This window comes from Tachyglossus aculeatus, chromosome 18, assembly GCF_015852505.1.
Source record: "Tachyglossus aculeatus isolate mTacAcu1 chromosome 18, mTacAcu1.pri, whole genome shotgun sequence".
Taxonomy (NCBI): domain Eukaryota; kingdom Metazoa; phylum Chordata; class Mammalia; order Monotremata; family Tachyglossidae; genus Tachyglossus; species Tachyglossus aculeatus.
Window position 1 is genome coordinate 31,325,165 of NC_052083.1, and position 129,809 is coordinate 31,454,973.

General features: G+C 47.5%; 3 protein-coding genes across 4 annotated transcripts; all 3 read right to left on the bottom strand.

Moving 5' to 3' along the window:
- Positions 1-4,763: 4,763 nt before the first annotated feature.
- RRP1 (ribosomal RNA processing 1) lies at positions 4,764-22,673 on the bottom strand. The gene is made up of 13 exons (XM_038760127.1): positions 22,547-22,673; positions 16,765-16,847; positions 15,428-15,485; positions 13,255-13,340; positions 11,905-11,966; positions 10,456-10,585; positions 10,221-10,285; positions 9,816-9,967; positions 9,128-9,264; positions 7,978-8,075; positions 6,647-6,666; positions 5,857-5,973; positions 4,764-5,124 (listed from the first exon to the last, which is right to left on the bottom strand). The coding sequence occupies exons 1-13, from the start codon at positions 22,671-22,673 to the stop codon at positions 5,027-5,029; spliced, it is 1,233 nt and encodes a 410-aa protein (XP_038616055.1). The 3' UTR covers positions 4,764-5,026.
- Positions 22,674-35,152: 12,479 nt separating this feature from the next.
- Positions 35,153-74,334, bottom strand: PDXK (pyridoxal kinase). The gene is made up of 11 exons (XM_038759988.1): positions 74,035-74,334; positions 56,805-56,859; positions 52,618-52,722; positions 50,773-50,856; positions 49,347-49,393; positions 46,125-46,210; positions 44,178-44,223; positions 42,443-42,554; positions 41,249-41,385; positions 40,623-40,689; positions 35,153-39,569 (listed from the first exon to the last, which is right to left on the bottom strand). Exons 1-11 carry the CDS (start codon positions 74,122-74,124, stop codon positions 39,457-39,459), a joined length of 942 nt encoding a protein of 313 aa, XP_038615916.1. The 5' UTR covers positions 74,125-74,334; the 3' UTR covers positions 35,153-39,456.
- Positions 74,335-95,699: 21,365 nt separating this feature from the next.
- RRP1B (ribosomal RNA processing 1B) lies at positions 95,700-123,779 on the bottom strand. 2 transcript variants are annotated; one of them, XM_038760424.1, is made up of 16 exons: positions 123,623-123,779; positions 116,653-116,732; positions 116,085-116,142; positions 115,139-115,224; positions 114,529-114,590; positions 114,049-114,178; positions 113,255-113,319; positions 112,355-112,521; positions 109,882-109,973; positions 107,884-107,981; positions 105,892-105,911; positions 104,512-104,640; positions 102,978-103,639; positions 101,385-101,531; positions 99,844-99,910; positions 95,700-98,114 (listed from the first exon to the last, which is right to left on the bottom strand). In XM_038760424.1, exons 1-16 carry the CDS (start codon positions 123,750-123,752, stop codon positions 97,921-97,923), a joined length of 2,187 nt encoding a protein of 728 aa, XP_038616352.1. In that variant the 5' UTR covers positions 123,753-123,779; the 3' UTR covers positions 95,700-97,920. The 2 variants fall into 2 exon arrangements, with proteins under 2 accessions (XP_038616352.1, XP_038616351.1); XM_038760423.1 differs by having other exon boundaries at positions 109,882-109,976.
- Positions 123,780-129,809: the final 6,030 nt, after the last annotated feature.

Genomic DNA, 129,809 nt, shown 5'->3' on the forward strand with positions numbered 1-129,809 from the left:
GATTGTATGCTTCTTGGTGGCAGGGTTCATGTCTACTAACAACTCCACTTGACTAAGTACATAGTAGAGCGCCCTGTACAAAATGCTTGAGAAACAGAATTGATTAAACAACTAAATTTTCTAGTTATATTTCTCGTCAAAGCTTTCTTTACTGCTATCCTCACCCCATGGGGGCTCACACAAGCAGCTGGGCAACCAGTTGGCACCCTGGCAGATTCCTTCTGGCTTCCATTCAAACACTTGAATAGCTTTTTAACAGCCATCCTGGAGGTTTGTAAAACCCAAGATTAACTGGTATACTACGTGCCCTGTGACTCAAGGTCAACGATTCCCACCTCAGGCAGATGCTAGATTTTCACCCTCCCGGGAGTTAACCCATTCCTGGGTTTGTCATACTAAACCCTCATTCATTATCTTGCTTGCAGTGGACTAAGAATTCATTCAGAAAAATAAATTCTCTTTCAAATTGTGTTGGGGCACAATAAACTAAGTTGGCTTGGCCAATAATTCGCCTGTCAGTGGATTCTAAATCCCAAAATATGATCAGGATAAGAAACTGAAGAAAAAGCAGATATTATGTACATGGGCCGAAACCCAGGCTATTAGTCAACCAAATTTAAAGAAAAATCCAGTGTAAGAAAGGCCTGAAAACAAACTGCTCATAATTTGAGGCCTGCTGGAAACACCTAAAACTCCAGATTGATTACACAGCAACCGCAGGTCCAAGGAGGCAGTTGACCTGCCGGTAGCACTTTGATTTCTAACTCCCAGCCTGTTTCAGACACTATTATCCACACCAGTAGTTGGCTATGTAATCTAAGGGAGAATGGAGCTGGGCCCAAGGTACGTCCCGTTTCGGAAGTTAAATCAATACATGTCATGGTTTTTACTGGGTGCACAGCACTATACTAAGTTCTTGGGAAAATACAACAGATTTGGTAGACTTGATCCCTGTCCTCAAGAACCTCAGTCTACAGAGAGGCTGTGGTTCCAAGATGCCAGTGGGAAAATAGCCAAGTGATGGTGTCACCCTGAGAAAACAGCTGTTCCAAGTTTTCGGACAGAAAAGGATCCAGACCCCTCGGCCGATGGAACCTGCCAAAACAAGTTTGTCTGCGTGCCTTCGGTCCCTCTAAATAACTTCAAGGTAGGTGGGAAAGTGGGTTGTGAGGCAGGGAGGGAAGCATGTGACATCAGAACACTCAGTCTTCAGCCCCTCAATAAAAATAATAATAACAGCAGCATTTATTAAGTGCTTACTATGTGCACTGTTTTAAGCGCTGGGGAGGCTTCAAGGTGATCAGGTTATCCCACAGGGGGTTCACAGTCTTAATCCACATTTTACAGATGAGGTAACTGAGGCACAGAGAAGTTAAGTGACTTGCCCAGTCACACAGCTGACAATTGGCGGAGGCAGGATTTGAACCCATGACCTGTGACTCCAAAGCCTGTGCTCTTTCCACTGAGCCACGCTGCTTCTCTGGGTGGAGCCAGGAGCTGCAATCAGGGAGCCTGACTTAGCTTCGGGCCACTACAAGGTCATGGTCGGTGGGCTCTACCTAAAGGCTCTGTCTGGGTGTAGGCCACCAAGGACCCTGTTTTTCTTTAATCAACAGGCCACTAAGTGGTCCCTGCTGCTCCACAACAGCACGCGTGCCTGTCGAGTGCAGGTAAGATGCCGTTCGTTAGATCAATTCCTGTCCACTGACTGAATTCTCTCAGGATGCAGGATTGCAACTCATCATCTACATGGATACCGGACACTCAGTGGCTTTTTAAAAGCAGATTCATTAAAAAGCCCAGTTCCACTGAATGGGTCATCCCAGAAATTATTTGAATAGGTGGCAGCATTGCAAACATGTTACGGAATCTGGGTTATGGGAGGAAATACCAGCTCAGAGGTAAGCTCTACTTTTGAAATTGGTCTTTCTCTACGTGGTAAAGTGCTCTGCCCACAGTAAGCCCTCCACAAATGCCACTGATTGACTGAGGGTAGGAATCATGTCTCCTCTTTGGCACTCTCCTAAGTGATTTCTACAGTGCTCTGCACAGAGAAAGTGCTCCATAAATACCACTGACCAATTGCTTGAGATTGATCTTAGCATTATCGATGCAATGATGCATCTGCTATCTGGAGCATTAGCAGCCTAAATGGGACACTGGGTACCACATTCTTTGCAATGAAAATTCTTCCCCACATCCCATTCTTTAGCCCTGTCCCATATTCTTTCAGGTCACAACTACTGTTGACTTACCCAGCTGATTAAAAATCACGAAGCATATCATGTCTGGCCTCTTCTCCTAGTTTACTATTTATTAAGTTCCCAGTTCTCTGGGCACTGAAAAGACAACCCACTGAGGGATCTGAAAAACCCATCCCAAACTAAATCCAACCTTTCTAATGGCTCCAATGACCCTACTACCTTGAATTGATTTCACACATAAAAAAAAATGGCTTCTCCTACCAACAAGCTCATTTTATCCTCACAGCATCCCAGTGAGGTTGGGAGAGGCAGGGAATAGGACCCCTATGTCTCAGATAAGGAAACCGAGAGACAGAGAGATTAAGTGGAGAAGAGAAGCGGCATAATGAAAAGAAAATAGGACTAGAAACCAGGAAAGCCAGGTACTAATCCTGGCTCTCCGCCACTCGCCCAGAGGTGTGACTATGGACAAGTCACAACTTCTCTGCACCTCAGCTCTCACGTCTGGAAAATGGGGTTTAAATTCCTGTTCCCCCACCCCCTTACACTATTAGGCCCTGTATGACCACAGAGACCACATTCAATCTAGTGATCTTGTACCTACTCTAGCACTTAGCATTGTCCTTAACACCTCGTAAGAACTTAATGAATACCATCCCCACCATTAAGTAGTTTGCCCAAGGCCACCCAGCTGGCTAGTAGAAGAGCAGGACTAACCCCACACAGGCCTCCTGGACTTCCCACTCACACAGGCCTCCTGGACTTCCCACTCACACAGGCCTCCTGGACTTCCAACTCCGTCACGGTGCCTGGAGAGTGACAACGACGGAATCGGCCAGAAAAGAGATGATTTTGTTCTCGGGGCCTGTCCTTGGCCCCGACAGTCTGGTCCCCTAAAAATCAGGGCTGGACCAGAATGATCTCCCTCATCTCTCCGGCTGTTCATTCTCAGTCTCTTTAGCAGGCTCCTCCTCCCCCTCCCATCCCCTTACTATAGGGGTTCCTCAAGGGTCAGTTCTTGGTCCCCTTCTGTTCTCTATCTACACTCACTCCCTTGGTGAATTCATTTGCTCCCACGGCTTCAACTATAATCTCTACACTGATAACACCCAAATCTACATCTCTGCCCCTGCTCTCTCTCCCTCCCTTCAGGCTCATGTCTCCTCCTGCCTTCAAGATGTCTCCATCTGGATGTCTGCCCGCCATCTAAAACTCAATATGTCCAAGACTGAACTGCTTATCTTCCCTCCCAAACCCTGCCCTCTCCCTGACTTTCCCATCACTGTTGACGGCACTACCATCCTTCCCGTCTCACAAGCCCGTAACCTTGGTGTCATCCTCGACTCTGCTCTCTTGTTCACCCCTCACATCCAATCCGTCACCAAAAACTGCCGCTCTCAGCTCCGCAACATAGCCAAGATCCGCCCTTTCCTCCCCATCCAAACCACTACCCTGCTGGTTCAATCTCTCATCCTATCCCGACTGGATTACTGCATCAGCCTCCTCTCTGATCTCCCATCCTCCTGTCTCTCCCCACTTCAATCCATACTTCACGCTGCTGCCCGGATCAACTTTGTGAAACGCTCTGGGCATGTTACTGCCCTCCTCAAAAATCTCCAGTGGCTACCAATCAACCTACACATCAGGCAAAAACTCCTCACTCTCGGCTTCAAGGCTGTCCACCACCTCACCCCCTCCTACTTCACCTCTTCTTTCCTTCTCCAGCCCAGCCCACACCCACCGCTCCTCTGCCGCTAACCTCCTCACCGGGCCTCGTTCTCGCCTGTCCCGCCGTCGACCCCCGGCCCACATCATCCCCCTGGCCTGTAATGCCCTCCCTCCGCACATCCGCCAAGCTGGCTCTCTTCCTCCCTTCAAAGCCCTACTGAGAGCTCACCTCCTCCAGGGGGCCTTCCCAGACTGAGCCCCCTCCTTCCCCTCCCCACAGCACCTGTATATGTTTGTACAGATTTATTACTCTATTTATCGTACTTGTACATATTTACTATTCTATTTATTTTATTTTGTTAATGTTTTGTTTTGTTGTCTGTCTCCCCCTCTAGACTGTGAGCCCGCTGTTGGGTAGGGACCGTCTCTATATGTTGCCAACTTGTACTTCCCAAGTGCTTGGTACAGTGCTCTGCACACAGTAAGCGCTCAATAAATATGACTGACTGACTAAATGAATGAATCTCCCGAAATATCATGAGTGTGGGCTCTTTGGAAACCACTGAGTCCTCAGATTCCGGAGGCCCAAAATAACATGCTGCAGCCAGCTGGAGACCCCGGTCACTATGCCAAAGGACGACACACCAGCCAGACCACACATGCCTGGGACTTGGAACGCTGTTTATTGGCGGCAAGCTCCACCCTCCGGGCCAGGGCCTTGCATCTGGCACCCAGCCTGCCCCACAGCAGAGCAGAGCAGACACGACGACACACAGGGTCTGCGTTGATCTTTTCTGCATTTTCTTTCCAACCTACTCTCCTCCATCCCCACCCCCTTACTCATCCCTGGTGGAGCTTTCCCCGCCCCTGCCTCTTTCCCCCCACCCTCCCCACTGCGTGCTCCTATGGGACACCGAGGTCACAGCCAACCATTCGTTCAGACGGCCGCCCCCTCCACGGCCCTGCTCCCCCGCGGTCCTCATCAGCGCCCCGCGGTCGAGGCCGCATCCGTCGACGGTTCGGCGGATACGTGACCCGCAGCGGTAGCCCGTCCTGCTCTCGGGTACATCTGCCGTCCCATCCATGCCCCCTGGTCCCATCTGGCCAGTCACCCACGTGACGACGGGGCGCCCCGTGTCAGTGGTACTCCTTGCCTAGTTATTCTTCTTCCGGTTCTTCACTTTCTTCTTCCTCTCCACTTTCATTCCCGACTCTTCTCCTCGATTCCTAGCCCTTGACTTCTCTTTTCCATCTTTTCCGAGAAGAACAGAAAGACAGACGTTACGGCGCGAGCACTCCATCTGGCTGGGGATTCCCTTCATCACTCCCACACGGATTTACTCGGACTCCAGAGGTCCGGGCGGTCTTTCCGGAAGCCTTGCTCACTGCTCCGCTGGGAGACCACAGTAGGGCTGGGAGGTGGCCGGGCACCGCTTACGCAGCCTCGATGGGCCTCTTACCCTGAAAATGGCCACCCCGGCCCGGCCTCACAGTGACACTGAGCACGTGGGAGGCAGGACTGACGTCAATGGGGGAGGGGGTTAATCATCAACAGGCATTTCTTTCCAGTGGGAAGTGCCATTCCAGCATCACCAGATAGAATACAGTTGTAGAGAGTCTAATGTGTAAATATGCAGCAGAGACATGGGCATGTAAACGTACGCGGCTCATGCCAAACCGCAGGATCTTACTCTTCAGAAGGAATGAAAATAGCACCAGACATTGCCTGTCTGTGTGCCTACGGAACACAAACGGCACAGTGACCCCCAGACTTTTAACAGCTGCGAGTTGCCCCCAGCATGCCACCCTCCTTCTGAAATCTGGATGGGATTCAGAGCAACGGAGTTGGGTGTCCCCACTTTGGGGCGCATCAGCTGCTGGGTCAGAAAACCCCAGAATACAGGTCCAGATTACAGACTTCCCAGCATCTACGTAATGTGAAACTCAACTGGTCTAACTTTGTCTCTGGGACAAAACCTCTTACCTCCCTCCTTCCCCACTTTAGCTCTCATCCGACGTTTCCTTTTCCTCTTCCGGCTGAACATATCATCATCTTCGTCTGTAGACACGTCGTTGAGGAAATCGATCCGGGGGAAGATGCCTGGCAGAGGCAAAATTAAGTTCCGTGAGATGCTCGCGGAGGGGGTGGCAGCCACGTTTCTTCCTCACCTTCCAGGGCTTGGGGTTTGGTCCCAAACTTTGTGTCTGCCCCTGCTTCCACCAACCTGGCTAAACTGTGGATACAAACTCCACAGTGCAATTTCTTTTTTTAAAAAAACAGGTTTCGATATCCCCAACACATCTTAAGCCCCAGGAAATGAATCTTTCAACTAGTAACAGTATATCACTGGAAGGCCGTGGCCTCTCAAGTTACCTTAAAGCAACTCAAAGAGAGCTTAATGGACTAAGGAGGCCGCCCAGAGACCAGAAGTCCCAAATTCTAATCCAGACACTCACTCACTGAGTGCACATTACTGTACTCTCCAGAGTTTCCCAATCCATGGATTAAGATCGCACGTTTCCCATCCCTCCCTATTAGAACTGAATCATCTACTTGGCGGACCTAAAATATTTTCGACAAGAGTGAAATGCTTCCATGGATTAAGATCACACATTTCCCATCCCTCCCTATTAGAACTGAATCATCTACTTTGCGGACCTAAAATATTTTCTACAAGAGTGAAATGCTTCCAATGCTTGGAAGAGAAAATTATTCAGGAGCACACAAATCCTTTTGGAGGAATACTGTTGCCTTTTCCCTACTGAATCCTTACCTTTAGCCAGGTTCTGGAACCTGCAGAGACACAAAATGGAACACTTGTCACTACAAGGGCTGGGTTTTATTCAGGAAAAAAAGAGCTGCATCTTTGGCTGAGACAACAACCAAGGCTATAACTCTCTTGTGCTCTCCCAAGGATTTAGTATTTTTTAACGATATTTGTTAAGTACTTACTATGTGCTAGGCACTTCCCAAAGCACTGGGGTAGACACAAGTTTAATCAGGGTGGACACAATCAATGTCCCACACGGGGCTCACGGTCTTAAGCCTCATTTTCCAGGCGCAGTAACTGAGGAGCAGAGAAGTGAACTGACTCACCCAAGGTCACAGGGCAGGCAAGGGACGGAGAGGATAAGAATCCAGGTCATTTTGACTCCCAAGCCCGTGGTTCCACCCACTAGGCTTTTTTAATACACTGAACATTTAGTACAGTGCTCTGCATACAGTAAACACTCAGTACATATGACTGATTGGTTACTGAGGCTTTTAGGCTGCCACTGAACATTTAGTACAGTGCTCTGCATACAGTAAACACTCAGTAAATATACTGAGGCTTTTAGGCTGTCAATCACTCAGCTGTACCACCGTTGGAAAGTAAAATCATACATTTCCCTAGGGAAATGGCACTCTTCGTCAAATGCTGGTGAGTCAGCAGTGCTACGGGAGAAGGAAAACCCAGGCATTTGTACCAAGCCAATTCAGTTTGGGTTGGATCTCTGACGCTGGTAACAGGACGCTTGGATCTGGTCAGCCAATCCTCATCTAGAAGTTTCTCCATTTCTGAGCCCAACTGGGTTTGGCCTTTCTCTCTACCATCTGTACCAATAAAAATACCCTCTGTGGGATGCCAATCTATCTCAGCATTTTAGACTGCTTAGGGTTGCCCGAGAACGGAAGTCCTTGAGCTCAGAGAAAGGACAGACGAACAGGAAAGAACAGCAGCATGGCCTAATGGATAAGGCACAGGCCCGGGAATCAGAAGGACCTGGGTTTTAATCCTGGCTCTGCTGCTCGTCTACCGGGTGACCTTGGAGAAGTCACTTCACTTCTCCGGGCTGCAGGTATCTCATCTGTAAAATGGGATTAAAACCATGAGTCCCATGTGGGACATGGACTGTGTCCAACCTGATGATCTTGTATCTATCCCAGTGCACCAAGTGCTTAGTACAGTACCTGGCACATAGTAAGCACTTAATACCGTTTTTTTTCTTAATAAAAAAAGGAAAGCAAGAGTCCTGGGTGGCAGTGCGATGTGGGAATATGGAGACAGAGTTGGCAGCGGAAGGCGGTGCTCACTCAACAGGAGTCGATGTAAAGCAAACTTACTTTCGGACCACTTTGTAGAGGCAGTTCCGGTTGAAGGAAGGAATGTTTTGCCTGCTGGACAGTTCAAACAGCCTGTCAGCAACTGCTTCGAAGTTAAACTGTGCAAAGACAGAGGTAGTCGACTTATATGACGGTCCGTTGCCCTGGCGGCAGCCCCGCTCCCATGTGAAACCACCAACTTGTGGGCAGAGGAGGGAGGCAGCTAGTCCAGGCAAACACTCAGATGCCGGTCACGCAGATGGCCAGTTCTGGTTCCAACCCCGTCCCCGTAGCAGCTCTCTGGAGCCCCGGACTCTCACTTGCTTGGGTGGCGTAAAAGGATTTTTGTTTCCTTGAGGAAGACTTGGATCGTCTTTTCTCTGCTCACCATGGAGTCTGCGAGAGCCCACGAGGGACAGGGAGTTTGTCTGATCTGACTGAAATCTATCTACCCCAAACCTTGGCATATAATAAGCGCTTAATCCCACAGTTCGCATGGCTTAGTAGTAAGAGCACGGGCTTGGGAGTCAGAGGAGTCAGAGGATGACGGCTCTAATCCCGGCTCCACCATTTGCCTCCTATGTGACTCTGGGCAAGTCATTTCACTTCTCTGGGCCTCAGTTACCTCATCTGTAAAATGGGGATTAAGACAGTGAGCCCCACATGGGATATCCTGATTACCCTGTATCTATCCCAGTGCTTAGAACAGTGCTTGGCACATAATAAGCGCTTAAAAGATTCCACAATTATTATTATTGTTGTTATTATTATGATTGTGTCAAACTTAAATCTTCTTGCACCTACTCCCAACCGGGCAAATAGTAACTGCTTAATAACCAGCATCATTATTATTTCAAGATGTCTTACCAGTCAATGGTATTCACTGAGCACTTACTGTATGCAAAGCACTGATCTAGGCTGGTGTGAATATATTCGCCAGGAGAGTACACTCGCTCCTCGATCGGCCCAGGTGGGTTTTGCCAGTCTCCAGGTTGGATGCAATCATCATCATCATCATCAATCGTATTTATTGAGCACTTACTATGTGCAGAGCACTGTACTAAGCACTTGGGAAGTACAAATTGGCAACACAATCGCTCTGTGCCACTCCACTCTGGCTCTTTCAGGGCCACAGCAGCCAATCCTGGCACTGTGCTGGCACCACACCCACCTGAAGGACAGGGCCAATGTCGCCAGTGGATTTTCTACGAGGGGCTCGCTGTTCCTTCTTGCCATCATCATCGTCCTCCTCCTCCTCCTCCTCCAGTTCTGGGTCATCCTCTTGGGAGGAAGTCATGCCTTTAGTTCCTGGAAAAAAAAAAAAGAAGACATGCTGAAGGATCAAACCAAAGTCCACATCTTCAGGAAGGAAGGGAAAAGGGAACTGTCCATCCAGCCACCTGAAAGATAAAGCTCGAACGAATACTACGTATTTGTTTCCCTGCTACTAATCCCTCCCCGGTATTTACTGAATGCCAATTGTGAGCAGGGGCCTGGACATAGCACTTGGGATGGTATAACGGAGCTAGAAGGAGCAATTCCTGCCTTCCGGGGGCTTCCAATCTAGCAGGCTATTCCTTAGTTTACAACCATTCAGGCAAGCCAGGCAGAAATGACGGTCACCAAGGATAAGCCAAATATGCCAACCACCATCAGTCGTGGCCGACTTCCTTTCCAATGCCCGAGTCGGGCCTCACGACACCACCGCTACAGCTTGGCTTCTCCTGCCCCGGCAGCATTCAGATGATGCTCACAGGGGGGCCCGGACAGGCCCTACAGGGCCACAATCACCACCAAGAGGGAGGGGGGACTGGTAGAATGGGAAAACACCAAACTCCAATTCCCCAGGGAGGTCTCACCTCGGTCCTGCTTCCGAGACCGTTTCCTGGATGTCTGCTTGTTGGCTTTTTCGTTGGCCTTCAACTCTCTCATCAAATCTTCGATGGCAAAAGGGGCCTGGTCAATGATGGTTTCGAAGATGCCCTGGACTATGACCTCCACCAACGTGGAACTGTACGTGATGGAGGAAAAGGAATGAGAAAGAAATCAGGAGGAGAGGAAAGAACTTTTCTGCGCTCTCAGAAGTCCACCGACGCCCTCCCCCTCGATGAAAACCTTCCATCTGTACCTTCTGAACGCTCAGCCCTTCCTTTCCCAAAATAAACCAACCCATAAACAGCGAGTTCAGGGAACCGGCCATACTGAGGGGACCGATGGCTTTCGGAGGAACCGTCAAACCCACTCCACGACAATCTGCAACTTACTCCTTTGACTTGGCTGCAATTCTGCAGAGTGGATCGATAAACTTTAAGTTCTGATCTGCCGTGAGCTGTCCAGGAAAAGAAAGCGATGTGGTAATTGAGCAGCGTGCCCCATCCACCATGTGCCTCTCTCTCACACACACACATACACACACATACTCACCCCCTCCCCACACAACCAGGAAGCAGGCTGCAGCTGTGCCTGGCCTGGTTCGCCCCCGCCGCCAAGTCCTCTTACCTCCTCAGCTCCCACTTTGGCCAGTTCCTCCAGGAACAAGTCGATAAAGTGGAATTTCACTCCATTGGGGGCATGGCTGTCTGGGTGCAGGATTTCTTTCATTAGCATCTCCAGAAGGAGGTCAATCTGACTGGCAGGGGAAAAAGGCCGACCGAGGGCCAACGTTTGAAAAGGAAGCCGAGACTCATCCTCTCCCTCGACACCCAAGTCCCCAAACGCTGCAGGCGCAGCTAGCCGCCTGGCCCAGAACCAAAAGACTCACAGAGGAGGTGGGCGGGGTTAGGACTGGGGAAGCCACATAAGCTAATACACAACACGACACCACAGGGCAGCTTGATGGGGCCAGTTTAATCGGTCCAGCCTACGAGTCATGGGGAAAGCGGAGATGTTGGGCAAAGCACCACCGTGGCTCTGAGAAAACTGAAGCACAAGAGTAAAAACAAGGAAGATGGGCAGAAAGGCCTAACACAGAGGGCAAGACTGACTGACTGCAGGCAATGTTTCCAACAGTTAGATAAGTTTAAAACTAACGGGGCCCCGTGGCACGCTCCCAACCTGATTTAAGATGCACTTCTGACATAGCACCATAGACCACAGCACCACGTCTTGCCCAGACTACACTCCTGCTGGCTCCCTCTACAATAAAATCAACTCAGAAGGACTCAGGGCAGCTGACCCAGTATTCGGATTATGCAAGCCCTGGGTTTCCTCTCCATCTCCCTCTGGTGTCTTGTCTTTTGGCTATTTTGCTATTACCTAGAATCTCATTGAAGCCAAAGTGTCGAAAGATAAAAATTCCGGCCAATTTATTTTGCTACTCGTTAGTAGCATCGGTAACAAGTTTGGTGGGGCCCAGGCTGAAACTCCTCACTTTACCGACATGGGAGTTTTGCATTAACTACAGGATGTGTTTTTTATTATTATTATTACGGTATTTGTTAAGTGCTGACTGTTTTAAGCACAAGATAATCGGGTTAGACATGGTCCTTGTCCCAGCTGGGGCTCACAGTCTATGTAGGAAAGAAGACAAGTATTGAATATCTATTTTACAAGTGAGGAAGCAGAGGCCCAGAAGTGAAGTGACTTGTCCAAGGTCACCCAGCAGCAGGCAAGTTGCAGAGGCGGGGGGTTAGAACCCAGGTCCTCTGTCCCCCAGACCCGGCCTCTTCGCAATAGGCCACACAGCTAGTGTTTTGAGAGCAACCTGACTCCTATGACAACCCACAATCCTCAATGAGAGAGGCAAAGCTTATTTGAAGTGGACTGATGATGGAGCCTAGATCATGAGACTTCAGGACCAAGAACAGAAGGACGACAGCAGCAGAGGGAGAAAACTGCAAACCATCACACAAACCTCCCAGACAGGCAAGCTGCTTCAAAGAGGGTATCGCTACTCAAAATCTTTCATGCTCTAATGGAACTGGCAGCTAAGCTTTGCGATGTACTAACCTTTCTTCCCATCCGTTTCTTTTCACTAGTTCGAAGGACTGGTTCAGGACCATACGGATTAGCTGTGATGCAAAGAGAGATTTGTGTTAGGAAAAAACAGAACACGGGCTTTACCAGCACTCAGTCCCTCCAAGAGGAAAATGAGCCGGGCGCTGCATAACGCCGGACATTGAAGGCTTTGAGCTGTTGCTCAACAGATGGACTGGGATCGGAATTTTCCCAAGGTTTTCCGGGGACTTTGGTCTTGGGATGTCACGTCCTCGCTAAGAGTCGAAGCCGCCCTGAGCTGGAGCCAGAGGTAACGTTGGGTCTTGTAATCGCCAGCACAATGTATGTGCCCAGTAGCTTGCTGGGAACCACTGCCATCATTCCCCCTCTCATCCTGAGGCGGGGCCCCAACAGTGGGTGACAGTAGCTCAGTCTGTGCCCGGGTAGCACCCAAACCCACAACTGCAAGCTAGGCAGAGCTCACTAGGTGCAGAAAAAGTGGACCACCACTGCCTTCCCAAAGGGTTATTTTAGGGTTGTTTTGGGCCAAGGCCCTGACGCCTAAGCCAGTTCACCAATTCCACCCTGGGCTTCCTATGCCCGTTGTGGTGCTCACCACTTGAAAGTTATTTCGTTAAAAGTATGAGTTGTGGGACGAAGACATGGCAAGTTCACATTATACTCAAGGAAAGAAGTCACTAGTTCAACTAATTCCAATGTTTACCCTTTTTACCATAGTTGACGTATTCAACTTCTCAGGAAGGTGACAGGATTCACTATACGAGTCACTGATTTGAAAGGCCGATCAATCAATTGAATTTTGAGCGCTTACTGTGTGCAGAGCACTGTACTAAGCGCTTGGGAAGTACAAGTTGGCAACATATAGAGACGGTCCCTACCCAACAGTGGGCTCACAGTCTAGAAGGCCGATATATCTCTTTCAGCCGCCTAAAAGGTTTTATTTTGACTTCAGCATTTCTTTTCCCCTTCCTCTGAAGTAAATCCCTGACTTGTAGAGGGATCAAAGCCTAGTTCAATTTAGCATAAGACAATGACACCTATATCCCTTTCACGATGGTAGATCTGTAAGCACAAAGTGTCTTTCTGCTGAATAGGAATTGAAAGATAAAGCTTGCATTTACACACACACACACACACACACACACACACACACACACACGGAGAGCCAACAACTTCAGAGTCTTTATTAGTTCATAAAGACCGGGTAGGAGGCAGGATTGTGGCGGGCCAGAAACAGAGAGCTTGGCTTGAGGAGGGATGGAGAGCGTGAGCTGGACTGAAGTAGGAGGAGAGAGCTGACAGGTTAAGAGCCAGAGAGGAAAGGTTCACAGATGCTCTTACCATATAGAACTTATCCAGGCGCAAACGGTCTATGCCATTCCACTCCCGGTTCATGGTTTGCCAAAAGGTCTGAAGGAATAGATGCTCTACAGGAGAACAAAAGTGAAGCCACGCAATACCAACTGGTCATCGTGCAATATTGTTGACTGACTTATTGATCTCCACCTCCGAGTTAAAACCCAAAACCAATCTCCAGGTACCCAGATTGCTGGGAGCACAGTGTGCCCCTTTTAGGGGGTCCCTTTCTCCCCACCCCTCCTGAACTCATAAATTCCATTTCCCTTCAAAGTGAAAGAGTCGTGGACTTGCCGCAAACCAGCCCTCTCCCTGATAGTTAATTCTCTGGTATTTTCACCCATCCGCTGTAGCGGATCCAGAGATGGGACAAAGCTACAGGGCAAGATCCCAGATGATTATCTCTAGATGGAAAATTTCTCGTGGGCAGGGAATATGCCTATCGACTTTGTTGCACTATACTCTCCCAAGCTCTTAGAATTGTGTTCTGCACACAGTAAGGGCTCAATAAATACCAGTGATGGATTTTTCATACTCCTGTTACAAAACTGACAGGGCTTCTGCATCTGGAGAGAAAAAATCCTTGCCGAGCAATGCGGATGATTATGGAGTCTGTCTTCTATACTAAATGTGGCTCAGATGTTTCTGAGTAAACCAAGAGAATAGAGACACAAACGCTAGTTCCTCTGTCGGTGTAAAAGCAACCGCTAATCCCACCCAGCTGGTGGTAGAAGTATTTACCGAGTGCCTACTGAATGCAACGCATCTAAGAGCACGGGAAAAGACAACAAGAGCTCATGAGCAGGAATGGCCCCACCTTCTCCCCCTACCCTGGCCCTGCCCACAGATGTAATGCAGAATTGCTACTGTCCCCATACCTCTATCGCTCCCGGCAGGAAGGGGAAGGAAAGGGAGCTCAGTGACTTTATGTGCCAGCCAACACTGACCCTACTCTCTCAACCTCTAAGGCTGTGAACCCATTTCCCTCAGCTCCTGATGGCCCTCTAAACTCAGGGTTACAGATAATAATAATAATAATAATAATGATGGCATTTGTTAAGCGCTTACTATGTGCAAAGCACTGTTCTAAGCGCTGGGGGGATTCAATGTGATCAAGTTGTCCCATGTAGGGCTCACAGTCTTAATCCCCATTTTTACAGATGAGGGAACTGAGGCTCAGAGAAGTGAAGTGACTTGCCCAAGGTCACACAGCAGACTTGTGGTGGAGCCGGGATTCGAACCCACGACCTCTGACTCCAAAGCCCGGGCTCTTTCCACTGAGCCACGCTGCTTCTCCTAAAAAAATGTCGATCTTCTCCTACAGATCGACTAGTCATGAACCCTGATTAATCTCTCCCCACTTTATATCCACACCCTCCACTAAATGGTTACTTCAGCACCTCACCTAAGCACTTGGATAAGCACACCGGCCATTGCACTTAGGGACTTAACTCTGCACTCTATTGTTTCCCCTACCTGCAATTTGTCTGTCTCCTACACTAGACTGTAATCTCCTTGAGGACATGGATCATGTCTATAATAACAATAATAATAATAATGATAATAATGCCATTTTTTAAGCGCTTACTATGTGCAAAGCACTGTTCTAAGCGCTGAGGAGGTTACAAGGTGACCAGGTTGTCCCACGTGGGGCTCACAGTCGTAATCCCCATTTTACAGATGAAGGAACTGGGGCCCAGAGAAGTTAAGTGACTTGCCCAAAGTCACACAGCTGACAATTGGCGGAGCCGGGATTTGAACCCATGACCTCTGACTCCAAAGCCCGGGCTCTTTCCACAGAGCCACGCTGCTTCTCTAATAAAAGGTGATCAGGTCTATTGACTTGACTATACTCTCCCAAGTTCTCAGGATTAGGCTCTGCAACAGGGGAAGCGCTCGTTAACAACTATTCATCGACCAAAACAGAAACAAGGAATCTCTGAAACAACAGACTCAGACAACGTGGATCCAGGCAGAGACCTTTCCATGACACACTAAGAACACCTTTGAGATTTCCTCCAGGTCCCTTTTAGAGCTAGAATTCATTAAGGATGTTCCTCAAGGACCATATTTTCCTTCTGGGGGTAATCTGGGTCCTTAGATCTTAAGTTGGGCACAGTCAGGAGACAGTTCTCAAACCCAGGATGGGTATACTCACGTGCTTCTGCATTCTGAAAGTCATGAATGAGCTGGGAAATTGTGTTTCCTAGGTCCTCCTAAACAACAAAAACAAAAAAAGGAACACAACAGTGCTGTCAAACACTAGACACTCTGAAGGTAGTAAGAAGAGGAAAAAAGGGATAATGGGGAAAAAAGCCACACTTTTCTATAAGGGAAGGATATTCCAGCATTTTGACAATTCGGTGAAAACGGAGTTTCTCACAATACCGCAATTTTATAACAAGAATCTTTCAGTGAAGGGCTCCCCCTGACACATACTGAGGCTCTGGAGCTCAGAGACTCAAGGGGTACACAGGACTTGTCACATCCTCGAACCACACTGGCCTGGGGGGGCTCGCATCCAAGGTGACAATCAAGAAGAAAGCATAAAGGCGAAGGGTGGGGGGGGAGTAAGTGCTACCTTTCCCCTGCCTCCCTCCCCACAAGGAAGCAGAAGTGGGAAAATAGTAGTAGTAATCAAATTTATTAAGCACTTACTATGCGCAGACTAGGAGGCCTTCCCAGACAGAGCCCCTTCCTTCCTTTCCCCCTCGCCCCCCTCTCCATCCCCCACATCTTACCTCCTTCCCTTCCCCACAGCACCTGTATATATGTATATATGTTTGTACATACTTATTACTCTATTTATTTTACTTGTACATATCTATTCTATTCATTTTATTTTGTCAGTATGCTTGGTTTTGTTCTCTGTCTTCCCCTTTTAGACTGTGAGCCCACTGTTGGGTAGGGACTGTCTCTCTATGTTGCCAGCTTGTACTTCCCAAGCGCTTAGTACAGTGCTCTGCACACGGTAAGCGCTCAATAAATATGATTGATGATGATGATGATGCGCAAAGCACTGTATAAGCACTGGGAAAGAATAGAGAGGTGGGAATTGAACAGTATCAGCGGGTCGGCCCTTCTGGGTGGGTCCAGGTCCCCGGGTAATAGAGAAAGTTGGACACCTCTAACAGCACAACAGACCTTTGATGTGGTATGACGTTTGGAGCCCCGTTATCGCCAATTGTCCTTAGTCAAGTTCCCCAAAGTCATGTTGCCTTCCTGATCCAAGGGAAGGCCTGACACTGCTGATTGACTGGCTGGGATTCCAGAGGTGCCCACGTCACCCCAGGGCTAGGGAACAACTCAGCCGACAACCCGGAAACCGACAGGCCCAAGGACAATGTCCCCAGGACTCTGTCCGTTTACCAGTGCCCATGGAGGATGGTGGAGGGTGCTGGGACCAACCTGCTGGGACCCAGCCGGGCACTACCCCCAAAACGCCAGGCACCCCCCCAACCCAACCCAAAACCACATCAACCACATTTCTCTCACCTGCCGGAGAGGCTTGTCCTGCATCCACATGCAGTAAAAGAGTCCCTTCCAGATTTTTAACAGTTCGTCGTGACTAAAACCACCTAGGTCAAAAATGAAAACAAAATAAAAATGACGTTTAGAATATCAACTTCATCCTTCGGTTCTGGAAATTGAGCCGGGGAAGCGCGGGTCATCATCATCAATCGTCATCATCAATCGTATTTATTGAGCGCTTACTATGTGCAGAGCACTGTACTAAGCACTTGGGAAGTACAAATTGGCAACATATAGAGACAGTCCCTACCCAACAGTGGGCTCACAGTCTAAAAGGGGGAGACAGAGAACAAAACCAAACATACTAACAAAATAAAATAAATAGGATAGATATGTACAAGCAAAATAAATAAATAAATAAATAAATAGAGTAATAAATGTGTACAAACATATATACAGGTGCTGTGGGGAAGGGAAGGAGGTAAGATGGGGGGGATGGAGAGGGGGACGAGGGGGAGAGGAAGGAAGGGGCTCAGTCTGGGAAGGCCTCCTGGAGAAGGTGAGCTCTCAGCAGGGCCTTGAAGGGAGGAAGAGAGCTAGCTTGGCGGATGGGCAGAGGGAATGGGGGCATTCCAGGCCCGGGGGATGACGTGGGCCGGGGGTCGACGGCGGGACAGGCGAGAACGAGGTACGGTGAGGAGATTAGCGGCGGAGGAGCAGGGTGCGGGCTGGGCTGGAGAAGGAGAGAAGGGAGGTGAGGTAGGAGGGGGCGAGGGGATGGACAGCCTTGAAGCCCAGGGTGAGGAGTTTCTGCCTGATGCGCAGATTGATTGGTAGTCACTGGGGTATTAGAAAGGGGACGGGAAGCTAAGTCGTCAGCATCCTACAAGTTGTTGGCTTATAATGAATTCAATCAAAGAGGTAACCAGGTAACGTAACGGGCACTCCCGCTGGAAGGGGGCAGGTGGCCCAAAATTAAGTTCAGGTTTTGCAGTTCTGAGCCTCCTTGTGCCTCTGGGGCTCTCAGGCTGGCTAAGAGGTCCCTTGCCCCCGACCTGGCCCAATCAGTCACTCTAGAGAGACACTCCCATATGAGCAAAGGTGGAAGTCCCTTCTGAGCCCTGGCATGGTTATGGCTATTTCCCCCCAAAGAAGCACGGCGCTAACGGAGGATTGCTATAAGTGGTTCTCCATTCATGGAGTTTTCCGAGCACGCACTTCATGTGTGCAGACCAGTTATGTTTTTTGTTGATACGACTTGATTGCTGATTTTTAGCTAAGGATCTTTAAACTCTAATTCACCGCTGGCTGTATATGTGTGTGTGTCTCTTCCGACTTCCACACCGTGGGCAGTGAAACCCTGTCTGAATCGAGAGATCTCGGTTCAAGGCCCAGCTCTGACACCGGCCTGCCTTGTAAGCTCGACTCCGGACCATAGGCTCCTTGTGGGTATGGAATGTGTCACGGTAAGTGCTAAATAAATACATAAATAATAATAAATACAACTGAACGAATGAAAGCCACTTCATCTCCTTGGACTTGAGTTTCTCATCTAGAAAACAGCGATAAGATAGACTGTGAGCCCCATGTGGGACAAGGTGCCTGACTTAAGTTGTATCTACCCCAACGCTTATAACAGTGCTGGACACAAAGCACTTTCCAAATACCTTAACGGTGATCATTTAATCCCCCTCGTCCCCCTCTCCATCCCCCCATCTTACCTCCTTCCCTTCCCCACAGCACCTGTATATATGTATATATGGTTGTACATATTTATTACTCTATTTATTTATTTATTTATTTATTTTACTTGTACATTTCTATCCTACTTATTTTATTTTGTTGGTATGTTTGGTTCTGTTCTCTGTCTCCCCCTTTTAGACTGTGAGCCCACTGTTGGGTAGGGACTGTCTCTATGTGATGCCAATTTGTACTTCCCAAGCGCTTAGTACAGTGCTCTGCACATAGTAAGCGCTCAATAAATACGATTGATTGATTGATTGATTTAATAAATGCCATTTTTAAAATGCTTCTCAGCCCTTAGAATACTACTTCACCCACCGTAAGCATATAGTAAATAATAAATGTTTCTGAATCTTCGGCCAAACTAGTGCAGGAACCCAAAAAGGCCATGCCATTAGTCCGTCCAACAAATAAGGAAGCTGACAGGTGTGGAAATTAACAAAAAAGCTGGACTCCCATATGCGTCTACTTCTGCCCTAATGCTAGAAGCCTAAAAAACAAAAGGGTTGAATTGGCACGCTCAGAGAAGCAGCGTGGCTCAGTGGAAAGAATGCGGGCTTTAGAGTCAGAGGTCAAGGGTTCGAATCCCGGCTCCACCACTTGTCAGCTGTGTGACTTTGGGCACGTCACGTAACTTCTCTGGGCCTCAGTTACCTCATCTGTAAAATGGGATTAAGACCGTGAGCCCCCCTTGGGACAACCTGATTACCTTGTATCCCCTCCAGTGCTTAGAACAGTGCTTGGCACATAGTAAGCCCTTAATGAATGCCATTTTTAATTAAGTGTGGCCATCGACAGAAACAGCATCGCTGAGGCTTGAAGGGAAAATATCAATGGATACAGTGCTGCCGGGCTACACGCTGTAATTCATTCATTCAATCGTATTCATCAAGGCGCCTACTGTGTGCAGAGCACTGTACTAAGCTCTTGGGAAGTACAAGTCGATTACATATAGAGACGGTCCCAAGGACTAAGGGCAGCCTCAGGCCCAGGACGAAGATCAGGAGCAGGTCAAGGTCTAAGGGCAGGCCCAGGCCCATGAGGAGGGCCAAGAGCAGGGGCAGGAGCAGGACAAAGACTAAGGGCAGGACCAAGTCTATAAGGAGGGCCAAGAGCAGGAGTAGGACCAGGACAAGGACTAAGGGCAGGCCCAGGCCCAGGACAAGGACCCGGCCAAGGACTAAGGGCAGGCCCAGGCCGATGAGGAGGACCAAGAGCAGGACTAGGACCAAGACAAGGGCTAAGGGCAGGACCAAGCCTATGAGGAAGGCCAAGAGCAGGAGCAGGACCAGGACAAGGACTAAGGGCAGAGCCAGGCCCATGAGGAGGATCAAGGGCAGAGCCAGGCCCATGAGGAGGATCAAAGGCAGGACAAGGACCCGGCCAAGGACTAAGGGCAGGTCCAGGCCCATGAGGAGAACCAAGAGCAGAACTAGGACCAGGACAAGGACTAAGGGCAGGACCAAGCCTGTGAGGAGGGCCAAGAGCAGGAGCAGGACCAAGACTAAGGGCAGGACCAGGACCAAGGCCAGGCCCAGGCCCATGAGGAGGGCCAAGAGCAGGAGCAGGCCCAGGCCTATGAGGAGGACCAAGAGCAGGACTAGGACCAGGACAAGGACTAAGGGCAGGCCCAGGCCCAGGACGAGGACCAGGAGCAGGACAAGGTCTAAGGGCAGGCCCAGGCCCAGGACGGGGACCAAGAGCAGGACTAGGACCAGGACAAGGCCTAAAGGCAGGACCAAGCCTATGTGGAGGGCCAAGAGCAGGAGCAGGACTAAGGGCAGGCCCAGGCCCATGAGAAGGACCAAGAGCAGGACTAGGACCAAAACAAGAACTAAGGGCAGGACCAAGCCTATCAGGAGGGCAAACAACAGGAGCAGGACCAGGACTAAGGGCAGGCCCAGGCCGATGGCCAGGAGCAGGAGATGGACTAAGGGCAGGCCCAGGCCCATGAGGAGGACCAAGAGCAGGACGAGGACCAGGCCAAGGCCTAAGGGTGGGACCAGGCCCATGAGGAGGACCAGGAGCAGGACCAGGCCAAAGGGCAGGCCCAGGCCCATGAGGAGGACCAAGAGCAGGACTACGACCAGACCAAGGCCTAAGGGCAGGCCCAGGCCCATGAGGAGGACCAAGAGCAGGACGAGGAGCAGGCCAAGGCCTAAAGGCAGGACCAAGCCTATGTGGAGGGCCAAGAGCAGGAGCAGGACTAAGGGCAGGCCCAGGCCCATGAGGAGGACCAAGAGCAGGACTAGGACCAAAACAAGAACTAAGGGCAGGACCAAGCCTATCAGGAGGGCAAACAACAGGAGCAGGACCAGGACTAAGGGCAGGCCCAGGCCGATGGCCAGGAGCAGGAGATGGACTAAGGGCAGGCCCAGGCCCATGAGGAGGACCAAGAGCAGGACGAGGACCAGGCCAAGGCCTAAGGGTGGGACCAGGCCCATGAGGAGGACCAGGAGCAGGACCAGGCCAAAGGGCAGGCCCAGGCCCATGAGGAGGACCAAGAGCAGGACTACGACCAGACCAAGGCCTAAGGGCAGGCCCAGGCCCATGAGGAGGACCAAGAGCAGGACGAGGAGCAGGCCAAGGCCTAAGGGCAGGCCCAGGCCCATGAGGAGGACCAAGAGCAGGACTACGACCAGGCCAAGGCCTGAGGGCAGGCCCAGGCCCATGAGGAGGACCAAGAGCAGGACGAGGACCAGGCCACGGCCTAAGGGCAGGCCCAGGCCCGTGAGGAGGACCATGTTGCCAATTTGTACTTCCCAAGCGCTTAGTACAGTGCTCTGCACATAGTAAGCGCTCAATAAACACGATTGATTGATGATGACAAGGATCAGGCCAAAGCCTAAGGGCAGGGCCAGGCCCATGAGGAGGCCCAAGAGCAGGATGAGGAGCAGGCCAAGGCCTAAGGGCAGGCCCAGGCCCATGAGGAGGACCAAGAGCAGGACGAGGACCAGGCCAAGGCCTAAGGGCAGGACCAGGCCCATGAGGAGGACCAGGAGCAGGACAAGGACCAGGCCAAGGCCTAAGGGCAGGCCCAGGCCCGTGAGGAGGACCATGTTGCCAATTTGTACTTCCCAAGCGCTTAGTACAGTGCTCTGCACATAGTAAGCGCTCAATAAACACGATTGATTGATGATGACAAGGATCAGGCCAAAGCCTAAGGGCAGGGCCAGGCCCATGAGGAGGCCCAAGAGCAGGATGAGGAGCAGGCCAAGGCCTAAGGGCAGGCCCAGGCCCATGAGGAGGACCAAGAGCAGGACGAGGAGCAGGCCAAGGCCTGAGGGCGGGCCCAGGCCCATGAGGAGGACCAGGAGCAGGACGAGGACCAGGCCAAGGCCTAAGGGCAGGCCCAGGCCCGTGAGGAGGACCATGTCGCCAATTTGCACTTCCCAAGCGCTTAGTCCAGTGCTCTGCACAGAGTAATCGCTCAATAAATACGATTGATTGATCGATTGACCAAGAGCAGGACTAGGCCAAGGCCTAAGAGCAGGCCCAGGCCCATGAGGAGGACCAAGAGCAGGACTACGACCAGGCCAAGGCCTGAGGGCAGGCCCAGGCCCGTGAGGAGGACCATGTCGCCAATTTGTACTTCCCAAGCGCTTAGTCCAGTGCTCTGCACACAGTAAGCGCTCAATAAATACGATTGATTGATTGATTGACCAAGAGCAGGACTAGGCCAAGGCCTAAGGGCAGGCCCAGGCCCATGAGGAGGACCAGGAGCAGGACGAGGACCAGGCCAAGGCCTGAGGGCAGGCCCAGGCCCATGAGGAGGACCAAGAGCAGGACGAGGACCAGGCCAAGGCCTAAGGGCAGGCCCAGGCCCGTGAGGAGGACCATGTCGCCAATTTGCACTTCCCAAGCGCTTAGTCCAGTGCTCTGCACACAGTAAGCGCTCAATAAATACGATTGATTGATTGATTGACCAAGAGCAGGACTAGGCCAAGGCCTAAGGGCAGGCCCAGGCCCATGAGGAGGACCAGGAGCAGGACGAGGACCAGGCCTAAGGGCAGGCCCAGCCCCGCGTGCAGCCCCCCCCCCCCCGACCGCCTTCCGCCGTCACCTGCGGTCCGCTGCGTCTTGGCGCTGATGAACTTTCTGAGTTTCCTCAGGGCCCGGGCCCGGTCGACCTGCTCGTTGGCCGCCAGCCGCTGGGCCAGCTGGATCTCGGGCGCCAGGCCCGCCGCCATGACACCAACGGCCCGACGGCCGGAAGGCGCGCGGACTGCGCACGCGCGCCGAACGGAGCGGGGCTCGGGGCCCGTCTGCGCCTGCGCGTTGCGCCCTTCCCTGTCAGCTTCTCCTCAGCCCCGCTTCAATGGCGCCCGCGGGGCGGCAGTTGCGTCCCCCATTTTTTACCTCAGCCGTCCCCCCCTTCCCTATCGGCCCTTACTGCGGCCACGGCCTCGAAGGATTTGCGGGACAAACCCCTCCGTTGGAGGGAATCAACTTGTACTTCCCAAGCGCTCAGTCCAGTGCCCCGCACACAGTAAGCGCTCAATAAGTACGACTGAATGAATGAATCAGACTGGAAAAATGACAAATGCCCCCGCCATGGAAGCCCTCCTCTCCCCCTCATCCCCCTCTCCATCCCCCTCATCTTACCTCCTTCCCTTCCCCACAGCATATATATATATATATATACACATATGTTTATACATATTATTTATTTATTTATTTTACTTGTACATATCTATTCTAGTTATTTTATTTTGTTAGTATGTTTGGTTTTGTTCTCCGTCTCCCCCCTTTAGACTGTGAGCCCACTGTTGGGTAGGGACTGTCTCTCTATATGTTGCCAACTTGTACTTCCCAAGCGCTTAGTCCAGTGCTCCGCACACAGTAAGCGCTCAATAAGTACGATTGATTGATTGATTGACTGTCTCTATATGTTGCCAACTTGTACTTCCCAAGCGCTTAGTCCAGTGCCCCGCACACAGTAAGCGCTCAATAAGTACGATTGAATGAATGAATCTGACTGGAAAAATGACAAATGCCCCCGCCATAGAAGGCTTCCTCTCCCCCTCGTCCCCCTCTCCATCCCCCTCGTCTTACCTCCTTCCCTTCCCCACAGCACCTGTATATATGTTTGTACATATTTATTACTCTATTTATTTATTTTACTTGTACATATCTATTCTATTAATTTTATTTTGTTAGTATGTTTGGTTTCGTTCTCTGTCTCCCCCCTCTAGACTGTGAGCCCACTGTTGGGTAGGGACTGTCTCTATATGTTGCCAACTTGTACTTCCCAAGCGCTTAGTCCAGTGCCCCGCACACAGTAAGCGCTCAATAAATACGATTGAATGAATGAATCAGACTGGAAAAATGACAAATGCCCCCGCCATAGAAGGCTTCCTCTCCCCCTCGTCCCCCTCTCCATCCCCCTCATCTTATCTCCTTCCCTTCCCCACAGCACCTGTATAGCTGTATATATGTTTGTACATATAATTTATTTATTTTACTTGTACATATCTATTCTATTTATTTTATTTTGTTAATATGTTTGGTTTTGTTCTCCGTCTCCCCCCTTCTAGACTGTGAGCCCACTGTTGGGAAGGGGCTGCCTCTATACGTTGCCAACTTGTACTCCCCAAGCGCTTAGGACAGTGCTCCGCACACAGTAAGCGCTCAATAAATACGATTGATTGATAGATTGCCACCTTGTACTTCCCAAGCGCTTAGTCCAGTGCCCCGCACACAGTAAGCGCTCAATAAGTACGATTGAATGAATGAATCAGACTGGAAAAATGACAAATGGCCCCGCCATAGAAGGCTTCCTCTCCCCCTCGTCCCCCTCTCCAGCCCCCTCGTCTTACCTCCTTCCCTTCCCCACAGCACCTGTATAGATATGTATATATGTTTGTACATATTATTTATTTTACTTGTACATATCTATTCTATTTATTTTATTTTGTTAGTAGGTTTGGTTTTGTTCTCCGTCTCCCCCTTTTAGACTGTGAGCCCACTGTTGGGTAGGGACTGTCTCTATACGTTGCCAACTTATACTTCCCAAGCGCTTAGTACAGTGCTCCGCACACAGTAAGCGCTCAATAAATACGATTGATTGATTGCTACCTTGTACTTCCCAAGCGCTTAGTCCAGTGCCCCGCACACAGTAAGCGCTCAATAAGTACGATTGAATGAATGAATCAGACTGGAAAAATGACAAATGCCCCCGCCATAGAAGGCTTCCCCTCCCCCTCGTCCCGCTCTCCATCCCCCTCGTCTTACCTCCTTCCCTTCCCCACAGCACCTGTATATATATATATATATATGTTTGTACATATTATTTATTTATTTTACTCGTACATATCTATTCTATTTTATTTTGTTAGTATGTTTGGTTTTGTTCTCCGTCTCCCCCTTTTAGACTGTGAGCCCACTGTTGAGTAGGGACTGTCTCTATATGTTGCCACCTTGTACTTCCCAAGCGCTTAGTCCAGTGCCCCGCACACAGTAAGCGCTCAATAAATACGATTGAATGAATGAATCAGACTGGAAAAATGACAAATGCCCCCGCCATAGAAGGCTTCCTCTCCCCCTCGTCCCCCTCTCCATCCCCCTCGTCTTACCTCCTTCCCTTCCCCACAGCACCTGTATATATGTATATATGTTTGTACATATTTATTACTCTATTTATTTTACTTGTACATATCTATTCTATTTATTTTATTTTATTAGTATGTTTGGTTTTGTTCTCTGTCTCCCCCCTTTTAGACTGTGAGGCCACTGTTGAGTAGGGACTGTCTCTCTATATGTTGCCACCTTGTACTTCCCAAGCGCTTAGTCCAGTGCCCCGCACACAGTAAGCGCTCAATAAATACGATTGAATGAATGAATCAGACTGGAAAAATGACAAATGCCCCCGCCATAGAAGGCTTCCTCTCCCCCTCGTCCCCCTCTCCAGCCCCCTCGTCTTACCTCCTTCCCTTCCCCACAGCACCTGTATATATGTATATATGTTTGTGCATATTTATTACTCTATTTATTTTACTTGTACATATTTGTTAAGCACTTACTAGGTACAAAGCACCGTTCTAAGCGCTGGGAGGAATACAAGGTGATCAGGTTGTCCCACGTGGGGCTCACAGTCTTCATCCCCATTTTACAGATGAGGGAACTGAGACCCAGAGAATAATAATAATGATGGTATTTGTTAAGCGCTTACTATGTGCTAAGCACTGTTCTAAGCGCTGGGGGGAATACAAGGTGATCAGGTTGTCCCATGTGGGGCTCACAGTCTTCATCCCCATTTTACAGGTGAGGGAACTGAGGCCCAGAGAAGTCAAGTGACTTGCCCAGAGTCACACAACTGACAATTGGCGAAGCCGGGATTTGAAGCCCTGACCCCTGACTTCAAAGCCCGGGCTCTTTCCACTGAGCCACGCTGCTTCTCATAATAATAGTACGATTGAATAATAGTAATAATAATGGCATTTGTTAAGCACTTACTATGTGCAAAGCATTGTTCAAAGAGCTGGGGGCGATACAAGGTGATCAGGTTGTCCTACATGGGGCTCACAGTCTTAATCCCCATTTTACAGATGAGGGAACTGAGGCTCAGGGAAGTTAAGTGACTTGCCCAGGGTCACACAGCTGACAAGTGGTGGAGCCGGGATTCGACCACCTGTTGAATAATAGATAATAAATACATTATTTATCAATAAATACGCTCAATAAATGATTGAATGAATTACCTTGTATCCTCCCCAGCGCTTAGAGCAGTGCTTTCCACATAGTAAGCACTTAACAAATGCCATTATTATTATTATTAATTTGTACTTCCCAAGCGCTAATTTGTACTTCCCAAGCACTTAGTACAGTGCTCTGCACATAGTAAGCGCTCAATAAATACGATTGATGATGATGATGATGATGATGAAGTAATGAATCAGTGGTACTGTGCGCAGAACACTGGACTGTTGGTGACTGTGAGCCAGTTGTTGGGTAGGGATCGTCTCTGTTGCCGAATTGTACTTTCCAAGCGCCTAGCACAGTGCTCTGCACACAGTAAGTGCTCAATAAATCCGTTTGAATGAATGAAGTAGGCAAACACGATTCCTGCCCTCAGGGAGCTTACAATCTCTGCCTCCTTCCAAGCCATCTATCTCTGACCCATTTCTGCTTCTGTTTCCCCCTAAAATCCGATCCCTTTCCCTTCTGTCAAAGTCACAAAGGTCATGATTGCTTATAATAGCGCTTATAGTTTTCCTTGGGCATATGGTATGCAGCAGGATTGTATGCCCGTGGATAATTTTTTGTCTGCCTGTCCAGATTTCATATACAGTGCTTAGTACAGTGCTCTGCACACAGTAAGCGCTCAATAAATACAATTGATTGATATACATTAAGTTGGAAGATATTAAGGGGCTTTAGTTTGCCTTAATCTGCTTGTCCAACAAGTGATTGAGTCCATTGGCATGTATGTTTTGTTTGTGTCTACAAGGGGTGTATCCTTGTGTATGTTGCGGCTACAGTCCATGCTAAAGAACTATCCCTAATGTATTTTTTAAATAATTTTTCATGTTTTTAAAAAATGTTTTTTAGCCGCTTACTATGTGCCAGGTCTTACTAAGACCTGGGGTAGATACCAGCTAATCAGGATGGACACAGTCCCTGCCCCACATAGGGCTCATGGTCGTAATCCCCAATTTACAGATTAGGTAACTGAGACAAAGCGACTTGCCCAAGGTCAATCAATCAATCAATCAATCGTATTTATTGAGCGCTTACTATGTGCAGAGCACTGTACTAAGCGCTTGGGAAGTACAAATTGGCATCACATAGAGACAGTCCCTACCCAACAGTGGGCTCACAGTCTAAAAGGGGGAGACAGAGAACAGAACCAAACATACCAACAAAATAAAATAAGTAGGATAGAAATGTACAAGTAAAATAAATAAATAAATAGATAGAGTAATAAATATGTACAACCATATATACATATATACAGGTGCTGTGGGGAAGGGAAGGAGGTAAGACGGGAGGATGGAGAGGGGGACGAGGGGGAGAGGAAAGAAGGGGCTCAGTCTGGGAAGGCCTCCTGGAGGAGGTGAGCTCTCAGCAGGGCCTTGAAGGGAGGAAGAGAGCTAGCTTGGCGGATGGGCAGAGGGAGGGCATTCCAGGCCCGGGGGATGACGTGGGCCGGGGGTCGATGGCGGGACAGGCGAGAGCGAGGTACAGTGAGGAGATTAGTGGTGGAGGAGCGGAGGGTGCGGGCTGGGCAGTAGAAGGAGAGAAGGGAGGTGAGGTAGGAGGGGGCGAGGTGATGGAGAGCCTTGAAGCCCAGGGTGAGGAGTTTCTGCTTGATGCGCAGATTGATCGGTAGCCATTGGAGGTTTTTGAGGAGGGGAGTAATATGTCCAGAGCGTTTCTGGACAAAGATAATCCGGGCAGCAGCATGAAGTATGGATTGAAGTGGAGAGAGACACGAGGATGGGAGATCAGAGAGAAGGCTAGTGCAGTAGTCCAGACGGGATAGGATGAGAGCTTGAATTAGCAGGGTAGCGGTTTGGTTGGAGAGGAAAGGGCGGATCTTGGCAATGTTGCGGAGGTCACACAGCAAACAAGTGGCAGAGCCGGCATTAGAACCCAGGTCCTTCTGACTCCCAGCCCTAACCACTAGGCCATGAAGCTTCTCGAAAAATTATAAGAGAATTTTATATTCTTTAGTCAGATTTATTAAGGATGGAGTTAAGCAACCCAGTTAGCAATAAAGACTGCCTTGATTATGTTGATCAGCTATATACTAAACTTGATTAAGAATGGAGTTAAGCAACCCAGTTAGCAATAAAGACTGCCTTGATTATGTTGGTCAGCTATATACTAAACTTCTGGACTGAATCTAAAAATTCAACAAATTGATTCAACAGACTAGCCAGAATATTTAAGAAGAGAAATCATTTATTGGAAAAAAAAATTGCATTTCACTGAAACACCATGAAAATATTTATTTGCATACTGTATTTTCTTCATAAGAAGTAGTTATGACTTTCACAAAACAGAACACCTATATAATATATAATTGTTTTCACACACATACAAACATTACAGTACAAATTGATGTAATCTTCAGTTGGTTAAGGAAACAATACCTGCCTTTTACAAAAAAACATTTATTTTTTCTAGGCAGCAGTAACAGTGAAATTAAATGTGCTTTGTTTCCAAAAATGTCATCCTCTTACAGAAACTTTGGCAATCAGTTAGAAAAAGGAACTCAATGGATTGAGGTTCCCGGTTCTGAACTAATTTGGTTTCCAGGCAGTGCTTTAGTCCTACTTTTGGCTTCCTGTTGTGAAATTATCCTTCAGAAATACTACTAAATGTTCAATATTTCAAGTTTAAGATTAGGCGATTATTTAGTAAATTAAAAACGTACCCAAAGGGTCAGGGACACAATGCACTTTCCTTTGTACTTCCAGTGACAAAATAAGAGTTGAACATTTGTTCAGTCAACAACTTTTTTTTAAAGCTAGTCATCACTATCAAAATCATTATTTAATCACCTGTTTAACGCTTATATTCCAGAACATAAAAACCACGTTTAAAATCAACAAAATCAATGGTGTCATTGTTGCTTGCAAACTCCTAGGTCATGATGATCTATTCCACTAACCCAATTCAGGATTAAAATAATATTCCAATCTTATTTTCATACAGTTAGACATGCATACGTCAGATTCACATGAATATAGGAAAATATTGTGTTGCAAGAACTGCTTTTACATACTGAATGCACTAGATAAGCAGTGTGGTATAATGAACAGAACATAACCCTGGGAGTCAGAAGGACCTGGGTTCTAATTCTGCCTCTGCTACTTGCCTGCTGCGTGACCTTGGGCAAGCCACTTAACGTCTCTGTGCCTCAGTTTCCTCATCTGTAAAATGGGGATTAAGACTGGGAGCCCCATGTACGACATGGGGCTATTATTACTCTATTACTCTTATTTATTACTCTATTTATTACTCTGTTTATTTTACTTACTACTCTATTTATTTTACTTGTACCTATCTATTCTATTTATTTTATTTTGTTAGTATGTTTGGTTTTGTTGTCTGTCTCCCCCTTCTAGACTGTGAGCCCGCTGTTGGGTAGGGACTGTCTCTATATGTTGCCAGCTTGTACTTCCCAAGCGCTTAGTACAGTGCTCTGCACACAGTAAGCGCTCAAATACGATTGATTGATTGATTGATTGACATGGGCTGTGTTCAACCTGATTGAGCTTGTATCTACCCCAGTGCTTAGTACAGGGACTGGCACACTGTAAGCACTTAGCAAATACCATAAAAAATGCAGTGACTTCATTTAGCACATAAAAACACTATTTATTTGTGGACATCATAGCCCAGTGATATTTCCCAGGCATTCACCAAGGGACCATCCTGGTCTTTATTTTTTGTGACTCTGTGGCATCCTAAATTTCAATGAGATAATCTCACCACAGATATAACCTACAAGTGTGAAATATTCTCTTACATGAGCTCCGGCTGCTCTGAATCCTACACTGTTTTCCCTGATCTCTCAGGTTCCCTTAAGTCTCTCCACTTTATATTCTCGAACCTCCTAACTGGATCCTGGCTACATCTTATATGCTTTTGAATGAAGCTTTCTTCCACTGATAGGTTAAATGCCTTGGCATTCCTTGCAATGCTGGCTTTCTGCTTTAGTTATCAAGTGTAGATATGCAATACGGCCCTTGTTCTAACCTGGTTTTGGGGGCCTCGACCCAACAGCCTCTGCCTCCAGTGGAAGTCCTGTGGGGGTGTTGATCAAATCAGTTACTCTGGAATACCCAGCCCCAGTTAATTCCACAAATGGAATGCCTGAGTAACATATTCCTGGGTTATTCCGCAGTTATAAGTCCAGACAAAAGCCGTCTGAAAGCATTCAGATTATTTTGCTGAGGGAATTTTTGAAATTTAGGTCCTCATTCAGAAATCTCTTTCCACTCATCCCTCTCGGGTAAGGATGAATGTTAGTGCTGGGGTAATAGGCTGGGGTGTACAGAACTAGCAAGATTAAATATGGAACTGTGTAGTGCCATCGTCTCCCAGTGGAGAAAGTGTCTCAACTTTCCTCTGCAATATCTTTGTTCACCCATCCCAGGTATTGCCCCGCTCTACTGTAGTCAACAGCACTGTCTACAGGCCATGTCAATTTCGTCATCTCCAAGGGGACATCAGGATATTCAGGTAGGTGTAAACTGGAAAATGGGTGGAGGGGAGGGGGGGAGGGGGCGGGGACAGGTGTCACTGGCTGCCATCTGGTACAGCCCCGGACCGGATACCAGCTGGAGACTTTGGGCCCGGCTTGGGCCTGCCTGAACCGAGCCAGGTCCGAGGCCAGCTGAGCCCGATTCCAAATATATTAACTTTATAGAATACTGAGACTTTCCATCTTCTGGAGCAACCTGCTCGTGAGTGACTGCCCAGGGCACCTGGAAGCATGCAAGGGCACCAGAGCCAATAACTGTAGTATTTGCCGAGCACTGGGGTAAGCCTGGGGGACACAGTCCCTGTTCCACATGGAGTTCACAATCTTTGGGAACGAGAGAAAAGGTATTTCAACCCCTTTTTACAGATGAGGAAACTGTAAGCTCCCTGTAGACTGTAAGCTCGTTGTGGGCGGGAACCGTGTCTTCCAACTCTCTTATACTGTTATATCGTATTTCCCAAGCACTTAGTATAATGCTCTGCACACAGTAAGCTCTCAATAAATATGATTTGACTGATTGATTGAAACCCAAACCCAACTAGGCAATTTTTGCAGCCAAACCGGGACCACAGTCTGGGCCGGTCCAACTGTTGTCCTTCCCTGGACCCAACCCTTGGACCTCACCCAGCCTCAAGACAGGTTTCAAGCGGCAGTCTCATCAGGCTGCGGGGTGCCCACTCGGCAGCTCGTTTATCCACATAATTGGACCTCTGACCCCTTTCTGGGGTCATTGAAGATAACCTAGAGCCAGCTTCAGCAATGTGCTTCTGCTGCTGTGCTGGGCGGAGGGTGGCCCCCTGCCTTACCTCCTTTCCCCCCACATTACCTCCTTCCCTACCCCACAGCACCTGTATATATGTATATATGTTTGTACGTATTTATTACTCTATTTTACTTGTACATATCTATTCTATTTATTTTATTTTGTTAATATGTTTTGTTTTGTTCTCTGTCTCCCCCTTCTAGACTGTGAGCCCACTGTTGGGTAGGGACCGTCCCTGTATGTTGCAAACTTGTACTTCCCAAGCGCTTAGTACAGTGCTCTGCACGCAGTAAGCGCGCAATAAATACGATTGATGATGATGATGATGATACGGTGTCTCATAGCCTATTTCTTCAGCATCATCAGCTTCACACTGTCTCTTCAGTGCGCCCTGACACTCCAACAACATTGGAGGCCAAAGTATCTTCCACAAGTGTGATCCAAGCAATATTTTGGGGTCTTATACATTCTGGGGCACTACTCAGCTAGAAGGAAGAGGGGTCACAGAGGTGAGGCCTGGGTGAGGTGTCCAGGGGAGAGAGGTATGGGAGGCCAAAGCTAGATCTTGCTAAAAGGGAACCAAACTTTTGAAACTGACCCAACCTAACCACCTTCCAACTCCAAACAGTAACACCCTCTCCCCCAGCTCTGTGGACCAGTCTGGAACCTCTGCAGAGAACAATGCCAATTTACTTCTTATTTACAGAACTCTTTCCTTCAGTAGTTTCCTTAGAGCATAAGTCCTTCGTGGGCAGGAATGTGTCACTTCTTGGTTTGGTACTCCCAAGTGCTCAAGTACGGTGCATTGCTCCCGATTGGGTACTCAATAAATACTAATGCTCCTTACAAGTAGCTTGTGAACTCTTCAGATAAGTACAACTCACTCCTTTTACTATCCATACCTGAAGTGGAAAAGGAGAGAATGGGTGGCTAAGTTTTGGGGGGAACTGAGACATTTGTGTGCCTATTTGCCAGTCTGGCTTCCACCCACCCACAGGCACCAGTGGTCTGATTCCTATTTAACACCCGGGGATTCTGAGGTGCATACGGGTGTAAGTCAGTGATCTAACAACATCTGGAGGGAAGATGAGCTGGAAATAAAACCCTAGGCTACTAATTACGATTGCTTTTCTGACTCTGCAGAAAGAGTTTCAATTTAAAGACAAAACACACTTTTCATTCACATTAAAAAAAAACTCATTCCTTCTAATATAGATCATGTATCTACAGAAGACTCATTCTTCAAAACTCCTTGTTCGTCTCAAAAAAATGAACGTATGTTATTCGTGTGCACAAAATGTGTAGTGAGGCAAAAGTACATTGCATAATATCTATTGATCTTCTCTAGTAGATCTACTATAACATCTTTGTATACTTCAGCATAGGAACCATTCTGCAATAAGAACGTACAAATACGGGCCAACCAGAAAATACACAAGCACTATAAAAGCCCACAATTTTCAATAGAAATAAACACAACCACTATACAGGACCAAGTGTGATGGCATAAAAACTATCACTCTATTGCGTGTTCCTTGTAGAGCACTGCTGAAAGAGGAAAACATGGAATTTATCCATCTATTCACTGCGAAGTACAGTACCGCACAGATATCAAGTACATAGAAAGTGCGATTTAAACAGACAAATATTTACAAACTAAAAAAATATTACTTAAAAAGGCATTTTCTTTTTCACCTATCCAGGGCTGGTGGGGTAATACTATCCCTGCCATATCATAGCCACTGTTTTACCTCTTCCCGCACTATTTTACTCCTTTGGAAGAGGCAGAACACAGTGTGGCTGGGGTCTGAAACCACAGTGCTGTCTATAAAAAATAGAGGAATTCATCAAAACACTCTTCTTGCTTTCAGAAGGCCTGCACAACCAGCCCCCAAAGTTTGCATCTAGCCCCCAAAAGGAAAGTTCAACATTTAGAACGCACATACGTGACACACAGACATACACACACACACATACACAGTACTTAGGTAACATTCTCATCTACGTACACTTTTCTAAGTAGTACCAAGGCAATGTGTAAGCAAACGTCTAATTTCAAGGGGAACATCATGGCACAGTTATCAGCATATCAGCATTCCTGTTTGACTGCTCCCCCTCCATCATGGGCTAATATTATTTTTCATCCTTATCAGCTGGAGGACTTGGCACCATTGGGCCCTGGTGGACCACAGCATGAGCCTTTGCGAGGGATTGATTTCCGGGTTGGCGGTGATGGGAATTACACAGCTAAGACGGAGACTGAATTATAGATACGCACTTCTCCCCAGATTTCCCTTGATTCATATTTAGCAATGGAGAATTAGAGTGCCTTTGTCCACAAAAACCATCTAAATACTGTGTAGGAACCATAGTGAAAAGCCAATTTCTTCCAAGATCAAAGTTGATCGGTGGAGGGTGGCCCTTCTTTGGTCAGGATCTTTGCTCTTCTACTAATCTGATGTCTTCAGCCACTGTATGCATTGGGCTCTATGCAAATGTTTGGATGCATAGAGGCCAAGTCTTCGCTGCCATGTATGGGAAAATGCCGTACCTGGGGGGATTGGGGAAGGGGCGTCCCATCCCATGATCCCATCCTAACAACAGGTGATGCAGTCATCAGTATGTGGTGCAGTTGCAGGGCGGTAGAAATCTGCTTTGACCTGTCTGGGGCAAATGGCTTCCGTGGCCACTTCTTGCCAAACGAAGAGCTAGCAGGCAACTGGGATCTGGGCACAAGCTTCCTCTCCTGAAGTACTGCTGTTTCTTGGGATAGTATAGTAAAATAGAGGTGATAGATCCCTCTCCACAAGGAGCTGACATCAGGACTTTGGACCAGTGACCCAACGCCACCGAAACACTTTCTTCTGACCGATTGGAGATTCGGCATCTGGTTCCAGAAACCGTCACTAAGTTGAAGCTGGTTTCTGACTGTCCAGCGTTCAGTTTTGTTGGTAAGAGATCGCTCCCCTGCTCGGCTGAACCCCCATTTCATTTGGTGGCCCAGAACCGCCCACTGCCCCAGATAACTTCCGAAAGAGCAGAGGGGTTGTCTTTCAGGGGACTCATGAACACACCAATTCCACACCTGCGTCTACTCAATTATTTATTTTGGTACACCTGCAACTCTTTTCATGTCTGTCTCCCCCGATAGTGTAGTGAGCTCCTCATGGGTAGGGAACGGGGTCACATCTTGATTCTGTTCCTCCCAAACATCTTGTCCAGAGAACAACATCTAGTAGTAGTAGTAGTAAGTACTATTCCTACTACTGCGCTGGACCAGTAAAAAAATGTCTGCAGCCCCTGACCTCCGGTCTCGGTGCAATCCCAAATGGATGTAACCCAGCTTGCATTTGAGGTGGATTTAACTCAAAAGTGTTGTGGAATTGAAAAGAAAAGCACAAGATGGAAATGCAGAATGACATCCTATCACTTCCACCTGCAACAAGCAAATCCAGAAGCCTCCCACTCCTCCCCTTGACTCACAGAGCCGGTCTCCTCTCGGTCCTCAACTGCTCTCTCCACAACTGGCTTCCATCAATGGCATCTACTGAGCGCTCGCTGTGTGTGTGCAGCACTGTACTAAGCACTCGGGAGAATATAATACAAGAGTTGGTAGGCATGGTCCCTGCCCTCAAGGAGCCTTTGCTGGATGCAGGTCTTCAAAGAACGAGTCTCATAAAACAAGCCTAAAATGCTAATAAATATATGTATTTATTTTCCAATCATAAATTCATTCTTTTTACATCAGGGCACTTCAGGCATCACAGTGTAGGCTGCCCTCTGCCTCCTCCACCCCACACTAAGAAAACCCTAAACCCACTTTTCTGTGTCAGTGCAATCAACCCAAGTTTGGTCTATTCTGAAATCATCAACATCCTTAAAAATAGGCTCAATTTTTTAAGCACAGTATGTTAAACATAGATCATTTTTACAACGTTTCTCGACACATAGAGCAAATTAAAATAGACTAGTACAATCAGAGTAGAGCCAGATAATAGATGAAAATAAGCTAATCTCAAAAGGGCCACACTTCGTTAGCTTTCCTTAAGCTAAAATTGGGAACTAGCTGGCCCGAGGAAGGACTGAGAAAATGAGGCCCCAAACAGTGCCGACAGATTCTGAATATAAAACCAAGGCCTAGAAGTGATCTGGCCTGCTTCATTTATCCCTTCTTGTAATAAAAGTCAGGTCTCTGTTGGCATCTTCCTGGACCCCATAACCAAAAACTGAGGTAAACTGACTATTGTGGCTGTTGGGCACACTCTCCCACGAGCTGTTCAACAGTGCTACTGATGACATTCAATTTCACGAGCTGCGTATTTAGAGAGAGATTGCACCGTTCCATCATTGCTAGGTGACTGTAGGTATACTTCCCAAATAAATGATCCAAGCTAAAAAGAACAGCCTTTTGGTAGCTCCGTATTAGAAAATAAAAGTGTTCAGAATTTCCCCAAAGCCTCCTACAACTATATAATAAGCTACATAAAAGTCAGGATATTTCAACACATCCTTTTGTGTTTTTCCCGTAGGGGCTATAATTATTGCTGGGCAATCATCTTGAATGTCAAGCTCTGTGCGAAGAAATGAAGATCTTTGCAATTGGGAATCATATTCATTTGCTTAGTTTAATTGCTTTTTTTTTTTCCTCTAAGAGGCAATGCAAGCATTTTAAAATGAGACCTGACATGCAATCCTCATTTCCTACATCTGAATGACAGGGTGGTTTCCTAAATATAAAGCAGTGGCAAGAGATGGGAGGATTTACAAGAGGTTTTGACAGCCACAATTTGGTTGGGATTACCACCAGAAGGGATTAAAAGGGTAAACTGGTCTTGTTAACTATATATGTATATATTAGATTTGGTGCAGGACTGACAAATGTGCACCCATTTTCTTTGGAGCCTAAGCTAACTAAAAAGGGCGCTCCTACCAGGAGAATATTCACCCAAAAGGATAATGTTGCATGAAATAATCGTATTAACGTATCTCTCAAATGTCCCTTCAATGTTACAGTGCCGTATGAGCTACTGTATCTGAATTGGGAAGCTAACCCTTTCATTTTCTAAAGACGTCTGGTTTCACCATTACAACCCAAATGTTCTATTTTGCCCGATTCTATTTGATGGGCCCAATGTTTCCACCTAACAGCTCCATAAAAGACCCAGACTTCACCAATGAAGATCAGTGTTCCTCTGGGCTCTTGAGTCTGTAGTGGAAACACAGCATCTCTGGGGCGGGTTTGCAAGTGACAGGAACATTTTAACAAGTAATCCAGGATGGCAAGAAGCATGTCATCTCCCCTCTCTTGCGTCGCAAGGAACGTATATCGCTTCTAGCTATACAGGGCAGAAAAACCTCCTGAATCTGTCACCTCAATTCTAGGACACTGGATTACTTGCCTTGAAATGGAATCGACAGCTTTGTGGCCTTAGGCCTTACTGGAGCAAAAACCTCTAGAAAGCCACTGGAGGCACCCATCAACGAAACGCCAAGTGATTTTACCAAAAAAAAAAAAAAAGTGAAATGAAAATTTAAACATGAGAATGGTATGTTTTGAGTAGTAGAAATTCCCTCTGCTTCAGGGTTCAAATAACGTAATTAATCATGAAATGAGTCATTCCGGAAAGACCACGTGGAAGGACAGCATGTTACGGTCAGCTCTCAGGCTCTATTCTAGCAGCACAGCTCATGAGTGACATCTGATGTGGCAGCGTATAAAGGTGAGAGGGGTCAAAAGGATTTGACCCCTCTTTCCCAGACTCCAAGGATGGTTGGAACTGGCAGGACTCTGCTGCTTATTTCTCACCTGATATTGGCGATGCACATAAAGCCCCAAACTCCCCAGTTTGACCCAGCTGGACAGTGGGTCACTCTAAGCAAGCGGAGGGGCAGCCAGTACCTACTGTAGCAGGAATTGAGCAGGGGAGAGCTTTTCAAATAATATCCTTCCTGGCTCAGGCCTCACCAAGTGGGAAGGAGATTTCAAGCAGACTGCTTTTGGGGGCAGAGCCATGGATGCCAACGGGAGTCCCACACCTCCAGGGGAGCACAGTCTCAGAGGAAACTTGCTCGATTTGGAACACAGACCCTATATCCTATTGTACCACCTTGTCCCATTCCACTGGGGGCAAGGGAAGAGCAATTACTAAAAACAAGTCAAGAAACCAGGTAGGTGACGTCCCATGGGACAGAATGGGCAGGAGGAAGCAAGGAGAAGAGGCGGCAATCGAGAGCTTGGACAGCACCTCAATACGAGGAGCAGGTGATGTGCAATGGCCCTATTTGAGCCTCCACTTCTTGGAAGGGTCACAAAAGGCCGGGCTGCCCCATAGCACCCTGCACTCATCCCCCTCCCAGGCTCCTTTCCAGGGCCTCCCCTGTGAAGCAGAAAAATGTCAGTCTGGAAGCCAGAGGGCCTGGGTTCAAGTCCCAGCTCTGCCATCAGCCATCTGGGTGACCTTGGGCAAGTCACTTGACCTCCCTGAGCCTCAGTTTCTAAACTGCAAAATGGGGATAATACCTGCCTTTCTTCTTACCTCACCAAGCTGTCGTTGGGACCACCGTGAGATACGTTCTGTGAGAGTGCTTTGGGAATAAAAGTGCTCCAAACACCAAGGGCTTATTGCTATTGTTATATTTTTTTAAGCATGTTGCTGCCAGTAATGCCCAGAGCTGGGGGGATAGGGGGAGGTGGAGACAGTGTGGACAGAGCCCCATCATCCTCTCTGGGCTCAGTGGGGCCTAGATTTTATATGTATCTGGTCACTGGGCCTGTCTCTACTTCCCCACAGACACTGTGATTTCCCTGTGCTCTACCAGTGCCTCCAGTATTAAGGAAACACTATAAATACCCCCAAATTGGAAATCCAAGCAAGATTGGGGTTTCACCACCACTGCCTTCCATAGTTAAAATCAGAATCTCTAGTTAAAAGCATTTGCACAGAACACTTCCTTGAAGTGTTAGTGTTTTACATCCATTTGGGCTAACCAGGAATGTCACTTTGCTCTTAGCACTGCCCAAAGCCCCATCAATGATAAAGGGTCCAGCTGACTTCACATCATCAGATTCCTGATAAAGATGCTCAAGGCCTCAATGTTGACCCCTACAACCTCTTCTCGGATGAGGCTTTTCGGTAAAATGTCTGTGAAGAATCAGGGACTTAGATGGTTTGCTTCCAACAGCCCTAGGCTAAAAATATTTAGCTTCTTTTCCTCTAGGACTGGAGGAAGAGGGAATATTTATGGTGTCCAGGCACCAAATAAGTAGCCCATCCAGGAAAAGGATGCTTTGATGTCTTCTGCAGAAACAGGGGGGCAAATAACAAAATCCAAAAGGTTTATCCCAAACAGAATGCTTAAAGTCTCCAGGAGACCCCCTCAGTGGCAGAGCAATTTTAACCCACTGAGTTTCTCACTTATCAAGAAACTAAGTCTCTCAGTTAACCATCATAATGGGTAAGGGAGTCAACCCCATTGGCTCTGCATGAGATCAAATATCATACTGGTCCATTTCCTCCCAACAGCTGAAATTGTCCAATCTAACTTGGTGCTCTGTGGGGTTTTTTTTATTCATTTCAGTAGAGCCAATGAAGGGTGTTGGGATGAGATCTGAGAACTGTCTGAAATCCTAAGGTAGTAAAGAGGTCAAGTGAACTGGGCTGGGGGGGGCATCTTGATAACTAGTAGTCTCAGTGACAGTACTGAGTCAGCTTTTCTTTTTTCAAATGTGAGGATTTTTGTTTGTTTTCAATCAATGCTAAGCAGCACCTACCCCAGCACCTATCCTCATTCCAGCAGAACTGTGCTGATGCGGGAAACCATTTCATGAGAGAGATAATATTTGAGTTTTAGTCACAGACCTAGGGCAGACATGACATTTTAACAAGAAAGAAAAGGAAGATATTAATACATTGTGTGTTACTGGGTGACACACACACACACACACACACACACACACACACTCACATACACATACACACTCCTCTCACAGCCTTTATAGAACAGTGGCTTTCACTATGATCTCCGGGTTTTCTATGTCTTTTTTGCTTTGGACCATTCTCAGTTCCAGTTCAGCTGGGCTGGGCTTCTTTCCTTTTCCAGCTTGTGCTAAAAGAACAAATTGAAATGCAAATTGGAAGAGGCAGAACAGGGGAGAGATGATTTCATGTTTTGTCCTCTCTCACCCCTCAAGTCTTCTGAACTCTCCAAACCATCCCAACCAAATCCAGTGAGGGTCAAAAGTAGTCAAGTGCCCTGAAATGCAAAGCCCCCTTGGCTTTGTACCGCTGCTGAGTCCAAGGAAGGCAGGGGCCAGGAGAAGACTTTCAGTGCTAACAATCCAAACCAGGAGAGCAGCTTCCCTGCTCCTTAATTGTGGCATTTGTTAAGTACTTACTATGTGCCAGGCACCATACTAAGCACTGGGGTGGATACAAGCAAATCGGGCTGGACCCAGTCCCTGACTCACTTGGGGCTTACAGTCTTAATCCCCATTTTACAGATGAGGTAACTGAGACACAGAGAAGTGAAGTGACTTGTCCGAGCTCACACAGCAGACAAATGCAGGATTTGACCCCAGGTCCTTGCTCTGTCTACTAGACCACACTGCTTCTCCTTTTCCCAAGTGGCTTGTTGGACCAGTCTGGGATGAGAACGAGCCCTGGCCAGGAATGAGCCATTCCTTACTTGTTCCCATCTGCCTCTGCTACAGGAAAGGGCTGGACACCAAACCACAGAGGCTCCACTGATTTGGACCTAATATTGTAAGCTCCTGGAGGTCAGCGATCACGTCTACTTATTCTACCGGACTCTTCCAAGGGCTTGGTGCAGTGCCCCACACACAGTGAGCACTCGGTAACTCCCACTGACTGACTGTCATCACAACACTTTGTGTTTGCAGACAGACAGGACCCAAGACCAAGTAACTGACCAGGGCAAGTCATATGATATCCACCACTTACAGAAAATCTGTCAGTCACGTCTGGCCTGGGGGCAATCTAAAACTGGGTGACGTATTAAACCCAGAGTGGACCCCAACCCAGACTGACCATCTTTCCACTGTGGGAGCTGTATCCTCCCACCTCATTTTACAGCTCTTGTTCCTGAGGGGCGGTGGGGTCAGGAAGAGGAAAAAGCACATGTCCCCATGGAGCGGTTTACCTTTGGCGCTTTCGATGGTCCTCTGCAGAACGTGATGCATGGCTGACACGGTCTTCTCACACGCCACCTGCAATCGGGGAAGGAAGACGTTTTCAGTCCACATGTGTCTCTATTGCCTGCACAAGAGGCTTCCCTCCTGAACGTCTGGGACCTGGGACCCCACCTGTTCAGCTCCTACCCTCATTTTCCTTCCCGTCCTTTCAAAAGGAAGGTCAGCAAATAATTGCATAAGCTTCAGCCCAGAGAAATTCTTTCACAAGTGTTTGGTACATCAGGTAAAACTCTGAATTATTGAAATCCCACCCTTATGGCTCACAATCTAAGAGGTGGGGAGAGCAGTTATATTAGGCCCAGTTTACAGAAGAGGAAGTTGAGGCTCAGAGAGCCTCAGAGGGACTTGCTCAAAGTAACACAGCAGGTCAGTTGAGACTTGAACCTAAGTCCCCAGAGTCCTAGTTCCATGTCTTTTCAATTGCTCTCTTTCATTTTTTTTTTTTTTAAAGAATTTCTCACCCCATGAACCATGGTTTTATCTTTGTGTTTAGATTTTGATCTGTACGGCTTGAGAGGACAACAGAGTAATTCAGGCCACAGAGAACTACTGGATCCATCTACCTCATCCTCACCTTGAGATTATTGGGGTGCTTGTGTGTCCAAGCCAGCAGCATGGCAGCAAACAAGTCTCCAGTCCCCACAAACACTGCATCCACTTTACGCATCTCCATTCGGATTCTCTCCGTCACTTTGGAGCCGTCAGATTTTGCTAGAAAAAGGGGAAAAAAAACCTTGAGTGGCTGAAGGTTGGTTTTGGGAGATGGGGGGAGAAGGGGAGGAGAGAAAGGATGAGAAGCACCAATCCCCTTATCTGGCAGGAATACCAGAGATATGTTGGATTATGAAGGACATCAAGACAGCTTTGTCTACTGAGTAGAGCTCTAGGGCTGGCAGACAGGCAGGGGAACAAGGAGTTGGAGGGCTTTCAGACATGCTGGTGGCAATACTAGTGGCATTAGAGAAGCAGCGTGGCTCAGTGGATAGAGCCCAGGCTTTGGAGTCAGAGGTCACGGGTTCAAATCCCGGCTCCACCAATTGTCAGCTGTGTGACTTTGGGCACGTCACTTAACTTCTCTGTCCCTCAGTTCCCTCATCTGTAAAAGGAGGATTAAGACTGTGAGCCCCACGTCTGATCACCTTGTATCCCCCCCAGCGCTTAGAACAGTGCTTTGCACATAGTAAGCGCTTAACAAATACCATCATTATTATTATTATTATTTACTGAGCACCTACTGAATGCAAAGTACTCTACAAAGCATTTTGCAAAAGTGCGGACACACCCCACCAATGTTAGTCAGTGGCCTGTTTTGTGACAGGCCTATGATTCCATGTCTGACCTCGGGCACCCCCCGCTATTAACAAAAATCCCAAGACCCAGGGTCAGGTGGAAAGTTCCTTCGTGTCCTATGACGACTGTGGCGAGGATTCCGGCCCCGGAATGAAAAGGCCTTAGAAATGTAACTGGTCATCAAACCAAACTCCAGTGTGAATATCGATATTCTGGGGCAAGGCAATCAGTCGTGTTTAACTGAGCGCTTACTGTGTGCACAGTACTGTACTAAGTGCTTAGGAGAGTACAATATACCAGAGTTGAAAGCCATGTTCCCTGCCCGCAACAGGCCTGATGTCCTGCCCTCACAGCCCAAAAAGTTGTGAGCCGTTAGCACCGATCGCCAGGCACTCACCTGCTTCCTCCAGGGGATCTTTCTCTATAGAGAAAGAGTGGAAATAAATGAAGAAAAAAGCAGGGAAGGAGTAGGACTTACTTTTCTTCTGACTCCCCAGAGCAATCAGGTAGTCACTCCCTAAAGAAGATGGCAGGTCTGAGCTGGTGATGACAACTGTCTCTGGCCCCATGGAATGCAGCAGGTCCATCACCTACGTAACCACCAAGAAACGGAGTCATTACCTGACATGGGTTTTAGCCAACCCACTGGCTTGTAGGGCCCTACCAGTACCAGAATGATCCTTCTATTGCTGCAGTGATAAATAAAGACCAGGAAGAAATCCAAAAATCTTCCAGTCCAGGTAGGAACAAGCCATCTCCCTCCAAAGGCCAAAAGATGACTGTAAGCTTCACCAAGATTCAAGGCTCAGCCTTTTTTAAATGGAATTTATTAATAATAATAATAATAATAATGGCATTTACTAAGCGCTTACTATGTGCAAAGCACTGTTCTAAGCACTGGTGAGGTTACAAGGTGATCAGGTTGTCCCATGGTGGGCTCACAGTTTTAATCCCCATTTGACAGATGAGGTCACTGAGGCACAGAGAAGTAAAGTGACTTGCCCCAAGTCACACAACTAACAATTGGCAGAGCCAGGATTTGAACCCATGACCTCCGACTCCGAAGCCCGTGCTCTTGCCACTGAGCTACGCTGCTTCTCTAAGAGCAACAGCAAGGCTGGATTTTCTCAGTTACAGGACATTGGCGGGAAACCCGAAGAAGGGTGCTTTCCACAGTCTCTTCAACCAATCAGTAATATCTTTTGAGCACCTACTATGCGCAGATCACTGCACTAAACCCTTGGGAGATTACCAAAGCAGAAGTAGATACAATCCCTGCCCTCAAGGATTTTACAAGCTGGTGGAGAGTTCATCTATTACTACTTCTGGTTTACTGATAGGTGGACTTAGCACATAGTAAGCACTCTACAAATGTCATACTGGCCGTTTTTAGTATAGTGAATGAAAGAAACAGGCTTTATAGGCGTTCATTAAATGCTAGTGATTGATGGATTGATCTTGTTATTCACAATTCAGGATGCTGAGTTTATCATCATCATCATCATCATCAATCGTATTTATTGAGCGCTTACTGTGTGCAGAACACTGTACTAAGCGCTTGGGAAGTACAAATTGGCAACATATAGAGACAGTCCCTACCCAACAGTGGGCTCACAGTCTAAAAGGGGGAGACGAAATCAAACATACTAACAAAATAAAATAAATAGAATAGATATGCACAAGCAAAATAAATAAATAAATAAATAGAGTAATAAATATGTAATGGAGTTTATCCATTATCACAGGGCATTAATGAAAGCAAACAAACCTGGTTATCTAGGAAAAGCATTTAAAACACCCTCCTTCACGTTAACAAATGATGAAACCAGTTTTGTTTCCCCAGCTTGAGAAAATGAACCTCAAGTTTCACGGCAAGGCATTTCATGCACAGAGAAGCAGCATTGGCCTAGTGGATAGAGCATGGGCCTCGGAGTCAGGAGGACCTAGGTTCTAAACTCGGCTCCACCACTTGTCTGCTGGGTGACCTTGAAGTAAATTCACTTCTCTGTGCCTCAGTTACCTCAGCACCTAAATGGGGATTAAGACTATAAGCCACATGTGGGGCAGGGACAGCATACAACCCAATTTGTTTTTATCCACCCCAGTACTTAATACTGTGCCTGGCACATAGTAAATGCTTAACAAATGCCACGATTGTCACTAGTAAGGCATCAATATAGGATTCAGAAAGCCAGAGAATTCACCCTGATTACCTCTAAAGCTTCTTCTTGAGTGTGAATCTTCCTGCCAGTAAGTAACCTAGAAGACAGGAAGGCAGAGTCAACATTGATAAATGGAGTCACATTTTTAATGGTGTCGCTCTTAAAGTCCCTAGGGACAAAAGGTTATTCACCAGACAGCTTCTGGAACAAGCTGTCATTAAAAGGACAAACACAATAAACTGTAAACAGATGGAACCCAAGTTATCTTAGAGTGCATCCAAGGATACAGATTTGGGCTTCACAAATGTACCTGTTACTAGCTTCTATCATTCCTCCTCCTCCTCCTCCTCATCATCATCATCAATCGTATTTATTGAGCGCTTACTATGTGCAGAGCACTGTACTAAGCGCTTGGGAAGTACAAATTGGCAACACATAGAGACAGTCCCTACCCATTCCTTGAAAAGCCTGAAGCTCAAGTGATTGACACAATAATATCTCTTATTAGCCAAACTAACAGGGGAGATCATTTTCTTTTGGCCAACAGCCTCCTCCCAACAACTCTGTCAGTTTTGCTGACAAATTCATTTGCACTTCTCCTCCTCTCTTTTTTCTTCCCTGGTCCTCTCCAATGGTGAAGCCAAGGAGATGGCCGGAAAGCAGGGTGGGACGGGAGGGAAGCGGCAAGCACCTGGGTTATTCCCGCTGGAACAATTATGGGCTGGTGGGATATAAAAATCCCACTTCAGCATGGAAATGGATAAACTCAGCATCCTGAATTGTGAATAACAAGATCAACCCATCAATCACTAGCATTTAATGAACGTCTATAAAGCCTGTTTCATTCATGCATTACCTGGAATCAACATTCAAAAATAGAAGGTTCCCAGGGCTTCCTAACTGCCCGCGAAATCTTTTCTGAAGCAAAAGTTTTATCCAATCATACTTTCTTGCCCTCTCTGGATTTCTCTTTGGTTCAGAGTCATTGGCTAAGATAGGAAATGCCCAATGCCCGGGGAAGGACCTCAGGTGCTGCCTGCCCTGGCCACATTGTTGCCCTAGGCCAGGGGAGAAGCATTTAGAGCATAGCAGTGGGGGGAGGTCTTTACTGAAAGGCAATAGCTGGGGGCAGTATCACTATGGAATTTATTTCCTCACATGGATCGATGGTATTTACAAGCATTTACTGGGTGCACAGCACTGTACTGAGTGCTTGGGAGAGTTCAAATACTCAAGATCAGAGTTGGATCTTGAGGAAACCTGGCCCTTATGCAATCCAGCTGAGTGGTCAGGATGCAGCACTATTCTTGGGCTCCTGAAAGACTACTATAAATCCAGTGGCTGAAAGTTTGTCCTTTAACCTGGTTACCCTGCCCCATGAATGTTGACTGACACTGGGCAAAAACCAGCTCCAAATGTTTTGGCAGACGTGTCCGGGTCAGCCAAAACTGATCCAATCTGGGTAGGTGGGTGTCACTCTTTGCATAATCCAGGGCGTCTCTTCCAACCCCACTCCTTGGGTTTATAACTAACCCTGGTGTCCCTGCCCCACTTCAAATGGGTTGAGTTTTCTTCTCCCCGACAAGAACCTCATCTGAGTCGCCGGTAAATGCTTACTGACGAGAGCACCCTTCAAGCCCACCAGGTAAGAAGGAGGGGTCTGGAATAAGGGGAGTTGTTCCACTAAAAAGTTACAAATTCCCATTCTGCCTATGGGTGCAGTCCTCCTTGGGAGGAAGGGAGCAGACGATTTACTTACCTTCTGGTAGTGAACTAACTCTATAAAGCCACCAAAATACCAGAGCAGACCTTTTTTAAGCAGCATCCTAGTGGCCTAAAAGACTTTTAGGGCACCGTCAGAGGATGAGCAATTTCATTCTTAATTTTTTACTAGCATGAAGCCCACTACGAAAAGACTCGAACATCAGACATTCTCAATGCTGCTTTATCTGGATAGGAGGGGCTTCTTGGGGGTAGAATCACCTCTGGGTTACTTACTCAGCCTCAAACTGATTTGGAGTGATTATATCTGACACGGGAACCACTTTCTCTTTGTAGACTGGAAGGAGGTCTTCTGGAACATACTAGGGAAAAAAGAAAGGGGAAAAAAATATATATGAAATAATAAGGTTTGCTAAGGACTTACTAGGTGCCAAGCACTAAATGCTGTGGTAGATAGAGAAAAATCAGAACAGACCCAATCCCAGTCCCAGATGGGACTCACTAAGAGGAAGGGAGAACAGGTATGAAATTTCCATTTTATAGATGAGGAAACTGAGGCTCAGAAAAGGCTCACCCACTTTCAGGACCTAGCCACTCACGCACATCTCTCCTTCTAACAGGGCATGCAGTTCTCTAGAGCCCATTACCAATCAATGATATTTACGGAGTGCTTTCTGTGTGCTGAGCACTGTACTAAGCGCTTAGGAGAGTAAAATACAACAGAGTTGGTAGATATGTTCCCTACTCACAGCCAGCTTGAGAAGTAGTATGGCCTAGGCAGACCACAGGCCTGGGAGTAAGAAGGGCTTGGGTTCTAATCCCAGCTCTGCCACTTGTCTACTGTGAGACCTTAGGCAAGTCACTTAACTTCTCTGTGCCTCAGTGACCTAATTTACAAAATGGGGATTAAGACTGTGAGCCTCATGTGAGACAGGAATTGTGCCCAATCTGTTTAGCTTAATTAAAGTGCCTGGAACATAATAAGCACTTAACAAATACCATTAAAAAAAGTTTACACTCTAGAGGGGGAGACAGACATTAATATAAAGAAATGAGTTAGTAAATAGGCCACGGATATGTACATAAGTGCTGGTGGGCTGAGCGCAGGGTGAATACAAGGGCCCAAAGGGTACAGATCCAAGTGCGTAGCCCGTGACTAACAGAAATGACCTTTAAATGCACTAATGAGGTCAGGTTTGATTCAAGACAGTGACCCAAGCAGAATCTAACTGCTGGACAAAGCCTACTAACTCGTTTGAGCTCAGATCCCTTTACTTCTGACAAAGGAAAGTTGATGGGGCTTGTAAAAAAGAAAATCCTAATCAGAGCAGCAGATTCCAAAAGTACAACTAGTCTGAATGGATGCCATCTCCCCAATTTAGGAACCGAACAAACCATCTTTATGAAAATATCATCTGTTGTAAATTGGGGGCATTTAACTCAGTTTCAGTGGGGCAGATTGTTGGGATCCTTTTTTGCTGAGAAATGGAAAGCAACAGGACCAGAGAGGGATCCCACAGTTCAAAATGCAAGCGACTACGCATAACAGAAACCAAACCACGGAAGAAGTTAACGTGGTTTCTAACCAATTCAACAAAAGAGCATAAGATATGGGGGAGGCAAGTTCTGAACACATCAGTGAGTCAGGCACTTAGATGTGCCCGATACAATATGTGAATTTCAAAGAACATGGAGACGGCTGGGGCCAGAGGCTGAGCAGCAAGGAGTCAGCATAGTGCAAGCAGAATACGCATGACAACATCCTCCCAGAAGAACTGATTTTAGGACTTTGGGATATCCAGCGGGGAGACGCATCCAGGGTAAACAAGACTCAAGGGAAGACGGAAAGCCTCGGGGGTGGGGAGGAAGAGAAGCAACACGGCCTAGTGGACAGAACCCGGGCGTCCAAAGAAGCTGGGTTCTAATCCCGGCTCTGCCGCTTGTCTGTTATGTGACCTGGGGCAGGTCACTTCTCTTCTCTGGGCCTCAGTTCCCTCATCTGTAAAATGGGGATTAAGACTGTGAGCCCAATGTTGGGTAGGGACCGTCTCTATATGTTGCCAACTTGTACTTCCCAAGCGCTTAGTACAGTGCTCTGCACACAGTAAGCGCTCAATAAATACGATTGAATGAATGAATGAATGAATATGGGAAGACTGGTGGCCAGTAGTATTCCCCAAGCTTCCCCACGCTGGTTGTGTGCTGCATATTTACACATGAATCTAGTTTTGTCTTTTCACAAAAAAGCAATGGAGGAATTGAATGAATAAGGCAAGTTCGAAGACACACCATTTTTAATTACTATAGCCAACCCCCCCCCCACCACAAAACAAACACCAAAACCAGCTTCAATTCAACAAAGGTTGAAACACCTGCCCTCAATATGCATGGTGAGGATTTCGCAAGGGTGGATTTTGCCCGAGGACAACAGGGCCTTCTTCTGGGCAAGACAGTTTGTAGCCCCCGGACTGTCTGATCTCTCTGTTGCTCATTCTCCCCTTATACTGTAATGTCTTTTAGTATCTGCTTCCCCTTCTAGGTTGTGAGCACCTTGAAGACACAGATCGTGTGTACTAATGCTACAGTACTCTCCCAAAGCTCTGAGGGCCATGCTCTGCAGCGAGTAAGTGCTCCACAAATACTCGATCCCATCTCCCACCAGCTTCTACCCAAACTCCCCCTCCCCACTCATGTTTGCAGGGATAGGACCATATGTCACTGATCTGAGGCCAGTTCCACAAAGAGACAGATCAGGGAGTCTACTCTTTCAGCAGCCAACCAGGCCCTCCCAACCTCGACTTATCAACTTGGAGGACGGCACATACCTACAACAGTCTTTGGGACAGGTTCACTTGTGAGAGTAGAGGCACCAGTGAACCAGACTTGTGTTTGGATCAGTGATCACTGGGCTCTCCCCACTATGGATCACACGACCTGACTGTCTCCTGGCCCAACTGATCTCTGCATCAGAATCTGGAAGGCATCTTCAGCTCCATCACTCTCTCCGACCCTCTCGGCATGGACCGGAGCAGTAGAGGGTGGCCCATCCATACCAGGGGTCCGGTAGAGGATAGGGTGACAGAAGGTCAGGCCACCCACCTCCAGCTCGGGTCTTCCCCAGGAAAGGAAGTGGAGAGGTGAGCCGCTACCTCATTTCCACTTAATTCCACTCATTTCCACTTCCCTTTGCCCAGGTAAACTTAACTCTAGTCTGGACCAATCAGGGCTATGCAATACTAACAAGCCCAAAAAGTCATTTTCATTCAGCTTCTGGGCCCTACCCCTCAGTTAAACTACTCAGATCTGAAAAGTTAAGGGAGAATCTTTCTGCCCAAATATTGAATGGCCTCACATGCCAGGGGTGAACACAATTACGGGAACACCCTGCCATTCGTGCTGCAGTCTAGGCTGAGGTGCTCATTCTTGTGTTTTCTCTCCCTCTCCTTTAAGGGGAAGGATCCACCCAACCATCCTCCAAACTGCCAAGAAATTACCAACCATGGAGCCTTCTCCATTCCACTTGTCACCCATCACTGGATCACAAACTGCAAAAAGAATGAAAACCATTTTAGGAATGATTACAAATCGCAGATTAAAAAAACAAACTGACAATGAAATCAGGGGAAAAGAACCGTCATCATTCCCTGAAGCTCTAAGGGAGATCACTTCCTCACAAACCACTTCGGTTGTGAAAGTCTCTCTACGAACTGAGAGAACTGACTTCCTCTTGTCTTTGGGGTTTGGGGGGTGGTGGGTGGATGGATGGGTAAGGGAATGAAGGAGAAGGGAGAAAGGAGGGAATTAAGAGGGAAAGTCATATTCCCTCTCCTTAGTAACTGATTTCCCAGATGGCTTCAGTGGTTTTTGGTCAGCTGATCCTGCCTGTTCCCCAGTGACCGATGAACATTTTGCAGCTGAAATCTCACAATACCCTTCCCACAGATTGTCTGAAAACCACTGGTCATGCCCTGTTATCATTAAGGGGCCCATAGCTATGTTCCAGGCCAAAGAGAAACATTCTACAAGTTTCCCTAAGCATACTTTGTGTCGGCCTTCAAACCTCAATGACTCCCATGCAGAAATGAAATGTTATTCACATCTTGCCCCTTTATCTCGGGATGAGCCTGGGCATTCCTTGAAGGGTCAGAATGTTATGGGGATCCCCCTCAAAACTAAAGTCTCCAAGAAACCCAGGCCTAGTTATAGGTGGACAAGCTCTTGCCTAGTCTCAAAGGAAATGCCCTGAGGGAAATGACCCAACCAATTCTATTTTATCCAGTGCAATCTCTTGGATGGACCACCTCCCGCCTTCCCTATCCCCCTTCCAGGAGTCACAGATGCCCTCCCTCTGCCCATCCGCCAAGCTAGCTCTCTTCCTCCCTTCAAGGCCCTACTGAGAGCTCACCTCGTCCAGGAAGCCTTCCCAGACTGAGCCCCTCCCTTCCTCTCCCCCTCGCCCCCCTCTCCATCCCCTCCATCTTACCTCCTTCCCTTCCCCACAGCACCTGTATATATGTATATATGTTTGTACATATTTATTACTCTATTTATTTATTTATTATTTTACTTGTACATATCTATTCTATTTATTTTATTTTGTTAGTATGTTTGGTTTTGTTCTCTGTCTCCCCCTTTAAGACTGTGAGCCCACTGTTGGGTAGGGACTGTCTCTATATGTTGCCAATTTGTACTTCCCAAGCGCTTAGTACAGTGCCCTGCACATAGTAAGCGCTCAATAAATACGATTGAGGATGATGATGATGACTGGTTGACACTGGACTGGGCTCTGTAGGCATGGAAACAGACTGTTTCAGAATCGCCTGGACCGCCATTGCTCGGAGCACTGAAGTAGACTTCGGTTCTCCCGCTCAACCTGAGGAGATCCGGGCCTTATCCCGGAACAAAGCGAGTGACCATTCCCTACCGTACACCAGCTTCGAGTTCTGCTGCTTCAGCTCCTTGATTATGTCCACCACCATTTCCAGGAATGACTTATCCCTTGTGTAGCCTTTGGGAAGAAAAACCGCCTGGGTTACTCATAAAACTGAAACCTCACGCCATCCAATGGAACTCAAAAAAGGACAGGAACTTAGACAAGTTCCCCACCAAGCCTTGATCAAGAAGGAAGGGAAAGGCCTCACTGTACCTCTCAGGAATTATCAATATAAGAAAAATTATATGGACTACGCATCTATGTGATAAGCAGTACGGGCTAATGGAAAGACCACAGGACTGGGAGTCAGGACACCTGGGTTCTATTCCCAACTCTGCCATTTGTCTTCTGCGTGACCTTGGGCAAGCCAGTTAACTTCTCTCGGCCTCCCTTTCCTCCTTGATAAAATAAGGAATTCGATACCTGTTCTCTTTCCTACTTAGACTGTGAACACTGATGACGAGGCATTACTTTCATACCACCTTCAGGCTAAACAAAGGGGTGTTTTAACCCAGGACTCAAAGAACTGTATGAAGTAAAGGCTATTTTTTATAAAAATCACCTAGAAACACCTCAAAACAGCTTTTCCAATCAAAGTGGCTGACCCTGGTTCACACTTCATGCTCCCTAAAACACTGGGTTCTCTGAGGTTACAGAACCTCTTGACTGTAACTCCTTCAGGGAAGGGAACAATGCTATCAACTCCCAAGCGCTCAGTACAGCACTCAATAAATACCACTGATAGAGAGAGTGAGATGCAAGGAGTTTGCTGCTCTCTCCGCCACTCCTAAACAGTAAGTACACCTCCGCCCAATCAGATGTTTAACTGAGAGTAAAGCAACTAGGACCTCTTCATACAATTAGCTGCTCATAATGACACAATGTCATTTTCTAAATCCTCTCCCTAATCACCTCATGAGGTGAGAAAACGCTACTGGAATAGATTGCCATTTTATAGCACACACAGGATCCAAAACAAGGCATGATTTCTGGCCTCCTTACGCCTCAGTTTCCCCCAGGGGGCCAAAGTTTTGCCTGAATGAACTCATGGGATTCACTGAAGTGGATTGATTCCTAGAGGGCAGGGGACTCATAGGGAAGGGCTTAGGGTGGCCCAAAAAACTAAATCTTTCCCCAATTCTGCTAAAACTGATCATTACAACAGCAATTTGAACGCCCACAGAGCTGCCTCTGCCCTCTGCCTCCTTACTCCTGTCATCTTAGTGCAGCAACCTTCCTGCTAATAGACAAGCCCAAGGTATAAAGGGATCAAAGGGAGGAGTAATAATAATAATAATAATAATAATAGTAAAAAATTATAAGATAGTAAATCTTATAAAGTGCTTAAAAAGTGCTTCCTGTGTGTCAAAGGACTGTGCTAAATACAGATAATCCTATCCTATCTGGGACTCACAGACAGGAGGAACGGGGAATGGGTATTTAGTTGCCACTTTACAGATGAGAAAACTGAGGTGTAGAGAAATCAAGTGCGCGGTCCAAGGTCACACACAGCAGGCAAGTGGAAAAGCTAGGATGAAAACCTAGGTCTCCCAACTCCCAGTCCTGTGCTCTTCCCAGGAAAAATGTCCTTACACCCTGCTGCTGGAGAGGTGGAAGTGAGCAAACTGCAAACCCTGAAATTCCTAAGATACCTCAGAGGCAATCTGAGAAAAGGAGCTGCAAAGCAGTCTTTCAAAGAAAGTGTAAAATTCTCAACACAATCTGCTTGGTCAATTGAGATTTCGTTAGTCCAAGATGAGAAGTGTGGATTTATTCAGCCTTAAACATGAGCATACCCTTTCCTTGGTGGGTGAGAGGGGAAATTTAATTCCTTACCAGTGAGCACGTAATCATATTTATTCACTTTGTTCAGCTTAAGACCCTCATAGAGCTCATGAAGTTCGTCGGAATTCAAGACCTGGCCCTTCCAGTGCGCATAACCTAAAACAGAAAACAAAACAAAAAACTTGAAAACTTTATTTACAATTCAGCCCCATAGAATTTTTTATTTTATTCATTTACTAGCTGAAGAGCTATTGGGAGAAGACGGTGGGCTGGTAAAATGCAGCCCTTATTTGCTGGCCTATGATAAACACAAATATTTTGACCATTAACATCGTGTCTTCCTAACTCTGGCAAACCACAAGAGATTAAAGGGGAACTTCGGGGTTCCTGAGTTTTAAATTCTGGGCAAAGGGATAAGTAGTTGTAGTGGTGGTGGTGGTAGTGGTAATAATAGTAGTAGTTGTAGTTGTTAAGCGCCCATTGTTGAAATGCACTGTACTACTATGTGATTAGGAAAGTACAATAAAAGTACAAGACTCATTCCCTGCTCCCAAGGACCTTACCCACCCATGTGCTGTTGGAGACGATGTGCTGCTGGGAAGAGTTCACTAAGGGATGACCATTGTGGCCTAGATCTATGAAATGCACTGGAACTCACTTCTAGGCCCTGCATCTGTTTGGCCAAAGGGAGTCATTCCTTCCGGAACACACCCTAATCACTGCCGCTCTGATCTTTCACCTCTGATCTTTCCCCACATTCCCTGGAGGCTTAAAGAACAAAAAAGTGAACTGATAACGCTGCCCCTGGGGAATTGTGGATTTACTAGTGGTGAAGGGAAGGGCAGATTCAACCAAGAAAGAGAAGAAGGTGGCAGATGTAATCTCTAAAACAACCAGGAGCATTTGCTTTGGGAGGAGATAAGGGAGATGAATGAAGGACATCTCTGCTGGGATAGGACTCGGGGAGACGGGATTAGGCAAAAAAAACTACCAAAGTGGTCCAATGTGACCTTGGAAAAATGCAAACCAAACTGGGAAGGCAGCATAATTTAGTGGAAAGAGCACAGGGAGTCAGGAGATCTGTGTTCTACTCCCAGCTCTGCCACTGGCTTGCCTTGGGACATAGAGACGTCTGTTTCCTCATCTGTAAAATGGGGATAATACCTCTGCTGTCCCTATCAATATTTATTGAGTGCTTACTAAGCACAAGGGAGAGTACAATACAACAGAGTTGACAGTCACACTGCTTGCCCACAACGAGCTCACAGTCTAGAAGGCTGTCCCTAATAGTGATGGTACTTGTTAAGCGCTTACTATGTGCCAAACACTGTTCTAAGCGCTGAGGTAATAATAATAATAACAATGGCATTTATTAAGTGCTTACTATGTGCAAAGCACTGTTCTAAGCGCAAGGGAGGTTACAAGGCAATCAGGTTATCCCTCGGGGGGCTCACAGTCTTAATCCTCATTTTACAGATGAGGTAACTGAGGCCCAGAGAAGTGAAGTGACTTGCCCAAAGTCACCCAGCTGACACTTGGCAGAGCCAGGATTTGAACCCACGACCTCTGACTCCCAAGCCCAGGCTCTTTCCATTAGGCCACGCTGCTTCTCAAAGGTGCTCCCTACCTTTCAGACTGAGAGTTCCATGTGGCTCTGTGTGATCTGATTAACTCCTATCTACCCAAGTGCTAAACCCTCTGCTCTGGCATACAGTGAGTGCTTAATAATAATAATAATAATAATAATGTTTTGTTTTGTTGTCCGTCTCCCCCTTCTAGACTGTGAGCCCAATGTTGGTTAGGGACCGTCTCTGTATGTTGCCAACTTGTACTTCCCAAGCGCTTAGTACAGTGCTCTGCACACAGAAAGTGCTCAATAAATACGACTGACTGACTGACTGAATAATAATAATGGCATTTATTAAGCGCTTACTATGTGCAAAGCACTGTTCTATGCGCTGGGGAGGTTACAAGGTGATCAGGTTGTCCCATGGGGGAATCACAGTCTTAATCCCCATTTTACAGATGAGGTAACTGAGGCACAGAGAAGTTAAGTGACTTGCCCAAAGTCACACAGCTGACAACTGGCAGATCTGGGATTTGAACCCATGACCTCTGACTCCCAAGCCCTTTCCACTGAGCCACGCTGCTTCTAGGTAGGTACCCAGGTCCCGGAGCAGGCAAGTGGTGGAGCCAAACTTAGAACCTGGACCTCCCGACTCCCAGTCCTGAGTTCACTCAACTGGGCCATATTTTCTTTGTGCGCTCCCAAAGTCTTAGTACAGTGCCCTGCAAACAATAATTTTTCGTTCATCCATAATCTGGATATCAAATAGGTAGGAGATCCCAAATTTGTCATTTCAGCTCAGGGCCGGCTGACAGAAAAGACTTTTTTAATGAGGTACCACTCCCATCCTCAGTTCTTTCCCATAATCAAAGCCGAGAGTTAGTGCCTCAGAGATAATTATCTAAATCCAGCTAAGGTTTACTGAAAACCACTGACTGACTGATAGGACTGATTGCTACTTGCAGGAAAGACAAGAATGAGGAGAGCAGAAAGGAAGAGATGTGCTTTCTGGACAGCCAAGATGGGATGCTGCCAGTCAGTGGGCTTGCATCAGTGGCCCCTTCTGTCCAAAGGTTAGTGGTCCTCGATTCATTCATCATCATCATCATCAATCGTATTTATTGAATGTTTTGTGCACAGCACTTTTCTAAGTGCTTGGGAGAGTACCATATAAAAACAAACAGATACATTCTCTGCCCCCCAAAAGCTTACAGTTTAGAGGGAGAGACAGACATTAATATAAAATAGATAAATTACACATATGTATATAAGTGCTGTGGGGCTGGGGGGAGAATAAAGGGAGCAAGTCAGGGCAACATAGAAGGGAAAGGGAGACAGGAAAGGAGGGCTTAGCCAGGGAAGGCCATTTGCAGGAGATATGCCTTTAAAAAGGTTTTGAAGGTGAAGGTTGTTGAATGAGGAGGGAGAGCATTCCAGGCCAGAGACAGGATGATATACTGAGTGTTGGTTTTGTCAGCAGAGTCATGGATCTCTAGTCCCTTAGGCACTTAGCTCAAGGCACGGCAATCTCCCATTCAGATCTGGAGCACAGCTGAAATTTTCTTCTGTGAAATGATCTCAAATACCCGTAGCCCCACCTGTCTGTTGTTCCCTGGGGCAGCTCCCGTCTCTGTCTCCGGGGGGAAGGCAAGTGAACAATGCATGGGGATGGAGCTGCTGGGGAGAGGAGCCCTCTAGCCACTCTAGACTCCCTCTGTCTGAAAGACAAACACCGCGGTCTCCTTGTCCTTCTGCTTCCAAGAACACTGTCTCATTCTTGATTCTTGTCTCAAATGAAAAAAAAAAATCATGCCACTAGACGCAGTTCATTCTCTGGCCTTTTCAAGGACCCGAGGAGAGAACTGCTAAGAACGTATTTGACAAAATTGCCGGGTTTTTCGTTCATCCATAATCTGGATATCAAATAGGTAGGAGATCCCAAATTTGTCATTTCAGCTCAGGGCCGGCTGCCAGGAAAGACCTGTTTAATCAATCAATCAATCGTATTTACTGAGCGCTTACTATGTGCAGAGCACTGTACTAAGCGCTTGAGGTACCACTCCCATCCTCAGTTCTTTCCCATAATCAAAGCCAAGAGTTAGTGCCTCAGAGATAATTATCTAAATCCAGCTAAGGTTTACTGAAAACCAGGCATTGCTCATTAACACTAGTAGCACTTACCAAGCACCCATTTGACTGAGTGCACCCTACTAATAACTGTGGAATTTAAGTGCTCACTATACGTCAAGTACTGTACTAAACAGAGGGGTAGATACAAGATAATCAGGTCCCACATGGGACTCACAGTCTAAGTAGGAGGGAGAACAGGTATTGCATCCCCATTTTACAGGAGGGAACTGAGGCACAGAGAAGGTAAGTGTCTTGCCAAGGTCACACAGCAGGTAAGTGGCAGAGTTGGAATTAGAACCCAGGTCTGCCGACTCCCAGGCCGCCCACGCTCTTTCTACTCGGCCACACTGCTTCTTTCTAGGCACTTGGGAAGTACAGATAAGTACTTACCCAGAAAATCACGAGCGTGACAGGGGCAAGAATTGCATCCAGTGGGTACTCAATAAATACAACTACATGTGCAATTACCCGCCACCCAAAAAAGGGTCTTTAAATTTACCCTTTACCGAACAACGAACGGCTTTACTGATAATTGCATTACCTGTATGGTTTGAAAACTGGACAGAGTTCACCGTGTCGATTTCAAATCCCAAAACCTGCGAGATAAATGGGAGAAGAACAGAGTTTTTAAGAAAGCCTTGCCCTCATCGGCATCACCAGTACCAACCTGCCAGATGCAGGCCGGCTGCTTAAGCAGTTTAGTTCCCTGACTGTCCTGAAGCTTTCTGTCTAAAAAACAAAACAACCATTATTATTGTGATGGAAACCTGAAAGAGGACCAATTAGTGAGACAGATTTTTGCCTTGGAAAAGGGCTCAGCTAACGGGATATGTGGCCAGGCTCCCCCGCTCCCTGGGTCCTGGGAAAAAGATGCTTGTCGGGGTTTCCCTTGGGGCCACGCACTTGCCACAGGAGGCAGGTGGCAGAACCAGAGTTAAAACTCAGACCTCCAGCTCCCAGACCAAGCGTTCTTTCCAGCAGACCTCATTGCTTCCACAATAATAATAATGATGGCACTTATTAAGCGCTTACTATGTGCAAAGCACTGTTCTAAGCGCTGGGGGGATACAAGGTCATGAGGCTGTCCCACGTGGGGCTCACAGTCTTCATCCCCATTTTACAGATGAGGGAACTGAGGCCCAGAGAAGTGAAGTGACTTGCCCAAAGTCACACAGCTGACAAGTGGCGGAGCCGGGATTTGAACCCATGACCTCTGACTCCAAAGCCCGGGCTCTTTTCCACTGAGCCACGCTGCTTCTCCTGCTTCACAAGGCAGGGCTGGGGAGAATGCACAGGGGAGAGGACCAAACTCACTGGACATAAGCAAGACAGGAGCAATAATCCTAACAAGAATCATCACTGCGCTATTTTTTAAGCACTTACTCTGTGCCTAAGTACTGTACTATGCACTAGGGTAGATATCGCAATTACAGATCACAAACACTGCACCTCTGTTCTTCAACCTATCAATCAATTGTATTTACTGAGTGTTATTGGGCGCAGAGCACTGCCCTAAATGCTTGTGAGAGTACAATCTAACAGTTGGTAGATATGTCCCCTACCCACAAGGAGCTTACAGTCTAGAGGGGGAGACAGGCATAATCAATAAATTACAGATATGTACATAAAGTGATGTGGGGCTGAGAGAGGGGTGAATAAATAATGAGAAGCAGCGTGGCTCAGTGGAAAGAGCATGGGCTTTGGAGTCAGAGGTCATGGGTTCGAATCCCGGCTCCACCACAAGTCTGCTTTGTGACCTTCGGCAAGTCACTTAACTTCTCTGAGCCTCAGTTACCTCATCTGTAAAAATGGGGATTAAGACTGTGAGCCCCACGTGGGACAACTTGATCACATTGTATCCCCCCAGCGCTTAGAACAGTGCTCTGCACATAGTAAGCGCTTAACAAATGCCATCATTATTAATAAAGGGTAAGAATCCAAGTGCAAGGGTGGCATAGAAGGAAGTGGGAAACCGTTGTTGGGTAGGGATTGTCTCTACCTGTTGCCGAATTCTACTTTGTAAGCGCTTAGTACAGTGCTCTGCACACAGTAAGCGCTCAATAAATACAATTGAATGAATGAATGAAAACAGGAATTGAAACTTTAGTCAGGGAAGGCTTCTTGGACAGTTCACCAGAGCAGAAGTCACTGGAGCGCATTAGGAGAATATCATCATCATCAACCTTATTTATTGAGCGCTTACTATGTGCAGAGCACTGTACTAAGCGCTTGGGAAGTACAAGTTGGCAACACATAGAGACAGTCCCTACCCAACAGTGGGCTCACAGTCTAAAAGGGGGAGACAGAGAACAAAACCAAACATACTAACAAAATAAAATAAATAGATATGTACAAATAAAATAAATAAATAGAGTAATAAATATGTACAAACATATATACATATATACAGGTTATGTTAGGCTTCTCTGAACTGGCCCTAAGGGGAGCATTTTATTGTTCCCAATTCAGGGTTCTTTCTTCTGATGCTCTGAAGAAAGCTTAGTTTTTATGCAAGTTCCCTTATAACCCCACAAACCAGTTTTGCAGAGAGTCTCAAATTCTCATCGAGCCCATTTCAATTGGGCCCACTAGGAATGAGCCGCATTGTACGTCCTCTGGCCAGGAGGCTCTTTAGCCATCTTCCTTCCCTACCCACTTCCCGACACCGCACCCACACACGATCTGCTGCAGGCTTTCAATGTCACCGTTGGTTCTCACTTGTTCATTTTTATTTCTGAACCCCAACAGTCAAGCTGACTACTCCTCGGAGTAATTCCAGCTGCAGGAAGCTTTCTTTAAAGAAATACATTTTGCGGTGGGTCTGCGATCAGGGAGAAATACCACAAAAAAGCCATCCCAGTTGGAGCTGACTTTTCTATTGTTCCCGTGCTGAACGCAACTCTCAAAAAACCCACATCAGTGCACAGAAACTTCATCCACCTACTCCCATGAATCATGCAGCGATAACTCTGGAAAAAGACCCCGAAATACTTCCAGCATGACCAATTTTCTACATGGTTAATTGAGGCCTTGCTAGTTTTTCTGTTTCTAAGCAGGCAGGTTCCTTCCTAGGAATCAGAGGATTCTCCTCTGAGGGAAATCTGCCCTGTCAGAAATAAAAATGAAAGCACTTTTTGGTCCCCACACCCCCCCCTCCCTCTTTGACAGACTTGTCAGGGTCTGAATTGTTAAGTACTCTCAGGGGATTTAGCAGATTTCCAAACTACAGAGGACTAACTATTCCTTCAAAGAACCAATCAATGGCATTTATGGCACAAATGATCAACTGTGACTATTATTGTTATACTATTATTATGGTATTTAGTAAGTGTATCAAGCACTATTCTAAGCACAATTCCCCAAATTTGAAACTATTGTTACTTTTGAATGAATGACCCCTTGAGGCTGGCAAAAAAAAACAAACCCAACCAAAAAAAGAAACCAAAAAACCTCCAGTTTGGCTCTTGTAACGGATACGCATAGCCAGGGAAACAAGAGGCAACCCTTATGCGTCACAAACCCCATGAGCAAAAACTAATGGATGAATCATCGCTGGGCTCTAATTTAAAAGGTTACTAGTTACCCAAATGAAACCATCTTTGACTGACACTGTCAAAAGTCCATCTCCTGTAAAAGTCATGTCACTCTGGAGTTGGTGGAAGAGGGAGGGTGAATAGAGGAGCTTAGAACAGAGCTTGACACATAGTAAGCCTTTAACAAATACCACAATCATAATGAAGTGTCTACCTGTCTCCCCTATTAGTAAACTCCTCTAGCATGGGGACTGTGGCTTTTTTACCTTTATGTTCTCTTGCACCTCTCATTCCCTAACCTTGGATGTTCCACAGGGAGTCTTCTGGATTCCTTACTCTTCTTGCTCCACAGTCCCGTCTTTGGGGAGCTCATTGATTCTCCCAGATTGGGCTACTACTTCAGGAGAATTGGCTCCCAAATCTGTCCATCGGCCCCAGCCTTCTTTCTCCTGCTGCACAATTTCACATTTCCTCATGCTGCCAGAATATTTCCCCACAGATGTCCCTTTGGCACCTTCAACGGAACATGACTAAAACTAAGCACCTTCCCCCCCAGCAAAATCTGACAGGCCACAGCCTTTCCCATGTTCGGAGTCTTTCATAAATTCCATCTTCTGATTAACCTGAGTAATTTCCCTCTTCTAGACGGTGAGCCCGTGGTTGGGTAGGGACCATCTCTATGTGTTGCCGACTTGTACTTCCCAAGCGCTTAGTACAGTGCCCTGCACACAGTAAGCGCTCAATAAATACGACTGAATGAATGAATGAGGATGACCCAGGAGTCCCCTCGGAAGAGGCCACCAGGAGAGCAGAAAACTGCCTTCCTCCCAGTAAAGAGGCTGACTGAGCAAATGCTCTCAACCTACAGAATGATCCTACCCTGTAAATATTTACCTTGTGATACCTATGGGGGATTGACATTTGCCTCCGGAGTCAGACTTTCAACTTTGAGATAAGGACTCTGTTACGGAGAAGAGACCATTTTCTGCCTTTCTGTGGGCCTCTTCTCCGGAGTCAAAGAGTTCCTTTGAGAGGGCATGCAAGAAAGGTTAAAGAGTCTAAAGTCTCTAACCTGTATTTTCTCTCCCCACAGCACTTAGGAACAGATTTTTATCCTGGTCTGCTCCTCCTACCTGTTAGTGTCGGCCCCTGTTCCTGCTAGATTATAAGCTCCTTGAGGGCAGGGATCTTGCCTAGTAACTCAGTCAGTTGTGCTTACTGCTTAAGATTTGGAACAGTACCACACAAAAGTTGTTCTCTCGTTTCTGCCCGGAGTAATGTAGTAAGCCCGCAGAGCGATTATTTTGCTTGGAAGGTTTGTTCTGGTCTGTTTCTCTGATACAGGGCTTACCGTGAAACAGTACAGTTTCAGTTGCATCCAGGAAGAGAAACCTCCAATTTCTTATCTCTCCCTGAGTGACATATCTTTCAAGAAAACCTCCCAAATCAACTATTCCTACAGGGACTTGAACAAAATCTGCCTTTTTTGCCCCAGAGGAATTAAAATCCTGAATAATGGAGGATTTATTTACATATTTATGTACATATTTATCTTACTTGTACATATCTATTCATTTTATTTTGTTAGTATGTTTGGTTTTGTTCTCTGTCTCCCCCTTCTAGACTGTGAGCCCACTGTTGGGTAGGGACTGTCTCTATGTGTTGCCGACTTGTACTTCCCAAGCGCTTAGTACAGTGCTCTGCACACAGTAAGCGCTCAATAAATACGATTGATTGATTGAACAGAGGGTGTCGACCGGGATCTGGCTGGATCTAGACATGTAGAACTGCGGTTTTTTTCCTCAACCTGGAGTTTGGGACCATTGCAGATCACGAGGACAGAGGTGGTAGCTGCTCCATTTCCTGTTGCTTCTTTCCTCCCTCCGAAAATAATTTCACCCTGTTATTTATTGAGCACTTTTACTTTTCCAGCGCACTTTGCCAGTAGCCTGAGAGCCCCTCCTTAGATTCTGAGCCCCATGGGGGACAAGGGTTGTGACTCACTCGATGAGCTTTCATCTAACCTCAGTGCGCAGTACACTGCTTGACAGCTAATGAATGCTGAACAAACAGGATGGTACTAATAATGATGATGATACCGGACCTCATTTCATTGTCACAGTCTCCCTGGAGAAAGGGCAGTTCCTATTCCCATTTTACATAGTAGGAAACCAAGGCCCAGAGAGGTTATGTACCCTGCCCATACTTAAACAGCAGGCTACTGGAAGATGAGATTAGAACCCAGCCCCTGGGCTCTTTCTTCTACTCTGCCACCATACCACCTCCCAAGCCCCTGGTAATAATAATAATAATAATAATGGCGTTTATTAAGCGCTTACTATGTGCAGAGCACTGTTCTAAGCACTGGGGAAGTTACAAGGTGATTAGGTTGTCCCACAGGGGGCTCACAGTCTTACTCCCCATTTTACAGATGAGGTAACTGAGGCACAGAGAAGTTAAGTGACTTGCCCAGAGTCACACAGCTGACAATTGGTGGAGCTGGGATTTGAACCCATGACCTCTGACTCCAAAGCCCAGGCTCTTTACCACTGAGCCACGTTGCTTCTTCTACTGCTTGGTACTGCTTGGGTCCACCAGTGCCAGTCAGTCAATGGCATTTATTGAGCACTTACCATGAGCACTATTCTAAGCACCGGGGTAGATACAAGCTAATCAGGTTGGACACAGTCCCTGTCCCACGTGGGGCTCACAGTCTTAATCCCCATTTTACATATGGGGTAACTGAGGCACAGAGAAGTCAAGTGGCTTGCCCAAGGTCACGGAACAGAAAAGTGGTGAAGCTGGGATTAGAACCCAGGCCCTTCTGACTGGCAGGCCCATGCTGCTTAGTACAGTGCTCCACACACAGTAAGTGCTCAATAAACATCACTGATTGACTGGAATAGCTCCAAGTACAATTAACTGGGTGTGCCGAGAGTGGGATGAGGCGAGAGTTAAAGGTTAGCCCAGCTACAGGCAATCCTGGCCAGTGTCCATCCGATACTTAAATTTAGGACAGCCCTGGACAGAATCAGATCAGAAATGGAAATTTTCCCCAGAGAAATCCTTCGCAAAATGCCCCGGTCCCAAGCAGGGTGGCCAGAGACAGTGCTATTATTCTCGGGCATTCCCATCTTTCTACTTGGAGCGGAAAAGAACGGTCTTAAGTCACATTGGGTGGCTTAAAAATAGCCCGAGACAATTATACGTGTGAAACTCAGTTGGCGCCAATTCGGAAATCGTCATCTCTTGGAGTTATTCTAGCTAGATTTTAATACTGAAATAAGAATGTGCTACTACAACCTGGCAAATGGGAGCGATAGAATAAATCCTACTCATCTCCCGCCCTTCAGAGTCATACACCACAACTCTCCCGTTACTGCATTTATAACATAATTCAGCAGGAATGAAACGGCAGCTTTAGGACATCTATTGAGGATTCAAAACAATCTTAAAAATCAGTGAAACTCAGCCTGGCTAACTAGAAAGAGCACCGGTCTGGGAGTCGGGGAGGTGGGTTCTAATTCCGGCTCCACCACTTGCTGGCTGTGTGACCTTGGACAACTCACTTCACTTCCACTCCGATTCCTCATTTGTAAAATGGGGATTAAGTACCTGTTCCTCCCCCTGCTTAAAATGTGAGCCCCATGGAGGCAGGAACTGTGTCGATCTGATTATAGTCTCTACCCCAGTGCTCAGGACAATGCTTTGCACATAGTAAGCAATTAATACTGTATTATTATTATTGTTAGACACAGTACCCCAACCCACCCAGAACACAAAGAGGCAAGGAGAGCGGGGATTTTATCCCCATTTTCCAGATAAGGAAACTGAGACCCAGAGAGCTTATGTGACTTGGCCACGGTGATCCAGCAGGCCAGTGGCAGACATGGAGCTCAAATCCAGGTCTTCTGACAGGAGTCTTTCCACTAAGCCTCCCTTGAGGGAAGTTCCATTCACTTGAGAGTTCAAAATACCGAGAAACCAAATGGGCGCTTACATCAGAGCCAATGAGATTGATTTCCAGTCCCTGTCAGGAAGCATCCCACTTCAAGGATAAAGAATCTTCCGTTTCTGGGAGCGAGTCCCCGCACAAAAGGCGCAACAATTCTGGGACCCCCAAAAGCAACTCCTTTCTTTCCCCCACAGCTGGCACTCAGCTAAGGCTGCTCACCTTGGATCGTTCAAAACAATCGGAACATAATGAAGCTTCTGGAAGGAGAGAGAGCAGGGTAGATTTTTTTTTTCCTCTTGCAGGGCAGTGCAACTGCTTCCAAATGGCATCTAGTTCCCCTTTTCCCCTGTGATATGATTGGGGAAAAAACATCTGTAGTAATTAGGTCTCCAGCAAATGGAGGAAAATGCATTTTTCACAGTGTTCGCCCACCCTCCAGAAAGAGGAATATCACAGCAGGAACCCAGGCAAGACACTCAGCACCCTAAAATGGCTGGTCCAGTCTATTATTCCTACCCTGGATCGGTGGGCCCCCCAACACGCCTCTGCCTGATTTCCCTGCCAGCTGTTTCCTTCTTCCCTAGACTCGCTTCTCACAGCCAGACCATCCCCGCTGGTCAGACATTTCGTGGAGAAATCATCCCCATCCCTGGACCCTCTCTCTGGATGACGCACAAAGCCACCGTCCCTTTCCACCGTGTCACATCGACATCAGCAGAGCTAACAATTAGATGCAGCACTGGCTGATCTTGCTTTGACTATGGCATTCCTGCTGCTCATCTCATGAATCCCAGTGGCCCAGCAAGCTTCCTCCGCAGGGGAGGGGGAGCCAGGAGACTCCAGGATGTAGCCAACCCTATAGCTAAGGAATTTCCCCTTCCCCTCAATTGCTTTTCCTTCTAATCTCTGCAGGTTCTCTCCTAACTTGTTCCAGGGTATTTTTGAGGGTAGACTGGGAGGAAAAGGAAAGGCAAAGGGGGAACTGGAGTGGCTATAAATTTCCTTCATAATGTGTGAATGTCAGGTATGTCTCTCGTGGGGAGGGACCCTAGCTATTACCTCCATTGTCCTCTTCCAAGCGCTTAGCACAGTACTCTGCACCCAGCAGATGCTCCAGAAATACTGCTGACTGATTGACAGACTTGCTGCACGGAACCCTTGGTGGGGCTTTCAGATCTGATCAGGGATTTCCATGCAGCCATTTGGGGGTGGGGTAAGCGAGGGAGGGAATTGTTTTTGATCACTTTAATAACAATGACATCGATTAAGCACCGCTTGTGCTATGTGATGCCATAGGCAGAAACTTACAGTCCCTCTCCCACACAGGGCTCACGACCCACCTCATTCCCCCTCTAGACTGTAAGCTCATTGTGAGCGGGGACCGTACCTGTTGACTCTGCTGTACTGTACTCTCCCGAATGCGCAGAAGAGTGCTCTGCACATTATAAGCACTCGGCTAATACCAGTGATTGATTTCCATTCTCGTCAGGAAATTCAGACCCAGTGAGGCTAAGGAACTTGTCCACGCCACACAGCAGATGAGTGGCAGAGCTGGGACTCCTGGCTTTTTATTCTAGGCTATGCTTTACCCGCTCCGACCTCCCATTATGTGAGGCCCTTTGACCCCCTACAGCGGGGCTACTGCACAGCCGCTACCACAAAAACCACAATCGGAGGAAGGGGAGGGAGAGCCCTGCCTCAGCTGGAACTCAGACCACCTTTCATTCATTCATTCAATCATATTTACCGAGCACTTACTGTCTGCAAAGCTCTCTACTTTCTACCATCCGGGAAGTGGGCCAGATCTAGGTGAACACAGATCTAGACAAACCTAGACCGGTAAGAAATGGCCCTGTTTGTCACCAGTGGAACTGTCTGACTAGGCCTGGGGTCACGGAGAAGGAAACCATTATGGCAGAAGTGAATCTATTTGCCAAATGACCATTTAACCCTTATCACCTGGGAGGCTACTGGACCACTAAAATCATCCTCAGAAGGAAAAGGACATTAGGTCGTGCTGACTATAAAGATGATCTAAACCCATTATCAAGAAAGGTTGTGTGAGGCAGCATGGCCTTAGTGGAAAGAGTAGGGGGTAGGAATCAGGAGACCCAAGGTTCTAATTCCAGCTCTGCCCCGGTCTGCTGCGTAACCCTGGGCAGGTCATTCGACATCTCTGTTCCCCAATTTCCTCATCTGTCACACGAGGACAAAACGAGGGGCTGGTTCTCCCTCCCTCTCAGGCTCTAAGCCCTACGTCCAGTCTGAATATCTTGTATCTACCCCAGTAATTAGCACAGGGCTTGGCACCTAGTAAAAGTGCTTGCTACACAGCATTATTACTATTATTAATCAATGGTATTTATTGAGTGCTTATTGCGTGCAGAGCACTGTACTAAGTGTTTGGCGGAGTACAATGCAATGGAGTCGGTAGACACGTTCCCTGCCCACAACGAGTTTACAGTCTAGGGAAAAGGAGAGGAAGCCTTTCCAGATCATTTGGAAGAGCACTGAGGTGGGGTGTCAGGATTCTTTCCAGCCCCTCGGGGCTCTTAAACCATCTAGAGTAAGTGCTTAATAAAGGAAAGAGTCACTAGAAACAACTGACCAGGTCTTACAATGGCTTGAAAGTGAGAACTGCTCCCTCCGGACCATCTAAAAGCGTTCCAAGAAGAGTCATCTCGGCTCCGGAAACGATAAAAGCTGGTGACAAACCTCATCTTGGCAGGCCCTGAAGTAAACAGCCTTGAAATCTCCAACGAGACAACCGACATCCTTCAGCTCTCATCATTTCTTATCCAACTGGCTCCATCACCTGCCCTCCGATAAACTTTCAGGGAATCCTGGCTTCTTAGCTTTGTTTTGCATCCTCTTAGGCTTACAGGGACTAGTTTTCTAAACAACTGTGGTCAGTTGCCAAGAGCTGGCTGGTGTTAGATTGACCCCGACCTAGCAGCTTCCTCTAAATGCACACATCACCTACCAACATAACTAAAGGTGAAATCAGAGAGCATGCGTGCAGTCAATCATTTCAGGAATTCAAATCATCTGGCACTGATGGACTTCCTATAAGCATCCTGGCCTAATGACAAGCCTAGGGGCCTGGGAGAGAGAAGACCTAATCGTAACAACAATAATATTTGCTGGGGGTTACTCTAAGTACTGGGTTAGACACAGTCCCTGTCCCTCAAAGTTCACAGTTTAAGAGGGACGAGGAGCAGGTATTCTCCATTTTACAGATGAGAAAATTGAGGCACAAAAACGTTAAATGACTTGCCCAACGTTACAGAGTAGGCAAGTGACAGAACTGGGATTAGAACTCAGGTTCCAGGGAAGCAGTGTGACCTATTAGAAAGAGAACAGGACTGGGAGTAAGGAGACCTGTGTTCTGATCCCAGCTTCAGGGCTTGTCTGTTGTGTGACCTTGGATGAGTCACAATCTCTCTGTGCCTCACTTTTCCTCTAATGTAAAATGGGGGTTCAAAACCTGTTCTCCCTCCCAGTTAGACTGTTAGCCCTGTTTGGGACAGGGACTTTGTCCCCAGTCTCCCTGCTTTATTCTTCGTCTATTTCTGTACCTTAAAGTTTTTCCTACAGTTCCAACACGATGGACCGCACACTGCTGCCACCGCTGCTGCTGCTTGCACACCCCCAGCCGTTTGGGCACCCGGTGGTCTGGTCTCCAGCCTCAGGGGCTACAAAGTCAGGGGGCAGGAGCCAGACTGGGCTGGGAAAACAGGTGGCCGTGGCAGAGGAGAAAGAGGAAGGCGAGAAAGGGGGAAATGGAGAGAGACTTCTCCTGCCAGCCTCCTCCCTTTCTCCCGCAATCTCTCCCGGCCCTTAACTGTGCCATCCTGGAGGGCAGAGACCACCTTTGCAGTGGCAGCGGCATCCAACATGTTGGAGCTGCAGGAAAAACCCTAGATTCAAAACAGAGGTGGAGGCAGGATTGTAAACCAGCATCCTCAATGCCAGGGATCAGATCTGCCAACTGTACTGCACTCTAAGAGCTTAGTATGGTGTTCTGCACACAGTGAGTGCTCAACAAATCCCACTGACTGACTAATTGCGGGGAGACAGGGGAACAAGTTTGGGATACAACCCAGAAAGCTTTTGGGAACTGTATTTCACTACTACTAGTCATAATGGAATTTACCAGGTGCCTTGGGAAGTAGAAAAGAGCACAGGGCACACGTCCTGCCTATCTGGAAGTGTTCACCAGAAGAGGGATCAGAGGAAAATTGAATATGCAGATGAATATGCACCTGAGGAGGGACAGAAACCAAACATGTGCCTATGTGCAAGAGGAATCGGAAGGATCGGTAAGATTGGGGAACCCATAATTAGCCAGAACAGGGGAAGCAGCATGGTACAGTGGATAAAGCATGGCCCTGGGAGTCATAAAGTCACGGGTTCCAATCCCAGCTCCACCACTTGTCTGCTGTGTGATCTTGGGCAAGTCGCTTCACATCTCTGGGCCTCAGTTACCTCATCTGGAAAACGGGGATTGAGACTGTGAGCCCCACGTGGGACAGGGACTGTGTCCAACCTGATTTCCTTGTATCCAGCCCAGCACTTAGTACGGTGCCTGGCACACAGTAAGTGCTTAACAAATGCCATAATGAGTATTCATTATTATTTTAGGATGTTTACTCCACGCACCGCACAACGGGGCAGGGAGAGATTAAAAGTCACATTTTCCCACTCGGTTTAACCATTCTGATAAAGTGGTGAAGTTGAACGTAATGCTTAAGACGAGGATTGAGAATTATCTGTAGCTTCCATTACTGGGGAAAATTGATAAGATTGTAATTCGGAAGAAACAAAAGTCACCCTTGGAACTGTGGCCACCTATTCTGTCTGGATATTTACTAGAGCTCCCAAGAAATTCAAATTCTCCTGGAATTTCGGCTCTACGGAGTGAGAGGTCAACTTCAGTACTCCTATGGGGCATGCGCAATTGGTTATTTTGGAGGGCTGGGTTGGGTGGGAAGGAGGGAAAGGCAGAAGAGAGGACTCTGGAGTTTTATCATCTAGTTTTGGTTGGTCTACAGCTCTTTGTCAAAAGTCTTGAGTATTAAGTCAGGGTGCCAAAATCTTACACTTCATCGGGGCTCCTCTTTGGCTGTATAAAAGGATAGAATTTTTTGTGTTGTTTTCTGTTTTTCTTGGCTTCCTCACTATCCCGGCAGGAAAAAGGAATGTACAGTTAGTTCTGAGAGCATGGCTGCATGGGGCCCTTCAGAGGGAAAACTCATATCACTCCACCCTGCTCCTCCCAACCTCACAAATATTTTCAGTTCAGTCTCGGAAAGTTTGGTCCAGGCCCTCTGGAGCAAGCCCACAGTTGTACAGTCATCATCATCATCATCATCAATCGTATTTATTGAGCGCTTACTATGTGCAGAGCACCGTACTAAGCGCTTGGGAAGTACAAATTGGCAACATATAGAGACAGTCCCTACCCAACAGTGGGCTCACAGTCTAAAAGTCCAATCAGAATTGGAGCTCTCGGGCTTAATAATTTCTTCACAATGTTTCTTCCCCATGTTTTATCTGATGCAATCTGCTTACAGCCGAGCAATAGCTCTTCCCTTTCCCCATTTCCCCACCCCACACAAAAAAAGCTAAAGCACAGTGACTCTGGTGTAAATACGTTAGAGTTTCTGGACTTCACTCTTGTTCTTTGGCGTCATTAGACAAATGCCCAATTTGGTACAGCACATGGTTTTGTGACAAACTGGACCCTATACTGAGTCCCCAGCTGTGTCTATTTTACCACCTCCAAGTCTTTTTTAAAACTGTGGTATTTGTAATACTCTCCCAACACTTGGCACAGTGCTCTGCATACAGTGAATGCTCAATAAAGAGGACTGAATGTTTGATAAGTATAACCTATTACACACTTTTACTTCACAAACCGCTGGGGAAGATAGAAGATAATAGATTAGATTCAGCCCCAGTCCCCCACGGGGCTCACTGTAGGTGGGAGAGGCTCTAAATAGGAGGGAGAACATGGATTTTAATCTCATTTTGTAGAGGAGAAAACTGAGGCACAGAGAAGCCAAGTGACCCAAAGTCACACAAAGGGCAAGCGGCGAAGCCAGGATTGGAATCTGGGTCTCTGATTCCCAGGCCAGTGCTCTTTCAACTCCGCTCAAAAGATAAGCAAACTAAGGGCGGTAGTATTGTTCTTAGGTCTTCCTTGTTTTCATCCCCATGTTCCTCCTGCAATGTTTACCATTGGCAAGAAATATTTAATCTCCAAAGGGGGATTAAGAAACAAAAACTTCCTGCTCAGAACCACCTGGCTAGCATTCCAAAGTAGAACAGAGACAAAAGTTAGGAATGCGCCCACCCTATTACTGACGATAACGATGGTGTTTGTTCAGCGCCTACTACGTGCCAGAGGTAACCCAGCTACAACAATATACAAAGTAATGCTCTCCCAGGTGCTCAGTTCGGTGCTCGGCACACAATAATCACTCAGTAAATACTATTGATTGGTTCTCTCTCTGGGGAGCACACACGGCTAGGAGTCAGGCGACCCAAGTTCTTTTCTCGGGTCTGTCAACCGCCCGCTGTGTGACCTTGTGCAAGGGACTCAACCTCTCTGTTCTTCGGTTTCCTCAGCTGTTCTTCCTTCCCGTTTCGACTGTGAGTCCCACGTGGGATGGGGGCAACGTCTGATCTGATTGCATTTACCCCAGCTCTTGGCAAATACCAGGAGGATGACTCCAAATCAGGTCAATCTATCAATCAATCAATCGTATTTATTGAGCGCTTACTGTGTGCACAGCACTGTACTAAGCGCTTGGGAAGTACAAGTTGGCAACATATAGAGACAGTCCCTACCCAACAGTGGGCTCACAGGCTAGAAGGGGGAGACAGAGAACAAAACCAAACATATTAAAACTAAATAAATAGAATAGATATGTACAAGTAAAATAAATAGAGTAATAAATATGTACAAACATATATACATATATACAGGTGCTGTGGGGAAGGGAAGGAGGTAAGACGGGGGGATGGAGAGGGGGATGAGGGGGAGAGGAAGGAGGGGGCTCAGTCTGGGAAGGCCTCCTGGAGGAGGAGGTCCAGGCCGGCTTTGTCGCCGCCTAAGACAGTCTCATTCATTCATTCAGTCGTATTTATTGAACGCTTACTGTGCAGAGCACCGTACTAACCGTTTGGGAAATACAAATTGGCAACATATAGAGACAGTCCCTACCCACCAACGGGCTCACAGTCTAGAAGGGGGAGGCAGACAACAAAACAGAACAAGTAGGACAGGCGTCAAATCCCGGCTCCGCCAATTGTGAGCTGGGTGACTTTGGGCAAGTCACTTAGCTCCTCTGGGCCTCAGCTACCTCATCTGTAAAATGGGGATGAAGAATGTGGGCCCCCCGTGGGACAACCTGATCACCTTGTATCCTCCCCTGTGCTTAGAACAGTGCTTGGCACATAGTAAGCGCTTAAGCAATGCCATCGTCAATACCATCAGAATAAAAGAAATGATTTATTCTGGGTGACTGCGGGTCACCCAGAAAAGCCCAGCTCTCGCTTTTATGATCGTTTTGCCATCTACTCCCCCTCAGTCAGTCCTTCCTTGCTCTCTCCTTGCCTGCCCCGCGGGCAAACATTGGAGGTCGAGGGCTCCGAGCCCAGGGGAGCTGGTTATTCGCCAGCCCCCGGGCTCTTTCCGAGAAGGCCGCTGCACAGCTCAATCAATCAATCAATCAATCATATTTATTGAGCGCTTACTGTGTGCACAGCACTGTACTAAGCGCTTGGGAAGTACAAGTTGGCAACACATAGAGACGGTCCCTACCCAACAACGGGATCACAGTCTAGAAGGGGGAGACAGAGAACAAAACCAAACATATTAACAAAATAAAATAAATAGAATAGATATGTACAAGTAAAATAATCAATCAATCAATCGTATTTATTGAGTGCTTACTGTGTGCAGAGCACTGTACTACGCGCTTGGGAAGTCCAAGGTGGCAACATATAGAGACAGTCCCTACCCAACAGTGGGCTCACAGTCTAGAAGAACCCGTGACCTCTGCCTCCAAAGCCCGGGCTCTTTCCACTGAGGCACGCTGCTTCTCCATACACATCATTAACAAAATCGATAGAATAGTGAATATGTGCAAGTAAAAAGTCACACAGCTGCCAGTTGGCAGAGCCGGGATTTGAGTCAATCAATCAATCGTATTAATTGAGCGCTTACTGTGTGCAGAGCACTGTACTAAGCGCTTGGGAAGTCCAAGTTGGCAACATATAGAGACAGTCCCTACCCAACAGTGGGCTCACAGTCTAGAATAATAATAATAATAATATTGGCATTTGTTAAGTGCTTACTATGTGCAAAGCACTGTTCTAAGCGCTGGGGGGCTGCAAGGTGATCAGGTTGTCCCACGGGGGGCTCACAGTCAACCCCCATTTTCCAGATGAGGTAACTGAGGCCCAGAGAAGTGACTTGCCCAAGGTCACCCAGCTGACAACTGGCGGAGCCGGAATTTGATCCCACGACCACTGCCTCCAAAGCCCGGGCTCTTTCCACTGAACCACGCTGGTTCCCCATGCACATCATTAGCAAAATCGACAGAATAGTAAATATGTACAAGTAAAATAACAACAATAATAATAATAGCATTTATTAAGTGCTTACTATGTGCAAAGCACTGTTCTAAGCGCTGGGGATCTTACAAGGTGATCAGGTTGTCCCACGGGGGGCTCACAGCCTTAATCCCCATTTTACAGACGGGGGAACTGAGGCCCAGAGAAGTGAAGTGACTTGCCCAAGGTCACCCAGCTGGCAATTGGCGGGGCCGGGATGTGAACCCACGACCACTGCCTCCAAAGCCCGGGCTCTTTCCACTGTGCCACGCTGCTTCCCCATGCACATCATTAACAAAATCGATGGAATAGTAAATATGTACAAGTAAAATAATAATAATAATAATAATAATGGCATTTATTAAGCGCTTACTATGTGCAAAGCACTGTTCTAAGCGCTGGGGATCTTACAAGGTGATCAGGTTGTCCCACGGGGGGCTCACAGTCAACCCCCATTTTCCAGATGAGGTAACTGAGGCCCAGAGAAGTGAAGTGACTTGCCCAAGGTCACCCAGCTGGCAATTGGCGGAGCCTGGTTTTGAACCCATGACCTCTGCCTCCAAAGCCCGGGCTCTTGCCACTGAACCACGCTGCTTCCCCATGCATATCATTAGCAAAATCGGTAGAATAGTAAATATGTACAAGTAAAATAATAACAATAATAATAATGATAGCATTTATTAAGCGCTTACTATGTGCAAAGCACTGTTCTAAGCGCTGGGGATCTTACAAGGTGATCAGGTTGTAGTCAACCCCCATTTTCCAGATGAGGTAACTGAGGCCCAGAGAAGTGACTTGCCCAAGGTCACCTAGCTGACAACTGGCGGGGCCGGGATGTGAACCCGCGACCACCGCCTCCAAAGCCCGGGCTCTTTCCACTGAGCCACGCTGCTTCCCCATGCACATCATTAACAAAATCGGTAAAATAGTAAATATGTACGAGTAAAATAATAATAATAATGATAGCATTTATTAAGCTCTTACTATGTGCAAAGCACTGTTCTAAGCGCTGGGGATCTTACAAGGTGATCAGGTTGTAGTCAACCCCCATTTTCCAGATGAGGTAACTGAGGCCCAGAGAAGTGACTTGCCCAAGGTCACCCAACCGGCAACTGGCGGGGCCGGGATGGGAACCCACGACCACTGCCTCCAAAGCCCGGGCTCTTTCCACTGAGCCACGCTGCTTCCCCATGCACATCATTAGCAAAATCGGTAGAATAATAAATATGTACAAGTAAAATAATAATAAAATAACAATAACGATGGCATTTATTAAGCTCTTACTATGTGCAAAGCACTGTTTTAAGCGCTGGGGATCTTACAAGGTGATCAGGTTGTAGTCAACCCCCATTTTCCAGATGAGGTAACTGAGGCCCAGAGAAGTGACTTGCCCAAGGTCACCCAGCTGACAATTGGCGGGGCCGGGATGGGAACCCGCGACCACTGCCTCCAAAGCCCGGGCTCTTCCCACTGAGCCACGCTGCTTCCCCATGCACGTCATTAGCAAAATCGGTAGAATGGTAAATGCGTGCAAGTAAAATAAATAGTGCTATAAGGTAATAAGTGTAGACACACACACACACACACACCGCCCGCAAGTAAAATAAATAGTGCTATAAGGTAATAAATGTACACACACACACACACCCGGCGGTTACCTGCAGGGGGAAAGCAGCCGCCCGGTTTCCCACGTAGCCCCGGACAACGTGGCTCTGGATGGACAGGACCCTGCAGTCGGGCTCCCCCATGCCGCCCACGGGCCCCCGCCTCGGTGCCCTGCGGTGCCCTGCTGTGCCCTGCGGTGCCCCGCCTGCCGTGCCCCGGGCGGCGGATAGCACGGGCAGGCCTCACCAGCCGGAGGAAGGGAGGAGAGGGACCCAACAACGCCGGGCCCGAGGAGCCTGTGCTGCTGCTGCTGCTGCTACCGCTGGCACCCGAGCAGACGGAGCCGGAGGCCTGCCGTGGGGCCGGGAATCGAGTCACAGCAGCAGCCTCAGCCTCCTCCTCCTCCTCCTCTTCCTTCCTCCTTCCCTCGCCCTCCCCGCGCTGGGCTGGGCCCCGGGCAGCCACGTGCGCGGGCCCGGCCGGCCTGCCAGGGAGACTCCTCCTCTTCCTCCCCTTGCTCCTCCGCCTTCCCCCGCCCGCAGCCACCCTGCCAACGGCAGGACCGGCTCAGGGAGGGAGGGAGGGGGAGATGGGGACAACTGCGCCGCCCCCCCCCCCCGCCCCCCCGTGCATGCAGCTTCACTCCCACAACAATCAATCAATCGATCAATCGGATTTAGTGAGCGCTTACTGTGTGCATGCACCTTCACTCCCACCCTCGACCTCAACAATCAATCAATCGGATTTAGTGAGCGCTTACTGTGTGCATGCACCTTCACTCCCACAACAATCAATCAATCAATCGGATTTAGTGAGCGCTTACTGTGTGCATGCACCTTCACTCCCACCTTCGACCTCAACAATCAATCAATCAATCGGATTTGGTGAGCACTTACTGTGTGCATTCACCTTCACTCCCACCTTCGACCTCAACAATCAATCGTATTTAGTGAGCGCTTACTGTGTGCATGCACCTTCACTCCCACCCTCGACCTCAACAATCAATCAATCAATCAATCGGATTTAGTGAGCGCTTACTGTGTGCATCATCATCATCATCAATCGTATTTATTGAGCGCTTACTATGTGCAGAGCACTGTACTAAGCGCTTGGGAAGTACAAATTGGCAACACACAGAGACAGTCCCTACCCAACAGTGGGCTCACAGTTTAAAAGGGGGAGACAGAGAACAAAACCAAACATACCAACAAAATAAAATAAATAGGATAGATATGTACAAGTAAAATAAATAAATAAATAGAGTAATAAATATGTACAACCATATATACATATATACAGGTGCTGTGGGGAAGGGAAGGAGGTAAGATGGGGGGATGGAGAGGGGGACGAGGGGGAGAGGAAGGAAGCACAGGCTTGGGAGTCAGAAGGACCTGAGTTGCATGCACCTTCACTCCCACCTTCAACCTCAACAATCAATCAATCAATCAGATTTAGTGAGCGCTTACTGTGTGCATGCACCTTCACTCCTACCTTCAACCTCCACAATCAATCAATCAATCATCAATCGTATTTAGTGAGCGCTTACTGTATGCATGCACCTTCACTCCCACTTTCGACCTCAACAATCAATCAATCATATTTAGTGAGCACTTACTGTGTGCATGCACCTTTACTCCCACCCTCAACCTCCACAATCAATCAATCAATCAATCGGATTTAGTGAGCACTTACTGTGTGCATGCACCTTCACTCCCATCTTCGACCTCAACAATCAATCAATCAATCAATTGTATTTAGTGAGCACTTACTGTGTGCATGCACCTTCACTTCCACCTTCGACCTCAACAATCAATCAATCGATCGTATTTAGTGAGTGCTTACTGTGTGCATGCACCTTCACTCCCACCTTCGACCTCAACAATCAATCGTATTTAGTGAGCGCTTACTGTGTGCATGCACCTTCACTTCCACCTTCGACCTCAACAATCAATCAATCAATCAATCGTATTTAGTGAGCGCTTACTGTGTGCATGCACCTTCACTTCCACCTTCGACCTCAACAATCAATCAATCAATCGTATTTAGTGAGCGCTTACTGTGTGCATTCACCTTCACTCCCACCTTCAACCTCAACAATCAATCAATCATATTTATTGAGCGCTTACTGTGTGCAGAGCACTGTACTAAGCGCTTGGGAAGTACAAGTTGGCAACATATAGAGACGGTCCCTACCCAACAGTGGGCTCACAGTGTAGAAGGGGGAGACAGAGAACAAAACCAAACATATTAACAAAATGAAATACAGCACACACACACACACATCACATTCAACCCCACCTTCGACCTCAACAGCGCGCACACACACAGACACACACACACACACACACACACACATCGCAACCTGCAGTCATGGGCCCATAGAGGACGCTTTACATCATGAACACCGCATTTTCAATCAATCAATCAATCGTATTTATTGAGCACTTACTGTGTGTAGAGCACTGTACTAAGCGCTTGGGAAGTACAAGTTGGCAACATATAGAGACAGTCCCCACCCAACAGTGGGCTCACAGTCTAGAAGGGGGAGACAGAGAACAAAACCAAGCATATTAACAAAATAAAATAAATATTTTCCACTTCCAAGGACTGCGTATACTTTTACAGGGTCCTGCATTTTACCAAGCGGCACATTAATGACACCTAGGGGGGCGGCTCTATGCAGCATGCATAATACGAATGATAATGTTGGTAGTTGTTAAGCGCTTACTATGTGCAAAGCGCTGTTCATTCATTCAATCGTATTTATTGAGCGCGTACTGTGTGCAGAGCACTGTACTAAGCGTTTGGGAAGTACAAGTTGGCAACATATAGAGACGGTCCCTACCCAACAACAGGCTCACAGTCTGTTCTAAGCGCTAGGGGGATACAAGGTGATCGGGTTAACCCAAGTGGGGCTCACAGTCTTAATCCCCATTTTACAGATGAGGGAACTGAGACACGGAGAAGTGAAGTGCCCAGGGCCACACGGCAGACACGTGGCGTAGCTGGGATTAGAACCCGTAACCTTCACCCTCCCAGGCCCGTGCTCTAACCACCAGGCCGTGTTGCTTCCCGACACTGATGGACCAAGCAGGCGTTCTGGATGCACGGTGGAACGGTAGCAGAGGGAGCCAAGAGGAGAAACTTGAGTTGCTACTCCCCCCACCCCGACCCCCATCTCCCAAGCACCTGCCACAACTGCCTGAAATAGAGGCCCCAAAGCAGCAGGCAGAAGGGAGAACGTCCAGTCAGTTGTTGGAGGCGGGCATAGTGGTAGCGGCCATGGTTTCGCACATCTCCCCCTGTTACTGTCATTCTGCTTCTTACCGGGCTCCGGCCGAAAGCAGGAGCCAGGGCTGAGCTCCGGGTCCAGGCCGGAAGGTGGGCGGGAAGGGAGATGCCGGGAATTAGCATTCAGTCGTATTTATTGAGCGCTTCCTGTGTTGCAGAGCACTGTACTAAGCGCTTGTCTGCTGCTTCTGCTGCACAGAAGAGAGGCAGAGACCAAGGGAACGGCACAGCTAACTCGTCGGAGAGGCCGAGGACCTCCTCCATGCTGAAGTTTGCGCACTGGGCCAACCCCCAGGGGCAGAGAGGTCTCGTGGAAAGGGCATGGGCCTCGGAGTCAGGGAACCCGGGTTCTAATCCCGGTTCCACAATTTGCCTGCTGTGTGAGCTGGGGGAAATCATTTAACTGCCCTGTGTCTTCGTTTTCTCATCCGTAAAGTGGGGACGAAATCCCTGTTCTCCCTCTCCTTTAAACTACGAACCCCACTTAGGAGAGGGATTGTGTCCAACCTGAATATTCTGGATCTATTCCAATCCTTAAGGTAGTGCTTGACACAGAGTAAATGCTTAACAAATACCAATATCATTATTGCTTTGCACATAGTAAGCGCTTAACAAGTACCATTATTATTATTATTGTTTTTAAGCTTTCAGCACTTGGCAAGGTACAACAGACACATGAGATTTGTTCTCTGTTCTGAAGGACAGGGCAGACAGACATACAAGCACTTGCAAATATAGAAAAGGTTAAATAACGGGAGAGGGAAAGGAGGAAAAGGAGGGAGAGTAGAGCATCTGAAAAAAAGGAAGAGAAAAATTAAGACTGGGAGAGGAGGGGAACAGAAAAAACGGGGGAGAAAGAAGTGACACAGCAGTTAGAGTTGAATAATAATATTTGTTACATGCTTACAATGTGCCAACTATTGTACCAAGCCCTGAGGTAGGGGAGAAGCGCACAGAAGAATTACAACTGCAGGGAAGACCTTTGTGTTCCAAGATGTTCCCACTGATGATGGAATTTACCTGTGGGAGCGAGTGAGGCTGAAAAGAGCCCTAAATCCTTAGTACAGTGCTTGATTGATGTTCTTACGAAGATTGACAATTCTGCTGACTTGTTTGCCAGGCACAATAATATTATTACCGTTATTATTACTATTATTATTAAGGGCCTGCAGAGCTGAGGGAGAAGGGTGTTTCAGATGTGGGTGAGGATATACTAAAAAGATTGAAAAATGCCTCCACAACCCAGGATGGGGCTTGAAAAGTCCCGGAATGAAGGAACCTATTCTCGCCACACGCTTAGAAATTGCTTGCACCTGTTCCCAACATTCCAGAATTCCATTCCTTCATTTGCACGGTTACCCCTCACTAGATCAGCTGCCCGGAAAAGCAGTGACTCCATTGCGTGGCCAAGCGGATTTGTAGGAGCGGCGGCAAAAGTAGCAGTAGAAGTGACAGTATTCATTGAGCACCCATGGGATGTACATTACTAAGCAACTGTAAAGTCCAGGACCATTCATTCATTCATTCACTCATATTTATTGAGCACTGTACTAAGTGCTTGGGAAGTACAAATCGGCAAGAAGTGACATGTCCCCTGCCCACAAGGAGCTTCCACTCTCAAGGAAAGCATCATCTCGATTTAGAGCACATCATGCTTCTTGAGGGCAGGCCCTCCGCTGAATTGAACTGGATGAACCCAAGGTACTCCTGTCAAACCGCACGTTTGGTTCTTTACCTGCGGCAACTATGATACATACTGTGTGAGGATTGTTTCAATTAAATGGTCCCTAGTTAAATACGAATTCCTTTAATGTTGTTAACAAGAATTGGGCTGTAGAAAGTCTTCATAAACCATGGAGGTGGGGAGGTTTTATAAGCCTCTTTTGGCATCAGTTTGTGTTAGTCACAGCTACAGGTAACGCCCAAGGACGGGAAGGGATGGAGATAAACTTACACTTTAGACTTGTCTGGAGAATACCAATAATAGCTATGGAAAATGTGATAAGCAGGTGTGAAGAGGAGAAAGAGGAATCACATAGGAGAGTCCAAAAACATATCTCTCTCCTCTCCTCCCACAGAGAGACTCTTGTGGAAGCCCTGTGGCATTTGTTTGTAAGCTCCTTGAGGCCAGGGATTGAGTCTACCAACTCTGCTGTATTGTACTCTCCCGAGCGCTTAATGCAATCCTCCACAAGTGGAAAATACCGTTGACTGATTGGTTGGTTCTTGTAAAAGCCCCAGTGTTTCTTGAAAAAGCCCTGGGGAAAGAAAAAGTCCCAGCGAATCTCCTTTCTCCTTGCACTCCCCTTACATTCCCAGGCGTCCCACTGCCACGTCTACTTACACAGGCACAATTTGCAAATTTCATGGTCAGCCCCACTCATGATTCATAGCAGGTCTCCAAGTAAGTGGAGGGAAGAGCTTTAGTGTCCCAGAGGGAGCTTAGGTTGGTCTCCACGACCTAAATAGTAGCTGGGAGCTAACAAATAAAACTACCAACCACAAAGCCCCATGTAGGGCAGGGACTAGGCCTGATCTGATTGTAGCTACCCCAGGGCTATTATATTGTAGCTACCCCAGGGCTATTATGAGAAGCAGCATGGCTCAGTGGAAAGAGCCCGGGCTTTGGAGTCAGAGGTCATGGGTTCAAATCCCGGCTCCGCCAATTGTCAGCTGTGTGACTTTGGGCAAGTCGCTTAACTTCTCTGTGCCTCAGTTACCTCATCTGTAAAATGGGGATTAAGACTGTAAGCCCCATGTGTGACAACCTGATCACCCTGTAACTTCCCCAGTGCTTTGCACATAGAAGTGCTTAATAAATGCCATTATTATTATTATAGTGCTGGACACCTAGCAACTGCTTAACAAAGACCACAGTCATTTTTACTATCCTTTACTCTTATCAATACTGGACAGGAGGCAGACCAGCTGAAAAACAGACTGTCCTTTATGAAACCAGATGAGTGACCGCTCCCTAGAGGAGTCGTCCTCCTTTTCTTTCCCATCACCTCTCCCCTTCCATTTTTCAGTGGTCAACTGTTGTCTTCATAGGCCACTCAGTCCAGGGGAGCATTTCCAAAGGCTATTGGGCTTCACCCCATCACCCTAAACCCCTACAAGAGGACACCAGCGCTGCTCCACGGGATCCCAAGGGAACCTGTAAAAAGGCCTTGGGGGTCACCCTGGCCCCCTTGAGTTGCCGTTAACATTTCCAAATGGATCAGTGGCTGTAGCGAAATGTATCTGAGATGTTCTACTCTGGCTGTTAAATGGGGACCTACTGAAGCCACAGTTCAACTGCCGAGACAGGAAGGAACCGCTTGGATCCAGCTCCCTGGTCAGAGAGGAGGAGGTCCAACCTCACCTCCGTTAATGAATCACACAGCCCATACACGTCGCTTTACCTTCAAAGGGTTCACAAGGTTAAAAGACAAGACTGACCCGGGCAACCCTTTATCTTTCAACAGGGTTTATGCTGACGTTTTGGCTTGTTTCCTTTTGTATTTCATCTAGGCTAGGAATTCCTCCTTACCCAGATCCCGAGGCCAAGGCATTAATTCTGTCCTTGTCATCTGTGTGGAAATTTCTGCCTTATTTCCAAAGACAGGCTCCCTCCACCCTGTGGGCTGGGTAAATTCCCAGGCTGGCAAGAGGCCTGAGCATCGGTGACATCACTGGAGGGCCGGTGTGTGTGTGAACGAGGAGGATTTAGGAGCCCCCCACCGTGTACCACCGATGCAACTAATCCTACAGATCAGTGGGCAAGCCCATTCTGCTTCTTCGCACCTTGTTAGCTGTCCAAAATCCTTAGGTCAAGTCAAGGTCAAAAAAGATGCTTAGAGCATGGGCCTGGAAATCAAAAGTACAATGGCTCCACCATTTGTCTGCCCTGTGACTTTGGGCAACCTCATCTGTAAAATGGGAATTAAGACTGTCAGCCCCATTTGGGCTCTAGACCGTAGTTCGTTGAGGGCAGGGGATATATCTGCTAATTCTGTTTTGTATTGTGCTCTCCCAAGTGCTTAGTACAGTACTCAGCCCATAGTTAACACTCGATAAATGCCATTGATTGATTGATGTGGGACCGGGACTGCATCCAACCTGATTAGCTTGTTTCTACCTCAGCTCTTAGTACATTGCCTGGCGCATAATCCTCTTAACAAATACCATTAAAAAAAAGTCCTTCCTTCTTAATGGTTTCTAAGAGAGAGTGAGACAGGCTCAAAATCAAAAGCCTAATGTGGAAACAGACTCTCAAAATGCCTATCAAACAAGCCCTTTCATGAAATCATTCTGTCCCCTCCTTTCTCTCCATTTTTTTCTGCCCCCAATTTTCTCCCAGTAGCTCCTTACATTAATAATGATGGTATTTGTTAAAGTGCTTACTATGTGTCTAGACTGTGAGCCCGTTGTTGGGTCGGGACCGTCTCTGTTGCCGGCTTGTACTTCCCAAGCGCTTAGTACAGTGCTCTGCACACACCAAGTGCTCAATAAATACGATTTAATGAATGAATGAATGTGTCAGACACTGTTCTGAGTGCTGGGGGCAGGTAAAGATGATCAGGTTGGTCACAGTCCCCATCCCACATGAAAATGGAGCTAATGGACTGGGATTTGGTGGGTCAAGGAGAAGTTCTGTTGTTCTTTAGATAATTTCTCTCTAGTCCATAAATGTCCATTTAAGTTGGTTTGTAACAATAGGGGCTGACTTCACCTCTCCAACTCAATCAGTGGTGTTTATTGAGTGCCTTCTGTGTACCTTCTGGGGGTCTTCTGGGGAAGTACCATGGCACAATGGATTGAGCCCCGGTTTGGGAGTCAGAAGGTCATGGGGTCGAATCCCGGCAGCTCCACTTGTCTGCTGTGTGACCTTGGGAAAGTCACTTCGCTTCACTTACCTCATCTGGAAAATGGGGATTAAGACTGTGAGCCCCATGCGGGACAGGGACTGTGTCCAACCCGATTTGCTTGTACCCGCCCCAGTGCTTAGTACAGTGCCTGGCACTTAGTACGTACTTAACAAATACCATCATCATTATTATTATTATTACAGAACACTGTATTAAGAGAGCCCGATGCCTGCCCGTCAAGTAGTTTACAATCCAGCAGGAACTACTCGGGCATTAGTCAGAAGCAGCGTGGCTCAGTGGAAAGAGCACGGGCTTTGGAGTCAAAGGTCATGGGTTCGAATTCCGACTCCGCCAATTGTCAGCTGTGTGACTTTGGGCAAGTCACAACTTCTCTGTGCCTCAGTTACCTCATCTGTAAAACGGGCTTCTGCAAAATGGGGATCTGAAACCTGTGTTCCCTTCTACTTAGACTGGGAGCCTCATGTGGGACCTGATTTTCTGGTACCTACCCCAGCGCTTAGAACAGTGCTTTGCAAATAGGAAGCGCTTAATAAATGCCATTATTATTATTATTATTATTATTATTATTAAGTACTTATTTACTTCCACTGGGTGCCGAGCTCTGCTTTAGGCTCTGAAAGTTGTAGCAAAGGAAAGGGAAGTCAGTCTGACTGACAGGAACTCGCGAGATGGAGCAAACCCGAATGTAAGTGAAATCCCAGAGAACAGTTCACTCATTCACTCATTCAATCATATTTATTGAGCGCTTACTTAGTGCAGAGCACTGTATTAAGTGCTTGGGAAGTACAAGCTGGCAACATATAGAGACGGTCCCTACCCAACAGCGGGCTCACAGTCTAGAAGGGGGAGACAGACAACAAAACAAAACATATTAACAAACTAAAATAAATAGAATATGTACGAATACAATAAATAGAGTAGTAAATACGTACAAACATATATACATATATGCAGTTGAGGTCTGGATTTGGACAGTCTGTTCCAAACCTCAAAAAGGCATTGCTCCATCCTGGATTTCCCCAGCTCCCGTCCACTGGTTTTCTATGTGAACCAACGGGGTTCTGGCATTACAACACCTGGTGGGTGAAATCACTTTGGCCAAGTTGATCAGTCAGTTCAATCCATCAGTGGCATTTACTGAGGGCCAACTGGGTGCAAAGCACTGTAATCAATCAATCAATCAATCGTATTTATTGAGAGCTTACTGTGTGCAGAGCACTGGACTAAGCGCTTGGGAAGTACAAGCTGGCAACATATAGAGACAGTCCCTACCCAACAGTGGGCTCACAGTCTAAAAGGGGGAGACAGAGAACAAAACCAAACATACTAACAAAATAAAATAAATAGAATAGATATGTACAAGTACAATAAATAGAGTAATAAATATGTACAAACATATATACATATATACAGGTGCTGTGGGGAAGGGAAGGAGGTAAGACGGAGGGATGGAGAGGGGGACTTAGTGCTTGGGATAGTACAATCAGTGGTATTTATTGAGCACTTCCTAATAATAATAATAATGTTTTTTGTTAAGTGCTCTCCCCCTTTTAGACTGTGAGCCCACTGGTGGGTAGGGACTGTCTCTATATGTTGCCAACTTGTACTTCCCAAGCGCTTAGTACAGTGCTCTGCACACAGTAAGCGCTCAATAAATACGATTGATGATGATGATGATGAAGTGCTTACTGTGTTCCATGCACTGTACTGAGTGCTGGGGTAGGTACCAGAAAATCAGGTCCCACATGAGGCTCCCAGTCGAAGTAGAAAGGGAACACAGGTTTCAGATCCCCATGTTGCAGAGGCCCAGAGAAGCTAAGTGACTTGCCCAAGGTCACATGGTAGACAAGTGGGTGGAACTGAGATTAGAACCCAGGTCCTCTGTCTCCCAGAGGCTCTCTTTCCACCAGGCCATGCTGCTTCCCTTCACTTCCTGGATGCAGAGCCCCATTCAAGAGAGCAAGTAGGCATAATAAGTGCCCTCAAAGAGTTGACATTTTAGGAAATGCACAAGATGGTGAGTTGCTTCCCCCCCGCCCTCCTTTATAATGGATGACATCATCAAATGGCATCATTATTTATGCAATTGGTTGAGAGCTAATGTTATGTCAAGCACTGTTCGAAGCGCTGGGGTAGCTACAGATAAGCAGCGTGGCTCAGTGGAAAGAGCACGGGCTTTGGAGTCAGAAGTCATGGGTTCGAATACCGGCTCCGCCACATGTCTGCTGTGTGACCTTGGGCAAGTCACTTAACTGCTCTGAGCCTCAGTTACCTCATCTGTAAAATGGTAAAATTGCCCTCCCTCTGCCCATCCGCCAAGCTAGCTCTCTTCCTCCCTTCAAGGCCCTACTGAGAGCTCACCTCCTCCAGGAGGCCTTCCCAGACTGAGCCCCTTCCTTCCTCTCCCCCTCATCCCCCTCTCCATCCCCCCATCTTACCTCCTTCCCTTCCCCACAGCACCTGTATATATGTTTGTACATATTTATTACTCTATTTATTTTACTTGTACATACCTATTCTATTTATTTTATTTTGTTAGTATGTTTGGTTTTGTTCTCTGTCTCCCCCCTTTTAGACTGTGAGCCCACTGTTGGGTAGGGACTGTCTCTATATGTTGCCAATTTGTACTTCCCAAGCGCTTAGTACAGTACTCTGCACACAGTAAGCGCTCAATAAATACGATTGATGATGATGATGATGATGATGGGGATTAAGACTGTGAACCCCACATGGGACAACCTGCTCACATTGTATCCCCCTCCCAGCACTTAGAACAGTGCTTTGCACATAGTAAGCACTTAACAAATGCCAACATTATTATTATTATTACAAGTTAACTGGATCAGGCTCACAGTCTAATTAGGAAGGAGGACAGATATCGAATCCCCATTTTACAGTTAAGGAAACTGAGGTCCAGAGAAGTTAAGTGACTTGCCCAAGGTCACACAGCAGGCAAATGGCAGGGCTGGGATTAGAACCCAGGTCCTCTGATTTCCAGGTGCTCGCTCTTTCCACCAGGCCACACTGATTCCAGATTTCCTAATGGGCCTGCCGAAGTCTAGCTCCATCTGAGAAGAAGCTTCCTCACCCAGTCGAATTTGGTACGATGGGTGGAAAAGAGTCCATCCAGCCCCTGCCCAAACTCTACTGCGCAGGAATAAAATCTAAGAATTCCCGCAGCACAATCATCCATTCAGTCTTTCAAATAGAGCTGCCAGCTGAACTGTGCTGAAACAAGACAGCACTGTCAGCAATGGCTCAAGAAGAGAAGGTGCATCCTTCTCTTGCTAATAGAAAGTCGATTGTGGGAAAGCAGTGGGACAGGGCGGCTTTTCCCGCAGGAAAGCAAATGTGGTCAATGAGATTTAAATCGATTGCGGGAAAGTAGTTTGGGACAGGGCGGCTTTTCCCGCAGGAAAGCAAATGTGGTCAGTGAGATTGCACGGAAGTGCCGGCTGTAGATGCCCAAGGGGCAGCAATCAATGCCATTTCTTCGAGAGTTAAAAATAAAATCGGAACTGGACCTAGCTGGCACATTTGAGGGCTTTTTGTTTTTAAAAAGTCAGCAGGAAAAAGAATTGCAGGATTGAAAAGCTTTACTGACTGCAGTGGTGAGTCACCGGGCAGTGACTAATAACAGGAAGAATTGCAACTATTTTTTCAAACCAGGTACAGGGTGAGGGAGGGAGCCCTAGGAACAAGAGGCACATTGTGAAGCTACGGTACCGGTGAGGGCCCAGGCTGAAGGACAGCTCCAACATACGCGTTCACGGTCCTGTTCGAGGAATGTCCCTGTGGCTCTTTTTCACTTGTCCTTTTGATTTCCGAGAACTGGAGATTGGCAGCTCGCTACAATCCGTTTTCCTGAGGCAAATGTCGCTGGAATTGTCGGCCACCGAAAAGGTGCTTGCTGGCTTTTTCAGGGCAGATCTTGGTGTCACTGGACTATTCATTCCACTATTCATTCATTCAATCTGATTTACGGAGCACTTATCGTGTGCAGAGCACTGTACAATATAACAACAGACACAGTCCCTGCCCTCACTGAGCAACTAAATTGGATCACCCCTGGAAGAGGAGGTGGGCCTCTTGGTCATGCTGGAGTTTTAACAGTCCTTGCTCCAACTACTCTGGGTGGACTGCTGGGAAACCAAAGTAGCTTGGTGGGCCATCACCCCAACACTTAGTACAGTGCCTGACACAGAGTAAGTGCTTAAATAGCACTAAAAAAATGTGTGGTCTACACAGGATACAGGCCTGAGCGTCAGTGGACCTGGATTCCACCATTGCCACTTCCCTGCTGCGTCTCCTTGGGCAAGTGACAGTTTCTCTGGACCTCAGTTTCCCCATCTGTACAATGAAGATTCAATACTTGTTCTTCCTTAAACTGTGGGCAAGGGACTGTGTCCCCATCCCCCCGGCCTTCCTTCCTTCCTCTCCCCACAGCACCTGTATATATGTTTGTACATATTACTCTATTTTACTTGTACATATTTATTCTATTTATTTTATTTGGCTTATATGTTTTGTTGTCTGGCTCCCCCTTCTAGACTGTGAGCCCGCTGTTGGGTAGCGACTGTCTCTATACGTTGCCAACTTGTACTTCCCAAGCGCTTAGTACAGTGCTCTGCACACAGTAAGCGCTCAATAAATACAATTGAATGAATGGTGTCCGATCTGATCATCTTGTTTCTGCCACAGCACTTTGTTCCGCAGGGAACATCATAATCGCTTAACAAATTAACATTGCTTAACATTTGCTTAACAAATGCCATACATTATTATTAATGTAATATTTTTAGACTGTGAGCCCAATGTTGGGTAGGGACTGTCTCTATATGTTGCCAGCTTGTACTTCCCAAGCGCTTAGTACAGTGCTCTGCACATAGTAAGCGCTCAATATATAAGATTGATTGATTAATAACCTAGCAAAGGACCAACTTTACCTAATAATAATAATTGCGGTATTTGTTAAAAGTGCTTTCTATGTGCCAGGAGTGGATACAAACAAATCGGACACAGTCCCTGTCCCGTGTGCAGCTCCCACTGCTCAGAACCAGGGAAAAATTTTCCCCACCCCTACATTCTGTTAAACTGTGTGCTCACACGGCATTCTTTAGGATGCCGTTACTTTGGGATGTTAATGGTATTAAATAGAAGTCCTAGAGGGCTTCATTTTAAGGAGTTGGAGGAGCGGACCCTCCCCACTTGCTCCTGAACCACTGTGATCCCCTTCCAGCCCCTTGCCGCTTCTGAAGGGTGGGGGCATTCGGAGCTCTAACCACCGCTCCCTGCCCCGTTATCAATCAATCAATCGTATTTATTGAGCGCTTACTATGTGCAGAGCACTGTACTAAGCGCTTGGGAAGTACAAATTGGCAACACCAATTATCGATCCCGTCAGTCCACCCTGAGGTGATTGCCTCATCGCTCGCCATCTAAAACCAGTCCTACGCGGAAGGGTCTGCTGGTTTCATACTGGTCTTGTCAGCCACAGTCAATGACATGGTTAAAATCCCCCCCCACCCCACCCCACCCCAGTTAAGTCTTCTTTGAACCAGACGGAAAGCAGCATGGCTTAGAGGGAAGAGCACAGACCTGGGAATCAGGATAGTATCAGATGCTAATCATAGTTCTGCCACTTGTCTGCCTGTGTGACCTTGGGCAAGCCACTTAACTTCTCTGGGCCTCAGTTACCTCATCTGTAGAAAATGGGGAGTAAGAGTGTGAGCCCCATGTGGGACAGGGACTGTGTCCAATCTGATTAACTTGCATCTACTCCAGTGCTTAGAATGGTACCTGGCACTTAGTAAGCGCTTAATCAATCAATCAATCGCATTTACTGAGCGCTTACTGTGTGCAGAGCACTGTTCTAAGCGCTTGGGAAGTACAAGTCGGCAACACATAGAGACAGTCCCTACCCAACAGCGGGCTCACAGTCTAGGAATTTGTTAAGCGCTTACTACGTGCAAAGCACTGTTCTAAGCGCTGGGGAGGTTACAAGGTGATCTTCTTCCCCTTTTAGACTGTGAGCCCACTGTTGGGTAGGGACTGTCTCTATATGTTGCCAATTTGTACTTCCCAAGCGCTTAGTACAGTGCTCTGCACATAGTAAGCGCTCAATAAATACGATTGATGATGATGATGATGATCAGGGTGTCCCACAGGGGGCTCCCAGTTTTAATCCCCATTTTACAGATGAGGGCACTGAGGCACCAAGAAACGAAGTGACTTGCCCAAAGTCACACAGCTGGCAGTTGGTGGAACTGGATTTGAACCCATGACCTCTGACTCCAAAGCCCTGGCTCTTTCCACTGAGCCACCCTGCTTAAGAATACCATAATTCTTTTTATTATCAATCAATTGTATTGAGCGCTTACTGTGTGCAGAGCACTGTATTATTACTCTCCCAAGTGCCTAGTACAGTGCTGTACCCCATAGCAAGAGCTCAATAAATACTATCGATGATGATGATGCACAGCGAGTGGCCCCAAGTTTCTTAATGTGGCATTTAGTCATGCAGGGACCGCAGGCTCCGGTTGGCAGAGAAACCCATCTCCCGAAATATCAATCACTCTTCCCAGCGGGTGTCCGGGCGCGGGAAATGCGCCAGTCAGTCTGTTCACCTGTCACGAGCCACTTGGGTTCCAGCTGCTCTCAGCGAAAGCATCGTTTCTGGAGCGTCCTTTCCCTGGAGGAACCGCCACGTAACGAAGCGGCAACGGGGGAGCCGGGCAACGGTTACAGAAACTGAACAGATTTTCACTTGTGCAGAAAAGCCAGGCGAGGCGGGGCAAGCGGACAAATACTTCATTCAGGCTGCTGCTTCCTTTACTTGGATGAAGACAGGCAATACCTCCTGGGGGTCAGAAATGATTCCTTTCTCCCCAGATTGTGTGGAAAAGCTGTCTGGGGCCTACCACCAAGATCACAAGGCGGGAAGTCAGGAGACATGGGTTCTAATTCCTGCTCCACCCCTCGCCTGTTGCGACCTTGAGCAAAACATTTAGAGTTTCTGGCTTCAGTTTCCTTATCAGTAAAATGAGGATACGACGCCTGTTCTCCCTCTGCTGCAGACTATAAATCAGGGACTGTGTCTGGTCTGATTGCATTATTTCTACCACAATGCCTGGCATATAGTAAGGGCTTATCAAATATCACAGATATTATTAGGAATTTCTCAAAGTGCCAGTGGCTCCTTGAGAAGAGCTGCCCGGGTTCGTGGTTTCAGTTTCTTTGTGGATCTTTACACTGATTAGATATGTTGCCAATTTGTACTTCCCAAGCGCTTAGTACAGTGCTCTGCACACAGTAAGCGCTCAATAAATACGATTGATGATGATGATTAACCACACCCAAGAGTCTTCTCAGGGGCTTCCAAGTAATAATTGTAATCAATCAATCGTATTTATTGAGCGCTTACTGTGTGCAGAGCACTGTAGTAAGCGCTTGGGAAGTACAAGCTGGCAACATATAGAGACAGTCCCTACCCAACAGTGGGCTCACATTCTAGAAGGGGGAGACTGAGAACAAAACCAAACATAGTAACAAAATAAAATAAATAGAATAGATAGGTACAAGTAAAATAGAGTAATCAATAGAGTAATAATTGTAATAATTATGGTCTTTGCTAAATGCTATGTGCCAAGCACTGTACTAAGCGCTGGGAGTCAATACAAGATAATCAGGTCAGACACAGTCCCTGTCTTATCAGGGGCTTGCAGTCCCAGATTTTATAGATTTTATTTTTCTTTACTTTTACAGATGAGGAAATAGAGGCACAGAAGTTAAATAGCCTGACTAAAATCATGGTAGGCAGGTAGCAGAGTTGGTATTAGAACTCAGGTCCTCATTCATTCATTCAATCAAATTTATGGGCACAGAAACTGAAATTTACGGGAAACTGGGGCACAGAAAAGTGAAATGACTTGCCCAAGGTCAAAAAGCAGGTGAATGGAAGAGCTGAGATTAGAACTCGGGCCCTTTGACTTTCAGGCCGGTATTAGAACTCAGGTCCTCATTCATTCATTCAATCAAATTTATGGGCACCGAAACTGAAATTTATGGGAAACTGGGGCACAGAAAAGTTAAATAACTTGCCCAGGGTCAAAAAGCAGGTGAATGGAAGAGCTGAGATTAGAACTCGGGCCCTTTGACTTTCAGGCAGGTATTAGAACTCAGGTCCTCATTCATTCAATCAAATTTATGGGCACTGAAACTGAAATTTATGGGAAACTGGGGCACAGAAAAGTTAAATAACTTGCCCAGGGTCAAAAAGCAGGTGAATGGAAGAGCTGAGATTAGAACTCGGGCCCTTTGACTTTCAGGCCGGTATTAGAACTCAGGTCCTCATTCATTCATTCAATCAAATTTATGGGCACCGAAACTGAAATTTATGGGAAACTGGGGCACAGAAAAGTTAAATAACTTGCCCAGGGTCAAAAAGCAGGTGAATGGAATAGCTGAGATTAGAACTCGGGCCCTTTGACATTCAGGCCGGTATTAGAACTCAGGTCCTCATTCATTCATTCAATCAAATTTATGGGCACCGAAACTGAAATTTATGGGGAACTGGGGCACAGAAAAGTTAAATAACTTGCCCAGGGTCAAAAAGCAGGTGAATGGAAGAGCTCGGATTAGAACTCGGGCCCTTTGACTTTCAGGCAGGTATTAGAACTCAGGTCCTCATTCATTCATTCAATCAAATTTATGGGCACCGAAACTGAAATTTATGGGGAACTGGGGCACAGAAAAGTTAAATAACTTGCCCAGGGTCAAAAAGCAGGTGAATGGAAGAGCTCACATTAGAACTCGGGCCCTTTGACTTTCAGGCCGGTATTAGAACTCAGGTCCTCATTCATTCAATCAAATTTATGGGCACCGAAACTGAAATTTATGGGAAACTGGGGCACAGAAAAGTTAAATAACTTGCCCAGGGTCAAAAAGCAGGTGAATGGAAGAGCTGAGATTAGAACTCGGGCCCTTTGACTTTCAGGCCGGTATTAGAACTCAGGTCCTCATTCATTCATTCAATCAAATTTATGGGCACCGAAACTGAAATTTATGGGGAACTGGGGCACAGAAAAGTTAAATAACTTGCCCAGGGTCAAAAAGCAGGTGAATGGAAGAGCTGAGATTAGAACTCGGGCCCTTTGACTTTCAGGCAGGTGTTCTCTCACCTAGGTCAAGCTGCTTCTCAAAATGGTCTGAGGCTAGACAGAATTCAAATTGGGATCCCTCTAATTGTCTCCAAGGCATCATCATCAATCATATTTATTGAGCGCTTACTATGTGCAGAGCACTGTACTACGCGCTTGGGAAGTACAAATTGGCAACATATAGAGACAGTCCCTACTCAACAGTGGGCTTACAGTCTAACTCACACTGCAGTTGGCATGAAGCTCAGCTGCTTGCATATGCCTTTTTCCAGCTCTGGTCTGTCTAGCTGGGGAAGGGCCACACTATTTTGGGTTATTATTCTTTCCCCCCGGTTTTCCCAAAAAGGTAGGAAAGCCCCTCGCCTATCCAAGCCTGACTAAGCCGCTGAGCACCATAACTCTGCGATGGCTTACCAAATGGGCAAGGGCACACGGGGCTCCCAGACTGCTCTCATTCTCCCAGTCGGCCGTTTCCCGGAGCTTGATGCACAGGGGTACCGGGCAAGACGGTGCGGTTGGCTCGCTTAGTGGAAAGATCATGGGCTTTGGAGTCAGAGGTCATGGGTTCGAATCCCAGCTCTGCCACTTGTCAGCTGTGTGACTTTGGGCAAGTCACTTCTCTGGGCCTCAGTTCCCTTACCTGTAAAATGGGGACTAAGACTGTGAGCCCCATGTGGGACAGCCTGATCACCTTGTATCTTCCCCAGCGCTTAGAACGGTGCTTTGCACGTAGTAAGCGCTTAACAAATACCATCATTATTATTATTATTATATTACTGCCAAAACAACTCAATGGAATGTCCTGTTGGCAGGAGGACAGACCTTTCCCCTCGTAAGCGTCGGTGACTGAGAAGCACTCACCCGGGATGGTCACGGCCCAGAGAAGCAGCATGGCCTAGTGAATAGAGCACCCCGCCTCTATACCGTAAGCTCATTATGGGCAAGGAACATGTCTGTTTATTGTTGTACTCTCCCAAGCGCTTAGTACAGTGCTCTGCGCACAGTAAGTGCTCAATAAATGATTGAATGAAAGGAGCACCCCCCCCCCCCCCCCGCCCCATACTGTAAGCTCATTATGGGCAAGGAACATGTCTGTTTATTGTTGCATTGTACTCTCCCAAGCGCTTAGTACAGTGCTCTGCGCACAGTAAGTGCTCAATAAATGATTGAATGAAAGGAGCCCCCCCCCCCCCCCCCATACTGTAAGCTCATTACGGGCAAGGAACATGTCTGTTTATTGTTGCATTGTACTCTCCCAAGCACTTAGTACAGTGATCTGCACACAGTAAGTGCTCAATAAATGATTGAATGAATGAAAGGAGCACCCCCCCCCCCCCATACTGTAAGCTCTTTATGGGCAAGGAACATGTCTGTTTATTGTTGCATTGTACTCTCCCAAGCGCTTAGTACAGTGCTCTGCGCACAGTAAGTGCTCAATAAATGATTGAATGAAAGGAGCACCCCCCCCCCCCCCCCCAATACTGTAAGCTCATTACGGGCAAGGAACATGTCTGTTTATTGTTGCATTGTACTCTCCCAAGCGCTTAGTACAGTGATCTGCACACAGTAAGTGCTCAATAAATGATTGAATGAATGAAAGGAGCACCCCCCCCCCCCCCCCATACTGTAAGCTCTTTATGGGCAAGGAACATGTCTGTTTATTGTTGTAGTGTACTCTCCCAAGCACTTAGTACAGTGCTCTGCACACAGTAAGTGCTCAGTAAATGATTGAATGAAAGAAGGACCTGGGCTCTCAATCAATCAATCGTATTTATTGAGCACTTACTGTGTGCAGAGCACTGCACTAAGCGCTTGGGAAGTCCAAGTTGGCAACATATAGAGACAGTCCCTACCCAACAGTGGGCTCACAGTCGAAAAGATTGGTTCTCTAAATTTAGAGAAGCAGCGTGGCTCAGTGGAAAGAGCCCGGGCTTGGGAGTCAGAAGTCAGGGGCTCTAATCCCGGCTCCGCCACTTGTCAGCTGTGTGACTTTGGGCAAGTCACTTCACTTCTCTGTGCCTCAGTTCCCTCATCTGAAAATGGGGATGAAGACTGTGAGCCCCACATGGGACAACCTGATAATCTTGTATCCGCCCCCAGCTCTTAGAACAGTGCTTGGCACATAGTAAGCACTTAACAAATGCCATCATCATCATTATTAAATTTGCCACTTGCCTGCTGTGTGAACTTGGGCAAATCAGTTTGCTTCTTGGTGCCTCAGTTACCTTGTTACATAATAAGCACAGTTACCAGAATTATTATTTTTTGCAAGTGCTTAACAGCCCCTTTTTTCCTCCAAAACATCTTCCTATTTTTGACAATCCCTCTCTTGCACATTATTATTTTTTTGTGTGTGCGGGGGGCGTTTGACAGTAATCACCAATTTTTTTAAAAAAAGTGAGAGAGACAATTTTATTAGACTTGGCTACGTGACCTTTTCTCACAGAACTGACCACACCGTAGTTGCTGAGAAACTCACATACGGTGAAGAAACGTTCCTCTCCAGTGCAATAAAAAAAATACAGGAAAAGTACACCCAGCGTAGATTAAATCCAATCTTCTAATGTTCCAAGACCAAAAACTCCAATGCAAAATAAAAAAAAACCCTCCCCAAACTCCTCAACTTTCCCATTCTGCTATTCTTTGTGCTTTTACTCTATTGAAAGTTACAAACATTAATAAATCTTTAGACATCTGATACAAAATTGTACAAAACTCACCAGACCCGCGAAAAGTTAACTTCTTTTTACACAAAATACAGCCTTTCAAATCAACCCCCAGAATTTCGTACATTTGGAGTTTCTAACCTACTGAGCAGATCGAGCCAGGGCTTTTTGGTTACAAAACAGGGCCCTGGGTTGATCAACTTCTGGGCCCTGCCCTGGTTGGGAACTAGGGGCTGAGCCACAAGAGTGATTATTATGGGGCTTTGCCCGGCCCTGGGGGGCAGGAAGGGGTGTGTATGCATGGCAGAGGCAGTGTGGCCCTTTAGCAACTCTCTTCCACCCACTTAGATGCCTATTTTCCAGCAGAAAAAGTGCAAACATTTAACAAGCCCTTATTGTGTTTTTCATCCTTAAAACCAGAAATAATGAAATCCCACACCTTTCAGGGAAAATTCTTTTAAAGCTCTGGTTTTAGGTAGAAAAACGGGAACAACCTTATCACTAACTTTTAAAATATACCCATCTGTGTGCAAAAACATTTCTCTGTACGGCGGACATTGTTCAGGGCATCAATTGCCTTGCCAAAGAACCAAGTACACACAATAGGGAGCAAATCCAGACAAAGACATCGCCTGGTTTCCCACTTGGCCTCTGGACACAACTGCAACCACTGGAGACCAAGAATATGTACTGGACGTGGGGCTTTTTCTACCACGTTGCACCAGGGCACGTACAGATATAGCACGGACAACTTCTGGGCATTACTATTCACTGGTGGCTCCCTGTTTGCCTCAGAACCTCCTGCACCCAGTAACATCTTTGGGTTTACAAAGCATGCACGCTGGTGAGACCCTGGACTCAAGTGCTGAACGAAAAACAAATTTCAAGGACACAATTGGCGGGATTTCAAAATGTCAAGATTAAAAATGATAAAAACTTTTTTTTTTAAACTTTCAAGGGTTGAACCTCAAATTCCACCTCTCTTAAAACAGTCAAACTGTGAACGTGTCCACCAAATTGTATCTCAAATGGAATATATTTCAAACTGTGCATTTACAACAACAAATATGCTTATATTACCATCAATGGGCAAGATTAGCAGTATTAACATTCTTTCCTCTGGGGTCTCATCAGTTTAAATCGTCACCCAGGCAAAGCAAGTGTCTATTAAGACCCAAAAGGCTTCCCCTCTTTACTAATCACTCCCATACGTGAAACCAGATAATACACATGCACCATTTGATGACGATGTCTTTGCCAGTCTCTGAGGTTAAAATTCCCCACTGGTGGCATTTATCATGAAGTTCAAAAAGGCAAAAACAGGAAAGCGCCTCATTCTGACAGTCACGGAATAAGCAACAAAATCAAAGATTTTCAAAGTCACTTGTCTGCCAAGTTTGCCAGGCATCTCAACAGCAGTATCCATTGGCAATTACCCAGATGTGATGGGGAATTTCAGAAAACTGTACAGCGTGCAGAAGAATTCTGTCACTTAGGGAGCTCTGTGGCAAATGATTCCCACAAGGTGGCTGAATGAGAAAATAGACACTCCGCGGCTCTGCACGGAAGGCTGACAACCATCTGCTATTTTTAACAGCCCTCAAGACAAGGAGTTAGGCCTTGGGGGCTGGAGAATCCTTAGACCGCCAGAAGGGAATGCAACAAATCCCACTCTGAAGCCATAGGTCATCGAAACCCTGAGGCCTGAGGCCGAATTGGCTTTTCCCTCCTAAGTGGGCACATCACAGACCTGGCTTCCCAAGAGCAAAGGATGTGGTCCTTTAAGCAGATTAAATCTTTAGATAAGATTTAACTTTCGAAGAGTGACTAGCATTTGAGACAAGCTTTTCAAACACAGAACTTGGGATGACAATGTAAAGTTAACTGAAGCACACAAGGTCCCCAAAGCTGCTTGGTTTTTTCGGCCTGCCGCTTTTTAAACCCAGGGGTTTCAAAAAAAACAAAGCCAACAAAAAACCCAGTAGAGAACAAATTAAGACAAAACTGAACGCAGTGAAACTACGCGGAATCCATTTTGGTCTCTGGATAAACCTGCGAGCACCAGAGGACAGAAGAATGTATATTGGACCTCCACCTCGCCAATCCTGAGACACAGACCCAATCTGCCCGGCTTTTGTGGTGACTGACGGCTTGCTTGAACACAGCGTAGAAGAGTAAACTCCATTCCTTCCAAGGATGGCCAAATCTTGGGCTTGAGTGTTCAGGTCATGAAGGGAAAGTGATGCAAAACAAAACTGCAGAGGAAAGGGGGTAGAGGAAGGGGGCTGTGCCCACCAGCACAGATGATGCCCCATGAATTCAGTCCAAAAGGGGCTGCAAGGTGGAAAATGCGGGATACGGAGAACACAAAAATACAACTGAATTCTCCCAAACACTCATTTCAGTGCTTTGTACACGGTAAGGGATCGCTAAATCCCATCGACGGTGGTAGCGGTCAGGAAGTTGGCTTTGGCTCTTTCTTAGCAGCTTAATAATGTGAAGCAGATGGCAACCGGGGCTCAAGATGTCAGTGATGCAGGAATGGAGGGAAACAAAGCAAGGAGAAAAGATTTCTGATTTACGGACATTGCACAGAAACATCACGGTGTAGTCCAACGGTGGAAAGAAATAAGTAGTTACAGGGTCCTTTCAGAAAAGTAGCAATAGAGGTATATCTCAAAAAAAATCCAGAGTCCAATTAGAGCCAGAAATCCATTGCTCAGTATGCCTCACACAGCAGTTAAGTAGCGGTGCATTGGAACTTATTCCTAGACTTTTTTAAAGGCTCTGCTTACACCAGTGTACAGAAGCCTCATGTTCTAGCACTGCCAATTGTGCATTTGAGGTTGTGCAAAGCAAAAGACTAGAGGATGAAACACGAACTCTGAAGTTAATACTTGCTGTGCGCTTTCCACGAGACAGTTTTAGTTTAGGAGACATTAAGGCATCAAAAATCTTGCATAAACTCCAGGATCCAGAGACCCTTCATCACCTGACCATCGCGCGATACCACCCAGAACGTCATCTACATCTTGCCACCCATCAACAGTTTTTGGTAGGCAAGACTCGACTTTGTCAAGACATTGTACATTCGGACGGTTGGTGACATTTACTGTCGTGTATTCTAGTCCTGGCTTTTGGTCCCCTCGATTTTCAAGGACGGGTGTACCGTACGTATGGGGGCTCCAACACCCTCCAATGCCCCCCACCTCCATTTCCCACTGAAACAACAGTTCAAAAATGCAAATTATGCCCATCGATGGGCTCTCTTAAGAATGTGACGTTGGCATCAGGAACTTGCCCGGGATGAGCGAGTGTCAGGAGAAGACGAAACGGCCGGAGACTCAACCACCAACCTCAACACAGAAAGCGACAGAGAGGCTACCTCAGCCAGCGATGAGGCCACAAGATGAACTATGGGAACAGTAGAAAAAAAGAGGAGATGCCACCCGGACGGGATCAGTGGGGGGTGGGATGGTACAGGGCAGGGCAAGCAGGAGGGAGGGAAGGAGGACGGGACAGAGCCCGACGATCCGGGCCCCACCAACGGGGAGAGGGAAGAGAGCACTAAGGATGGGGAGCTCAGGCAGTCAGTTGCCGGTCGGGCCCGGGAGAGACTTGTTTGCCCTCCCTTTGGGAAGTGAATAAATGTGCTCGTGTTACCGACAAGAGGCAGGATGCGTGTCAGGCAAGAGCGCCAACACACACGTGCTCACAAACGGAAATCCCCAAGGATCCGAGCGACCGATGCAACGCGATGTCTCAATTGCCCTAGAGAAGAGATAGTAACACGGCAGTGTCACAGAGTAAACCAGACCGTTTATGTACAATTTATAGCAATTTATAAAATAACAATAATATAAAGGGCCCCAAATTTCCAAGGCAAATTTACAGAGTCTTCTGTACAAAAGGAGATCGTCCCGAGAGAGAGACAGAGAGGAAGACTTCTATGCTTAAAAGAAGTCCATTGCAGTTGGTCTTCTCTGAGGAGGAGGGAAGAGTGATTTCTTATTCACTAGGGGAGTTCCTGAAGGTGAACCTGTCGGAGTCTTTAGCACTCCATGGAGAGGCTTCTGCTTGGGATTAAAAGCCACTCTGGAGGGTCCTTCCGGACTCACCAGGATACTCTTGTCAGTCTTCCTGAATTCTGCCAGAAACAAAAGAAAAGTCACATCCCAGGTGGCGTGGGGGGTGGCGGAGGAGAGGGACTAGTCAATCAGTCAGTGGTATTTAATGAGTGATCCTAATCAATCAATCAATCAATCGTTTTTATTGAGCGCTTACTGTGTGCAGAGCACTGTACTAAGCGCTTGGGAAGTACAAGCTGGCAACATATAGAGACAGTCCCTACCCAACAGTGGGCTCACAGTCTAGAAGGGGGAGACAGAGAACAAAACCAAACATACTAACAAAATAAAATAAATAGAATAGATAGGTACATGTAAAATAAATAAATAGAGTAATAAATATGTACAAACACATATACATATATACAGGTGCTGTGGGGAAGGGAAGGAGGTAAGATGCGGGGGATGGAGAGGGGGACGAGGGGGAGAGGAAGGAAAGGGCTCAGTCTGGGAAGGCCTCCTGGAGGAGGTGAGCTCTCAGTAGGGCCTTGAAGGGAGGAAGGGAGCTAGCTTGGCGGATGGGCAGAGGGAGGGCATTTCAGGCCCTGGGGAGGACGTGGGCCGGGGTCGATGGCAGGACAGGAAGGCTGAGTAGGTGCGAATGAGGCTGTCGTTAATGTAACTTGGTGATAACAAGGGCCTCATAACAAGGGCAGATCCCTGTCCTAAGTGTTGAGGGATGCGCACCAGAGGTAGTAGACATGATTCCTGCCCTCCAGGAGCTCAATGTATTGTGTACAGAGCACTGTACTGAACTCCGGGGGGGGGGGGGGGGCACGACAGAGTCGGCAGGCACGATCCCTGCCCTCAAGGTGCTCACAGGCTAGCTGTTGGCTGTTTACTGCAAGCTAGGTGTCCCGACTGGCGAGTCAGGGCTCCAGGGGGAAAACAGGTTTACCAGTACTCTCCAGAGGGACAAATCAAAGGGACCCAAAGGGGGAACCTAGGACAGGAATATGGAAGAACAAAAGGGGAGGAAAAAAGCTCTTGTCTTGAGGACCCAGGCTTTATTTTCCACTGCTTCACATGTATGGAGACGGGCGATTTTTTTGTCATCCAGCTCTTCGGTCTCCAGCCCTGGGGGCAGATTATGAAGGCTTACCAGGAGACAAGCGTCCTAACATTTTAAGTATCCACTGACAGAGACTTTGTATAGCCAGCCCAGCCTTGGCTGAATAAAATACTTTTAAACCCCGGGTTACAGAGAAAAATAGAAAAAGAAGAGGCCGAAAACAAAACAGGCCCAAGCCTCTTTCTGGAGGAGGCAGAAACAAAGAAAGGAAAACCACAGGGGAAATAGGCCTCTTCACCTGAAAATGGGCCCACCATTTCTGGCCTGAGATGTCCTCTCTTGGGACCTGCGGGGAGGGGAGTTTTAAGGGTGGAATCCTAGGGGCATCTTGAGAAGATTCCTGTCCCGTGGAAACAACCCTCCGGAGTTCGGGGACAACTCACTTTACAAGGGTCATGGGTGGGGCCCGGGAAGGGATCATCGTGGGATAAATACGATTATCCCAATAAATAAATACGATAAATAAATAAATAAATATCCTAATCAATAAATACGACTGATGATGATCGTGGGAAGATTTGCCCTCACGCTCTGCCAAACCAAACTGCAACGGAGCCCTCCTCCAGCCGGACATGACCGAGAGGAAGGCCGGAGCTTGACCCCGGGGGCCTGTTTTCCCCCGTCCCTTTATTTCTCCACCCGATGGAGGGAAAAGGAATCGGACCCATTCAACTCACCGGCCGTCATGTTCTTGTTCAGACCGAAGGTGACCTTTTTGGAGCTGGATGGCAGCTTCTGGGCTGACTGCAGAGTAAGATGGAATTGAAAGAAAGAGAACTGGAGTCAGGCTTTGGGGACTGCTCTCTGTCCTCGCCTCCTGTCTGCGTCCTCGGGAACCCCCGCGGATCGGCGGATGTGCCTAACCCAGGGGAGCTACGCTCTCTTTTTCCCAGTCATTACAGACGCTGCCCACCAGCCCCGTCTGAGATTTTCCAGGGGGCCTCACGGGAGGAGCTGGGTGATTTTTGATTCAGATCTACTTATTTCTTTTTAAAATGGTGTTTGTTAAGTGCTTACTACCTGCCAGGCACTGGGGCAGATACAAGCTAACCAGGCTGGACACAGCCCCTGTCCCATATGGGGCTCCCAATCTCAATCCCCATTTTACAGAGGAGGTACAACTTGAGGTGCGGAGAAGTGAAGGGACTTGCCCCAAGTCACACAGCAGATAAGTGGGGAACCAGGATTAGAACCCAGGTTCTCATACTCCCAGGCCCAGGCTCTATCCAGTAAGCCACGCTGCTTCCCTAAGATCTTTAACTCGAAGGCGAGCCCAGCAAAGATCAGGGCCATGGCACTACAAGCAATGTAGACCTATGGTCACCGAAATGCCGCTCCCACCGAGGAGGCTGACCTTGGACAAGTCACCACCTCTCCAGGCCTCAGTTCCTTCGTCTGTAAAATGGGGATTAACATTCCCACTCTCTCCCTTTTAATCCTGCCTGGAAGAGGAAATGTTATCCTATTTGATTATCCTGTATGTGCCTCACCACTAAACAGCCCTTGACACATCGTACGTGCTTAATAAATACCATTTTTTTTTTTACAAAATACAATTTTTATGTAAACCTGAACAAGAACGGTTAAGTTAGTTGCCCAAGGTCACTCAGTGGCCAGTGGCAGAGCTGGGAATGAAACCTAGATCTCCTTATTCCCAGTCCCACAATCTTCCCATCTGGTCTTTTAGACTGTGAGCCCACTGTTGGGTAGGGACTGTCTCTATATGTTGCCAATTTGTACTTCCCAAGCGATTAGTGCAGTGCTCTGCACACAGTAAGCGCTCAATAAATATGATTGATGATGACTGATGATCACATTGCCTTTATTTGCAGACTCTTTTCCCCCCCCCCGAGTGCCAATTTAATAAAATAATAATAATAATAGGATAATAATGCCATTTGTTAAGGGCTGCTTATGCACCACGCACTGTGCTAAGCGCTGGGGTAGATACCAGATCAGATGCAGGACCACACGGGGCTCCCGGCTTTTCTCTCCAGCCCAGGGAGTGGAAACTTTCTGACTCTGGAAGCTGTCGGTCGTCACTTGGACTGAGAACCACAAGCCCAAGTGGACACGGGTTCCCAGAAGCAATGGCGCGGGCTGCTTCTGCTCCTCACACGGGCACCCAACCTGCCCCAGCCCACTACTAGCGAAGGCTCACGGTCTTTGCTTTGCTAACCCCGTTTTCTACATTTTATGACCCCCTCGGTCTCGGTACCTGAACGGTCGGGGAGGAGATGCTGGCACTGCTTTTGGCTTTCCTGAAGAACACGGGCTTCGGCAACGTCGTGCTTTCAAACTTCACAAAATCATTCTCGGGCTTCAGCTTCGCTTTCTTCGCCGGGCTGAAAGTCCCGCTGCTTTCCTACCGGGAGGGGAAAAGGGAAACACGGGCCATATGGAAACGTTGCTCAGGCAGGCAGGAAGCCTTAAAACCAGGGCTGCGGGATAGACAAGTGGGCGAGGGGGAGGAAGGGATGAGAGCAGTGCCTTGTGAGAGAGATTTGGGAAAACCTACAACTACGATGCACTTCGTCTTGCACTCCAGCGATTCCATTCTAATTACTGTTTGGAATCTGGCCTGGAATGAGGGTCTCCAAACCAACTTCTACCCGTCAGCTGTTCGGTGGCCCGTGTGAAATAAGCCCCAAAGAGAAATCACTGAGCAGCCGTGACTCAGTCGGCCAAGTAATGCCACAGAGCTGGGCTCTCCGGCAAAAGGCAGCCGGGGAGGATTTGAAGGACCTCTCCCAGTGGGATGACAGCACCTGTCTCCTCCTGGGCCTCTGGTCGACAAAGGGACGGTGGCTCCTCAGCCTGTAACCTGCTTGGCGGTCGGTAAGGCCGTAAAACTGGAAGAACGGGGATTTCTGCTCTCCTTTTACTAGGAACCCTTGGCCAGACCAAGTCAGTGGAGAGGCGGGAGTGGAGTAGAGGTGCTGCCCACAAAGTGAGAAAACGCTGGCCGTGAGGCCTGCTTACTAGTCACGGCAATGGTTTTTGCCAACTGCAACAGCCATGAGGCCCAATAATAATAATAACAATAATAATAATAATGTTGGTATTTTTTAAGCACTTACTATGTGCCAAACACTGTTCTAAGTGCTGGGGTATAGATACAAGGTCATCAGGTTGTCCCACATGGAGCTCAAATGTAAAAATCCCCGTTTTACAGATGAGGTAACTGAGGCCCAGAGAAGTTAAGTGAGAATCGAGGGCAGAGACTAAAGTTTACTGACTGGAAATAGGCAGTGGTAAACCACTTCCGCATTTTTACCAAGAAAACCCTTAGGATCCACTACCAGACCGATTACAGGTGGAGGTGGGGCGCTCTGGGAGAGATGCGTCCGTGGCGTCGCTATGGGGTTGGAGACGACTCAATGGCATAAGACAAGACAGTCAATGAACGAAGGTGCCTGAACATAAGGGGCCCAGTGGGGAGCCGGGGTGGGCACCGGGCACTCCCTGCTTGATCTGGGCTTGAATCCCACATCGTCCCCCCCAACCCCCACCCGCTCATTCATTCACTCATTCAATCGTATTTATTGAGCGCTTACTGTGTGCAGAGCACTGTACTAAGCGCTTGGGAAGTCCAAGTTGGTAACATATAGAGACGGTCCCTACCCAACAGCGGGCTCACAGTCTAGAAGGGGGAGCCGGACAACAAAACATATAAACCAAATAAAATAAACAGAATATGTACAAGTAAAATAGAGTAATATGTACAAACATATATACAGGTGCTGTGGGGAGAGGAAGGAGGTAAGGCGGAGGGGATGGGGCGTAGGGGGCTCAGTCTGGGGCTCCTTACATTAGTCTTGGCAGCGGGCTCCAGGCCTCCGTTAGTTTCCCCCGAGCTTAAGGTCCGCTTCGCTTTCTTCCGCTTCTTCAGGAGCCCGGGCTTCTCACCGCACAGAATGACTGGGTCCAGAAAGTCCAGCTTTGTCTTTTTTTCCTCGACCTTGACTTTCTGGGCCAAGGGAGGCTGGGGGTCGCCGGCCCCGGCCGAACACGCCGACGTTCTCTTTGGCGGGGGCTGAGCTGTGACGTGCGGAGCCAGGCCATTGCCGTTGATGGCGAGGGCCACGGGCCGCTGCTTCTTTCTCGCAGACTTCCCCTGGACGGCCGGGGGCCCGTTGGGCACGGGCTCCTGGGTGGGGCCGTTTGCCACGGCGGAGAGGGTGGCAGGGGGCACCGCGGCCTCCCCCAGCTCTTCCTGGGGCCCCTCGCCCCGCTTGCCCAGCCTCTTCCTGCTGGTGTCTGCCGGGGGGCCCTCCTTGCTGAGGCCAGCGTCCCGTCCCCCGAGCCCGGACGCTCCGCCTCCCCGTTTCTGCCTTTTTCTCCCAGATGTGGGTTCGCCGCTCCCCTTCGCTTCCACGTCCGAGGCGCCTGGCCGGGGGCTGCTGCTGCGCTTCTTCTTTTTCCTTTTTCTCTTCCGCAGGCCGGGCTCGCACGGCTCCTCTCTCTGTCGGCCTGCAAACACAGCGAAGCGGAATGACGGCGGGCCTCGGTGGCCGGGCTTAGTTTCAATTAATCAATCAATCAATCGGTTTACTGAGTGCTTACTGTGTACAGAGCAAGTGTACTAAGCTCTGGGGAGGGCACAACATAAGAGAGTTGGTAGATACGCTCCCTGCCCATGACGAGCTTGCCGTCTAGTTTCTAATGGCAAAAGGCCAAACTGCTCTAAATGACATCGTTTTGCAACTAACATCTGTAAGTGCCGGAGTGAATGCCAAATAAACTAATTCCAACGTAGTCCTTGCTCCACATAAGGTTCCCAGGCTAGGCTGTGGAGGATGAGACACAAAGACTAGCGGAACAGCTCCGACAGCGGGAGGGATTTCAACGAAACACTCAACAGCAAGGGGAAGTGAAAGGTTCTATGGATCAGTGAGCAGCCTGGGGAAGGCCGATCCTGAGAAGTCCCGGCTTTACTGTTGCGGGTAAGAAAGTACCACGAGAAGCAGTGTGGCCTCACGGTAAGAACACGGGACTGGGAATCAGGAGACACGTGTCCCGATCTGGACTCTGCCAATGGGCTGCTCTGTGACCTCGGGCAAGTCACTTAACCACCCTGGATCTCACTTTCCTCATCTGTGAAATGGGGATAAAATACCCTTTTTTCTTATCTTGAAGATGGTGAGTCCCGAGTGGGAGGGATCGGGGTCCCGTCGGATTATTCTGACTTTACCCCAGTGCTACCTTTGGCGCCTGGCTCATAGGAAGCACTCAATAAATACCAACGTTATGATTGCTGGATGGCCAACGGCGCCTTTTCACTCTGATTCCTGTCTCTCCCCCGGGCCTCTTCCCCACAGTCCCACCCCAGCCTGGCACCCTACCATTCTCTTTTTCCCTCTTAGCTTTCTCCAGATGGGTGACCTCCTCCTTCTTGGGCTTTCCCTGGCCGCAGGTGCCATCGTCTTCGTCGGCGGAAACGTCTTCAGGGAGACTGTCCTTGGGGAAGTTGCCTGGAACGGGGGCAGAAAGTTGGGTCCAATCAGAGTCTTGAGAAGTCCGGCAACCCTGCTGTCACAATCGTTTAGCTATCCCCCGGGAGATGTTGCCATCTTGATTCACACCTCTCCCACTGGCTAACAAGTACAGATCCCAGCATGTCCCTCACTCTGCCATGCAAGAAGCCCTCTCCGGACTTCTTGACTCCAGGATCGAGCCTGGAAGCTGTCCACGACCTGTGATGTTCCCTACCGAAGCCCATTTCGAACCAAAGTCAGATGTTCCCCATACCTGTCGGGGACTAGTCACAGACCCCTAAGAAGGGCTGGAAAGGAGCACCAGGTCAGACCCTCCCTGGGATCATCTGTCTTAAATCCACTCCTTTTTCAGACCCGCCCTGAGAGGATCGGACGAAAGTACCCATAGGTTGGACCAGTCCGACGGTCCATCCAGCCCAATATTCTGTCTCCGCCAATGGCAAGAGGATGCTCCCCTCGACACCCACCCTTCCGTTTAGGGGTGTTTGGTAGTTCGCTTCCGCCCGCTCTACAGACCTGATTTCCCCACCTCAGCAACCCCTTATAAGCCACTTGCCCACATATTTATCCTAACCTCTGGATTTTACCGACGTTTTCTGCCTGGTAATGAATTCCACCTACTTTCCATCTTCAAGCACCAGCCGTAACTCTCGTACCCGAGTGAGGTGGGATTTGGACGAACGGGAATTCTGGTTGGCCTGACTTTCGTGGTTTGTTCTCTTGGACCATCCCTCTCTCCACTTGCTTCTCTGGGTCAAAACTCCTAACTCGGTTTAGCTCAAGAGGAAGACCCTCCATTTCCCTGATCATTTGGGTAGCCTTTCTCTAGCACAGATAATGCAGGAAACAGATTCAGGAATCAATTATCTCCCCTGGTGTTAATCAATCAATCAATCGTATTTATTGAGCGCTTACTGTGTGCAGAGCACTGTGTGCTTGGGAAGTACAAGTTGGCAACATATAACTGGTAGCCTTAGCAAAGGCTACCGGATCAGATTGCACCGCTTGTCGGCCTTATAAGCATCTTATAATTCTTATCATCCGTACAGAGGATTCTTCATAAGAAAGAACATCAGAGGTCAAAGGCTTTCATTAGGAAGCTCAAGGTTTTGGCGTCTTTAAGAGTTCTAAGGACGGCTTCTTCAGCCATCAGTGTACCAGAATGCTCTGGTTTCACCGAAAATTATTCACACTGATACCATTCTTTGTGTCTAGCTCGATCCTTACCTTCAGCTAGATCTTGGAATCTGAAAGAGAGAAAAAGGATAATTGTTTTAACACAAAGCCAAACATCACACCTGCCACCAAAAACCACCCTCCTCTTCCAGTGAACCTTTTTGGTTTAGTGGTATTTGCTAAGCGCTTACTATGTGACAGGCACTGTACTAAGCCCTGGGGCAGATACAAGCTAATCAGGTGGGACAAATAAATAAATAAATAGTGTACATATTTATTACTCGATTTATTTATTTATTTTACTTGTACATATCTATTCTATTTATTTTATTTTGTTAGTATGCTTGGTTTTGTTCTCTGTCTCCCCCTTTTAGACTGTGAGCCCACTGTTGGGTAGGGACTGTCTCTATGTTGCCAATTTGTACTTCCCAAGAGCTTAGTACAGTGCTCTGCACGTAGTAAGCGCTCAATAAATACGATTGATGATGATGATGATGACACAGATCATGTCCCACAAAGGGCTCACAGTGTTCATCCCCACCGCACAGATGAAGCATAGAAAAGTTAAGTGACTTGCCCAAGGTCAAAAAGAAGATAATAATAATAATCGGCATTTGTTAAGCGCTTACTATGTGCAAAGCACTGTTCTAAGCGCTGGGGAGGATACAGGTTGTCCCATGTGGGGCTCACAGTCTTAATCCCCATTTTACAGATGAGGCAACTGAGGCCCAGAGAAGTTAAGTGACTTGCCCAAGAGCACACAGCAGACTTGTGGTGGTCAGGATTCGAACCCATGACCTCCGACTCCAAAGCCCGTGCTCTTTCCACACTGAGCCACGCTGCTTCTCTGATGATGAGCTGGGATTAGAACCAAGGTCCTTCTGTCTCCCAGGCCCGCGTTCTATCCTCTAGACCACGCTGCTTCGCAAGAAATTTCTCAAGTTATCTAGATAGAACTCGGCCTTGTGGACAATACTGCAACATTTCCGCTCCGAGTTATTTTTTTAAGGTCAGGGAATGAAAGGTAAAAAAAAAAACTGAAACTTTCTTGCTTCCAAATAAAAAAAATCCGAGGGATCCTGCTACACTACCTCAAGACAACTGCTAAGGAGCCCCAGAAAGAGTCCCTTCATAAATCCCGGTTGTCATCAATCGTATTTATTGAGCGCTTACTATGTGCAGAGCACTGTACTAAGCGCTTGGGAAGTACAAACTGGCAATATATAGAGACAGTCCCTACCCAACAGTGGGCTCACAGTCTAAAAGGGGAGACAGGGAACAAAACCAAACATACTAACAAAATAAAATAGAATAGATATGTACAAGTAAAATAAATCAATAAATAGAGTAATAAATATGTACAAACATATATACACATGTACAGGTGTTGTGGGGAAGGGAAGGAGGTAAGGTGGGAGGGATGGAGAGGGGGACGAGGGGGAAGGGAAGGAAGGGGCTCAGTCTGGGAAGGCCTCCTGGAGGAGGTGAGCTCTCAGCAGGGCCTTGAAGGGAGGAAGAGAGCGAGCTTGGCGGATGGGCAGAGGGAGGGCATTCCAGGCCCGGGGGAGGACGTGGGCCGGGGGTCGATGGCGGGACAGGCGACAACGAGGTACGGTGAGGAGATTAGCGGCGGAGGAGCGGAGGGTGCGGGCGTTCTGTAGCTTCTGTGGGAAGGAATCGGGTCTCCTTCCTCTTACAGGTCTCTCCCAGTCCCATTCCAGACTGTAAGTTCATTGTGGTAGGGACTGTCCCTGTTTATTGATATGTTGCACTCTACCAAGCACGGTGCAGTGCTTTGCACACAGGAGGCACTCAATCCACACTATCGATCCTCTGTTCGGAGCGTCCCGTTCTGGGTCTGAGCCCTACATACCAAACCCCAACTCACCCCTTCTCCCTGTCTCCCCCGCACCCCTCAGACAGCAGAGTCAGGGGCTAGAGGAGGAGGTAACTGCTGGTTGCACAGAAGAGACGACCCCGCCAGCCCCCTCGCCCCCTCCATCCCACTCCCCATCAGCATCTCGTCCCAAAGCGCTTACTTACTTTCGGATCAGTTTGCAGAGCCGCCTCCTGTTGAAGGGAGGGATGTTTTTCTTGCCGGTCATTTCGCACAGCCGGTCGGCCACAGCCTTATAGTTAAACTGTTCATCAAGACGAAAGCCCACGTTAGATGGTGGCAGAGCCTTAACTCGAATAAACAGCCAGGCAGCAGTGAACCCTCTGCCGAAATAGATGGGCGGCTCTCAGTGTGGACGAGACCATCTCAGGGCCGAGGACACACTTGGGTGAACTGATGATAACTCCTGCGGTATTTGTTAGGCGGTTCGCTATGTGCCAAGCACTGTACTAAGTGCTGGGGTAGAAACGGGATAATCAGGTCCCACTTGGGGCTCCCATTCTAAACAGGAGGGAGAATAGCTATAGAATCCCCATTCTGCAGGTGAGGGAACTGAGGCACAGAGAAGTGAAGTGACTTGCTCAAGGTCACACAGCAGGTAGGTGACGGAGCATGGATTCGAACCCAGGTCCACGTCCTGTCCACTAGACCACGCTACTTCCCAACTGACGTCAGTCCCGGTCGCTTGGGTAATATCGCTCGTGCTCTCTCGTCCCTGCTGCTGACAAGCCAGCAGGCGGGCAGGGGGCTGCATGCAGTGGAAGGGCACACGTATGAAAACCCTTCGCTGACCGGCAACTATGGCCAGTCATCAACATCATCATCATCAATCGTATTTATTGAGCGCTTACTGTGTGCAGAGCACTGTACTAAGCGCTTGGGAAGTCCAAGTTGGTAACAAATACAGACAGTCCCTACCCAGCAGTGGGCTCACAGTCTAAAAGGGGGAGACAGAGAACAAAACCAAACATACTAACAAAATAAAATAGAATAGATATGTACAAGTAAAATAAATAGAGTAATAAATATGTACAAACATATATACATATATACAGGTGCTGTGGGGAAGGGAAGGAGGTAAGATGGGGGGATGGAGAGGGGGACGAGGGGGAGAGGAAGGAAGGGGCCAATGGCTAGCAGCACCCTGTCCACGGGTTTTCAGCTAACCAGAAGCTCACTACACCTTGTCCTGAGAATTGACGTGTATCCCACCTTAGTTCGGCCCTTCCTAAGGCCTGGTCCGATGTTACACTGAGCCCAGAGTATGGGCCAATTTTATGCTAAGTTGAATCCGGGATCTCAGTTTTAATTTTGGAACGCTCAGGGGAAAAATCAACAACAGACACTCGAATTTCACCTTGATCAAAAAGGACAGTTAGAGTTGGATGAAATTCAAAGCATCTCCTGAGGAGCAATCAATCAATCAATCAATCGTATTTATTGAGCGCTTACTGTGTGCAGAGCACTGTACTAAGCGCTTGGGAAGTACAAGTTGGCAACATAGAGAGACGGTCCCTACCCAACAGTGGGCTCACAGTCTAAAAGGGGGAGACAGAGAACAAAACCAAACATACTAACAAAATAAAATAGACTAGATATGTACAGGTAAAATAAAGTAATAAATATGTACAAGCATATATACAGGAGCAAGGTAAGACTTGGCTCTTCAAATCAGCAACACACGTACACGGGATAACGATAATCATCCTGTATTTGTTAAGCGCTTTCAATCTTCTACGGTGCTTTCATATCAACTACCTTATTTTACCTTCACAATATCTCTGTGAGGTAGGGAGAGGCAGCTATTACTATTCCTGTTTGACTGATGAGGAAACTGAGGCCCTGAGAGATTAAGGGACTTACCCAAGGTCGCAACAACTTGTCAGTGGGACTAGAACTCAAGTCTTTTGATTCCCACACAGATGCTCTTTCCATTAGACACGCTGCCCAGAGCCAAGTCAAACCAAATCTTTATGTACAGAATGGCCATTCTGATGACCTCCAAGGATTAAGAGATATGATAACGCTCACTTTTCTGGCTCAATTAACTTGTGCCACTGACACCCAATCGGCAGAGATATCAAGGCGAAGATTGTTAATGGCAAATTTCTCCTTCTGAATCAAAGACAGGAAAGCCCACCAACCTGGAGTACAGGACCACTGTTTTCAAAGCTGCCAACTTGAATCTTTGGCTCCTCTTCCACGTTTGACCCGGCCTTCCTCGAGGAATCTTTGCCTGCTGATGTCAAAAGAAATCCAGGCGCTTAAGCAAATTCTCCGGGGACTCCCCTTACCCAGTAGTTCCAAAAGGAACTAGCGGGTGGAAAATCCATCATACATCCAGATCCAGGAGAGTAGTTTCCTGAGGTAGGAAGGAGCCATTCAGCCACTATGGATAGGGCTCTCAGACTCTTCCTCATCCCCCGTCCTGGCTCCATCAACAACTCTCCGAAGGAACGCCCCGCTCTCTCATCCCTTTCTCCCTCCCTGGCCCCACTCTGAGCTTAGGACTTCGCCTCCTTTACTAAGACATTAACTGGGGGCAACAGGAAAAGCAGGGTGGCCTAGTGGAAAGAGCAGATGACTGGGAGTCAGAGGACCTGAGCTCTAATTCCAGCTCCACCACCTATCCGCCCTGTGACTTTAAGCAAGTCGCTTCACTGTGCCTCAGTTTCCTCATCTGTGAAATGTCGTCCTTCCTACTTAGACTGTGAGCCCCTCGTGGACAAGGGACTGTGTCCCACCTGATTATGTTATATCTACTGCGGTGCTAAGCAGAGTGCTTGGTACACAGGATGATGATGATGATGATGGCGGCATTTATTAAGCGCTTGGGGGTTACAAGGTGATCAAAGTGTCCCATGTGGGGCTGTCTTCATAATAATAATAATGATGATGGCATTTATTAAGCACTTACTATGTGCAAAGCACTGTTCTAAGCACCTGGGGGGGTTATAAGGTGATCAGGTTGTCCCACGGGAGGCTCAGTCTTCATAATAATAATAATGATGATAACAACGATGGTATTTGTTAAGCGCTTACTATGTTGAAAGCACTGTATAGCACTGATGATGATGATGATGGGGAGAGGCGGCTGCCTCTGCTCTTGAAGACGGCTTTATGAGAAGCTAATTCCCAGGAGATCCATTCTGAGTAGGTGCCAAGAGGCGCTTAAATACCACTATAATAATAATAATAATTTTGGGAGGACCTTTGCCTTTCACATTTAGGAGGCAGAAACTTGGCAGTCACTGGGCACGCTTTCCTTCAAAACAACCGTGTGTCCCAGGTATGTGGTGGGCCTAACTGCTAATGGGCAGAGATGGGCGCCACTGGAAAAAAAAGGGTGTGTGTCTGTGTGTGTGTTTTTTTTTTACATGAATGAGGATGGGGGTGAGGGGCAACACACCCAGGATTCTCCCTCAGCTGTGCCTGAGCGCGCAGGGTCACGTAACCAGCTCTCAGCCAGCAGGATATTCCAAATCTACAACAGCACTATCTCCCCATTTCTCGGTGCCACCTGTCCCATGGAAGGAGCGGAGTAAGGCTCAGGGAACATTTGCAGTAGGAGACAGAGTGGGCAGGGCTTGCGATACCCCCGCAGACCCGGAAAAAAGGGTGAGAGTGGAAATCCGGAGACCGGGGCTCTCCGCTCAGGTCTGCTGATCAGCCCCGCGTCACTGAGCAGGGCACTCGCCTTCCCCGGCCCCCAGCCAGGGCCGGCTTCGGACGGTCGAGCAGGAGAGACAGCCACCTTGGGACATGCTGTTCCCAAATCACAGCAGTTTACCACTCGGGTGATTTGATCTGTGAGGGGGTGGCAGTTACATTCCCAATTTGGGGTTGCCAAATGTCTCTCTCCTCTGTAAATTGCAAATCATCGAAGTTTCTAAAAGATACTGGTAAATCACTCTGGACAGCAGCAGATGAATGATGATGATGATGATGGCATTTATTAAGCGCTTACTATGTGCAAAGCACTGGGGAGGTTACAAGGTGATCAGGTTGTCCCACAGGGGCTTCACAGTCTTAATCCCCATTTTACAGATGAGGGAACTGAAGCACAGAGAAGTGAAGTGACTTGTCCAAAGTCACACAGCTGACAATTGGCAGAGCCGGCATTTGAACCCATGACCTGACTCCAAAGCCCGCGCTCTTCCCACTGAGCCATGCTGCTTTGCTGAAAAGGCACAAAGTACTAAGAGGATTTTACCTTTGCACCCCTAAATACTCAAACCACAATTCATGATCACAAATGAAATGGAGAAACTTCAGGTTGAACTAGTTTCACTATTTTTTGTGGCACACAAGCAATTTGCTGTTCAAGGGAGATAATGTAGTCTCCGGAGAAAAGCGTGTGGCCCTGGGGATCACGGGATCTGGGTTTTAGTCCCTCACTGCCCTGCTGTGTGACCTAAGATAAGTCACTGCCCCTCTCTCATCCTGTTTCTTCATCTGCAGAACCAGGGAGAGGATGCCTGCTTCCCCTTTACTTCCGAGACCAGGGACGCCGTGAGGTACAGAGGCACGATAACAGTCAGTGTCCGGTTAAAGACAGGTGGCTGGGGTTTGATGAAGACTCAGCCCGGGGAGGAATACTTAAGACGGCGCTCTCACCTTTGACTTTTCTACTGGATGTTTTTTTAGGCGCCTCCTGCTCCTCTGTCAGCAGCCCGCCGTCCCCATTTGCTTGTCGCTCCTCCACGGCGGCTTCAACGGCAAACGGAGACTGGGCTACGATGGCTTCGAAGATGCCCTGGGTTATGGTCTGCACCAAGGCTGGACTAAAGGGGAGAAGCACGAAGGAAAGGAAATGCAAACCACCCGGGTCTATGGTGCTGTTCAGAGGGACTGGGCGGAGGAAGATGAATTCCATTTGATAAATTCCCATTCATCCCCCTGCCGCCCCCAATCACTTGGTTATACGGACTATATACGCCAGTCTGTGACTCCCAATGGCTCGTCCTCGTAAAGTGTCCTTGGAAATTCCCTTTCCGTAGGAGAGAGGCTCTCACTAACTTCAGAGCCTGGGAAACGCCAGAGTGGGCAGGACCAAGAGCCCATCTGGCCCAGTAGTCTTTCTCCAGGAGTGACAACTTTTGGACTTGTTTTGAGAGTTTCAGGGGCTCTCTCTTCAAAGGAGACTAGGGATATGCTCAGTCTCTCTCTCTCTCTCTCCCTATAAAAGCCAAAGGGTATCTTTTTCACCCTCACAATGTCCACCAACAGCCCCAGTGCCGTTCACAACCAATTAATGAAATGTAGACCCCAGAGTACCTCGGGGCCCGGGGACTTATTCACAAGAGTGCACATCAGCCAGGCATCCATCAGCCCTCCCCGCTTCCAGCATCTTGCCAACTGGTCCAACAGATTCCATCTGGCTCTTCATCTCATTTACCAATCCAGAATCCTTCCCCCATCCTGCAAAAATGCCCCCCCCCTCACTTTCTTCTCTTCTTTAGACAGAGTCGCCCATCAAATGGGGGCAATAAAACCGTTACAAGCATCACCACTCACTCCTTCGTCTTGGCGGTGATCTTGCAGAACGGATCGATGAACTTCAGATTCTGATCTGCCGTGAGCTGTAAAGAGAACAACGCGAGGGGGTGGGGAACCCAGTAAGAACGGGGCGAATGGCCTCATCTCCTCTTCTAAACCGTGAGCCTAGAATACCTTAACAAAAGCTCCGGAGGCCCTGCGATAGAGGTTGTGCGGTAAACACTGGCACCTTTGACAGGGAGGATCTCCGTGCCCATGTCCACAGGCCCTCAGCTGGGAGAAGAGAAGGCTGTGCCCGCTGTGACGATCGATCGTGAACGGGAGCCGGCCTCTGCCATCGGTCGCTTGGCCGTCAACGGGCACTTCTCGAGGCCCTGGCCCCGCTGTTCACGGTTCGAAGGGAATAAACCTTCCAACAGTGGGTGGAGAACGGAATGGTTTCAACCAGTTTTCGGATTCCTTATTTTTGTCATTACCCTGTTACTACGGACTTAGGCAACTGTTGAACATCTGACCCTCCCGTGCAAGAGTACGAGCTACTGGAAGGCAAGGGCGTCTGTCGGTTGATGGTCAGCGTGCTTTCCCCGGGGCCTGATGCGGTCCTTGGACTTGCCTCGTTTAATTTAAAAACTGGTGACGATGACAATTTCATGGGACCTTTACGGACAATGAGTCTGTTCTGCTCTTATAGCATTACTTATGGCAAAAGCGCAAATGTGATCCAACCAATACATGGGGAAAAACACCTCCTTTTCCAAATAAATGGGGGCTCAAGGATTAAACGCCGAGAAAAGAATGCTGGCCCTTCTTACCTCCTCTGCCCCCACTTTGGCCAATTCAGCAAGGTAGATGTCAATAAAGTGGAATTTCACTCCATTGGAAGCATGATTCGCAGGGTGCACGACTTCTTGCATGAGTACACCCAGAAATAACTTGATCCGGCTAAGGGAAGAGTACACGGTATTATTTATGTTGAACAGTAAAACAGCGTGTCACTAAATCATGTGCAGGTGCCTTAAAACTTTACTGTTCAGTAACTAATAAAAGTGAGACCACAACACGTTGAACACCTAAAAGGTAACGCAAATAAGCGCTCAAATGGAAACAGTCTGTGGCATTTAAGGAGTATCAATAATCAATGCTTATTGATTATCCACAGGATTGAGCTAGAGATTTTTATTATCTACTTTGGGGGGCGGGGGAGAAAAGCCCCTAAGAACAGCACAGCACCTGGCTTTTAAAAATCACGTTCTGAAAAATTTTAGGCCACCGGAACCTATCAGTCTACTAACCTGTCTTCCCAATCATTTCTCTTCAGTACCTCAAAGGACTCTCGCAGTACCACCCGGGTTAACTGAAGAGGGAACAGTTCGTTACAGCAGAAAGGTTAGGGATTTGCGACCTGCTAGGTAGAGTCAGAAGCGAGGGCCCAAATTTCTTCCGTGATCAAACTTAACCTCAGGGCTCCAGACACCCACACTGGTTCGCCTCTACCCTCCGCTCCCCCCACCCGCCCCCCCCAACACACCCTGGAGGGAGAACTCAGAGATCAAACCACCCTTCTTAAATAAACAAGCAAATAATATCCGGCGGCCAAATTCCATGCCTGGTCCTGAAAACTAAAGCTGTAACTTGAATTTGCTGCTTATCTTTCCTACAAGTTCTCTGCTAGCGTCGAATTCCTCTGAGGGCAGGACCGTGTCTTTCTCCTCTTTTTTCTCCTCTCCCAAGCAGCCAGTTCGGTGCTCTGTACCCAGTGAAGCGAATGAATGACGGACCACACTTCCATGTCCCTTTCCCTACGTGTGGTCTGGAGACATCCTTGCTCCACCTGTCCCGTGGGCCCTTTAAACATGGGTCTGCCCGCCGAAGGATAAGGATGAAAATGAACAACCGCCTCACCAGGTGGAATTTGTCCAGGTGCCGCCTGTCCAGGCCATCCCATTCCCGATTCATGGTTTGCCAGAAAGTCTGGATGAACAAGTGTTCTGCAATGAACAAGATACACCCAGATGCTGGGGCTCGATGAACGGGGACTACAGAGTCTTCGTGGACAGTCACCATAAAGCCTTGTTTCAAGGCCTCGTAACTACCTGAAGAGTTATTTTGGGGAATTTGAAAACAAGCAGAGCTGTGCGCTAATTGGGCTCCATGACTGCTGAACTAGAAAACGGGGTGAAAATACATGGACCTTTCAGGGAGGTCAGCTGATTTTGCCCACGGAAGACTGTTGTGCCCAATGGAACCCAATCCATTTTCCTAACTAATTGAATCTGTTGGGCAGAGACTCCTGCTTTCAGCACCTGCAATCCTCGGGGTCCATTTAAATTCAGGTCTCTGGGGCAGCAGCCAAAATGTTCATACCCCCACGCTGTTTTCTCTCAAAGCCACATAACTGTCCGGACAGACTTCCGAATTTCCGGACCCAATTTTCTACATTTTCCTGAGCCATTCAATAGCTGCATAATTTAAAGCTGCTTCCCACTCTCAAAGGGGTGTGAAGGGATACTGTCCTGTCTCCATGGGAACACACACATACAGATAAATTCTTGGCTACTTTAAAGATACCACAAGATACACTGCTTATGTGGGAAAACCACATTTTGCTGAAAAAAAAAAAGACATAAGTTAGGTTGCACACTAAGACATCAATATTTAAAATGTACATTTCTTTGGACTGTAATGCTGAACGTTTAAGAGGATTAAACTGAAGATTCACTGTGGGCCTCCTAATGTAGATGAACACCGAGAAATCTAGGAGAGAGGAAGGGGGAAGGGAACAAAATAGCAAATGTATCAAATAACACCGGGTCCCGAAAACAAAGCAAGAAATTAAAATGGCACTTACGAGCTTCCAGGTTAACAACAACATGGATAAGTTGAGAAATAGTGCCAGCTAGTTCCTCCTGGAAAAGAAGGGTTGGAAAAGATGTCAGGAGCAGTATTACATCTCACACCTTCCCTGTACCTGTGGTGGAAGTTACACCCTATGAGAACAGCACATTTCTTCTGAAAAAAAATATATCCAGAGACACATGAAATTTCACATTTCCCAGCTCAAAAATTCTCTTGCCTCAGAGCTGCCTAAGCAGGAGAAAATCTTGGAAAAGAGCCCATTTTCTCTTTAGAAAAATCATTTGTTCTCATATTGCAATGTTTTTAACCTTCAAAGCAGCTGTAAAGGCAGGTCTTTTGAGTAAGAACCTGGGGAGAAAGCTCCTTCGACCAGAGAGTAAATCTGAAAGGGGCTGGGGCAGTTCTGGGAGAGGGACAGTGGGAGTGAAGGAATGAAACACTGCACGGAAATGGACAGTTAATTTTCAGTCTCACCAGGGAATGAAAAAGGTTTTCAATTACACCTTCGGGTGCATTCACGCAAGACCTTTCTTACAGCAGAAAAGACTGAACAGCCTTACTTGTAGGAGGGGCTGATCTTGCATCCACATGCAGTAAAAGAGGCCTTTCCATATTTTCAGTAATTCCTCTTGACTGAATCCTAAAAGATCAAAAAGTACAGCGTTCACATTTGAAGATCCACCCACATGGGCAAGTTTAAAAATGGCCCTGCAAGCGATGAGGATAAAAGAGAGACGTGCACATGTATAATTCTCTCTTGCACTGAATGTCTTTTTCGGCCTAGATTTTTTTCTTCAGGCAACCATCGACAGCATTTATCGAGCACCTACTGTGCGTGGAGTACAGTATTAAGCTTTTGGGAGAGTACAACAGAGTGGGCTGACAGAATCCCTGCCCTCGAGGAGCTCACAATCTGGTGGGGGAGATGGCCACTGAAGATGTCCCCACGATTATTACGTCTTTCGAATGCACAAGGCTGCACTTGCATTGCTTGATGCCCTATCTCATGCACACCCCTGGCCAGCCCCACTATTCCAGACCGGAGGGCTACAGGGAAAAAAGCCCCCTTTGAGATGAAACAATCTACAACGAATAGATCTCGGAGGAAGAGGTTCTGTTCACGGTTTGGCTCGAGCTGTCCAGGTGTTCAAGACCCCTGAGCAGAAAACCAAACGGGGAGGTTCTGACTGGGAGAGGCAACTTAATTTAATCACGGAGGACGCAGAATTGCATTTCCTTCCCAGGAATGGCTGAATGAAGATCCCGGTGAACTTCGGCACTCCGACACATCATTGGGAATGTTGGGGGAAACGTGACCTAGTAGGTCTGGTTTCTACAACACCAATGAGGATGTGGAGATTAAAGAGTATGGTATCAGTGTTCAGGAAAAGGGGATGAATTTTGAAATGGGAACACTGGTTCAAAGGAGCCAGTGTTTAGAAGGGGTCAACTTACTATAAAATGCTGTATAACGAAAAGTGGACAGATCCTTCACTAAAGTTGAAAATCCACTGCTACAGCCAGCAGTTTGCAGCTTCCTTCAAAGGCTCATAATGGCATCACAACCCTTAATTTAGTTGTGCACCGAATGACTTTAGTAAAGACTAAACAATAGCTGTGATGTTTGCTCATTAAAGTATATAGCCCATAAAGGAATTTTATATTCCTCTACCAAAGATTCTGGACGGGATCCTTATTTATAAAACAGGAGTGCGCGCGTAAACACACTCCATGAAACAACACGGTTATGTGCCTTATTTCCCAGTTGTGTCGTGGGATAACTGGCCTGTGGAAAGAGCACAGATGTCAGGGGTAATGGGTTCTAATCCAGGCCGTGCGATCTCAGGCAAGTTGCTTCACTTCCCTGAACCTCAGTTTCCTCATCTGTAAAATGGGGATTAAATACCTGTTCTCTCTCCCCCTTAGATTTTGAGCCCCATGAAGGACAGGGATGGTGTTCGGCCTGATTACTTTGCATCTACCCCAGCACCTTGGTATGGTGCTTGGCAGGTAGTAAGTGCTTAGACACAAAGACCGTAAGCTCGGTGTGGGCAGGGAATGTGTCTGATTATTGCTATATTATACTCACCCAAGTGCTTAGTACAGTGCTCTACACAGAGGAAGTGCTCAATAAATACGATTGAATGACTGAATATCACTAACACTGGCGTTAGGCAGCAAGTGGCTCTGTTCAGCTAAATCAGTAGTGCTGTTTCTTGTCCTCAAAATTAAATTCCTATTGCTGATGGAAACAATGGAATTGAATAGTGAAAGATGATAAAAAGTACGGTGTTGTAATACGTCACTGAATACTTAATGAATCTATTTCATTAAGAGGCATTAGGAATTAAGTTTTTCGGAGCAGGCAGCTGGAGAGGAACTTAAACCGCTGAAGAATTCAAATGGTCGGTGCAATGACTCCTACTAATAATTGTTCCCTCAATAAACTGCTGCCGTACTTTTTCCACCGCCCGGTCCCAAAATAGTCACTGAGGTTTGAAATAAGTCTTCACAGGCTGAAAAGCTGGAGAATTTATCCCCCTTAGATTCCGCTACCCTTCACACATCCAAGAATCAAGAGGCACTTTAGAAAGGGGAGTACGTCAACGGTCGCTCGCTCCCTCCACTGTTGCCGACACGGGATTTTATTATAAAGCGTTAAGCTGGTTGGAAGATTCACTACATGCAACATGTGCTACGTGACATCAGCCCTGACTTTCAGGGGGCTTAACAGATCCTTTTTTTTTTTAATCTAACGGGTGACCTGCACTTGCAGATGACCGCAACCGCCACAGAATACCTTCTGAATAACTGAAAAAGTGTCCAAGTGGAAGTAATAATCGCGAGATTTGTTAAGCGCTTACTATGCGCCAAACACTGAACTAAGGGCTGGAGTAGATACAAGATAATTAGTTCCCACAGGGAATAAAGCCATTTTTATCTAATCCCACTGATAAGAGGTGAGTACCCACTGTTCCCAACTATTGGAAAGTTTCAAGTATTTGGTCGGAATGATTAAGTGAATTCCAGGAGTGGCCACAATGCGGCTCTCGGAAGACTTTGGTCTTTGTTGGATTGTATGTTCCTTGAGGGCAGCATTCAAGCCTGCCTTCTCTACTCTCTTTTCCCAAGCACTTTAAACAGTGTGCTGCATAGAATAAATGCTTAATCAATCGCATTTATTGAGCGCTTACTGTGTGCAGAGCACTGTACTAAGCACTTGGGAAGTACAAGTCCCAAGTAAGGACCACTGATTGCTTCAGTAGCAGTAGTAATAGCAGTGGCAGTTATGTTGAAGGCAACAGAAGTACCAGGCACAGGTTCTCCTCCCGCCTTGTTCCGGCAACGTTTGGGAGGGCTTACGGGAAGCAGAACTGTTTTTTGGGAAGTCAAGCCAGACTCCGTGAAGATGTGGGAATGGCTCAACAGTCGCAACACGGCTGCTTCAATACTCCCGGTCCTAGGAAAAGTCCAAGTCTCATCTGGACCAGAAACTGAGACGGCGGGGCCACCAGCCTCGCACGCGGATTTGCTCCGAGCCACCGCAGCCGCAAAGCCCAGAGACGGAAGGGAGGGTGGGCCGAACCCGACTGGATTCAGCCGAGCTCGGAGCCCGGGGCTGATCCGGGCGGCCCTCTCAATATTGGGCTAAGGCCACTGAGGGGACGAGCTGACTCTTCTATTTTTAAAGCTTTACACTTTCTACTGCTAGTAGTTTAAAGAGTTGGGAGAAACCTCGCAGTACTCTTCTGCTGTATCTCACAGCCATACTGCGACAGGGGCACGGCGGGGTTTCCGAATCAATCAATCGTATTTCACTTTAAGTGGGATTCACTTAATCACAAGCAAACACTCTACCCACAGACTAAATCACCTTTCTAAAAAGCTTGTTCGTCCCAATGGGGATTGAGACTGTGATCCCTGTATATATGTATATATGTTTGTACATATTTTTTACTCTACTTATTTATTTATTTATTTTATTTGTACATATCTATTCTATTTATTTTATTTCGTTAGTATGTTTGGTTTTGTTCTCTGTCTCCCCCTTTTAGACTGTGAGCCCACTGTTGGGTAGGGACTGCCTCTATGTGTTGCCAATTTGTACTTCCCAAGCGCTTAGTACAGTGCTCTGCACATAGTAAGCGCTCAATAAATACGATTGATGATGATGATGATGCCCCTGTGGGACAGGGACTGCGTCCAACTCCATTGGCTTGGACCTACTCCAGCACTTAGTACGGTGCCCGGCACGTAGGAAGTGCTTAATAAATACCATCATTATTATTATTATAGCGCTCTGCACATAGTAAGTGCTCAACACATGCAGTTGATTCCTTGAGGGCAAGCAACATGACTGGAGCATCTGTTTTAGTTTTCCAAATGCTTAGTACGGTGCACGGCACCAATCTGTTCTTCATACTTGCGGAGGACACCACTGACGGAAAAATTAACACTTGGGGGGTAGGTGTGTGGGGGTGAATCAATCAATCAATCGTATTTATTGAGCGCTTACTGTGTGCAGAGCACTGGACTAAGCGCTTGGGAAGTACAAGATAGCAACATATAGAGACAGTCCCTACCCAACAGTGGGCTCACAGTCTAAAAATGTGAGTGAATGTGGGTGAATGTGTGCACTCAGTAGGTGCTCACTAAATATCACCGCTAATACTATCAATTTCCTACAGAACAGTTTATGTCTTGGGTGCTGCCTCAAAACTTTGCAGGAAAATATCATACCCCCTATACTTCGTAATTTTTCAAATTCTGTCAGTTGAACTGTATTTACTGACCACTTATTCAGCGCAGGGGACCGAAACCGACATGAGGAGGAAACAGGCTTTGGTAGTTCAGCCCTACTAAAAGTAAATTCATTTTAAAAGAGGACTGTGAAGTACCGTGGAAACTAGAGATGGAAAATCCACAAAATCCCTCCGTCCATTTCACAGAGGGCAGCAGCATGGACATGTGGAAGGAACTCAGGTCTTGGAGTGGGAAGATTTGGGTTCCTCTAGACCGTAGCCTCACTGCGGGCAAGGGAACGTGTCTATCGACTCTGTTATATATTGCACTCTCCCCATCATCAGTCGTATTTATTGAGTGCTTACTGTGTGCAGAGCACTGTACTAAGCGCTTGGGAAGTACAAGCGCTTAATACAGTGCCGACAAACATGCGCTCAACAGATAGGACTGACTGATATTCCAGTCTCCCCCCATTTGCGTGGCCTAGTGAGCAGGGACTTGGGAGTCAGAGGTCGTGGGCTCTAATCCCGGCTCCACCACCTGTCAGCTGTGTGACCTTGGGCAAGTCACTTAACTTCTCTGTGCCTCAGTTACCTCATCTGTAAAACGGGGATTAAGACTGTGAGCCCCAAGTGGGACAACCTGATCACCTTGTAGCCGCCCCCCCCCCCCGCCCCCGTGCAGTGTTTCGCACATAGTAAGCGCTTAAATACGACCGTTATTATTAGGGAAGCAGCGTGGCTCAGGGGGAAGAGCCTGGGCTTTGGAGTCAGAGGTCGTGGGTTCAAATCCCGGCTCCGCCACTTGTCAGCTGGGTGACTTTGGGCAAGTCACTTCACTGGGCCTCAGTTCCCTCATCTGTAAAATGGGGATTAAGTCTGTGAGCCCCACGTGGGACAACCTGATCACTCTGAATCCTCCCCAGCACTTAGAACAATGCTTTGCACATAGTAAGCGCTTAATAAATGCCGTCATTATTATTATTACTATTATTATTTGGAGTCAGAGGTCATGGGTTCGAATCCCAGCTCCGCCACTTGTCAGCTGGGTGACTTTGGGCAAGTCACTTGACTTCTCTGGGCCTCGGTTCCCTCATCTGTAAAATGGGGATTAAGTCTGTGAGCCCCACGTGGGACAACCTCATCACTCTGAATCCTCCCCAGCGCTTAGAACAGTGCTTTGCACATAGTAAGCGCTTAATAAATGCCGTCATTATTATTATTATTTGGAGTCAGAGGTCATGGGTTCAAATCCCGGCCCTGCCACTTGTCAGCTGGGTGACTTTGGGCAAGCCACTTCACTTCTCTGGGCCTCAGTTCCCTCATCTGGAAAATGGGGATTAAGTCTGTGAGCCCCACGTGGGACAACCTCATCACCTTGTAGCCTCCCCAGCGCTTAGAACTGTGCTCTGCACATAGTAAGCGCTTAATAAATGCCGTCATCATTATTATTATTATTTGGAGTCAGAGGTCATGGGTTTGAATTCCAGCTCCGCCACTTGTCAGCTGGGTGACTTTGGGCAAGTCACTTCACTTCTCTGGGCCTCAGTTGCCTCATCTGGAAAATGGGGATTAAGTCTGTGAGCCCCACGTGGGACAACCCCATCACCTTGTAGCCTCCCCAGCGCTTACAACAGTGCTCTGCACATGGTAAGCACTTAATAAATGCCGTCATTATTATTATTATTTGGAGTGAGAGATCATGGGTTCGAATTCCGCCTCCACCACTTGTCAGCTGGGTGACTTTGGGCAAGTCACTTGACTTCTCTGGGCCTCAGTTCCCTCATCTGTAAAATAGGGATTAAGACTGTGAGCCTCATGTGGGACACCTGATCACCTTGTAACCTAGCCAGCGCTTAGAACAGTGCTTTGCACATAGTAAGCACTTAATAAATGCGGTCATTATTATTATTATTATTATTTGGAGTCAGAAGTCATGGGTTCAAATCCCGGCTCCGCCACTTGTCAGCTGGGTGACTTTGGGCAAGTCACTTGACTTCTCTGGGCCTCAGTTGCCTCATCTGTAAAATGGGGATTAAGTCTGTGAGCCCCACGTGGGACAACCCCATCACTTTGAAGCCTCCCCAGCGCTTACAACAGTGCTCTGCACATGGTAAGCACTTAATAAATGCCGTCATTATTATTATTATTTGGAGTGAGAGACCATGGGTTCGAATTCCGCCTCCACCACTTGTCAGCTGGGTGACTTTGGGCAAGTCACTTGACTTCTCTGGGCCCCAGTTGCCTCATCTGGAAAATGGGGATTAAGTCTGTGAGCCCCACGTGGGGCAACCTCATCACTCTGTAGCCTCCCCAGCGCTTAGAACAGTGCTCTGCACATAGTAAGCGCTTAATAAATGCCGTCATTATTATTATTTGGAGCCAGAGGTCATGGGTTCAAATCCCGGCTCCGCCACTTGTCAGCTGGGTGACTTTGGGCAAGTCACTTGACTTCTCTGGGCCTCAGTTGCCTCATCTGTAAAATGGGGATTAAGTCTGTGAGCCCCACGTGGGACCACCTGATCACCTTGTAACCTCCCCAGCGCTTAGAACAGGGCTTGGCACATAGTAAGCGCTTAATAAATGCCATTAAAAAAAAAAGGCGTTGTTTCCGCCCCCCCACCTCAGCCCGTGCGGCCAGCGGGCAGGCGGCGGCGCGCATGCGCACGGGCGCGGGCCGGCGGCGGCGCGCATGCGCACCGGGCCCCAGCCCCGCGCCTGCGCCCTGGGGCGCCCTGGTCCGCCCGCCCGCCCGCCTCCACGTGGTCCGGCCCCTGGCTGGCCCCACCTGCGGCCGTCTGCGTCTTCACGCCGATGAACCTGCGTAGCTTCCTCACGGCCTGCTCCCGGGTGCCCTTCTCGCTGGACGTCAGGCGCTGGGCGAACTGGATTTCGGCCGGCGGCTCGGCGGAGGCCATCGCGCCCGCTCCACCATCCCTCGCCTCTCCCGTCGCGGCCGCCGCACTTGCGCAGAACGGCGCGGGCCGGCCAGGCCCGGCGAGTCGCGGGCGCGGGACGATGACGTCAGGGCCCGCCGCCAATCGGCGCCCGACGCGGGGAGCGCCCACCAGCTCCCCCTACCGCTCGCTGGCCTGCGTGCGACCAGTCCGTCAATCATCAATCAATCACTCGTATTTATTGAGAGCTTACTGTGTGTAAGCCATATATACATATATATTATTTATTTATTTTTTTGTGCATATCTATTCTATTTTATATATATATATATGCGTGCGACCAGTCAGTCAATCATCAATCACTCGTATTTATTGAGAGCTTACTGTGTGTAAGCCATATATACATATATATTATATATTTATTTATTTACTTGTGCATATCTATTCTATTTTATATATATATGCGTGCGACCAGTCAGTCAATCATCAATCACTCGTATTTATTGAGAGCTTACTTTGTGTAAGCCATATATACATATATATATGTTTGTACGTATTTATTACTCTATTTATTTTACTTGTGCATATCTATTCTATTTTATATATATGTATATATATATATGTGCGTGCGACCAGTCAATCATCAATCACTCGTATTTATTGAGAGCTTACTGTGTGTAAGCCATATATATATATATATGTTTGTACGTATTTGTTACTCTATTTTACTTGTGCCTATCTATTCTATTATATATATATATATATATATATATATACGTGCGACCAGTCAGTCAATCATCAATCAATCACTCACATTTATTGAGAGCTTACTGTGTGTAAGCCATATATACATAGATATATATGTTTGTACGTATTTGTTACTCTATTTATTTTGCTTGTACATATCTATTCTATTTTATATATATATATATATACGTACGTGCGACCAGTCAGTCAATCATCAGTCAATCACTCATATTTATTGAGAGCTTACTGTGTGTAAGCCATATATACACACATATGTATATATGTTTGTACGTATTTATTACTCTATTTTACTTGTGCATGTCTATTCTATTTTATATGTATATATATGTGCGTGCGACCAGTCAATCATCAATCAATCACTCCTATTTATTGAGAGCTTACTGTGTGTAAGCCATATATACGTATATATATATATATATTTGTACGTATTTATTACTCTATTTATTTTACTTGTGCATATCTATTCTATTTTATATATATATATGCGCGTGCGACCAGTCAGTCATCAATAACTCGTATTTATTGACAGCTTAGTGTGTAAGCCATATATACATATATATATATGTTTGTACGTATTTACTACTCTATTTTACTTGTGCATATCGATTCTATTTTATATATATATGTGCGTGCAACCAGTCAGTCAATCATCAATCACTCGTATTTATTGAGAGCTTACCGTGTGTAAGCCATATATACATATGGCCAAGCTAGCTCTCTTCCTCCCTTCAAGGCCCTGCTGAGAGCTCACCTCCTCCAGGAGGCCTTCCCAGACTGAGCCCCTTCCTTCCTCTCCCCCTCGTCCCCCTCTCCATCCCCCCCACCTTACCTCCTTCCCTTCCCCACAGCACCTGTATAGATGTATATATGTTTGTACATATTTATTACTCTATTTATTTATTTTACTTGTACATATCTATTCTATTTATTTTATTTTGTTAGTATGTTTGGTTTTGTTCTCTGTCTCCCCCTTTTAGACTGTGAGCCCACTGTTGGGTAGGGACTGTCTCTGTATGTTGCCAACTTGGACTTCCCAAGCGCTTAGTACAGTGCTGTGCACACAGTAAGCGCTCAATAAATACGATTGATTTGATTCCCTAAGGAAAGCCTTTTCTCTAAGGAAAATTAGGAGGCCTTCCCAAACTGAGCCCCCTCCTTCCTCTCCCCCTCCTCCCGCCTTACCTCCTTCCCCTCCCCACAGCTCCTGAATATATATATGTACATATTTATTACTCCATTTATTTTACTTGTACACATTTATTCTATGTATTTAATTTTGTTAATATGTTTTGTTGTCTGTCTCCCCCTTCTAGGGCCTTCCCAGACTGAGCCCCCTCCTTCTTCTCCCCCTCCTCCCCACCCTCCCGCGTTACCTCCTTCCCCTCCCCACAGCACCTGAATATATATATATATATATGTTTGTACATATTTATTACTCCATTTCTTTTACTTGTACATATTTATTCTATTTATTTAATTTTGTTAATATGTTCTGTTGTCTGTCGCCCCCTTCTAGAGCCTTCCCAGACTGAGCCCCCTCCTTCCTCTCCCCCTCCTCCCGCCTTACCTCCTTCCCCTCCCCACAGCACCTGTATATACGTATATATGTTTGTACGTATTTATTTCTCTATTTATTTTACTTGTACATATTCTATTTATTTTATTTTGTTAATATGTTTTGTTTTGTTGTCTGTCTCCCCCTTCTAGACTGTGAGCCCGCTGTTGGGTAGGGACCGTCTCTATATGTTGCCAACTTGAACTTCCCAAGCGCTTAGTCCAGTGCTCTGCACACAGTAAGCGCTCAATAAATACGATTAAATGAATGAATATATGTTTGTACATATTTATTACTCTATTTCACTGGTACATATTTATTCTATTTATTTTATTTTGTTAATATGTTTTGTTGTCTGTCTCCCCCTTCTAGACGGTGAGCCCGCTGTTGGGTAGGGACCGTCTCTAAATGTTTCCAACTTGTACTTCCCAAGCGCTTAGTACAGTGCTCTGCACACAGTAAGCACTCAATAAATACGATTGAACGAATGAATGAATGAATGAGTGTGTAGAGCACTGTATTAAGCGTTGGGGAGAGTACCGGAGAAGCAGCGTGGCTCGGTGGAAAGAGCACGGGCTTGGGAGTCAGAAGTCATGGGTTCTAATCCCGGCTCCCCCATATGTCTGCTGCGTGACCCTGGGCAACTCACTTAACTTCTGAGCCTCAGTTCCCTCATCTGGAAAATGGGGATTAAGACTTTGAGCCCCACGTGGGACAACGTGATCACCGTGTATCCCCCCAGCGCGTAGAACAGCGCACATAGTAAGTACCTAACAAATGCCATTATTATTATTATTACCACGTCAGAGTTGACACTTCTTTTGCTTTTGAATGAACCAACGCAAATCAGGTTTTTAGCCGGTGCGGATAACTGCAGGATTGAGATTCGCCTACTGAAAATAATAATCGTTAAATCCTTACTGTGTGCGAAACACTGGGCTAAACAACGCGGTCAGATCAGACACGGTCCTTGCCTCACTGGGGACTCGCCGTCTAAGGGGAAGAGTTGAGAATTTGTTGCCAAATTGTTCTTTTTAAGTACTCTGCACGCATTAAGCGCTCAGTAAATACGATTGAATAAATGAATGAAAGAGAACGGGTATTTTATTCCCCTGTTACACAGGAAGAAAGAAGCACAGAAATTAAGAAACTTGTTGAAGGTCACATAATAGATAAATGGCAGGATCTGTAAGATCCTTGTGGGCAGGAAGTCTGACTACCAACTCTTCATTCCTTCATTTAATCGAATTTATTGAGCGCTCACTGTGTGCAGAACATTGTACTAAACTCTTATATTGTACTCTCTGAGACAATACAGTGCTCTGCCCACAGCTCTCAATAAAAATACTACCGATTAACTGGCAGAGCTGGGATTAGAACCCAGGTCACTTTACTCCTGGCTCCGTGCATGCTATTCCAAACCGTTTCAGTGTTTATCTGGCAATGGCGGAGGCGGGATTGGATTAGAACCCACATTCCCTGACTCCCAAATCCGGGCTCTTTCCAGTAAGCCATGCTGCTTCACTTGTACTGTATTGTACTGTCCTTTCCAAGCGTTTAATACAGTGCTGTGCACCCAGTAAGGGCCCATTAAATATGGCTGAATGAATAGGGTGAAAGTATTACACGTTTCAGAGAAGCAGTGTGGCCCATTCATTCATTCAATCGTATTTACTGAGCGCTTACTGTGTGCAGAGCACTGTACTAAGCGCTTGGGAAGTACAAGAGAAGCAGCGTGGCTCAGTGGAAAGAGCCCGGGCTTTGGAGTCAGAGGTCCTGGGTTCAAATGCTGCCTCCGCCACTTGTCAGCTGTGTGACTTTGGGCAAGTCACTTAACTTCTGTGGGCCTCAGTTCCCTCATCTGTAAAATGGGGATTAAGACCGTGAGCCCCCCCGTGGGATAACCTGATCACCTTGTAACCTCCCCTGCGCTTAGAACAGTGCTTTGCACATAGTCAGTGCTTCATAAATTACAAGTTGGCAACGTATAGAGACGGTCCCTACCCAACGGCAGGCTCACAGTCTAGAAGGTGGAAAGAGCATGGGCTTGGAAGTTAGGTCGTGGGTTCTAATCTCAGCTCCACCAATTGTCAGCTGTGTGACTTTGGGCAAGTCACTTCACTTCTGTGGGCCTCAGTTCCCTCATCTGTAAAATGGAGATTAAGACTGTGAACCTCCCGTGGGACAACCTGATCACCTTGTAACCTACCCCGCGCTTAGAACAGTGCTTTGCACATAGTAAGCACTTCATAAATGTCGTCATCATTATTATTATTATTACAAGTTGGCAACATATAGAGACGGTCCCTACCCAACGGCAGGCTCACATTCTAGAAGGTGGAAAGAGCACGGGCTTGGAAGTCAGGTTGTGAGTTCAAATCCCCGCTCCGCCGCTTGTCAGCTGTGTGACTTTGGGCAAGTCACTTAACTTCTCTGGGCCTCAGTTCCCTCATCTGTAAAATGGGGTGAAGACTGTGAGCACCACATGGGACAACCTGATTACCTTGTATTCCTCCCAATCAATCAATCGTATTTATTGAGCGCTTACTATGTGCAGAGCACTGTACTAAGCGCTTGGGAAGTGCAAATTGGAAACACATAGAGACAGTCCCTACCCAACAGTGGGCTCACAGCCTAAAAGGGGGAGACAGAGAACAGAACCAAACATACCAACAAAATAAAATAAATAGGATAGAAATGTACAAGTAAAATAAATAAATAAATAGAGTAATAAATATGTACAACCATATATACATATATGCAGGTGCTGTGGGGAAGGGAAGGAGGTAAGGCGGGGGGATGGAGAGGGGGACGAGAGGGAGAGGAGGGAAGGGGCTCAGTCTGGGAAGGCCTCCTGGAGGAGGTGAGCTCTCAGCAGGGCCTTGAAGGGAGGAAGAGAGCTAGCTCCCAGCGCTTAGAACAGTGCTTTGCACATAGTAAGCGCTTAACAAATACCAACATTATTATTATTATCATCCCGACCCCGCCGCTTGTCAGCTGTGTGACTTTGGGCTGTGTGCCTCAATTCCCTCATCTGTAAAATGGGGATTAAGACTGTGAGCCCCACAAGGGACAACCTTGATTACCTGAACCCCCCCCAGCGCTTAGAACAGTGCTTGGCACATAGTAAGCACTTAACAAATATCAACATTATTATTATTATCATCGGGGCGCTTCACTCTCTGCAAAGCAGCAGGCCCCAAAGGCCCTTCCCCTTCCCTCAGCCTCGCGTGGGGGGGGGGGGGGGAGAGCACGTGGTACCGGCGCGCACGCGCCCTGGCCGCGGGTTTTGGCGGCGGTCACGCGGCATCAGCGCGCACGCGCCCTGGCTGGGGTTTTGGCGGCGGTCGCGCGGCATCAGCGCGCACGCGCCCTGGCTGGGGTTTTGGCGGCGGTCGCGCGGCCTCAGCGCGCATGCGCCCTGGCCGCGGGCTTTGGCGGCGGTCGCGAGGCCTCAGCGCGCATGCGCCCTGGCCCGGGTTTTGGCGGCGGTCGCGTGTCCTCAGCGCGCATGCGCCCTGACCGGGGTTTTGGCGGCCGTCGCGCGGCATCAGCGCGCACGCGCCCTGGCTGGGGTTCTGGCGGCGGTCAAGCGGCCTCAGCGCGCATGCGCCCTGGCCGCGGGTTTTGGCGGCCGTCGCGCGGCCTCAGCGCGCACGCGGCCTGGCCTGGGTTTTGGCGGCGGTCACGCGGCATCACTGCGCACGCGCCTTGGCTGGGGTTTTGGCGGCGGTCGCGCGGCCTCAGCGCGCATG

Coding starts and splice junctions, on each gene's coding strand:
- RRP1 (XM_038760127.1), bottom strand. CDS start 22,673: ATGGCGGCGGGCCTGGCGCCCGAGATCCAGCTGGCCCAGCGGCTGGCG. Junction 10,586..11,904: donor AGAAACGGATGGGAAGAAAG/GTTAGTACATCG, acceptor TTCCCCTGCCAG/TCAGATTGACCTCCTTCTGG. Junction 6,667..7,977: donor CTCTACAAAGTGGTCCGAAA/GTAAGTTTGCTT, acceptor GTGTCTCTGCAG/GTTCCAGAACCTGGCTAAAG.
- PDXK (XM_038759988.1), bottom strand. CDS start 74,124: ATGGGGGAGCCCGACTGCAGGGTCCTGTCCATCCAGAGCCACGTTGTC. Junction 41,386..42,442: donor TCTGGGGAGTCAGAAGAAAA/GTAAGTCCTACT, acceptor CCCTTTTTCTAG/CAAAATCTGACGGCTCCAAA. Junction 39,570..40,622: donor GACCATCGAAAGCGCCAAAG/GTAAACCGCTCC, acceptor TTGTTCTTTTAG/CACAAGCTGGAAAAGGAAAG.
- RRP1B (XM_038760423.1), bottom strand. CDS start 123,752: ATGGCCTCCGCCGAGCCGCCGGCCGAAATCCAGTTCGCCCAGCGCCTG. Junction 115,225..116,084: donor TGTTGTTAACCTGGAAGCTC/GTAAGTGCCATT, acceptor TGTTCATTGCAG/AACACTTGTTCATCCAGACT. Junction 114,179..114,528: donor AGAAATGATTGGGAAGACAG/GTTAGTAGACTG, acceptor CTCTTCCCTTAG/CCGGATCAAGTTATTTCTGG.